Below are 122,241 nucleotides of genomic sequence, written 5' to 3' on the forward strand. Positions count from 1 at the left end.
GTGATATGAATTTTATTGTGTTATTTATGAATTTTATGATATTTTGTTTTTAATTTTTTATGTTGTACTTCAACTTAGAATAATTAAACTTAAATCTTGTGATATTATTTTGTTTTTGTTATTCAAAAGAACTATTATTGATAATATTTTAGGAGTAAATAGGTTTAAACAGATAAAAAATGAATTTTTTGGATTTTTTTTGTAAAAATAGTCAAATAGAATCTTAAAATAGTTTATTTTTTAATTATGCGGATATACCCGATATCCGATCCGATCGGATCTGGCCTAAAAAAATGCGGATATCGTATCCGATCCGATCCGATGAGTGCAGTGCGGATCGGATAGAATTTTAGGCTATATCCAATCCGATCCGATCCGTGTGCAGCCCTAAGTCTACTCTTTTTGAAGGCCTCTGTCCTCCTTGCACTCTCTATTATAATCGAAATGCATCCATCATTTGTAGGTCTCCTGAAAGTAGGTTCATGTATTTCTTTGTTTCTCCATTTTCAAAGTCACCAGCAAGTTGTCATGAAAATATCAGTCCAAGCAGTCGAACTACCGCGACCTATGTCATTTGTGAGATTCAAATTTAGCCAGCTCTTACAATCGACCGGAAAAAAAGTAGCAAGAGTACTCGGTTGTAATAACTTATTCCAAACAAGCGCTGCCCACGGGCAGTCCCTCAGCACATGTAAGGTGAATTCTTCTTGATTGGAACATTTGTGACAGTATGGAGTAGTTTCCATCAGCCTAACTCTTCTTTTGGCCGTGAATATTCTGTCATGAACAACCTGTCAGACTTTAGTTCTTTTTGGACCCCTTCAGTTCCATATTTCATTCCAATTCTGGGTGATTTTCCTACTTTTTCGAGTTAGGTACTTGTAAGCTTAGACAACTATAAATATACCATCGCAGAGTGATTCCAACTAAACGCATCATCTTCACTATTTGGTTGGGGGGAGGGATATTCTTTCAGAAAAATAATTAAAGAATGATATTGATAGCAATCAAGTGAACTGAGCCCAAAGAGCAATACCATTTCAATATTTTTGCACAAATTAGATGCATTTAAACTTAAATAATTAAAATTTAATGCATTTTTTCATTAAAATACTTGATTCATCCAAACAAATACATGCTTAGTCGTAGAAGTTGTCATTTTAGAATTTTTTCTTTAGACCAAAAGATATTCTTTTTCATTAATTGATGAATTCTAGTTCGAACCATAGATACACAAAAATTGACTTTTAAAAAGAATAATTTTATTTATAAAATTTTAATAATTATGTTAAATATACATAAAAAATTAAAAACTGTATATAGAAATACATATTAACAAATCATATATAAATCTTTTTATCAAATTATTATAAACAAATTTGATTATTGGTCTATTATTGTAAGTTTGATTATTTTAGTGGTTAATTATTTAGTTAAAAAAATATATAAATTAATATGTATAAATATATAATAATTGATTTTTAGTGCATGTATAATATTTTTAAATATTTTAATAGAATTATTTCTAAAATAAATAACATACTTATAGTTCCAACAAAAACAAAAAATAACGTGGGGAACAATTAGAAGTGCATGCAAATGGAAATGGAAATAATAATTAGGGTTGATGCATCATGCATGTGATGTGCGCTTGCTAGCATGGAAAAGTGGCATCATCATCTCACGCGATTCACAACCACACATTGGAGTCTAATTAAATTATTCAATTGTTTCCTTTTATTCAAAAATTTATGACCAAAATTAGCTACTGTCAGCTGTCAATATAAAATACATATTGAAATATAAATATTTATTAAAAATAAATTAAATTACATATATATTTATATATAAATATATTAGTAATTAGTTTTAGTGGTTGATTTTAATATACAAAGAATATTTTTGTTATTGAAATTATTCATTAAATTTGGTTCAATGAAAATTTAACTTCTAAAATAAAATGTCTATATGTGAATGCAACAGCAAAGTGACACGATGTATGTGCAATGTTACCTTTCCTTCTTTTATCTTCTCTATTTTATTTATTTATTTTTTTTCATTTCATAATTTTCCTACATTCATAACTTAATTTATAAATAAATATATCAAATTTATAAACAAAGTAATTTGAGATTGTTTATTAAATATGAAATTTTTTTGTTATTTATAAAAAATATAATATTTATTATTTTTTTATCGTATTTTCAAATCATTTAAAAACTGTTTTGTTAATAACATCTTTTAGAAATTTTTTGTCTAACGACCGAATCTTTTGGATATTAAATTTGTGCTTAACCTCTTAAAATATGTTCGATATAGTTTTAAGATAAATTATTTAGCAAAACTATATACAGTTATACAAGAATTCAGTTGCTTTTACCTATTTTCATTGGTTCAACCAAATGGCAATACTTAATGTATTGCAACACTTTTTGTTTGAAGCAATTAAAAAATGTTGCCTAAACCTGTCCAAACTGTTGCCTTTGATCAAAGGCAAACATTCCCAACCTAAGGCAATATGAGTTTGACTAGATCTATCAAACCACAAGTGAAAAAACAAACACTTTTGACCTCCTCTTATGATATCTTCATTAAGTTCATATTGTATTCTCAATTCTTTGGGCAAACCCTCAACTTTGTCAACATTTGAATTCTTTTGAATGGAGACAATATCTTAATGCTATTATTCCATTTATAGACAAGAATATACAAATATATAATTTTCACCTCTTTTATATTTAGGAAGTTATTTTTGCAATGTTTTTATTTTAGCATGTAAACATGATTTCACTTATGTAATCATCCATAATGAAACTTCTTATATTTCTCATAGAAAATATAAAAAATTCATTAGAGTGCATAAAAACTTACAATCTTAAAAAGAAAAATATCCAATTTAGCCAGCCGCCTAAGATTGCCCCCCAAAAAAAATTTGTAAAGACAACCCTTAAAAGACCATTTTGGCCTTTGACTTTAGGACCATAGCTGTCTTAAAATTTAGTAGTAATAAAAATATAAAAAATCTTCTTACTTTTTCAAAAGGGTTCTCTCTCTCTCTCATGCAATGCTTCAATGGAAACCACTTGGCACCCAAAAAGAAATTGAGACTCTCAAATCTCAATCCTAAAATACACTGACACACACATAAAGCTTTCTCCTCTTCCTTCTTCATTTCTCTGAATTCTAAGTTTCTAACTTCAAACACTTCCCTATTTAACTTCCCAACGCCATTTCCATTTTTTCCCCAATGATCTATTAAATTAAAAATAAAAAGAATGATTTTTTAAGAAAAAAATAAAGAAAAAACAAAGAAAAAGAGAGACCCAATATAGGTTTTTGATTGGGTCCGGAGCTGGTCCGGGCCCCCTCCGTAATCGGCGGCGCCACCGTGTTTGCCACCGTCAATGCCCAATTAGGGTTTTTGTTCTTCATTTCTTTGTTGTAAATCGGAGGATTTTCGTTCAAAATTGTTTGGAATTGTGATGGGTTCGAAACCGTGGCTCTACCCTGCTCCTACGTATCGGCCATTAGAGACGTTTTGGGACACTGATGAAGACGCGCCGGGGCCACGATGCGGCCACACACTCACCGCCGTCGCCGCCACCAAATCTCACGGACCAAGGCTTATCCTTTTCGGCGGCGCCACCGCCATCGAGGGAGGATCTTCCTCAGCTCCCGGAATCAGTAACAAGCTTCCTCATTTGAGTTTATTCGTTGAGCAAGGAGGTGCTCAATTTGGTTAATTTTGGCTGTTTTTGAATTTCATTTTTGCAGGGTTAGCTGGAGTTACCAATTCGGTTCATTCGTATGATGTTCTAACGAGAAAATGGAGTAGGTGAGTTGAATGAATTGAATACCCTATTTTCTGAATTATTGAAAAGTTTAAAGTTTTGGATAATTTGGGGGCTTTTTGTTTTGGGTGTACGAGTAATTGAGTATATTGGGTAGTTGAATTGAAGCTCAAGTTATGATCTTTTGCCGCTTTTGTTGTTGTTTTGAGTGTTTCAGTCTTAAACCTGCCGGAGAGCCTCCATCCCCTCGGGCAGCTCATGCTGCTGCCGCCGTTGGTACTATGGTTGTTTTTCAGGTAATTGTGCGAATGATGTTGCTTCTGTGGTTACTGGTTTTGGTTCTGATGGAGTTTTAGTGTTGAAATGATCTGTTTGATTATTTATTTATTATTTGTTTTGTATAGGGTGGCATAGGTCCTGCTGGGCATTCTACTGATGATCTCTATGTGCTTGACATGACCAATGATAAATTCAAATGGCACAGGTGAGCTTTGTTGATATCAAACAAGCTTTTTTCCTTTTTGCTGTTGCTCTAGGGATCTTGGCAAAATTATGATATTCTTGAATGCAGAGTTGTTGTACAAGGGCAAGGACCTGGACCTCGCTATGGCCATGTAATGGATTTGGTTGCTCAGAGATATCTTGTTACTGTCAGCGGAAATGATGGTGAGGGAAGCTTGGCACCATTTTGTAGCTAAACTTTTTTGTCTGCATTTTCTTTTTATAATTGAGGTTTAAACTTTCAATAAGATAGGCATTAATAGTTTTCTACTTGAAACCATTGAGTAGGCAAACTGATGAAGTGAAACATGAATAGTAATATCAACTTAGAATGCCATGCATACGGGGAGTACATGGTGGTTCCGGGTTTATCAAAATTTGGGAGATACTGAAGCATTGTTTTGATTTTGGTTTACATTCCATTCTTAATAATTATTATGTTGGCAGATATTGTCATGTAAGATATAATAAATAGTTTCTCTGTTTTTTTAACCATGCGATAGGGAAAAGAGTTGTTTCTGATGCTTGGGCTTTGGATACGGCACAAAAACCTTACATGTGGCAGAAGCTGAACCCAGAAGGTGATAGACCTTCTGCTAGAATGTAAGCATGTCTAATACTTTTCACTTGAGGTTTTGACTCTTTGTTTCTCAATGTACATTAAGGCATGTCAGTTTTAAACTTGTCTACCTCAATCTATAGGTATGCTACTGCTAGTGCTCGTTCAGATGGAATGTTTTTGCTTTGTGGTGGAAGAGACTCTTCTGGAGCGGTATGATCTGTCATGCCATTTTCATCTTGTTATTGTTTCTTGCGCTTTTAGGAAGCTGTGTGTGCTAATCTGTGCTCAAGTAGGTTATAAGTGATTCTATGGGAGCAAAATGATACGCTTCTTTGTAAAATTGTTATCTTCATGAATCTCTTACTTGAGTATTATTCGGTGAAATATGAATACATTTATTGTATTTATGTGGAGCAGCCACTAGCAGATGCATATGGACTGCTCATGCATAGGAACGGCCAGTGGGAATGGACACTCGCACCTGGAGTTTCCCCTTCACCAAGGTATCAACATGCTGCGGTAAGTGAGATATGGGGAAAAATGATTTTTGTCATCATGGGGATGCCTTTAACATTGTTATTTTTAAATACTGAAGTTATTTGACACATTAATTATTACCATATATGTTCTTATTTATGCACGTGCGAGCAGTCAGTAATGCATTGACCTGACTAAAATCTTGATCTAATGGCTAAAAGGAACTTCGGTAGATTGTGGGTCTCACTTTCATCGAGGAAGAGATTTCCTTCTTAAATGCAATCAAGCTTTATCTTCATCTAATAGCTAACATTAATGCGCATGAAATATTTATGATCCCGATAATGTTTTAATTAGTTTAATGTTTTTATCTTGAAGTAATCCACACTCTCATAATTAATGAAGAGGGACTGTTGCGAAGTTCTAGAAATATTTTAAGTGGATTTCTCTCATAGTTAATGCCAGATTCCCTGCTATTTTTATATGTCTTTTAGTTGTTTTATGAAAATATGGTCAATGGCTTAGAACTGGTATGACGATTTTATTTTATAATCGTGTCAAATGTCGATTATGTTAACCAATTTATTCATTCCATTTGAAGCATTTTGTTAATGGGTTGTGGCATTGCATTCTAGGTTTTTGTTGGTGCACGATTGCACGTTACAGGAGGTGTTCTCAAAGGTGGACGGGCTGTAGAAGGTGAAGCAGCCATTGCAGGTAATCTGTATTTCTATGTTATTATCAATTTTTTCATTTCATTTTTTTTTCTTCAAATGCTTTTTTAGCCAATTCATATTAATATTTAATCTTCCTTTACTTGTTTTGACAGTACTCGACACAGCGGCTGGGGTTTGGTTGGATAGAAATGGCATTGTGGCCTCGTCACGCCCAAACAAAGGTCATGATTATGACCCTCCTTTGGATCTTTTGCGTCGTTGTCGGCATGCAGCAGCGGCCGTTGGTGTTCGTATATACATCTATGGTGGTCTTAGAGGAGGTGAGTACTCATGTTACACAATTCAAAGTTGAAAAATAAACGTGGCATATTCACTTGGGTTATTAGAAAAACAGTCAGGATCACATGAATTGATTTCCACCTTTTTCACAATAAAGAAAATCTACCCTCTTAATATGCTGTTTTGTTCTTCCGGTCTAAATTTAAATGACTTAAATAAACAATGATCATTTGATAGAAGTCGATATACTTAATTAATGGAAGAAGGGGAAAAAAACAAAGAGTGGTGTCCAGATTCGAGAAGGGAGGCCCCGATATATGTTGACTGCCCGTCCCTCAGGGTCATAACGTTGCAGCTCATCTCCTCCTTGCTTCTATTCTGTAATCTAGTATATGTATGGGATAAAGGTGAATCATTGTCCCTTTAAGGATAGTTGGCAGTTGTGTAGAGCTCTAGTCTTGAATACCCTCTTGGCAAAAAAGATCAAAAGTCCTACTCGGAACTAGTTAAGATCTTACAGTGATTCATTGAGAAACGGTCATTGTCGTTGGCCCTAAGTAATCTTATGATTTTCCCCGCAATAAGTTGATTGTCTTAGAAATTAAAAAATTTGTTATATTGGTTATGATGTTCTAATATAACCACGTTATTTTCTGCAGATTCACTGCTAGATGATTTATTAGTGGCAGAAAATTCACCCTTTCAATCTGACAGTAATTCTCCTGTGTTAACATCTGAGAGAACTTCACCTATTTCAAGCCCCAAATTTGGCCAGTCTAATGTAAATTATAACGTAACAACACCAAGTTCAGATTCTGGGCCAGATGTTCCCTCATCTGGTGGCTTAGGGTATATAACTTTTCCTGTTATTCCAAGCTTAACATGTCTACCTCATGCTTATGATATTTCAATTTTATAACTGATGTATTTAATTATTACCAGAATGGACAGAAACTCCATGGAGAAACTTAGGGAAGCATCAGCTGCAGAAGCTGAGGTAGCGAATGCAGTCTGGCAAGCTGTGCAGGCATCAAATAGTCCTGCTGAAGAAACATCGCTATCAGATGACAACTCACAAGCCGCAGAAACAGTTTCAGATGGCAGTGACACAGAAGGCGATGTTCGCCTTCATCCCAGAGCTGTATGTGCTTTGGATCTTTGTTTATAACTCAATTATTCCTCTCGACTGCGCAATCATATATATTTCATTACAGGTTGTAGTTGCTAAAGAGGCTGTAGGTAACCTAGGTGGAATGGTGAGACAGCTATCGCTGGATCAATTTGAAAATGAAAGCAGACGCATGGTTCCTGTAAATAATGATACACCATATCCTACCAAAAAATTCACTAGGCAGAAATCCCCTCAGGGATTACATAAAAAGGCAAGTGTTATTTGATGCATCTTTTTGTTTCCTTTTTGTTACTGGCTTTGCAATATTTATATCTACCTTTTTAATTATCATGTCACTGCACTAAACGTTTAAATCAATAACTTATTATCATTTCTTTCCTGCCAGATAATTTCGAATTTGCTTAGGCCACGCAACTGGAAAGCACCTGCAAACAGACGATTCTTCTTGGATTCTTATGAAGTCGGTGAATTATGCTATGCTGCCGAGCAAATATTTATGCAAGAACCAACTGTTCTTCAGTTAAAAGCTCCTATCAAAGTATTTGGTGATCTTCATGGTCAGTTTGGTGATTTGATGCGACTATTTGATGAATATGGATTTCCTTCAACTGCGGGAGACATCACGTATGTATGCTATTTATCCATTGGTAGATTAGCGGTGTTTTTGTGTCAAAACTACTTATGTATAGATTGGTTATCAATCAGATCATGTCTCGTCTGGTGATTTTCCAATGGTTTTTGTGATCCCCTCGTGCATTAATTGGAAAAACACTGTTTCTAGGTATTCAAGAGCATAATGTAGTGATGTGAACCTGATAATATTTTTAAAAAATGAAACTGAAACTGATATATATTAATGTGGCCATATATAATACAAGTATGGATATTGAAAATAAAGGAACTGGCCTGGACATAAAGGGGACCTTTACCCTCCCAATTCCTTTCGAAATTGTGTGTACCCCATTCCTCATGGTTCCCTCATATAGCAGTAATTTACTTCCAAAAATACCCACAATTTCCTATGCATGATCTCTAGTGTATACCTACAACATACCCCTTTGTAATACAGGGTTCTATTATGTAATATGCAAAATTGTCCGAGCTGTATAATAAGCATTAACATTCAGTTTTTGGAGGCATATACTATGAATTTGATTTATCAGGATTTACTTGAAATATGTCCATTAGCTATAATCTGAGGTGACCTGTTATGTGGAGAATTACAATATTGAATTGACGATTTGGGGTAAATAAATTAAGGTGGCTATCTTCATGGGAAGATTTTTTAGCTAAGAGATTGACATGTGTTAAGCAGTTTAGTCTAACATATGAAAATATCTAATAATTTTTAGCTATCATCATCTTCACATGAAGATATCTTTGTATAAGTAGTCACCTTAAGTTAATTATGTGACATTTCCTTTAATAGCAAAGTTCATCTGTTCTCTCTGGTGCTATAAGTAAATAACACATTCACTCTTGGTAATGGTTCAATTAGAACTTATTGGCGACATTGATCTCTTGCTATGGCCTTCATATGATTCATTTATTTATTATTTACTTTAGTACTCATAATGTTTCAGGTATATTGACTATCTGTTTTTGGGAGATTATGTTGATAGAGGACAGCACAGCTTGGAAACCATTACCTTGCTGCTTGCACTTAAGGTAAGCTACTTCAATTATATTAATGTGTATATGTAGTTGTATTTTAATTATTATTTTTGTTTTTATCTTTATAACCGATCACGTACTGCCCTTGTGATTCTGCAGATTGAGTATCCTGAGAATGTTCACCTGATACGTGGTAACCATGAAGCTGCTGACATAAATGCACTATTTGGTTTTCGTATTGAGTGCATTGAAAGGATGGTACGGATGGAATGTGCATGTAGTCGTTAATTGGATTTAACTCTAAATTCTATTATTCTACAACTAACTAGTGTTCCTATAGGGGGAAAATGATGGAATCTGGGCATGGACGAGGTTCAATCAACTTTTCAACTATCTTCCACTTGCAGCTCTTATTGAAAAGAAAATTATCTGTATGCATGGTGGCATTGGAAGGTCTATCAATTCTGTAGAACAGATAGAGAAGCTTGAAAGGCCCATAACAATGGATGCAGGATCTATTATTTTGATGGACCTTCTGTGGTATGCTTTCCTTCTCTCTCGGTTTGCTGGGTTGAACCTGCGGTTTTTACAGTTTTTAAGTTTTTTCATTCTTTTCTTATAACATTTACATGTTTGTAGGTCCGATCCTACAGAAAATGACAGTGTAGAGGGTTTGAGACCAAATGCCAGAGGACCAGGCCTTGTCACTTTTGGGGTACGTAGCCGTTCATCATGCATTGCAAACATAGACCTTTCGTACTATATGTGCAGTTGGTTATTGAATATTAGTTAATTAACCACAGACAAGTCTCCATGTTTGATCAACAAGGCACAACTGACCCGTTGAATATTTATTTTGTGCAGCCTGACCGTGTAACCGAGTTCTGCAAGAAAAATAAACTACAGCTAATTATAAGGGCCCATGAATGCGTCATGGATGGCTTTGAACGATTCGCACAGGGACAATTGATTACGCTTTTTTCTGCAACTAACTATTGTGGTAAGTGTAAATCCCCACCAGTTCTCTCGTTTGTCCGTATTTGCATGAGTCTCACACAGCGCGTGTTGTTTAGGAACGGCAAACAATGCTGGTGCCATACTGGTCGTTGGCCGGGGCTTGGTAGTGGTTCCAAAATTGATCCACCCCTTACCGCCACCCCTTCAGTCTCCAGAGACATCTCCTGAGCGCGTCATGGATGAAACATGGATGCAGGTGAGGACCTTAATGCAGTTTCGTGCTTTTGTGTACTGTGTTTGTTTAAGGTTAAATTACTTTGGAGATTTTTTAGATTCACTCAATTTTCAATTAGGTTTCTACATTTTGTATCAAAGTCTTTATATTATATATTGTATGAAAGTTTGAAAACAAAATCCATATGATATTTAAACGTTTCAAATCAAGTCTCTAAATGTTTATCTTCTTTTTGTTCTTGTTACAATAGGAACTTAATATTCAGAGGCCACCAACTCCGACACGAGGTCGACCACAGCCAGACCTTGACCGCGGCTCGCTAGCATACATATGATGTATAGTTCATGACATGGAGTTCAGCAGAATTTGAGGCTGGCCACCCCCTAATGTTGTGTTCTTTGTATCCGCCAATGTTGAAAGAACAAAGACATATTTTGTACTGTTTCTGAAATAGTTGCAGCAAGTAAGGAAGTTCTTGTTTTCAGTGTACAAATAGCTTTGAGAGAGGTTGGAAAGTTTTCTGATAGCAAATTAGTGAAATGGGTGATTTAATTTATCTTTTTATGGAGGTGTTGAATTTGTAAGGAATGTGACATGTATAAAGTGGAAGAGATGTTAGTAACTAATCTTCTACCACCCTCAACTTAGGATGTGACTTAGGGAGGGAATATAGTTGCTCAGCGTGTATATTGTATCATAAAAAATGTCAAGGAATATATAATTCTTCTTTTATATAAAATGTTTATAACATTTTGATTTTGTTCAAGGTTCTCCTAAGTTTTGCATTTCTTGATTTATTTCCCTATGGTGTCATCACAACTTCCATGTTTCTTTCCTTATAATTTGATTATTATGTCAGATGAAAGAGTTGATGTACATCTCTCTTTTAAACTTAATGAATTTAGAAACGAGACATTGGTCAATAAATTATCGTGATTTGAGAAATACAATAATTATTAGAAAATAGTCGAGAGAGTTATAACTATGATCACTACGGATGGTCAATAAATTAGTCTTTAGCTTATACACTTGATATTTGGAAATTCTTTTCCTCTAAAATTTAGTGTAATATTAGTGTTTATTATATTTATAGTATTCTCGATTAATCACGTTATCAAAGTTTTGGGTTTCAGGGATTATAATTTATAGTTTAGGGTGTAGATTTGTTTTTTAAAATTTTTTATTGCTAAAGTTCAAGACATTAATAGTAATATATTATATTATAATGTTCTCGATTACTTTGCTAATCAAAATTCATAGTTTACGATTCAATTGTGACGATTCATAATTTAATATCTGCAATATAGATTTGGGGCTTAACAAATTTGAGTAAATAGACAAAATTATAAATGGATAAAAATACAGATGAAATATTTTTAGGATCACACAAGTACGACAAAATCGAAATTTTAGTGTATATACCAAAAATACTTATTATAGACAAAATTAACCTGCTGTTAGAAAAGTTTCGTTTCCGTTAAATTTAGTGCATGCATGACAAATAAAAGTAACTAACTAAAGCCCTTCTTACAACACCACCACTACTATTTGTTATAAAATAACTAAATAAATAAGGAAGAGATAATAAGAATAAAAATATAAAGAAAGAGAAAGAAGTATTGCAACATAAAAGAGAGAGAGAGAGAGTTATTTATTGTTTGTCTATATGGCTTTAGATCATGTCCTATTTATACATGTATGAAGGGTTTATTTTTCAACCTTCATTTAATGAGATTCTCTTGGTAACATAATCATTTTATCATGGAAAATGTTGAACCGTTCAATGGACATCCACATTTGTTCTTATCATAACACTCCTCCTTGGATCTCCATTTAGGATTATTGCCTCATTAAAACCCCACTAAAGAAAAATCCAGTGAAAAAAAAAACCTTAGTGAAGGAAAAAGAGTACAATATCCTTTGGTGATGGGGACTGCCTCATTCAAAACCTTGTCAAGAAAAACCCAATGGAAAAAAATCTGATCAAGGAAAAAAAAGTACAGTCTCCCCCTATTGTCGATATCAGTTAATGTCTCGAAATCGGTGCATCCCAATCTCATGTACCAATCTTTCAAATGAGGATTTTGGAAGTGACTTTGTAAACAAATCTGCCAGATTGTCACTTGAGCGGATCTGTTGGACATCAATTGTCCCTTGATTTTGAAGATCATGAGTGAAGAAGAATTTGGGAGAAATATGCTTTGTTCTATCACCTTTGATATATCCGCCTTTAAGTTGAGCAATACATGCTGTATTATCTTCAAACAGGACAGTTGGAGCTATGTTATGGTCAATCAATCCACATGATGACAGAATATATTGAACCAGGCTCCTCAGCCAAAAACACTTGCGACTAGCTTCATGAATCGCTAGTATTTCAGCATGATTAGAGGAGGTTGCTGCTATCGTCTGTTTCGTGGACCTCCATGATATAGTTGTACCACCATATGTGAACAGGTATCCTGTTTGAGATCGCCCTTTATATGGATCAGACAAGTATCAAGCATCTGCATAGCCAACTAGTTGTGACTTGGATCCATAAGGATAAAACAATCCCATATCAATCGTTCCATGAAGATATCGAAAGATTTGTTTGACTCCACTCCAATGTCTTCTGGTTGGAGAGGAACTATATCTTGCTAGTAAATTCACTGCGAATGATATGTCAGGTTGCGTATTATTAGCAAGATACATTAGCGCTCCAATGGCACTAATATGTGGTACTTCAGGACCAAGGATATCTTCATTCTCTTCTTTAGGACGGAATTGATCCTTTTCCACATCTAAAGATCTTACAATCATTGAAGTACTTAATAGATGCGACTTATCCATATAAAATCTCTTCAAGATCTTTTCTGTGTATGTTGTTTGATGAACAAAGATCCCATTTTTTGTATGCTCGATCTGCAGGTCGAGACAAAATTTAGTCTTTCCAAGATCTTTCATCTCAAACTCTTCTTTTAGAGTTTTTATAATTGTTGGAATCTCTTCAGGAGTTCCAATGATATTTAAATCATCAACGTACACAGCAATTATAATGAATCCAGATGCAGTTTTCTTTATGAAAACACACGGACATATATCATCATTCTTGAATCCGTTTTTGGCCAAATACTCAGTAAGACAATTATACCACATTCGTCCAGATTGTTTTAGACCGTATAAAGATCTTTGCAATTTAACTGAGTATAACCCCTGCGAATATTCATTGGAAGGTTTAGATATCTTTAGTCCTTCAGGAACTTTCATATAGATATCACGATCTAATGATCCGTATAAATAGGTTGTTACCACATCTATTAAATGCATATGCAGTTTATGATATGCAGATAAACTGACCAAATAACGTAATGTTATCGCATCCACTACAGGGGAATACGTTTCTTCATAATTTATACCGGGCCTTTATGAAAAATCTTGTGCTACAAGTCGGGCTTTGTAGCGTACAACTTCGTTTTTTTCATTTTGTTTTTTCACAAATACCCATCGGTATCCAACATGTTTTACATCTTCTGGTGTACGGACTATAGGTTCAAAGACTTCACGTTTTGCAAGTGAGTCTAATTCAGCCTTCATGGCTTCTTTCCATTTTGGCCAATCATTTCTTTGTCGACATTCTTCGACTGATCTTGTCTCAAGATCCTTATTTTCATGCATGATATTTAATGCCACATTATATGCAAATATTTCATTGATAATTGTCTTATTTCGGTCCCATTTCTCTCCTGTAAAGACATAATTTATTGAGATCTCGTCATTTTCACAATTTTCAGGTACCTGAACGTCTTCTGACGTTAAAACTATATCAGAATTTTGGTCAACTGCAGGTGTCTTTACTATGTCTTTTTCAACAGGAATAGTATTTACCTCTTTTTTTCTTTCGAGAATTTTTGTCTTTGGAACCGACAGGCCTGCCACGCTTCTAGCGTGTATTTGCTTCGGTGGCAATTTGTCCAACTGGGACATTAATTCGAATTGGGGTATTTTTCACTGGTATATAAGATTTGGTTATCCTCTTTGTATCAGAAAATGCATCAAGCAATTCATTTGCTATTCTTTGCAAATGTATAATCTTTTAAACTTCTAGTTCACATTGCCTTGATCGAGGATCTAAATGCATCAAGGATGATGCATTCCAATTAAGTTCCTTTTCAGGAAGCTTATTCTCTCCTCCTAATGTTGGAAATTTTGATTCATCAAAATGACAATCCGCAAATCGGGCTTTAAATACATCTCCCGTTTGTATCTCAAGATACCTCAGTATAGAGGAAGAATCATATCCAAAATATATCCCCAATTTTCTTTGGGTCCCATTTTGGTGTGATTAGGTGGTGCAATGGGAACATATATCACACATTCGAATATTCTTAAATGGGAAACATTTGGCTGCTGGCCAAAAGCTAATTGCATAGGAGAGAACTGATGGTAACTCGTTGGCCTCAAACGAATAAGTGCTGCGGCATGTAAAATAGCATGCCCCAAACCGAGGTTGGGAGATTTGTTCTCATAAGTAAGAGTCTAGCAATTAATTAGAGGCATTTAATAAGTGATTCTGCTAACCCATTTTGTGTGTGAACATAAGCTACTGGATGTTCAACACTTATTCCATTAGCCATACAATAAGCATCAAAAGCTTGGGAAGTAAATTCACCAGCATTGTCAAGATGAATGGCTTTGATTGGATTTTCTGAAAATTGTGCTTTTAATCGAATAATTTGAGCCAGTAATCTCACAAACGCCAGGTTGCGAGAAGACAATAAGCACACATGTGACCATCTCGAAGATGCGTCTATTAGGACCATAAAATATCTAAAAGATCCACATGGTGGATGAATAGGTCTACATATATCACCTTGAATCCTCTCTAGGAATTCAGGGGACTCAAATCCAATCTTTACTGGTGATGACCTTAAAATTAACTTCCCTTGAGAACATGCAGCACAACAAAATTCACTAGTTTTAAGAATCTTCTGGTTCTTTAGTGGATGTCCATAGGAGTTTTCAATAATTCTCCTCATCATAGTTGTTCCCGGATGACCCAATCTATCATGCCAAGTTATGAATTCATTTGGGCTAATAAACTTCTGGTTTACAATGGCATGTGATTCAATTGCACTAATTTTGGTATAATGCAACCCAGACGAAAGTGAGGGTAATTTTTCTAATATAACTTTATTATTTGAATCATGAGTTGTGATACATAAATACTCATGATTTTCCTCATTCATTGTCTCAACATGATATCCATTTCGGCGAATATCTTTGAAACTCAACAAGTTCCTCAGGAACTTGGTAGATAATAGTGCATTATTTATTATAAATTTTGTTCCTCCAGGAAACAAAATTATAGCTCTTCCGGAGCCTTCTATCACATTGTCCGAGCCAATAATAGTATTAACATATTCATCTTTTTGCACAAGATGGGTAAAATATATATTACTTTTAAGAATAGTGTGTGAACTTGCACTATCCGCAAGGCATGTCTTTGCCATTTTTTGAAGTCTTCCTAAAATTTCGTTAGAGCTTCGTGCTGATAACGTGTTATAAAATAACTAAATAAATAAGGAAGAGATAACAAGAATAAAAATATAAAGAGAGAGAAAGAAGTATTGCAACATAAAAGAGAGAGAGTTGTTTATTGCTTGTCTATATGGCTTCAGATCATGTCCTATTTATACATGTATGAAGGGTTTATTTTTCAACCTTCATTTAATGAGATTCTCTTCGTAACATGATCATTTTATCATGAAAAATGTTGAACCGTTCAATGGGCATCCACATTTGTTCTCTTGGTAACATGATCATTTGTTCTCTTGGTATTATTATTATTATTATTACTACTACTATCATCATCATCAACGGTAATAATAATATAATAATTTACTTACGGGATGTGTTTGTTTCTTTCCATAATAATAATAAGGAGTGATGCTAGGTAACCAAAGAATAATTATAATATAGAAATGTCACGTAAAAATTCCTATTCTCTTGATAAACAAGTGACATACACCTCCTTATTACTTATCCTCCTTATCACCTACTGACGTGTACCCTATAAACTCGGTAACAAGATCAAAATCAAAACCGACCAAATAATCCGGAGATAATAACGCGGGAGAACTCAACCACAACTTGATTACAATTTCAAACAAATCAAACATCATCTTTAGTCCGTTATCAACAACAACGACACTTACCATCCAACCAAAAATATCGGAACAAATAAAGAGAAGCTAACACTTCACTCGTCTATATAAACAAACCAGATAGCCCAGGAGAAGACAGGTCACAAAAACACATTTCATTTCTCATTCATATTGCTTTCTTAATATCTTGTTCTGACTTGAGTGTTGGAGTGCTTTTTGCAGGTGCTCCCGCCGCTGTGTTTCGCATTGCCGAGGTGTTCCATCATTCTCCTTGGATGATGAATAGCTCTCCTCAAAGCTGAGCAGTCGCAGAAGGAGTTCTTATACCTCAGTTGAGCTCGAACAAAATATTTAGCGCCCACCGTGGGCCCAAAAAATTTATCTGACCCCACTATTTTTTGCCAAACTTTTGTATTCTTCTTTTTGCAGGATTCCCAGCATGGCCGATAATGGGGTCCAACAACCCATGCAAGCAAAACTCCTAGCTCAGATTGCTGAGCTTCAGGCATAAGTTCGAAAAATAGCCGAGTTGTCCTTCGCCAATAACGTGAGAAAACAGGAGGAAGGAAATTCTAAAGGCTCGGCTCAGGGTAACACAGACCCACTGAGCATCAGTCCGCCAAAAGGAAAAGCTGACTTTAGACAATCCTTTCTCCGAGGAAATCACCAAGTTTTAGATGCCGAAAAATTTCATGCTACCTACTACTCTTGAGCCATATAAGGGGATTGATGACCCCCGCGCTCATGTTAAGAAATTTCAATCTATGATATTTTTTAACGGCACTAACAATGAACCTGTACTTTGCCGAGCTTTTCCTACTTATCTTGATGGTGCTGCATTACTTTGGTTTTCTAAGTTGTCTGCAGGTTCGATCTCCTCATTTGAGGAGCTGGCGAGATCTTTCATCGACTACTTTGCATCATCAAGAATATACGTACACGGATCAGATTATCTAGGTACTATCAGACAAGGACAACACGAAAGTTTAAAGGACTACATGACCCGGTTTGCTGAAGTAACAATGGAAATTCCAGACTTAGACTACATGACCAAAATTTGATACTTAAACCAGATTCAACACAAAGAGAGAAAAAATGATCAAAGAGATTCTCAATGCCAAAATAATAAAACCCCTTGCCCGAGGAGGAAGTTACCAGGATCAACGATTTGTCGACAAAAACAAACACTGTGCTTTCCATCAGAAGTATGGACACACAACGGACGAATGCGTAATCGCCAAGGACTTATTAGAAAGAGAAGAACTCCATGAGGCTCAGAGAACGGACAGACAACCACACTCAAGAGAGAAAAAGATAAGACTGTAAGATCACCAAACAATAAGGAACCAAGGAAGCCATTGAAGCTCACCCCAAAATTTGATACTTATACCAGATTCAACACAAAGAGAGAAAAAATGATTAAAGAGATTCTCAATGCCAAAATAATAAAACGCCCTGCCCAAGCAGGAAGTTACCAGAATCAACGATTTATCGACAAAAACAAACAATGTGCTTTTCATCAGAAGTATGGACACACAACGGACGAATGCATAATCGCCAAGGACTTATTAGAAAGATTAGCCCGACAAGGCCTCCTTGACAAATATGTCGAAGGAAGAAAAAGCAAGGAAAATGCTCGAGATCAAGAAGAGCGTCAACGAACCTCAGAAGAAAAGGATGACAGTAGGTGGCCCAACCCTAACCCACCAAAGGGGGTCATAAACTGCATATCCGGAGGATTTGCAGGGGGAGGCGAGACAAATATGGCATGCAAACGAAGCTACCGAGCAATGCTGGCAATCAAAGGAACAATACCCCAAAGAAACAAGGATACAACAGATCTCAAAATTACCTTCAGCCAGGCCGACCTATCTTTGCCTGGCCCAAACTTGGACGACCCAGTGGTGATTTCCATCCAAACAGGTGAATTATTGGTAAGAAAGGTCTTCCTAGACCCAGTAGTAGCGCATACGTCCTTTTTTATTCTACTTTTCAAAAAATGAAATTATCTGAAAAAGCCATGCAACCTTCATTCGGAGAACTGGTAGGGTTCTCGGGAGAAAGGGTCCCAATAAAAGGCTACATGTGGTTAAAAACGACAATGGAAAACACCCCATTATCACGGACCATTGATCTCCAGTACCTTATAGTCGACTGCCCCAGTCCTTACAATATTATTCTCGGAAGACCCGCTCTGAACATATTCAGAGCAGTGGTATCTACCTTACATTTATGTGTTAAGTTTCAGGCACAGGATGGCAAGATAGCAACAGTCCACTCAGACCGCCAACAAGCTCGGCAATGTTATAATGCAAGCCTAAAAGGGGCCAACACCAGGGGAAAACTTCAACAAGAGGTCAAGGCTATCCTAGGGGGGATTCCCAGGAAAGACCTCAGCCAGTAGACAAACTCCAAAAAATCTCCCTGACCTCAAAACCAGAACAATTTACTTACATCGGCCGAGCTCTTGAAGGACAGGAGAAACTAAAACTCATAAAGGTACTACAAGACAATTCCGACTTGTTCGCCTGGACCCCGGCAGACATGCCAGGAATAGACCCGAACATCATTTGCCGCAAGCTCGCCATTGACAGAACAATCCGACCTGTTGCTCAAAAGAAAAGGAACCTCGGGGCAGAGAAAGCAAAGGCGGCCCTGAAAGAGACTAAAAAGCTCCTCAGTGCCGACTTCATCAAAGAAATCCGCTTCACCACATGGCTCTCGAATGTGGTCATGACAAGAAAAAACTCAGGTAAATGGCGCATGTGCGTCGACTTTACAAACCTTAACAAGGCATGTCCAAAAGATGCCTACCCATTGCCCTGTATTGACAAACTGGTAGATAATGCATCAGGATTCAAAAGCTTAAGCTTCATGGACGCATACTCTGGTTACAACTAGATCCTTATGCATCCAAAAGACCAAAGCAAAACAACTTTCATAACTAAACATGGGAATTTTTGTTATAAAGTAATGCCATTCGGCCTAAAGAATGCAGGTGCAACGTATCAGCGACTAATGGACAAGATATTCCATCAACAAATAGGTCAGAATATGGAGATCTACGTGGATGACATGGTGGCCAAAACTTCATCATAAAGATCGCACTGCGACGACCTCGAAGAAATATTTAAACAGATCCGAGCATATAATATGAGACTCAATCCAGAGAAATGTGCTTTTGGGGTACAAGGAGGAAAGTTCCTCGGCTTCATGCTGACTTCACAAGGAATCGAAGCGAACAGCAAAAATTGTGAAGAAATACTCAACATGGCAAGCCCAAAAATAATAAAAGAAGTACAACAGCTAGCAGGGAGAGTGGCCGCTCTGTCAAGATTTTTGCCCGCAGTATCAAACCAATCATACCACTTTTTCCAGACGATTTCCAAAACAAAAAAGTTTGACTGGACAGAAGAATGTGAGACAGCATTTGCCAAACTTAAAGCCATCCTATCCTCATCACCAGTACTGCAAAGTCCAAAGATCGGTAAACCTTTGTATTTGTACTTATCTGTTTCCAATTACTCTATGAGTTCGGCCCTTGTTACTGAGGCAGGAAAAGCACAAAAACCAGTATACTTCATGAGTAGAGTCATGCAGCCAACAAAAAGGAGATATCCCAAAATAGAACAATTGGCCTTGGCACTGGTAATAACAGCAATGAGGCTAAGGTACTATTTCCAGAGCCACACAATAGTCGTGAGGACGAACCAACCACTAAGGCAAATACTAACAAAACCAGAATTGGCAGGACGGCTGACCAAGTGGTCCATCGAGCTTTCTGAGTTTGATATTCAGTTTCAATCAAGACCGGCTCTGAAATCACAGATCCTGGCAGACTTCGTTTCCAAACTTACATCTAGCGAGCACCATCACGAACAGGCTTGGGAGTTGCATGTAGATGGAGCGTCAAACCGAGAAGGAAGTGGGGCTGGGATAGTACTAAAGGAAGGAGGAACAGTAATGGCCGAACAATCTCTTCGATTCCACTTCTCGGCAAGCAATAACCAAGCCAAATATGAGGCACTCATAGCAAGTCTCAAGCTCGCCCTCAGCTTTCAAGTACAATGCTTGATAGTACACTGTGACTCCCTCTTAGTGGTCCAACAAATCAAAGGAGATTTCTAGGTAAAGGATCCTCTGTTAGAGCAGTATTGGCTCATAGCAAAGGATCTTATTTCAAAGTTTGATAAATTTATCATATCACATGTGCATAGAGAGAAGAACACTAGAGCGGATGTATTATCTAAACTCGCTGCTACTAGAGCAAATACACACACGTCGGCACTATCACAAATTACATTAGGAAAACCTAGCATCGAATCATTGTGCATAATGAACATCACTCATACAAATGACTGGAGAATACCTTTTCTTGAGTATATTAATACAGGGACCATCCCCAGAAATGAGACTAATCCTCAAAGCTTTAGGCGAAAAGCAATTTTTTTTACAACTGTGGCAGGAGAACTATACAGACGTGGTTTCTCACACCCACTACTAAAATGTCTCGGCAAAAATGAAGCCAATGAAGTCATGAACAAGGTCCACGAGGGCGTATGTGGCAACCACATAGGAGGACGAGCTCTGGCGGCCAAGATTATCTGAATAGGATATTACTGGCCAACAATGCAAAGGGACTGCATAGCAAAGGTCAAAACATGCGATAACTGTCAAAAGCATGCCGCTATCTCAATGAAGCCCACCGAGGTATTGCACAGCATGGAGGTAAGCTGGCCTTTCTATAGATGAGGGCTCGATATCCTCGACCCATTCTCAATAGCGTCATGACAGGTAAAATTTCTCTTAGTCTCAATCGATTATTTCTCAAAATGGATAGAGGCACAACCACTAGCAAGAATAACAGCCGAAAAGGTACGATCTTTCATATGGAAAAATATCATATGTAGGTTTGGAATACCTAAGGAGATAATATCGGATAATGGTAGGCAATTTACAGATAACAAACTTGTATCATTCTTGAAAAACTTTAACATACAATATCATTTTAGCTCGGTCGAGCACCCACAGACAAATGGACAGTCCGAAGCTGCTAACAAAATAATCTTGCAAGCGATGAGAAAAACGCTCACTGATGCAAAAGGTGAATGGGCGGACTTGATCCCAGAAATACTATGGAGCTATAACACAACAATACAAACCACTACAGGCGAGACCCCCATTCAAATTAGTCTACGGAACAGAGCGCTGATACCGATTGAGGTCGGCATCCCCACCTTAAGGGCCGAGCTATACAATCAAAACCACAATATCGATACAAGGAAGGCCGAGCTAGATCTCATGGAGTAAGATAGAGATGTCACCGCTATCAAACAAAGAGCAATGAAGCAACTTATAGAAAGAAGACACAATAAGAAAGTAGTACCCAGAACATTCAACAAAGGGGATCTAGTCCTCACAAGAACAGAGGAAGCAAGATGACCTCCATCACACGGCAAACTCGCCGCGAATTGGGAAGGACCATTTCGGATCGCAAAAGTACTCGGAATGGGAGCTTACCAATTACAAACACTAAAAGGCGACTCACTATCAGGAATTTGGAATATCTCTTCACTAAAGTTGTATAGATCATAACTTGTACAAATTCGCAGATGAATGTACTCTTTTTCCCCTTAGAGGTTTTTTCCCAAATAAGGGTTTTACCTAAGGAGGGTTTTAATGAGGCCGGACGCCCAATATGTCAAATTATCAAAGTTAGACAATGTACTGACATATGAATAACCGATCTATTCCTTACTTTTTCTTTTTTCCTATTCTACTTTCAAATGCAAAAACATTAACCAAACATGCATATCTATATATTATCAAAATACCAAATTGTCAAACTGACCTAACCTTGGTCAGAACAAACAGAAAAAAAAAACAGGAGTTACTCCAATCCAAACTAAAAAGGATAGCAAACATCAAAACATAACAAACAAACTACACAAATATACATAAATCAAGAAGGGAGAACGTTCTCATCATGGTCCTCCACGGTTCCATCCACAACCAGCCTCTCGCCGATAACAATCTTGGTCACATCAAGCTGACCACAATCAAAGTCGGGGGCCAACACAGCAATTTGAATGACAGCTCGGTCAAATTCAGAGGAGAACATCTCCATTCCCTCCTCTTCCAACTCATGAACCCTGGAGGTCAGCTGCCCCTTAGTCTTATCATTCTCTTTCACCTCTGCCTGCAGAAGCCGGACTTGATCCCGAAGGCGAACAACCTCCTCTTCAAACTCTTTCATTTTTGCCGTAACATCTAAAATGATGTCGTCCTTCTCCTTCGACGACTTCTCTAATTCGAAAACCCTCTCCACAGCCACCTGTTGTTTGGCCCCGAGCAGTTCAGTAGTGCGACCCACGCACATCAAACGCGAAGCGACAATCTGCATCAGAAGACAAACACAAATCAACGAACATAAAAAAAATAACGACAAAGACACAAAAAATTCACAAATATATATAGCAGACCTGAATAAACTTTCCCATCCCCTCCATGCCAATCCGAGGAGTCATAAGCATATCTCCAGGGTACTGAGAAACCTTGTCAGAAAGATCGGCAAAGGAAAATTAGTCACTCCACAACGAATGCAAACTCGTGGCAGGAATGAAGCCATAAAGCCTCTTCTGCCTCTCAAAAGCAGACCTATTGCCACCAACAACTTCCTTATCACCCTCCGAAATAACCTCAAGAGACTTCTCGGTGTCATCCCTCTTCCTCTTAAAAGATGACGCTGGCTGGGCAGCAGACTGAACAGCATCCACCCCCCACCCTCCTTCACGGTCCCACAGCCACCCGCACCTTTCTCCTTTTTCTTTTTGAGAAATGACTGAAATCGAGAAGGATCAAGAAGAGGAACTCGCCCACCTATAGACAGAAAGCAAAAAATCAAGAAAATGAAAACATGACAACAAAAACAGTAGCCAGCATTACTTATGTAAGCTTTCAAACCCTCACTGTCACCAGAATCATGAAAACGAAGAACTTCAAGAATAGATAAACATTCCCCATCAGCAAAATTCTCTATCAAAAAGTCTAAGAAACAATCTTCTTCCTCGCTCTGCTCAGTAGCCTCGAGAATTTGGATCGGCTCCGAGCACCAATAAAGGGGAAATCTTTCTATAAGCTCATCGTCCAGATAAAAGGGATACTCGGTCTCTACCGACCGCACTTTAACAAACATAGATTTAAAGTTTTTGAAAGAAGATTTATATAGCAGGAAAAGGGAACGCCCGGGAAAGCTACTCAAACATACCCACAACCCTTTCCGAACCCCTTTTGATTGAAACAATGAGAAAAATACAGACAGAGAGCATGGAAAAGAAATAAAGTCCATGAGACATTGAAAAGCACGAAGAAACGCCCAAGAGTTAGGATGCAACTACGAAGGCGTGCAGTTGAGTTGAGTCAGAACATCACACTCAAAATTAGTAAAAGAAAATTTTGCACGAAGTTCAGTAAGGCAAGGGGTGTACATGTAGAAATATTGCCAATCCCCTCTCCTCTCATAAACCCTATCCTCACCAGAACAGTGGAGAAGCTCAACAACCACACTCGAACCTTCTTTGACAATTTTCAAACCCTTAAACTCACACATTGACTCAATGTCCACATACGACAAAGAACGAGTCCTAACATCATCATATACCCAATGATACGGGTTGTCTTTTTTCACTTCAACTACCTTCTGCTTTTCTTTCTCTTTCTCTTTCGCCATTGCAAAAACAGAAGCAAGAAAAAAACTTTAGGAAAAGAAACTAACCTTTAAAAGTCATGACTGGGGTCAACTGGTCGGAGGAATTTGAAAGAGTAGAATGTCAATTTCAAAACATCAAACAAATATTATTACAAGCCCACTAACTTAGTGGGTAACACAAGTGATAACCGCTCAAAAGTATCGAAAACCCAAATGGCGAGGAAGTGCATTAATCACAACACATTTCACAAGGTAAAAAGTCTATTGACTTTCTTTCGGTCTCTCCCACATTTCTTTTTATTTTTTTCTTTTTCAAACACTTAAACGCAACTCATGGAAGGCTCAAGATTGCAAAGAGACTCCATACATCACGAAACTAATCAAACCCGTATGCGCGGAAAAAACACACACAAAGGCCGAGCTTATTAAAAGCTTGCCTGTTGCTTTTGTACAAAGCCAGACAAGCTTGGGGGCTATGACGTGTACCCTATAAACTCGATAACAAGATCAAAATCAAAACCGACCAAATAATCCAGAGATAATAACGCGGGAGAACTCAACCACAACTTGATTACAATTTCAAACAAGTCAAACATCATCTCTAGTCCGTTATCAACAACAACGGCATTCACCATCCAACCAAAAAGATCGGAACAAATAAAGAGAAGCTAACACTTCACTCGTCTATATAAACAAACTAGATAGCCCAAGAGAAGACAGGTGACAAAAACACATTTCATTTCTCATTCATATTGCTTTCTTAATATCTTGTTCTGACTTGAGTATTGAAGTGCTTTTTGCAAATGCTCCCGCTGCTGTGTTTCGTATTGCCGAGGTGTTCCATCATTCTCCTTGGACGACGAATAGCTCTCCTCAAAGCCGAGAAGTCGCAGAAGGAGTCCTTATACCTCGGTTGAGCTCGAACGGAACACCTACTATTTTGCTGCATGTTTGGAGTCATTAATATTCTTTCCAAAGTCAATTTCAGTTTCTCCCAAATCAAATCCCTAACATCTCTCAATCATATTATTATCCATTAAAATGTAATAATTCTTTGCAAAAATTATGAAAATTAAGTTAAAAATTTTTAACAACATCTACTATACAACTTATATTTTACATATAAACTATTAAAAAATAAAAAATAAAATATAAAATATAAAATATAAACAAAAATTAAATAAAAATTTTAAAATAATTATTAATTCGTCATATTAAAATCAATAAATAAGCATACATATGAATATTAAATAAAAATATTAAAATAATTAAAATCATGACCTATTAGTGCACATATGAGATAATTTGAAAAATACAATAAGACGTATAGTTTAAAATTTGATAATATTGATTATAAAAATTTATTAATTATAGACATCATAGGTATGAAATTATGAATATTATGAGTACAAATTATGGATGTTATTAACATGAAATAATGGATGTTATGTGTATGAATCTATGGATGTTATGAGTAAATTTATCAATTAAATAAATTAATTTAAGAATTTGATATTTTTTTAAATTCAATTATGATAAAATTTAAAAACATATGTGTTAACTTTATAGTTACTTATGCAATAACTAAAAAATGAGATGTGTATGGATGTAATATCTAATAAATATGAATTTAATTTTGAATGTTAGTTGTATGTAATTATCGATGTTATGTATATGAACGTATGAATGTTATGTATATGAACTTAGTTAGTACAATATAATTATAAATTCACATAAAAGCACACAAAAAAAATTAAATCAGTTTATTACCATACCTCATCAAAGCTAGTGTGGTTTTTCAAAAATTGGTTGACTGACAACAACCTCGTCGGGTGTGTCCGTCTGTTGCTCAAACTCTTCATCAGCACCTTCTACCATATGTACCGTATTAAGGTCCAATTCAAATGCTATACTATTTGCAATGATAAAGGCGACTTCTTGTAAAATTTCTTGGCTTATACACTATTGTGCTTGCAATGGTATTAGAGTCATATTTGTTAATGATCATAATTGAATTAATGGAAGGTATATATTACAAGAATTAATCTTTACATACAAGTTTTTTTACTATACAAGTCCTGGAAATCCCTAATTTCTAAGACGCGCCTCTTATGGTACGTATGTTTCACGCACCTCCTTAACTGATTTTCCAATCAATCAACGCGCGAATATATAACTTCCTTTTTCGAAAGGATTTTGTTTTCTTTTTTTAATTTCTTCTGTGTTTTCTTGCCTTCTCTCTTCGATCTCTTTTGTACGTTTCTCTCTCTCTTCTCCTTGGCCGTTTACGTAAGTTTTTCTCTCTGTTCTCTTTTTTCGTTTTTCTTGTTTTCCATTGTTTCTAAAATTAAGCTCTAAAATTGTTTTGAAGATAATGGATGATTCAACTTCAGATTATCAGCTAAACTAGAGCGAAGTGGATTTTGAATTTGAATCCAATGAAGTTCCTGAGGTGTGGTTTAATTCCAGTTAATAATTGAATCTAAATTTAAATCCGGTAAGTAGTTTATGATTGTGTAGCTAAATAATGCGAGAACCTTGTCTATGAAATTTGCTGTTCATTGTTCCTTGTTTGAATTGAATCTAATGTACTAGCTCTGATGAATTTTTTGTATTTTATATCAGGGGTGTAAATCAATAATATTTGGGTGTATTTTAGGAAAGTTTGGGTGTATTTACAGTTTATGACTTTTGATCTCACTGAGGGTGAATTGTCTTATTGTTTTAGTTGAATTGTTTTAGTTTCTGTTTATTGATGATTCATGAATCTGATTTTTGTTATTTTTTATGATGGTTTTATAGTTGTATTTGCATTCTATAGTTTATATATGCTTGTTTTAATATGGTGTATTTTGGGTGTATTTTGCAGCAAATCTGTGGTGTTGATGAGCAGTTTGTATCCAAGGTTGGGATGACTTTTAACACCCTTGAAGATGCTGCAAAATTCTACAAGGATTATGCGAAGGCTGCAAGTTTTTCTACAAGAGTTCGGAGCACAAATAAAAAGGAAAATGAAATTAAGAATCAATTGATTACATGTAGCAGAAAGGAAAAATAGAAATTGAAAATGTCTCCGACTGAGAAGACAAATCCCTCAGCTGGATTTGAAGTAGGGAAATCAAAAATTTTTTTATTGTTTTGAATCCAATCAAGTGATTGAGGTGTGGTTCAATTCAGATGAAAAAATGTAGCATTAGAGGAAATATTTTTCTGTATTTGCAGCAAATTTGGGTGTAACATAAAGATATTTGGGTGTAAGATGAAGATATTTGGGTATATTTGTAAGAATTTTTGGTGTATTTTTATTCTGATAAGTTCTGTATAATTTAAAACTCTTCCTCTTCCTCCTCTTCATCTCCTGCTTCTTTTTTATCATCATCATCATCACTATCTTCTTCTTCTTTTTTCTTTTATTCATCTTTTCTATTTTGTTTTACCTTCTCAAATTTCTTCTTGTTTTACTCTCTTAACAAGAATAAAAATAAAAAAATCAAATAAAGAAGAAGAAGAAACACATAATGCTGTAAAATTACTTGAAAGAGGATGAACTTACATTCATTTAACTAAAAGAAAGAAAGAAATAAGAAAAAGAAGAAGAAAACAAATGCAACATTAGAGGAAATATTTTCTGTACAAAAATATTATTTGTACACTAAAATCAGCTACTAAAATCAACCACCAATGTATTTGTGAATAAATACATGTGTGCTTTGATTTATTTTCAATGTATATTTATATTCCAGTATGTATTTTATACTAGTAGCTGACTTTGGTGGCTGATTTTAGTGTACACGTAGCATAACTTATTTCTGTATTTGCAGAAAATTTAGGTGTAAAATGAAGATATTTGGGTGTAACACGAAGATATTTGGGTGTAAAATGAAGATATTTGGGTGTATTTTTATTCTGATAATTTCTGCATAACTAAGAACTCTTCATCTTCCTCCTCCTCATCTTCTGCTTCTTCTTTTTTTTTTTTCATCATCATCACCATCTTCTTCTTCTTTTTTTCTTTTTCATATTTTTCTTTTTGTTTTACCTTCTCAAATTTTTTCTTGTTTTACTCTCTTAATAAGAATAAAAATAAAAGAATCAAAAAAAGAAGAAGAAATACATAATGCTGTAAAATTACTTAGAAGAAGATGAACTTACATTCATTTAACTAAAAGAAAGAAATAAATAAAAAAAATGCAGTATTAGAGAAAATATTTTTCTATACAAAAATGCTATTTGTACACTAAAATCAGCCACCAATGTATTTGTGTATAAATACATGTGTGCTTTAATTTATTTTCATCAATGGATTATTTGTATTTCAGTATATATTTTATACTGGTGGCTGACTTTAGTGGTTGATTTTAGTGTACACGTAGCATAACTCATTTCTGTATTTGCAGTAAATTTGAGTGTAAAACGAAGATATTTGGGTGTAAAACGAGAATATTTGGGTGTATTTTTATTCTGATAAGTTCTGCATAATTCAGAACTCTTCATCTTCCTCCTCCTCATCTTCTGTTGTTTCTTCTTCTTCTTCATTTTCTTATTTCATATTCTCATAATTCTTTTTTGGAGGAAAAAATCAAACAAAGAAGAAAAAAATGTATAATGTTGCAAAATCAAAAGAAGAAGGAGGAGAAACACGACGATGAAGATGAAACACGCGAAGAAAAAGGAGGAGAAACATAAAGAAAAAGAGAAGAAGAAGGAAGAATAGGAGGAGGAGGAGAAACGCGAAGAAAAAATGACAGTTATGATTTTCATCTGAAAAAAAAAAAAGAAGAGTCGTTCATAATAGTGAGGGAGCGCTTTGGAAACGTGATGTGCGTGTTAACACGATTTTCTGGGTGATGAGCATAACTTCTGTTAGGTTTGGCCTAACTTGTAAGACTTGTAAACTAAAAAGACTTATATGTGTAGCATAACTGATATTACAAAAAATTAAGTGCAATTAAATGCCTTGACGAAAACAAAGAATTAATGATTTTTTTTGTATCTCTATTGATTGATATTAAATGTTTTAAGAGAAACAAAGAATCACGTGCAACTAACTCAATTAATATATTATTATTATTATTATTATTATTATTATTATTATTATTATTATTATTATTATTTAATGTATACTTAAATATAAAAATTAAATTATAAAAAAAAATATTAAGTATTGATTACAAGAATGCCTAATAGTAAGGGATATGATATTAATTTAAGGGAAATGCTACCGTGCTTACAAACGTTTTCAGCATAGTATGCTGACTTTGCGTGGCAATATAAAAGATCAACACGTGGGGGTGGGAATGGTTGTGGGACGGAACAGGAGAAGCATCCTGTTCTACAAGAGTAATTATGCATGGTAATTAGTTTTATAATTAGTTGATAAGATAATTTAAAAAATAAGAATAAAAAATATTTAAAAATAAATATAAAAATTTTATAAGTTATTTAAATTTTAGAATGTATAAAATTTATAAATTTAAATTAAATAAAATATTAAAAAATTATTTAATTATTTTATTGGTTTCTATAGTTTTACGAAATTTTTAATTAGGTCTCTATACTTTTTTTTTTCATTAGGTCTCTGCACCAAATTTTCTTTTTCAATTAGGTCCCTCTTAGCAGTAATTAGCTTAATTTTATAGGGACCCAACTAACAAAAAAAAATTGGTATAGGAACCTAAATAAAAGAAAAAAAAAGTGTAGAGACCTAATTAAAAAAAATTAGTACAAGGACTCGATTAAAAGAAAAAAAGTACAGGACCTAATTAAATATCGATAAAACATTAATAATATAATAAAACAAGAATTAGATATCAAACCCAGACCATTAAATATTGAACCACCTTCGATTTGCTAAAAATCGCTAAAACATGAACATAATAAAAGTATAAATTAATAATTTTGAAAAAGTAATAAAATTAAAGATAATTTAATAAATTGAATATAAAATTTAAAATTATGCATGAAGATAAAAAATACTTTGAATATAATGTTTAATTTTTGTTTCAAATTAAATACTGTTAAAAAAATAAATGAATAAACTTATATAATATTTATAAATAATTACTTTATAAATGTTTATCTTAATTTTGTTACACATAATAATAATATAATAAATTTTTTTAGGTTTAATTACTTTGTTGGTCCCTATAGTTACGCAAAATTTTTAATTAGGTCCCTGTACTTTTTTTCCTTTAATCGAGTCCTTGCACCATTTTTTTTAATTGGGTTCCTACACTTTTTTTCTTTTATTTGGGTCCTTGTATCAATTATTTTTTTAGTTGGGTCCCTATAAAATTAAACTAATTACTGCTAAAAGAGACCTAATCAAGAAAAAATTTGGTGCAAAAATCTAATTAAAAGAAAAAAAAGTATTAGAACCTAATTGAAAATTTTACAAAACTATAAAAATTAATAAAATAATTAAACTTTTTTTTAATATTTTATTTAATTTAAATTTATAAATTTTATACATTCTAACATTTAAATAACTTATAAAATTTTTATATTTATTTTTAAATATTTTTTATTCTTAATTTTTAAATTATTTTATCAACTAATTATTAAACTAACTACTACGCATAATTATTCTTGCAAAACGGGCTACTTCTCCTGTTCCGTCTCACAACCATTCCCACCCCACGTGTCGATCTTTCATATTGCCACACAAAATCAGCATACTATGCTAAAATCGTTCATAAGCACGGTAGAATTTTCCTTAATTTAATATTATTAATAAGTGGAGTTGATAAGAATATGATAAGTAGAATGATAAGAGAGTGGGATAAAAAATAAAATTGTTATTAAATAATATAAATGAAATAAATTATAAAAAATTTTGGCTAATTATAACTGAAAATGTTTTTGTTAACAAACTTTTTTTAATAAGACTGTTAGTAAATGATATAAATGATGTAAATTATGAAAAATTTTGGCTAACTATGACTGAAAATTTTTTGTTATCAAATTTTTTTCTAATAATAATAACAATTGTTACCTAAATTATTTTGTATTGCTTTAATATTAATGATAATTAATTATAGTAAGAATATATAAGGAATAGTTAATCACGTAACATTTTCTTTAGCTTTTGTCATTAGTAAAAATAGGTAAAATTTCACATATGATCAACTACTTAATATTTTTATTCTTGCGAGGGGTTACATGATGACATGACGGTAATTGTTGCTCCAAATCATATTTCTTGTTAAATTTGGAGCCTGGATAATGTGCACAGACATATTTCTTTGCAGGTTCAAGAGGACATTGCATTTGCATTTAAAATTTGACATGACAGTAATTGTTGCTTTCACAGATTTTGAAAGGTTCGGCTAGCCGATAGAGGTAGATGATCTTCCATCAAATGTTCAATTCGAATTTTTGAACATCTTTCTTTGTTGGGTTTTTTTGGTTAATCTTCTAGTTTCTTTGATTTTTCATGCTGAGCTTTTGGTGCTATATGGATTTATTGTTTAGGAATTAGGAATTACAATCGGATTTGATGGTCTATAGACACATTTGCATGTTATAAACCTTGTTTATTTGATTGAATAATAGTTACTGCTATAAGCCTATAACTCGTGATCTATTTTAAACTCAGGGAATTGCATAGATAATCATTAAGAAAGCTGTGTAGCAGTGGCAGCCTAAAGTGCGGCAAATCCCATCAGTAATAAGGATTTTATTAGTTGCAGAGAAACCAGGCGGCCCATGCACGATGACATGACGGTGGTTGTAGTTTTTTCTCGATAAATATCAGGGGGCAGAGGGAGAGGCATGGCGGGAACGGGTTTGTTATAAACTCTATCAAGATGCTCAACTGCTCAAGTGTCCACCTTTAATACTCTCGATACTCTCATGTGATAGCACCATCATCCAACCTTTATATATTGTTTGATTCTACAGAATTTGTTTTAAGACACATTTGTTTGGGGATATATGCCTTTGATGGTTTGGGAACAACCATTTTATACCTTTGATTGATAAATAATAATAATGTTGACTGGAGGCTATTTTTGCTTCTGCAGGGAGAATATATTATTTATGAAGGATAAAAAAATGGTATAATGTATGAAGGAGTAGGTTAAATAAATACATAAAAAAGTCATGTTATATTTTTTTTATATATTTTCTCTCCAAATATAAAAAAGAAAATATGCCTTTGATCATGTATAATTAGTTAAAACGATTAATATTTACTCATTTTTTAAAAATATATTTATTGTGTGTATTATTTTTAGAAGAATATCAAAATAATAAAAATAGATATAATATACATGTTACATATATTATGTGTATTTTTTAAAAATAGATATATGGTAACTAATTATGCAGTTTTTTCATATTAAACATACTTTCAAAAGATGAGTAAATAATTTTTTATCGTTTTAACTAATTATATTTATATATGGTCAAAGTATAAACCGTAATAGTCTATAAAAGTTTATAAACACCGAGGAATGTTAGGGGGCCAGCAACTTTTGTGATTTATAACCATTAAATAGCTATCAATGATGGTTTTAATGGTGTAAAATTTGTGTAAAATTTCATCCAATGACTTACTTTTTTTGCTAGTTATATACTGGCTAAAATTTAACAAAGTTGCTGGTCCCTAGACTTTTCCATAAACACCATCAACAAAGTATAAACTGTGTAACCTACCGGTTTATATTCAATTTTTTTTTATTCATAAAACGTGAGACTCTACTATGGTTTATGATTAGAGGAATGCTAGGGAGACAATGACTTTGTTGAAAAATATGAACAACGACATATTTTTTTCTCATGGTATGTAAATCGATCACCATTTATTGCAAACTAATGTTAAATTACAGGTTTCATTTTCCAAAAAAAGACACACACACAAAAAAAAAAGTGCTGTTGACACTCTTTTTAAGTATGTCATCATGGCTCATGGCTATTAATTCTGATGTGCAGTTCCAAAATTTCCTGGTGGTTAGGGTCCATAAAGAGTGTGGCATGACAATCTCTTAGTACACCCAACACATCTCCTTTGTGTTCATGGAATGCTGTCCTTAGATGCAAGAGGTGCAAATCAGTTTTGAATGTAATGACTCTTAAAAAGTTCAGCGATCATCTTGTCTTTCTTGCAATTGTCCATTAATACTAAACACTATATCACTTCACATGAGTAAATAAAACAAAGTGAATAACACACACCCTTTTATTTTCATAGCACACAAGTAATTAAAGCTAATAGCTTAGTAACTCACACTAATTTGACAGATATCATTAAACAAATTTTAATTTATCATAGCACATAAATTTACATATATAGCACAAAAATAAGAATCATAAAATAACATTAGTTTTTCAAACAACTCAATTAAAGAAAACTAAGATCATCATAAATAACCATAATCAAGTAAAAACACAAAAATATATACATTAGCACACAAATATCAAATATAGAAAAACAACACAAGTAATCAAAGTTAATAGCCTGATAACTCACTAATTTGTCATATATAGCATAAATTCTGGTTGAGTAAAGTATTTTTTTGTGCCCAATGTTTGGGGTAAGTCCTAAAGTAGTCCCTAACATTTAAATCATCTTATTTAAGTCCATAACATTTCAAAATTGACTCGATATTGTCCTACGTGATCTGTTAACAAAATTGACGACGAGACAAAATTGAGACAATTTTAAAAACGTTGGGGACCAAAATGATACATAGAATTAAATTTTAATTTTATCCTTCAATAATATCAATTTTTTACTATACATAGTTATTCGATTATTTTTTAATCACATCTAAGTAAATTACACTTAATTACGTTACTTTCGTTCTAAATAAATTTATTTTTTTATAATTTTACTCTTAAAGATTTTTACTCATCATGAAATGTTTTACTTTATTGTATATGTATAATTTTTTTCGCAAGTTTATGTACTAGTCATTCTACAAATATTTCATGATGAGTAAATATCTTTAAAAGTAAAATTATAAAAAAATAAATTTATTTAGAATAAAAGTAATGTAATTAAGTGCAATTTACTTAGATGTGATTAAAAAATAATTGAATAACTATGTACCGTAAAAAATTGATATTATTGAAGAATAAAATTAAATTTTATTTCATTGTATCATTTTTGTCCCCAATATTTTCGTCTCCCTAACATTTTAAAATCGTCTTAATTTTGTCTCCCGTCAATTCTGTTGATAGATCCCTAACGGCAGGACAACATTGAGTCAATTTTGAAACATTAGGGACTTAAATAAAATGATTTAAATGTTAGAGACAACTTTAGAACTTACCCCAAACGTTGGAGACAAAAACAAAGCTCTACTCATTCTTGTTTATTATCGCATACAAATATTGAGTATAAAAAAACAATATAAAAGACATTTGTATCTTTAATAAAAAAGATATATCCAATTTACAAAGAAAAAAAATAAACAATAAAAAAAAGAAAAAGAAGATAACAGTAACAATGACAATAACAAAGACAATAGTGGCAACGATAACAATAATAACAACAGTAGTAGTGTAGTGACGATAGTGATGATAATGACATTAACGATAATATAATGACGAAAAGGAGAACAAGCGTGACTAAAATTTAAATTTTAATAACTTAATTAATGAAAATAATTTGACGCCTAGTATTTTTGTTTATTTTAATAGAATAAATTATCCTATAATTTGATTATGCTAGATAAATGAGTTGATGTGTACCTCCTTTTTTTTTTCAAGTTAAATGAACAAAGGATAGAATCTAGGATTTAGAGTCGAAAAATTGTTGAATAATAAATTATCGTAATTTGTAAACTACAAACAATGATTAGGAAATAATTAAATTAGAGTTTATGATCATTATGGATGGTCTAAAGAGAGAAATCGAAGTGATTGATATATATTAAAATTATTAAGGATTTTGTTAAGGAGATAATGGACTATTGAGTTACAAAATGAACATTTTTTATATTATTTAGAATAACTATTCAAGTACTAGCAATAATAAACATCTTTTCAAAAATTTAAATTAATTTTGGGATTCACCAAGGATCAAACTCTTGACCTTTCGGATCTAGCGTTTTAATACTATGTCATGATACCATTCATCCCAAAAATTTCAACTAATAAAAAAAGATAACACTAATAATTATATCTCTAATACTCACTAAACCTCCATTGTACACATTGTATAAATATTTCATTGGCTCCTCATACTTTCTCAATTATTAATTTAGTTTTTTTTACAATAAATATGTAAAATTTTTAATAAATTTTATATTATTTATTATATATTTATTAAAATAAAATATAAAGCTCTTTTGTTAATAATAACTTTAAGTAACATGTATTTGTTAGCTAGATTTTAATTTTGGTATGTTCTTTTTTTCTTTATTTTAGTTATTTTCGGAAAAACGACGCCGTAACACCCGAACCCTAATATACCCAAAAACCACAAGACGCAGCATAGATAATTGTTGGTTCCCAACCTCCCTTAAACCCTAAACCTGTTTCACTTTCATTTTCTCTCTGCCTCGAAGCTCCATCGTCAATGGCGGAACCACTACATTCTTCCCAACCGAAAACCTTCCCCGTCAAGCCTAAACTAAAACCCAAACCCAGAACCCAAAATCAAACCCCAGAATCAAAGTACTGGTCCTCCTTCAAGAACACTCAGATTCAAAACCTCATCTCAGTTCCTTCCCTCACATTCTCCCCTTCCTCTCCTCACCCCTTCGCCGCCGCACACTCCGCCACCGTCTCAATCTACAAACCCCAAAACGACCCCCTCGATTCGCCAACCACTACCATCACCTCCTTCAAGGACGTCGTCAGCTCCCTTTCGTTTCGATCCGACGGCCGCCTCCTAGCCGCCGGCGACCTCTCCGGCCTCGTCCAGGTCTTTGACGTCGGCGGGGGATCTGCCGCCGCACGCTCCGCCCTCCGCCGCCTCAGGTCGCACGTACGCCCGGTCAGGTTTGTTCACTACCCGAAACTCCAACGTCTCCGAGTTATCTCCGCCGGCGATGATGCACTTGTGAAGGTGTGGGACGTCGCCGCTGGTGATTCTCCGGTGATGGAGCTACGCGGCCACCGGGATTACGTCCGGTGCGGAGATTCCTCTCCGGTGAACGCCGATACTTTTATCACCGGTTCCTATGATCACACGGTGAAGCTTTGGGATGTTAGGGTTGGGGATTCGAAACCGGCGATTGAGGTGAATCATGGAAATCCGGTGGAGGATGTTGTGTTCTTGCCGGCGGGAGGGATGGTTGCCACCGCAGGTGGGAATTCGGTGAAATTTTGGGACTTGATCTCCGGTGGGAAGCTCGTGTGTTCCATGGAAGGACACAACAAAACGGTTACTTCGTTATGTGTTGGAAGAATTGGAAGTGGTTCTGATGAGGAATTGAATCAATTTAGGGTTTTGAGTGTTGGGTTAGATGGGTACATGAAAGTGTTTGATTATTCATCAATGAAGGTTACACATTCAATGAGGTTCCCTGCGCCACTTTTATCTGTTGCTTATTCACCAGATTGTAAAACTAGGGTTATTGGAACCTCTAATGGGATCATATATGTTGGGAAGAGGAAGATTAAGGAAGAGGAAATCGAAGGCAGGGTTAGTGAAAAGAGCTTGTTTTGGAGGATTAGGCCTTTGGAGCACACTGAGAAGAAGGTTTTCCGGCCCTCGCATTTTAGGTACTTTCAGAGGGGGCAAGGTGAGAAACCCTCCGAAGGCGATTACTTGATTATGAGGCCGAAGAAGGAGAAGCTTCGCGAGCACGATAAACTTTTGAAGAACTTTAGGCATGGGGAAGCTCTGGTTTCAGTATTGGAGGGGAAAAATCCCGGGAATGTTTTGGCTGTGATGGAGGAACTAGTTTCAAGGAAGAAGCTAATGGTGTGCGTTTCGAATTTGGATGCAGAGAAGCTGAAGTTGTTGCTGGTGTTCTTGAGGAAGTATTGCACTGTGCCTAGATATTCCGGCTTGTTGATGGGGTTGGCAAGGAAGGTTCTCGAAATGAGAGTCGATGAAATTAGAGGCTCTGAAGCTCTCAGGGCTCATATCCGAAATCTCAAACGGTCTATAGAGGAGGAGATAAAGATTCAGCAGTCATTGCAAGAGATTCAGGGTATAATATCTCCTTTGTTGAAGATTGCAGGAAGGAGATAATTTTGGCCTTCTTTCATTTATGTATGAGGTGGTTTTTCTCACTTGTTTTGTGTCATTTTTTTCTCACTATAGAATGTATTCGCTTTAGTTTGATGAGAAATTTTGTTGGCAATGATATGCTGTTAAAGCCCCCAGGAAATTTTTACAGTATCCCTTGTTATATTTATTTCATTTAGAAACTATGGGAATTTTGGAAGAAATCATGTGGTTAGTAACATAATACACTGCATAGCTGAATCATTAGCTTCATCATATTCATGTTTGTGCTTGCAGAAGCTAGCTATCTGGTAGCTTATACAAACATGACATCCTAATTTTGTATAACCTAGAGCCTTGTCATATACACTAAAGTAGTGAATATTGGATTGCTGGTTGTGCAATTTTCTGTCTTGAGATGTGTAGTAGTGCAGCATACCATTCTGTCTAGAAATATGTAATACTCTGAAATTTTGTATTCTTTGGCATTATATTTCAACTTTATGCTTCATTGATATTAAATAGTATCAAGTTAACTTACAGTGCGCCTGAGTCTGAAACCATAGTGATGCTGGATTCAATTTAGTTTAAGATATTACCTTTATAATCTGCCCTATTACAATAATTTGATAAAGTTTCAAGAATTGCCTGATTTACTTTATGTTATATTTGATACAGCTTTGCTTCAAAAGAGTGGTTTCTCTTGAAAGAATTTTAATAGAGGATAGACAGTTTTATTTCAGTTTTATACAGAGTTTGATATTATCAAATGTAAGCTGCAATAATTGGTATCAACAGAGCAAATAAACAAATGAAAATAAGACACAAATAGAGTGAATATCTAATTAATTTGAGTTGACCATTGAGCACTTGACCCTAATCTCCCCAGAGTTTCCTGTGAGGACCTGAATGCCTCCTAAATTCTTCATTGGTTTTGCAAACTTTCTGAAGAACCTTTTTTGATTAACCATTTCTTTAGCAATATTTACTGCATCCTTATTTGTTAAAAGTGTAGCATCTGATATGAAGACCCTTGTTCTGAAGAAGAATAGGATAATAGTGACTACCAAATTTGGTAGAGCTATTAGGATCCATCTCCACATTTGTGTCTCTGTTACCGAGAAACTTGCATTTTGTCTTCAAGAATTCAGCATAAGTAGGGTTCAAATAAGGGTCTTGATCACCTCTTCCGGTGGAGTTATAAAGCCTCCTACAAGTAAATATTCGATTTGGCCACTGAAATTTAAGTTCAGAATGTCATATTCAATTTAACCTTTAAAATTTCAGTGAATTCAAATTGGATTCCAAAATTTACTATCATAACTCGCATTAATCCTTGATCTGATTTTTATTAACGATATGTTATGTTGATTTGATACGTTAACTTGTGATTTGAATTTTTCTCCCAAGTTTCATGTTATCGAGACTTATTAGAGTTTCCAGAAGCGTGATTGCTGCTTCTTAAACTTTTAAGAGATCTAGTAGTTCTCAGTCACATAGAACTTAAATGAGGAGTCTAAATCTTAGCAAGTTAACATGTAAAATCAACACATTGTCCACTGAAGTCAGGAATTAACAATTTTAGAGTCTGAATTGAGTCAATTATAATTTTAGGGATCAATTTAAATTCGACTTCAAAATTCAAAGGCCAAATTGAGGATTACTCGGCCTCCTAGTAACCAAGTTGCAATGGGCTATTCCAATTGTGTGCGCCCCTACACACATGTGCTTATCCAATATTAATTCACATGGTGATGAATATTAATCTGCATAGTAAACACAATTTTACTGTAGACAATATGATAGTATTTAATAATGGCGTTAGATTTTTTTTCTATGTCGTGATTTATGGTAAATCGCCTTTAAAATGAACCTCGTTCAATATCTTTAAATTGTCTATTCTGAATTGACTTTCATTACTAATATGGCGTATATAAATTGTTCCAAACTAGAACGATTTAGTAATAACTACTAGTTAGTCATTTTAACCGAAAATGATTTACTAGGAGAGAAGAATAGAAACATCAACAATAAATTGTTCCAAGTTAAAATGATTTAGTAAAAATGTAAAATTGAAACATAATTGTAAATCATTCTTAGATAGAACGATTTTCTAGTCCCGCCATAGTAAAGTTTGACATTCCTCTAAGGCTCAAATATATCTCTTAAACGCTATTTGTGGGGGTGAGAATGCAAATCAGGAACCAATTATTCATTTTTCCTAATATATTTATCTTGACCACAAATTCTAACATATTCATTAATTTTCTCATTTGTTAGACACTTAATTTAATATTGAGTTACTGACATATATATATTTTATAATTTATTTATATTTTAAAAGAAGACATCATTTATCCTTTAATCTATTACTGCGGTATTTAACGTATTGGTTTAATTTTCACATGAACGTTGCAAAACTATTGGTAGTCTTTAAACTTTAAAAGTAATAAGGAGCACATAATGTAGAGAACATTTATGTTTTATTAGAATTCAATGTAATTTTAATTCATTAGACTTCGCGTATTATTCGTAAAATATCTATTATTCATTTAAAAAAAACTATATATATATATATATCAACCAAAACTTTTCCAAGACATGAAGCTGTTTATTTGAAATTTTGAATAGCCTTTGAGGAATATATTGGAATGTCAAACTTTACTATAGCGGGCCTAGTAAATCGTTTTATATAGGAATAATTTATAGTTATGTTTTATTTTTACTAAATTATTTTAATTTGGAACGACTTACTATTGGTGTTTTTACTCTCTTCTTCTAGTAAATCAGTATAACTTGGACTGAATTATATACAATCATGCTATTTCTTAAATCTTTTACTTTTGTTTTTGTCTCCTACATATAACATATATTATTATGGTTTAAGATGATTTACTAGGAACTACTATTAAATCGTTCTAGTTTGAAATAATTTGCATAACACATATTAATAACGAAAGTCAATTCAGGACAAAAAAGTTCATAGGGCCACGTCTGGCCTTAAACTACGACATATTATGTAAGGACAAAAAGGGAAAAAAATGAAGATGTTTGGTGTAACCATATGTTTAACTTGTAATTTTTAAACACGTTCATAGAAAACTTAGTAAAATCTATAAATAATAAATGTAGCCTGAACAAAATTGATAAGATCTATTTTTATCGTAAATAAACTTGAGAATAATTAATTACATTCGTGCATATGCAATAACATCTCAAAATGTACAAAAAATCTCACATTCAATTCCTTTAATCACGCGAATGGCATAAAAAGGACCATAGTTGTTGGGAAATAGGAAAGTTGTCTCTAATGATATAATATAAGAAAGACGAATAATAATGCAAAGGAAGAAAGGAATATTGATGAGTGTGGTGACTTGAGCCAATAACAATAATTTCATCACCTACTAATAGTTAACAAGAATTGAAGAACCCTCTCTTATGGCCCCAGAAACAAAATCAACTTTTCAGCAATGGTCTCTTCCATTGTACAAGTGACCCCAACAAGCATGTCCTTTTATTGAAAAATCCATGGAAATTGGTAGTAATTTGTCATTGTGAAAAATTAGTACCCTTTCACTTGCATCAAATAAGGCACGCAATCCTTTACATCCGAAGAAAGTTGTCATAACATATGTATAGTAATATCTTTTTGTGGTTTTCATAACTAAATCAAAAATACTATTTATATATTAAAATTAGTTATTAAAATTAATTATTATATATTTATGTATAATTATATATTATATTTAATTTATTTTTAATGTATATTTTATATTTTTTTAGCTAATTTTAATATATACCTAACATAAGTAATAATAAATATATCAATTAATTTTTACATCCAAGTCATTTAACCAACTAAATTTAATTAAGTAGTTTTAACCTAATATTCTTCCATGCAACGAGCCAAATTTATAACTGTATTTTTTGAATCATTATACTTTATATACTATGTACTCTTTATGTATTCCTATTATAAAAAATTTACAATAAATAAATTTATATTTACTATTAATAAAAAAATATTTTAAATAACACTCTCTCACAAGTGAGAATGGTATAAATCTGCTTTGTCCAAAAAAATACAATGCAAATCACTGAAATCAGAGAACAATAAATGACTTACGAACGTGTCAAACCCGACACACAACAACACACACTTCACCGAAATTCATCTCTCCATTATTTTCTCTCCTTCCAATTTTTCTGCTTTTCTAGGTAGTCAGACACGCTTCTTCCCAAAGATTTGTCCTTCCCAAGATGACGAAAAAATGCAGTCTCTTTCCAATTTCCGTTGTGGCATCGCCCACCACCGCGTTTTCTATTTCATCTTCTACGCACGTCACCATTCAGGATGGTGGGTCTCCGAGGGGCCATGGAGGCTCTTCTTCTCCGAGGGTTCGGCTTTGACGGAAAAATTCGCTCCAAGATTCGACCCGCTGCGATTTATTGAGATCTTAGTCACTGTTCACAGATAAAATTTTTGTTTTCTAGGGAATAAGAATTTTAAAACTTCTTACTTAATTATCCGTAGTACTATTTTTATTTGTTTGTTTACGCCTTTTTGGTCCCGTTAATCTCTTTTATTTTTAATTTTAAATTTTTTTTAATTTGTTTGTTTTATAGGAAATAAGTATTTAATCATAGAAAATTTTTAATTTTCTTTTTTGCAGGGTTTATTATAATTAGAAAGGGAAATTGAGAGAAATTATAATGTTGCCGGATTGTTTTGTTTTCATGTTCTTGTTATTTGTACTCTTTTTTACCTGAACTTATGATGTGTTTTCCGTGATTTTTCTACATGAATTATTCCTCAGTAAATAATAAAAAAAATCTACCAAAAAAGTTTGTTAAATTATTATATTTTATATATTATATATTTCTTATATATTTTATTATAAAAAAATTACAATAAATAAGCTTACATTTATTATTAATAAAAATACAATTTAAATAACATTGTTAAAAATTTTATTTATAGCTCAATTTAAATAAATAGAAATATGACTGTCTAATGTTTTGCGATCGAAATGAGAAAGAAAAAAATAAAAAAAATATTTTTTGGTGGAGATTTTGAACTTGACTTGTAGATTTTCTTGAATTTTCAAGACCGTTTTGACAATTTTTTTAGAAATTTCGAAAGTGGTTTGAATTTTCACGGGTTTCAAACCCTTGTCTTTCATGAAGAAAATGTCCTTTATAGCCATTGAACTATCATACTTCTTACCAATATATATGTAAATTATAATACATATAGACACATCTTTCATCAAATAGTTTATTTTTATTTAATTTATTTTAATTTTAGTTATAAACTTATTCATTCTTAAATTAATTATATTTTTATTTATTAATAATTATAAATTTACTTATTTTTTTATAATTATATAATATCTATTATTATTATTTTTTAATAAATACTTGTAGTATATAATAGTATAATAAATATAAACTAATTAATAAATTATTAAAATTTAAAAAATAATAGTTATTTTAATATAAAATATTTATGATAGAGTAAAATTAACAAAATATTTTTTGTTCCTATTTTATATTATTTTAAAATAGTTAGATATTCTTAAAATATTAGTAAAAATATATATTTTAAATTTTTTATTATTTATTATTTTTTATTTATATAAGATCGAATTAATCGGTTCAACTAGTAATCCACCAATTGAACTAATAATGCAGTGACCTAATAGTATGATCGATTTAATTATTGGTTCGGTTCTAAAAACTATGAACAACTGCTTACACAGTTACACATACCTTAATGTGAGATTGATTTTTGTTGAATTTAAACTAATTTAATTAGAGTTGGTTGCCCAAAAATATGTTACTAAGCCTCTAAATATATATGATATTATCTTATACTTATATTCAAAGTATCTCTAATAAATCAACTTTAATTTCTCTTTTAACCCCAAATTTATCATTTATGAATGAACTAATAGTAAATTTGATATTTTTGTTTACCTTTAAAGAACGATCTGAGTTCTCATTTCTTCTTATGAAGAGTTTGTGTGAGGAACTATTGCTGGAGCTTTTGCGAAAGGAATGATGCATCCAGATGATACCATTAAAATCCGAATACAAAATCAAACTATTCTCCCTAGAGTTTAGAATCAGAAGAACACATTGCAGATAGTGCGACTTATCTGGCATGATGATGGAATAAGAGGCGTTTACAGGAGTGTAGCACTTGTCGTTATGGAGTCCACTTGTGATTGGAACCACATTTACTTCCCATCAAAATTTTTATATCTGAATTCTTATACATTTTCATATCTTAGACCCCCAATTATTTAAAAGTTAATATTTTCATGATGACATCTTCACATAAAAATAATATTGTAAATTATTAGATGAGTTGATGTATTTAATTAAATATATTTGATTAATTATTTAAGGGTTTAGAATGTTATCTTCATATAAAAATATTATCATGTGAGTATTTTTTTTATTTGGAACATGCAAAATTTAGCTTCTACATCAAAATTTTGGTTGTTGGTGGTTTGGCTTATATTCAAGAGTGAATTACTAACCCAATCCTTATTTATTTTTCAGAATGATAACGCGACTCCTCAAGATAAAATGATCTACTTTGGCTTCTGTCCTTATTCAATTCTGAACCAAAAACGCTGTATCAGTTTCAAAAATGCATAAGGGCTTAATTATCTCTAAATTTAAATTGGCTAGGATTTTATTACTTTATTTATCTTTATTCTTTAAACAATATTTTTTTGAAATTATTTTTATTCATTATATTAATATTTTTTTAATAAATTATTGAATATATAGTATAATAAGTACACACTAATTAAAAATTTCGAATTTAAAGATATCATTTATTATGAAACTGAATAAATAATTCTCAAATATAATTTTTAAATATATAAATAATAAACATTAAAATACGATTAATACATTAATAATAATAAGCCTATGATATACTATTAGTATTATGATCTAGATAATTTTCTCAATAAAGTAAAAATTAATGAATACATTATTTGATATATAATAAAAAAATTTTGAATGATAATATAAATTTAGTTTTTTATCTCTTTAAACTAAATTAATAATTCTATTTGATGTCTTTACACTAAAACATATATATATATAATGTTTTATTTCATTTAGTATTAGTAACCTACTCATTGTGTATTTTAGTGTAAAAATATCAAATAGAATTATTAATTTAGTTTAAAGAGATAAAAAATTAAATGTTATTACTCGAAATTTTTTTACTATATATCAAATAATGTGTTCATTAATTTTCACTTTATTGTAAAAATTATCTAGATCATAATACTAATAGCATATCCTATGGTTATTATTATTCATGTACTAATCATATTTTAATGTTTATTATTTATATATTTAAAAATTATTTATTTAGTTTCATAATAAATAATATTTTTAAATTTAAAAAATTTATTAATTAGTTGTACTTATTATACCATATATTCAATAATTTATTAAAAAAATATTAATATAATAAATAAAAATAATTTGAAAAAAATAATATTTAAAAAATAAAAACAAATAAATTTTTAATTAATTTAAATTTTAGAGATAATTTAGAGTTCACGGATAAATACCTACAAAAACAACATTGTTCATAAAAATAAAAGACAAAAATCGAAATAAATCATTTTTATCTTAAAAATCGTATTATCATTCTAAAAAAGGACCGAAATTAAGTTAATAATTCACTATATATTCAATAAAAATAAGGCGGGCTGAGAGACTCGCATCTTCTTAAGTTTCTCTTAAAAATGCATGAACCTAATTAAAAGAGAAAATTGACTAAAAAATAGAAAGATATTTTTTAAATTATTTTTTAGCAATAATATATTAATGAGAGTACATAAAAAATATATAATATATTAATAAAAAAATGATTTAAATAACACCCTCTCACAAACAAAATTTATATAAATATAACAATCCTAATTCCTAACTTAAAAATTTGTCCAAAAATGCACAATGCAAATCACTGAAATCAAAGATCAATGAATGACTTGCGACGTGTCCGTTGCCTCGTTCTCGTTCTCTTTCTTCCCTCACCATGTATAAGCTGTCAAACCCTACTCGCAACAACACACACTTCACCAAAATTCATCTCTCTCTTTCCCCTTTTTTTTTTCTCCTTTCAGTTTTCATGCGAAAATCTATCTTAATTTCCTAGACAGCCAAACCGCTTCTTTCCGAAGAACTCGTCCTTTCCAAGATGATGAAGAAATTCAGTCTCTTCGTAGCTTCTGTCGTGGCCGCGTTGGCCACCACAGTTTCTGTTTCGTCTTCTACGCATGTCTCTATTCAGGCTTGTGGGTTTCAGAGTGACCATGGAGGCTCTTCTTCTTCTCCGAAGAATTCAGCTTCGACAGAAAAATTCGCTCCAAGATTCGACGGGTTGAAGTTCATTGAGACCCTTGTCACTGCTCACAGATGAAACCTTTGTTTTCTAGGAAATAAGGATTTTAAAGCTTCTTGCTCAATTATCTGTAGTACTGTTTTTTCTTTTTGTTTACACCTTTTTAGTACCGTTAATATCTTTTTTTATCTTGCGCTATCTGAAAAAATTTAGAGAGAGAAATTGTAATGTTGTGGAATTATTTTGTTTTATGTTCTTGTTATTTGTACTCTTCTTTTTTTTTACCTGAACTTGTGATGTGCTTCTTGTGATTCTTCTGCATAAATTTCTCAAAAAATAATAAAAAAAAAGTTTCTACTAAAAAAATTTATTAAATTATTATATTTTATATATTACGTACTCTTTATGTACTCTTATTATAAAAAAAATTATAACAAATAAATTTATATCTACTGTTGATTAAAAAAAATAATTTGAGTAATATTATTAAAAATTTTATTTATAGTTCAATCTACAAAATAAAAAAATTCCTATAATTTCATAATTTGATTACTTAATATCATATATTGAAAAATTCTATGATTCTGAAGATGAAAAATTTCAGCACTTAAAAGAAGCTAACGTAGTTATAGTGCTAGATAAATACGTGTTTTTTCATAGAACACAGACTTTTGAAAGTAAAGCCTGCAATTCTGTTCATTTGTGTTTTTTTATATTACACGAGTAATGATAAACTTAATAATAGTGATTTTTTTTATTAGAAATAATTAAATTATTATATTAAATTAATTTCATAATCTAATAAACACAATAAATATCTTAATTTAAAATATCAATTATGAAACAGAACTTATAATGACTTAAGTAAATTGTTATATATTTTTTTATTGATTATTATGCACTTTAAATTACATATTTTTAAATTTTTAACGGACATTTTTTGTAAAAAATATTTGATTTTAAATTAAAATGTTAATTATTTTTTCAACCACCTAAAATTTTTAAAATAGAAAAAATAAAATAAATAATCAACAATTATATTGTACAATAAATTTGTTTGTGAATTTTTGCATTACCATTTATTATACTTCCTTAAAACGTAAAAATAATTTAATTAAAGTTAACTCATTTTTACAATTATAAACAAAAAAACGCAAACATAAAAGAGACCATGTTAACGTGTTATTCAACTTAAGCAACAAATAATAAAAAAAAGAGTTTAGTAATTTGACTACTATTATTATTATTATTATTATTATTATTATTATTATTATTATTAGGCCGTATTTTTCGATAAAAAATATCAATTTTTATTTTATTATTTATTTTTTTATTTTATAAATTTTATTTTATTTTTTGAATATTCTTAAAAAATATTCACCTTTTAACCATTTTTTCAAATTAATTATAGTTTATAAATTCTTAAGACCATGTTAACGTGTTATTCAACTTAAGCAACAAATAATAAAAAAAAGAGTTTAGTAATTTGACTATTACTACTATTATTATTATTATTATTATTATTATTATTATTATTATTATTATTATTATTATTAGGCCGTATTTTTCGATAAAAAATATCAATTTTTATTTTACTATTTATTTTTTTATTTTATAAATTTTATTTTATTTTTTGAATATTCTTAAAAAATATTCACCTTTTAACCATTTTTTCAAATTAATTATAGTTTATAAATTCTTAATTTTAACGAGGAGATAAATTAGGTCATAAATGACATATATAATCCATAGTATTCGCTGTAAAAGTAAAATGAACACACACTACTTTTAATTATTTGGTACATAATTTTTATAAGTATTGAAAATTTTTTCCATCGACATCATAGAATTTTAAAAAAATATCAGTCAAAAGTTTAAAATATATAATCTAAAATGCATAACAATCAATAAAAAAAATACATAACAATTTACTAAGTCATTATAAGACATGTTTCATGATTAGTATTTTAAAATTAAGGTATTTATTTTGTTTATTATATTATGAAAATAATTTAATATAATAATTTAATTATTTCTAATAAAAGAAAAAAAAATCACGTTATTAAGTTTATCATTATTAGTCATATGATATAAAAAAACACAAACCGACACCAATACAGATTTTATTGTCAAAGTCTGTATTTATCTAACACTATAATCACGTTAGCTTTTTTAAGTGCTGAAAATTTTTATGTTCAGTGTCATAAAATTTTTATCTTCTCGAGAGGGGTTAGGAAAGCCATCCAAGGTCTCTTTTAGAGATAAAGTTATTGGTGCAGAAAAGTCTAAGGCCTTTGCATTAGTAGGGTCTTTATCTGGGGATGGTATCGCGACGGTGACAGGTAAGCAAGGTGATTCTCGTCCACCAAGTGTCAGTTTTACCAAGGAGGCAAAGAGCTGTCTAGCTGAACCTTATAAGGAAGCCATCGTGATCAAGGTGCTGGATAAGTATTATGGCTACACGGCTCTCATGCATAAGCTCCGGATAGTATGGCGCATCAAAGGAGGGTTTGATTTGTTGGATGTGGGATTTGGATATTTTTTGGTTAAATTTGATATTGCTGGGGATCGTGAGAAAGTCATTCTTGGTGGCCCGTGGTTGATAGACGGTCACTATGTTGCAGTAAAGCCATGGGATGTGGATTTTAGGCCATGCGAAAAATCCTTTGGATCAACGCTGGTATGGATTCGAGTCTCGGGACTTCCAATTTGGTGCTACCAGGAACAAGCAATGCTGCGAATTGCTTCTGCAATTGGGATTCCGGTGAAAGTAGATTTGGCTACTAAGCTCGCAGAAAGAGGAAAATATGCCCGAGCTTGTGTTCAAATTAATCTTGAGTTGCCTGTAATCAAACATATTATAGTGGAGGGTGTGACTTATGAAGTGGAGTACGAGAGTTTACAGTTGATTTGTGCTACTTGTGCACGGTATGGGCATGATAAATCGTTGTGCATGGAGAAGGAGTCCTTGGAAGGAAACATAAATTCCTTTGGTGATGGAAAAAATAATGAAGCCCCAACACTAGTGCCACACAACAATCACGAGATTCAAAAAGAGGCTGAATCAGAAACTCGTGATTTGGGTGAGAAATTAGGAGTTGTTAAAGGGAAGGATGTGGTTACGGAATCATTGGCTCCTCACGTGCCTGATGGTCTTGTTAATGAGGCATGCATGGATGATGGAGAAGGCTGGCAACAAGTGCTGCGTAAGAAAAAATTTACAATGGGCCAGTCATCAAGTTTGAAGGACCAAGATGGAAAGCAGCACAAGTTTGGTTCGAGAAGGGTTCCAAGGCCCAATTTGCATGGTGATGGAGGCAAATCAACTGGCATTAGGATGGGGAAGCAAGAAAAACATGAAATTGCGCCATCTCCATCGCGCAGAACTCCTGCACGTCGTGGAATTTCTCTACGGAAGCGTCCTCGGCCTTCCTCCTTGCAGAACTCGCCAGTTGATAAAAATGGTGGCACAACGGAGGAAACCTTAGTAGATGGAAGCATGGCAAGTGCAGTGTCAGGGGGTCCAAAGGTGGCAATTATTGAGGATCAGAGTGTGCCAGTACCGCAGGACAAACCACCTATTGAGGTTGGTGATTCTGTTTAGAGTTTATGTTCTTATTTATTCTGTCCCTATTATTTATGGATAGTTTAAATATGATTGTTTGGAATATTAGGGGTGCTTCTAATAAGTTAGCCCGGGTGCATTGTAAGGAACTTGTTAGGAAATTTAGACCTGTTTTCTTTATTGTGGTTGAAACTCACTCCCCTTTTCAGCATTTAAAATTATTTTGGGAAAGGTTGGGGTATCACTCTGTTGGTATAGTAGAGGCACAGGGGCATAAGGGAGGTATTTGGTTTCTATCCTCTATGAAGGGTGTTTGTTGTAAGTTCATTGATGCTTTTGATCAGGGTGTTACTGTTGAGGTTCACTTTGATAATTTAATTTGGAGGTGTAGTGGTATTTATGGCAGTCCTCAATTTAATAAAAGGGTTCTCCTTTGGGATTATCTTGTTGCACAATCCATGGTTTTTCAAGGACCTTGGATTGTTCTTGGTGATTTTAATGAAGTCAAATTTTCTCATGAATCTAAGGGCTGTCAATTTTCTCATCAAAGAGCAGACATGTTTGCTACTTCATTAGGGGATAGTGGTTTGTTTGATCTGAAGACTATCGGGAGGCAGTTTTCTTGGTACAGGAGGGTGAAAAATTATGTTGATGTGGCAAAAAAGCTTGATCGAGTCTGTATAAATAGTAGTTGGTTATCTATCTTTCCAGAGGCTTATGCAGAAGTTTTAAATAGGCTTCAGTCTGATCATTGCCCTATTCTGGTGCGTTGTAAAGGTCGTCCTCAGCCTAAAGGGAATCGACCTTTCCGATTTGTTGCTGCTTGGGCTACTCATCCTGGGTATAAAGATATTGTGAACCAGTCATGGTGGTCTGGTAATAGAGGAATTCATGGCAAGCTTTCAGAAGTACAGAAGAATTCACTAGAGTTTAACTCGAAGGTATTTGGTAACATTTTTGTTAAGAAATGTGAATTAGAGCAGCAGATTAATTATTTACAAAAGCGCTTGGAAGTGGTGGATAGTATTTATTTGCGTCAGAAAGAGCAACAGTTGCTTGATGATTATAATAATACTCTAGTGCAAGAAGAGCTCCTATGGTTCCAAAAGTCCAGAGAGCAGTGGGTAAGGTTCGGGGATAGGAATACAAGATTCTTTCATATTCAAACTCTTGCGCGAAGGAAGCATAATAAGATTCATGGCCTTTTTCTCAAGGATGGAGTGTGGGAAACTGATCCAGAGGTTCTGAGTCAAGAAGCAGAGTCTTTCTATAAAAGCTTATTCTGTCATTTAGATGATGTTGATTTGGGTTGCCTTGGTGATGTGCCTCTTCCTTCTCTGAATGAGGAAGCTTGCAATAATCTTACGGCACCAGTTACTATGGAGGAAGTCAAAACAGCTGTTTTTCACATGAACTCTTTTAAAGCTCCAGGTCCGGATGGGTTTCAAGCTTTCTTCTTCAAAGAATATTGGGAGATCATTGGTCTTGATGTTTGGAAGATGGTTAAGCAGGCATTCTCCGGTGTTACTCTTGATCCGAGAATGTTGGAGACTTTACTGGTTCTCATTCCAAAGGTTGAATCACCGGTATCTATGAAAGATTTCAGGCCGATTAGTCTCTGCAATGTAGTTTACAAGATCATCACGAAGGTCCTTGTTAATAGGCTTCGTCCTCATCTTGCGGAGATTGTTGGCCCGCTTCAAGGAGGATTTATTCCGGGACGAGGAACTCCTGACAACATCATTATTGCTCAAGAAGTCCTCCACTTTATGAAGAAGACTAAATCAAAGAAAGGCACACTGGCCTTTAAGATTGATCTGGAGAAAGCTTATGACAGAGTTGACTGGAGGTTTTTAGCTCATACCCTTAAGAGCTTTGGTTTTCCTATTCCTACACTTAATTTGATTATGAATTGTGTCACTGCTTCTTCCTTATCTATTCTTTGGAATGGGAGTCGTCTAAATGGCTTTACTCCTAGCCGAGGTCTTAGACAAGGAGACCCTATGTCACCCTATCTTTTTGTGTTGTGTATGGAGCGACTGGCATGCTTTATTAGTCATCAGGTTGATTTGGGCTTGTGGGAGCCGGTTGCTATTTCTAGAGGGGGACCAAGAATATCCCATTTAATGTTTGCGGATGACTTGCTTCTATTCTGTAAAGCTACAAAAAGACAAGTGCAAAATGTGATGTTGGTTTTAGAGACTTTTTGCAAAGCATCTGGGATGAAGATTAATGTGGAGAAGTCTAAAGCGCTTTGCTCCAAGAATGTCTCTGCAACAAGGAAAGAGGTTTTCACTGGGGTATCCTCTATCAGATTTGTCCAGGATTTGGGCAAGTATCTTGGAGTTACCCTTAGCCATTCTAGAGTGACTCGTTCAGCTTTCAATGGTGTCCTGGATAAGATTCGGAGTAGGCTAGCAAGCTGGAAAGGGAGTTTACTCAATCGGGCTGGTAGACTCTGCTTGGTTAATTCTGTTGCCGCTGCTATTCCCACGTACCAGATGCAGGTCTCTATTTTTCCCAAAGGAATCATTAGTAAATTGGAGTCTATGATGAGGAATTTTCTTTGGAAAGGACAAGTTGATGGAAGAGGATTGAATCTTGTTAGTTGGAAGGTACTGGTTACTCCAAAAAAATATGGAGGTTTGGGGATTAGAGATCCTTATTGTGTAAATATTGCTCTTCTTGGGAAGCTAGTTTGGACTTTTTTCCAGCAGCCAAACAAGCTATGGGTCCAATTATTGGATGCCAAATACCGATCATCTCTATATGACTGTTTTAGTTATCCTAAGAACAAGGACTCTCCCATTTGGAGGTGTCTTTGCAAGGCTTGGAAAGTGTTGAAGGATGGGTTTGCTTGGTGTATTGGAGATTTGAACCAGAATTTTTGGTTTTCTAGCTGGAGGAGAGAAGGACGGTTATCTAATGAGATGGATTATGTCCACATTTCTGATTCGAATCTCCGGATACAGGATATTTGGTCGGTTGGTAGGTGGCATTTGGATACTCTTTATTCTCCTTTATCTCAAAATCTGAAAGATAATATTCTCTCTTACAATCCAGATGAACAAGCAGGTCCGGAAGTGGGTTGGTATTGGAGTGGGTCTGCTGCCAAAGTCTATGACTCACGCAATGGTTACTTGTGGTTGTGTAAGCAGCTGTTTGGTTGGGAGGAGAGGGAGAATTGGCTTTGGCTTTGGCGTCAGCTTGTTCCGGAAAAGCATAAGTTTTTGGCTTGGTTGTGTCTTAAGGAGGCTCTTCCTACTGCAAGTTTTCGCTTTAGAAGAGGGATGTCGTCATCGGATAGGTGTCCAAGATGTCTTTCTAGCCAGGAATCGGTTATACATTGTATTCGGGATTGTCCAAAAGCTCAGCTTGTCTGGCAAAGGTTGGATATTCCTTGTCATCCTTTGGATTTAAAGAACTGGTTCTTGTATCATAGCAGAGAGCACCCGTTCAAGTTCTTTTCGGGACTTTGGTGGATATGGCGAGCAAGGAATAACGACATCTTTAATCCCCATGAAACTTGGCCTCCGGAAAAAGTCATTTGTCTGGCATTAACTTCAGAAAAGGAGCTTAGAAATATTTTTGAATTACAACGTATGTCCCTTCCCTCTACTCTAAATGGTTTTTGGAATCCCCCATCCATTGGTACTTTTAAGATTAATTGTGATGCTAGTTATTTTGGTTCGGGTGATAGTGTTGGTTTTGCTTGTGTTATTAGAGATTGTAATGGGAGCTGGCAAAGGGGGTGTTTGGGAATGATTGAGAGTAATAGTATTCTTCAAGGAGAATTGTTTGCTATTTGGAGAGGATATCTCTTAGCTTGGGATGTGGGTCAACGAGATGTTATTTGTGAGACGGATTGTGTGGCAGCATTTAATCTTGTTACTCAAGATGGTTCTGGGTTTATTGATCCACTGGTGCTCAAAATAAGAGATATCATGCATTGGAATTGGCGTGTTGACTTTCGTTTGATTATGAGAGATGCAAACACGGTGGCAGATACTATGGCAAAGATGGCGATGAAGTTACAACTTTCGCATGTGGAGCTTCTTTCACCTTGGGAGGAGTTTAAGAGTAGTCTTAAACGGGACTGTCCCTCTATTTAAGCAGTTCCTTGTTTTGTTTCCTTTGTTTTTCTTTGTTTAATTTATTTCAGTCACCAAAAAAAAAAAATCAGGAATGATAAGTAGACTAATATTTTATTCTTTTTTACTTAAAAAATTTGTAGAAAATAAGTTGGAGACATAAAATTATCAAGATCTTTTTATTTTAAATTTACTTTAACAAATCTTAATGTCATTGACGATGAAAATAACAAAAAAAATTAATGTGACCAACCTAAATTTTTTAAGAACGAATTTAATTTAAAAAAATATTTAAATGATCAATTTAAAAAATAATTTATTTATGTAAATACAAAATGAAAAATACCTCTAATGTAAGTACTAGAGTACAAGTAGTAAGCCTGATGGAAGGGGTTAAGGGAGTGGCAAATGTGGTAATTAAGCTCAACATCGGAGACCGAAAATGGAAAGCTCGGCATCAAGATAAAGTGACATTTCATGAGAGAGAGAGAGAGAAGAAATTTGAAAATGGGAGTGGCCGTTTGAATTGAATTGAAAGCCTTCAAAACAAAAAAACAAAAGCTTCATTCATTACTATCAACAAATAAGAAATCAATGCAACCCAACAAATCCACATTCATTAACTAACCACTACTCACAACTCAGAAGAGAGAGAGAGAGAGAGAGAGAAATGCCGGGGTTAGTGATGGTAACGAGAGGCGGCGGATGCGGTGGAGGAGGGAAGAGAGCGAGACCTGATGCTACGGCGGCGGAAGAAGAAGAGCAGAGACAGCTGTCACTAGTGGCGTTATTGATAGCGGCGCTGAGAAAATCTATGGTGGCTTGCAGAGTAGACAGACCATCAGAAGAAGTGATCTCCACTGTCCATCATAATCACCAGATGGAGATCGGATGGCCGACAGACGTCCAGCACATCACACATGTAACGTTTGATCGATTCAATGGCTTCCTCGGTCTCCCTCTTGAGTTCCAAGTTGAGATCCCCGGTCGCGTTCCCAGTGCTAGGTAAACATTTTATTTTACTTTTTTTTTTAAATAATTAACAGTTCTTCTGATTTTTACTTTATTTAATTTTAAGGGCTTTGCTTTGTTTGATTGAAATTTCAAATGCTAGGTACTTCAATTTCTTTTGTTTGAAACAAAACTGGAAACTTTGTGTGTATTTATTATAGCTTAAAATTTTTATAAAATTAGAAAAAGGAAAATTAGTCATTGTTTTGTTGTATCTCTAGATGAATTTTATGTTTCAAATGTACCTTTGTTATTTTTGTTGCACCTCAACTTGGGGTTTAAGGTTTTATGCTAAAGGAAAATTGTGCTTTTTGCTTTTGAATATTGATGGGTATGTCGTTTGGAAGAGAAAGAATTTAAAGGATAAGGCTCTTTTGAAAGCCATGGTTCTAGCTGAATTTGAAAAAAGCATTGGAGCTGCTCATTTTAATTTCAAGGTTCTTCTAGTGGCTGGAAGAAAATTATTTTTCTTTATTTTATATAAAAATAGAGGATGCAGAATTAAGTTATATACAGGTGATGAAGCCTAATTACCATTTATTAATAAAAAAATTATATATTTTCTTAGTGTAAAGTAAAAAGTAAGCTAGAAAAAAAAATCCGAATGTCGATTGCATGGTTTTCCTAGGGTTATGTATAAATTCAGAAAATGAAAACACCATTGTTCATTTGAAATGAGGTCCTCCTGAGACTGGAAAGTATAATGCATTCTACAAATTCATTGAATTATGTAATATACTGTTCAATCTTATTTATAGTTTCTTGAATTTGCCATTACTTTTTCAAAATTCATTAATTCAATCCTATTTTGAAAGTAAAAAAATAAATAAAGAGGTGTTTTTCTCTAGACATTGTCTATTGTGTTTTCGTGTTTACCAATGTTCACTGCAACATTCTAAGCTGTGATTTGCTGCAACCTATGCTTGCAGTGTGAGTGTGTTTGGGGTCTCAGCAGAATCTATGCAGTGTTCTTATGATTCCAAAGGAAACAGTGTCCCCACTATTCTATTGCTAATGCAGGACCGTTTATACTCACAAGGAGGCTTAAAGGTATTGAAATTTGAAATCAATGCAATATATTTTGCAATTTGGACCAGATTTTTTAAAACATTCAGTTTAAGGTTAACTTTTTTTACTTGTATTCTCAATGAATTTTCAGGCTGAAGGTATATTTCGGATAAATCCGGAAAATAGTCAAGAGGAGCATGTGAGGGATCAGTTAAACAGAGGCATTGTGCCGGACAACATCGATGTCCATTGCTTGGCCGGGCTAATTAAAGCCTGGTTCCGGGAGCTTCCTTCGGGGATACTAGATGGACTCTCACCAGAGCAAGTTCTTCAGTGCAACACGGAAGAAGAGTCCGTTGAGCTCGTGAAGCAGCTAAAGCCAACGGAGTCTGCATTGCTCAGCTGGGCTATTGATCTCATGGCTGATGTTGTGGAAGAGGAGGAGTGTAACAAAATGAATGCTAGAAATATTGCAATGGTTTTTGCCCCAAACATGACTCAGGTATGCTACTTCATGTTTTGGATGATGATAATATATTAACATGCTATGTAGTTTTGTTGAATTAGAAGCAAAATAATCTGCCGTCATTACGTAGTTTTCAATATCAAACAATTTGCATACTAGTGAGGTTACACAAGTTCTTTGATGTTGTTAACATTGCTCAAATCTTTACAAGTTTGATTATCTTACAAGGTGTTGAATATCATTATTGAATAACTTTGGACAGCATTAGTCTAATTGTGTTCATATTTTATATTTTGTTTCTTGGAACAGATGTCTGATCCTCTAACTGCCCTGATGCATGCGGTTCAAGTGATGAACTTGCTCAAGACACTGATAATGAAGAATCTAAGAGAACGTGAAGAAACCACAACCGGATATTCTCCCATGTCATTTCGCTCATCGAATCACCAGTCCGAGGAAGAATATGACAGTCAGCGAGAAACAGACACCAGTGGTGAATTGAGAGGGACTAAGTCGGATTATAACGATCATCACCCTCACTATAGCCATAGCAGTGAAGGGGAGGAAGAAAGGGAGGCTGAATCTTTAAGCGAGATTGAAGAATGCTTCTTGAAGCAGTTGGATGATGATAACACAAAAGGGTTCTCACAACAAGAACCTTCAGGCTATTTGCAAGAGTACATTAACCCTATAAGTTGTTGCTCAGGTTTTAGCATCAAATCCATTGCATCAATTGCCGACGGAACCATAAATTCCAGCTTGAGTTCCATTGATGGAGAAAGGTTGAGGACAAGGGTGGCTGCCGTGAGCTCAAACATTGAAAAAAGCAGCCCGTCAATAGAATGTACAGGAACCAATGACGTGAAGATGATTGATAAGTTTTCCGATTCTGCTCCGCCGCTGCTTGCATCTAGTTGAAAAACTGGATTTCATTTCAGTAGGTTTTTTCAAGAGACATGTCATGTATATTCACATTTGCCTCCCACATTCAATGGCCACACACCTTCCTCCCATGTAATAGAAAAGAGAGGTGTGTTAGCTTAGTGTATGAGACAGAATGAGTATACGAAACATTCTCTTTTCTAAGTTCCTTGTTTCATATTTTGTCTCAACAAGCAGGTTTTGTTTGTGTAAATTTTAATACATGAAGTAGGAACTGTATGGCTTGTTGTGGATTGTTGGAAGGTTACTGTGTTCAGCTTAGGCTGAATTTGACCTTGTTCTGTATGTTCAAAAAGTACTAGACAACTCTAACCATGACAAATTTCACTTCTGTGAAAAGTTGTAAGATTGATGAATTCCATGGAAATAGGCATAATGATGTAGGTCTAAGATGATGCTTGCTAATTTCTATGTTTCCTGTGTATGATCAATATTTGATGGATTTCATATTTCATTCACAATGGGAATATGGTAAATCTTCGACGGGATATAAGAGGAATTTGCACCAGATTTTTTTCGAATTTGGTGGAATATGATCTTGGTTGAATATCCCGTGACACAATTATACCCCCAAGTCCCAAGAGGTGTATTGGATCTAGTTGAGAGTGCTAAACGCCTAAACCAAAAACATAACCAAAATAATTCTTATAACCAGGTTAGATTTATGGTTAGAGATGGTTTAGTTGTGATGGGTTAGGTTTTCAAGTTAAAATTATTTATGTTTAAAAATACTATTGGTACACTAAAATTAGCTTTTAATGTATTTGTGTAATATGTGGTTTAATTTATTTTCAATGTGTATTTGTATTTCAACATGTATATTGGTCGCTGATTTTGGTAGCATATTTTATTGTACACGTAGAAATTCATATGTGGTTTAATTTATTTTCAACGTGTATTTATATTTTAACATGTATTTTATATTAGTAACTGATTTTGATGTACATGTAATATAGTTCATTTTTAGACGTAGTTTGATTTTGAAAAAATAATATGTTTTTTTAAATAATCTTTTTATCGTAATCTTTTATGATTAATAGATAAAGAAATTAAAAATTAAATGGACGAGCTCAGCTAATATTCTGAGATTATAAACTTTAGTTTACACTTTTTGGGAAAAGTAAGTTGGAACTTGACCAACTTTAATTAATGTTCTTAAGTCTTAACATTATACTCTTTCCGTTGTTTTTAAATGAGTATTCATTTTTAACATTTTTCCTTTATAAATAAATGCTTTCAAAGAATTCATCAAATTCATACTTGTAAGCTCAAGAAATTCATCAAAAATTAGAATTTAGAATATTACAAGTGAGAATAGTTTCCAGCTTCAACCTGCTGTCTCCATCCCTATAATTAAATAAAATCATATAAAAATTAAAATGAAACAAATAGTAATTGTGAACAAACATTCATTGTAATAAATAATAATAGCATTCATGTAACCATTTGCAGAGAAATTACATATTTACATTTAAATTCATTAATTAGCTGCCTAAGTTTCTAAAATTTACATTGAGTTCTTTCTTTTTTCTTTTTCTTTTTTTTTTTCTCTTCTAAGCTATTTGATTCATTTTCTTTTATCTGTGTCAGCCAAAAGAAAAATATAAGAAATTTTCATAATGAGAAATAAAAGAGGAAAAAAAAAAAGGAACAAAAAAAAAGGAACCCAGAATAGATAAGAAAACTTGAAACCAAAAATAGATCTGAAGAAAAGAAATCAAGATGCCAAGCATGCTTCCCAGAACAACCTATTCTTTTCCATTTCATCCAAAGATTCTTGATTTGAAGCAAATGACACAAATGACCTTGTTGGATGCTGTTCTTGCAAAACCTCATCTTCTTCATCACAATATGATGTTCCAAAAACAACATCTTCTTCTTTCTTCTTCCCATCATCATCATCATCATCATCCCAATTGACCTCAGCAACATTACATGTATCATCATCATAATCAGATCTATCATAGCTGCAAGATAGAGCATCATCATCATCATCATAATCTTCATGACCATGATGAACATAACTACCTACCCTTGAAATCTCACAAACCATTTTGTTGTGATCAAAATCAGCTTCTTCAGAATCACCACTGGCCTCAAAGAGAATGTAAGAAGAAAAATCTGGAGTGACATTATTACCCTTCACATCCATAATAAGAGAATGAATGATATGATATGAACAACTTTCAATATGAACAATGAAAATGAACACCGCAACAACGTTGGCATAAACATATAACTAATAAAGAAAATAAAAGGTTTCGAAAACCATAATAATATATTATTAGAATTAGAAAACGTGGGACCACACTTGTTAGACACTTTTGGTGACAAAGACTATGATGAAATCTTTTCAAAACTTGTATAATGTGACTCTGCCTTCTCTCTCTCATTATTGTTACTGATGAACGAAGTTGAGAAAAGCTTCTAGAAGGGTGGTGGCAATTAGTGCATGCCCAATTGCAAATATAGTAGTAGCCAATAGGAATTTGAATTTTGCATACACGCGCTCTTCTAGAACATTTTCTATTTCATTCACCCTTATCTCATTATCTTGCTAATCCCTTTATGTATTATTCATCATCTGTTTTAGATTTTTTTTTTTTTTTAGAAAAAATATATTTTTAAATATTATTGATTATCTACTGATTAAAAATTTGAAATTTGTTTTTTGTTGGGTCTTGGAAAAGAAGAGGGGAATATTATATTATATATGTGATATAATCATGATCCTAATATTTCTAGAAGCCTTAATTTATTTACTAAATCAAGTTCATTTTCTATCAGGTGACAACGTGACAAAGTTCCCCATGCTTCAAATAAGAAAGAAGAAAAAAAAATTGATGGCAAAAAAGGTTACTTTTTATTAAAAATATTATTTATACATTAAAATTAATTATTAAAATTAATTATTAATATATTTATATATAAATATATATATGATATAATTTATTTTTAATGTGTATTTATATTTTAATATATATTTTATATTAATAATAAATTTTAGTAGCTAATTTTAATATATAGGTAATTTAGTTTTATTTCTATTATTAGTTTTTCAATTTAGTTGGGTGTGCTACTATGGTTATCCCTTAAGTTTTTTTTTTTTTTTAAATGAATTCACCGGTTTCTTATGTAATATTAGACATAATTTTTTATTTAAAAAAAATTAATTGTAATATGTTGTTGCTAGAAAATGTATGCAAATATAAAATAATGTATTATCACCTTAGTATTTATTATTTAAATAATTATCTAAAATTTAATCTTGCTTTTATTGAATGGTAGTTGAGCACAATCGTTTATATGTCCATGCCTTAGGTAGCAAATTATTCCTATAATCAAGGTTTTCGTTTGAAATGGGATTTAGTTAATTTACTGTTCTTTAATCTAGTTAAACACTTAAACGCATCCAACTAACACTTGGAGGAGTTGAGCTTTTAATAATTATAAAACTGAAAAAAAAAAAGAAACTAACATATGGAGATTCAATAAATAAACAAGTTAAATAACAAAATTAATTAAGCATTTTAAGTTTTTAACAAGCAAAAAAAAATAAAAAATAAAAAAGTCCCCTTCAACTTAATGTTAGTACATTTAATATAAGATTTTAACCTAAAAAGTGAGCAAAACAAATCCTTGAAGTTTAGTTATTTTAGCCGCTTCACCTTATTTAATTTCTGTTAGAATCTTTTGGTCTTCAAACAAAATTACTTAAAAATTAAATTACGGATTTTTTTTTTTAGCACATTAAACTTATGGAGAAAAGTGCACATGGTTTTGCTTTCTGAAAATTGTAAGATAAACATTGAAGTTTTTCCTACGCATTATTTTCTAAAACAATATGCTTAGTCCCTAGTATATAAATTAAACATGTTGATTTACCATTAATTCCGTGTTTGACAAAATAAATTTGGATAAACAAAGTTAATTACGTGTTACACAAAACTAGTGTAGCCGGCATATAGAAAAAATGAAAAATACTTTGGACTCTCTTGTGAGTTGAGTCTTTTGACCTATTTTCATTTATTTCAAATCATCATTGGAGCCTACAATAATAGAATATTATATTATATTATAATTAATTAATATTTATTAAAATTATTTAACATATCAAAATATTTATTATAAAATATTATATTTTTATTATTTTAATTTTTTTAATATTTATAAATATATTTTTATATTATATTATTTTATATAATTTAAATACACACAAATTTTTTTTTTTATTGTTCTCCCTTATCCTTTTTAATGTAGAACATCACTAAGCAAAGGAAAGAAGAAATTGAAGAACAATGAAGGGGGAAGAAAGGTACATCTACAACTACAAGTAATGAACTACCTCATGCATGTCAAGTAGCTAGCTCTAGGATTATATATATATCAATGTTAAAATGAATTTAATTTTAATATATTATATTGTAGTGGTTGAAAACTTTAATTTCTTTATGTAATATTTGCTAAGTCTTGTGTTTATTGTCGTATAGATAAAAATTTTGCTTAAAAGTTATTAATAATAATTATCATTTTGATTTTTTTATAAGCATAAATTAAATCAAAGAATATATGTTATAACGTATTCTAAAAATAAATGTTATATATATATATATATATATATATATTATTTTTTAGATATATTTTTTGAGAACTTTTATTTTGAATATTAAAAATAATTAATAATGTATAAAAGAGACAACAAAAAATATTTTATATCATAAAAATAAGATATAAAAAAAATCAAGAAAATTATGTAAATAAATTTTTATTAAAAAATATTTAGTGAATAACATTTGAAAATTAAATTATCTTCTGGAAGTATGGTATTGTCTAGTCTTATTAGGTATGCTGAAATTAGAAAAGTCAAATTATGTGCGTTTTACACGTGGGCAATTGGGTCCATTTCCATTCATTCAGCACATGCCAAGAATAAGATGCTTCCGTAGGGTTAATACCGTAAATATATACCCCTAAAATTATACACACACCACACTTCACACATGACATGACACACACCTCTATTATTATTTGAGTAAATAGTTAAATTAGTATCCGAAAGATTATTCAATCTCCAAATTGGTTTTCAAAAAAATAAATTAATAAAAAATATCCCTCAAAAATTTAAAAATGGTAACGTTAGTTCTTCCGTCTATTATTTGACTAACGACGTGAACATCTGTTTAGCTGGCCGTTAATGTGACACGTCAGCCAAAGTTTAAATGACGTCGTTTTATGTGCTCATCCCTTACAACGCTTCATTTTCTATCCCTATTTCGTTACATGTCTCTAATTACATCTTTCTTCTGAAAACAAAACATCTCTGTAATTCCCTCATCTTAGGTTCTCACCTCCACAAAGACGAAGCATTGAACGGTGACTATCAGCCTAGACCGACGACGACATTGTGTTGGAGTTGAAGGTGATCGGTTTGCGACAACCTTGGTCAACTGAAAATGGCACACCATCGCCTTGCGTGAGAGGCATGTTACCTTTTTTTTGTTATTTTCTGAGATTGAGTGTGGTTTTATCTCCTGATGAATGTGCTTCTATGATTGTTAGAAATTCATTATTACTGTTTGCAATGTTAGGGTTTGAAAAAATATGTTCAGGCTTAGGGCTTTCGTGGTGATCCATGAATGACTTTGTTTTTCGAGAGTTAAGAACAATGTTTGCGCTCTGTATAGCTGCATGTGTGTGTTTTATTTTCATTTTGGTAGTTGATGTTGAATCTGCTTTGCTTGTTTATGAAAAAAATTTCCAATAGTTGAGTGTGTTGCTGTTTTGGTTACAGATGGAAGGTCCCTCTATGACCTTTGTATTTCACCATGGTGGGAAGTTTAAAACAGATGAATCAGGATATTTATTTTATGAATCAGATAATACTGAAGTATTAATGGGTGTAGAAGCAGACACTCTAGACGTGTTTTTTGTGAAGGGATACTATAAAGAATTGGGATATGCTGAGATAAACAATTGCTTGTGGAAAGTTCCTGGAAGACTTCTGGATAATGGCTTGAGGAGGCTAGAAAATGATGCTGATTTGTTGGCATTGGTTAATTAAGGACTGCAGGAGAAATCATCATCTCATATACATCTATTTTGAGCATGTAGTGTTTAAGCCACACGTGGTTGACTGCATGAACGAGGATGGTGATGATGTACTGCAGTTGTCAACCATCTCTGAACCCCCAGAGAAACTGAATAAGGACCACAATGAAGCAATGTCTCAACCTTATTGTAAGACCACAAAAAAATTACCTCAGCCAAAAAGGAACAAATCTCAGCACACCAAGTTATCCTCTCCTCAACCTATACCTAAGCCCACACTTGAGCCAACTTTTCAGCCCACACCTAAGCCAACACAGCAGCCCACACCTCAGCCCACACAGAAGCTCACTCCTCAACCCACATCTAAGTCCATAAAAAAATCCATCCATCAGCCCAAGTCTTGGACTAAATCCCAGGCTGCTAAAGTTTCTGCCAAGCCTACATCAACCGATAAGATCAATAAGAAGGTAAAAGATACAACCAAAACAAGATCTGGAAGGTAAGTTAAGGCAACTCCAGTTAATAATGATAATGACTCTCATGATTCATATGAGAGTGCTGAAGACAGTTTGTACAAGCCTCCAAAAGTTGTAAGAGATTCTATATACAGTAGTGACAGTGACAATGGAGTTGATGGAGGACAGTCTTCTAAGGCCAAGAAAGTAGATCATAGAGAGAAACATAGGCCTGCTGCTGACAGAGTAAGAGACAAAGCTATTGACACTGATGACTCCAGCTACAAGAATATCGAATCTGATGAATACTCTGATGCAGGTATTGTTTATTTAATTGTTTATGAGTTATTCAAATTGCTTGTTTTATAGATCTATGTGAATTATTTGCTTGTATTACAATTTTGTGGTGAGTTGATGTAATTTCAGATTCAGATGATGATTTATTGTATGAAGAATCATCAGATGGAGATGAATGAAAGTCAGAATATTCTGATCAAGAGTTAGACTCTGATGACGAAGGTCTAGCTGTGCATCCACAGTAATGACAAGGCCAAATTTGGTGATCTAAAATTTGAGGTAAGCATGGTTTTTAAGTCCAAGAAACATTTTATGGCTGCCACTAGAGATTATACTATTTAATGGGGTAGGAATATAAGGTTCTTTAAGAATGACAAAGTTAGAGTGAGGACTGTTTGTAAGAGTGAAGACTATCCTTGGGTAGTATACTGTGCACACAACCCAAGTGATGGTTCATGGCAGATAAAAACACTAGTTGACAATCACATTTGCGCAAGAAAGCAAAAAAATAGAGCTGTAACTCAGGAATGGACTGTGAATAAGTTACATCCAAAACGTAGGAAGCACCCTAAAATGAAGCATAGGGAGGTGTATGAGTGGTTTGTTAGGAAGTGCAATGTGAAGCTGAATAGTTTATGCATTACCAGAGCTTTTAAGAAAGCTAGGAAGATAGTTGAAGGGGATGAGATTGCACAGTATGGGTTGATATGGGATTATGCACATGAATTACTTACTGCCAATCCAGGTTCCACTGTTCAGGTGGGTGTCATTCCCATTACTGATAATTCACCTCAATTCAAGAGATTTTATGTCTGTCTTGATGCTTGTAAGAAGGGTTTCAAGGCAGGGTGTAGGCCATTAATAGGATTAGATGGAGCATTTCTGAAAACCTTACATGGAGGACAACTTCTCACTGCATGTAGACAAGATGCAAATAATCACATTTTTGTGATTGCATATGCTATTGTGGATGTGGAGAATAAAGACAACTGAAAATGGTTTCTGGAGCTGCTCCTCTCAGACCTGGGAGACTACGAAGCAAAGAACTTTGTGTTTCATCTCAGACATGCAAAAGGTGAGAACTAATTTGACTCGCGATTTAATTTTTAAGGACCATTTTGATTTAATGATGATTCTTTTAAGGACTTAACTGACTAAATATCTTTTCAGGATTCATTGTTGGTGCAAGGGTTAATACCTGCTATGAAAGAACTCCTTCCATCAGTTCCACACAGATTTTGTGTTTGGCATTTGTGGCGGAACTTCTCTAAACAGTGGGGCAGCATCGAGCTTAAAGACTTGGTATGGGAGTGTGCAAGATCAAGGACTCTAGTTGAGTTTGAAAGGAATATGACTAGAATCAAGAGGATTAATCAACAAGCTTGGGACTATTTAGCCAAGTGGCCGAAGGAAGCCTGGACAAAAGTCCATTTCAGTGAAGAGCCAAAGGTAGACAACATATGTAACAACGCTTGTGAATCCTTCAATGCAAAGACCAAGCATGAAAGAGGAAAGCCTATTCTGAGCCTGGCAGAGGAGGTGCAAAGAATAGTTATGAAAAGCATGACTGTTAACAGACTGAAGCTAATGAATTATCAAGGAATCCTTACTCCAGTTCAACAAAGTAGGCTTGAATCTCTGATTAAGTTATCCAGAAATTGGGCTCCCCGCTGGTACGGTGATGCCAAAGAGGTCTTGTACGAAGTTCAAGGATGGCCAACTAATATGGTGGTAGACTTGGGTAACCATACTTGCTCCTGTAGATTTTGGCAATTGACAGGTTCAACTCCTAACTCATTTCAAGTTGTATATAGATACCATATTTCATACTTCACTGAATGAAATTTGTTTTCGTGAAATTTATAGGAATGTCTTGTATGCACGCAATATCGGCCATTCAAGAAAAAAATGATAAGAGGCATGAGGAGTATTGCCATGAATGGTTGACAATAGAGGCGTACAGAAGAACGTACCAATACAATGTGAATCCCGTTAAGGGACAAGAACTATGGGAGAAAACTGGTTCTCCTGCACCTGTTCCACCACCAATAAAACCTAAACCAGGGAGACCAACAACAAAGAGAATGAAGGACAAGGCTGAAAGACCCACTGGTACAAAGACAAAGATGAAAAGGAAGTATAATCCAATTTGGTGCATGTACTGTGGAGAGTTGGGCTACAACAAGAGAACTTGCAGCAAGAAAAAGCAAGACGATGCTCAAGAGAAGGCAAGACTAATGCAATTGCAGCTTGCAGTTGTGCCACCACCACAAGGTGCTCCTGGTCCGAAAGCAGACGGCGTAGCTGACACTCAGTCCATTCAAACACTCCCTGCAGTACCGTCAGCTGCTCCAGATGAACAGACTGAAATTCCTGTTAGTCAGGATGCTCAGCTTCTACTGACACAACAATCACATACCTCAACCATTGCTACTTAGGTTATCTTGTATTCAGTTTGAAATTGAACATTAGTAACTTGTATCTGCTGAATATCACCCTTTGTAATTGATTAAGAATCTGTTTTGTTTGAGAGAATGATGAAAAGTGTTTGCTGCAGACTAGAGTTAGATGAAGGCCTCCAAGACTCCATGTCACCAAGGTCAGGGCAAAGGAAAATGCCTCTCCAAAGCCTGTTGCTCCAGGACCAGTTGCTGTATCTGCTGAAACCATCAAGGGTAGTAGTTCCGCAATAGCCAAAAAACTTGCTAGCTTCATGACATTTGTTCAAACTCCGGATATCAAAACTCCCAGAAAAAAAGATATGGAATGACTTGAAGAAAGGACGACATGAAATATAGGGCAGTTAGTATTTGTTATTTTGTCAGGGCCAAAATTTGCTATTTGTAGACAATGTGGTAGTTGTGGTATATTGGATAGTCCTATTTTTTGTATAGCCCTTTAGGTAAGAATATCCTTAGTACAAACTGATGTTAGGCTTTTTGAGCTTACCTTTTTTACTATCAGCTTCTACTTTTGTGTTATTATCATCTTAAAACAATGTTGTTATTTTAATTTGAGACAATGAAAACTGGTAGACCATTGGTTATGTTATGCTAATCCTAGTTCACTTCATTTTAATTCTGTTTCTTCTGATTTGCTAAAATTATGTTATGATCAAGAAAAATAGTGCATGTAGAAATTTTGTAATAGTAACAAAACATGAACATGGCATATCAACAAGTTTACTCAGAAGTTTGTTCATATACAATAACAGTAAACTAAGAAGGTTCACAACATCCACAATTTCACAATAACTGCTTCACTTGGCACTAAAGTACATACATATAATCATAAAAACCACAATCACAATTATTAATCCAAAATACAGTTGCATCCTAAGTGCTCTAACTTCAGCTTCTAAACTCATCATTCTCCATGATAGGTTATGGTTCAAGACAACAACATCACTCTCCATTTCTGCATCAGTTTTAACATTTCCCTTTGGACCATCTAATCCTTCATACTTATCATCCTCAGCCCACCTAAAGTAATTGCAGTGGCTGCCCTTCTGCAAAACATTAAGTTACAAAAATCTCAAAATCCCACACAAATAATTAAGAGCTTGAAGAAGACTATATTCATAACTCACCCGGTATCTTGGACAAGCATGGAACAATCTATTTGGATTCTTTATTGTCCCAGACTTCTTGATCACTATCTTCAACCCACAAAAGCACACTTGGTCCGTGTTCTTCCTCCGCCAGCGCAGCGACGAGCTCGAAGCATTGCTTCCTTGTGATTGCGATAGTTGTCGACTACGACCCCCACTTACACTACCCATAATGTAGTTCCACAACAATTTCGGCCTAGGCAGAATCAATTTGATGCTGCAGCAACAATGGCATTTCACAGGAAGAAGGAATTAGGGTTTACATATCTAGGATTAATTTGATATAAATAGCGAAACATATCTTGTCATCAGTCATTCTGCACCAACCTGGCATGCTGAGATGACACACTGATGGCCACATAAGCAACATTTAACGGCGTTACTGACGAAATTAACAGAAGGAAGACGGAAGGAATAACGTTACCATTTTTAAATTTTTGGAAAATATTTTTTATTAATTTATTCTTTCGAGGACCAATTTGAGGATCGGGTAATGTTTCGAGGACCAATTTAACTATTTACTCATTATTATTTAATCGTTTTCTTTAAAAAAATTTATTAGGTATTTTTATTTTTTAAAAATTTTTATTATATTAACGTCTATAAATTTTATAAAAATAAAATATATAAATTTTTATTTTAACCAAATTTATTATTTTTATTTGAATAAATAAATTCTCAAAAATATGAGATAAAAATTTATATATCAATTTACAAATTTTAACATAATAAAATTTTTATAAAAACAAAAAACTTTCCACACAAAATTTCTTAAAAACGTAGTCGAAGATATACTCTTACTTGTTTATTAAGAAATGTATATATATATTATATATAATTCCACAAAAAGACATTAGACATGTTTATAACATTGCTTATGCTCGTTGAAGTGAATTGAGCATGGTAAAAAGGTACATCATAAGAAAACAAAGTAACCTAAGAAGATGAAGGCACCATTATTAGTGGGTGACAAGTACTGCTCTTAAAAAAGTTGAAATGGATTATTAGTTCTTATTATTAATATAAAATTATAAATGGTAGATAATTGGAGCATTGGATCTTTCCTCCTCTTTAATCAATGACTTGAGTTTCGGTTTTGCAAAGAAATAAAAGAAAAAGAAAAAGAAAAATAATATGAAAAGACTATTATTAATTATTTTTTTATTAAATTTCCAAAAAAAGATACAAAATATATGAATTTTGTGTTTTGAAACATAGCTTTTTGTTTCCTTTTTTATCTCTAAATAAAAGACCTAAAATTCACTTTAAATCGTTTATTTATTGATAAAGTTAAATTAATCAAATTTCTAGTAACAAGATTCGCAAATAATAACTAGTGACTTAGCTTTAAAGAAATGGATTAGTTCTGGTTATAGGCAAGCTTTAGTGTCCCACTTAGGCAAAACGTATCTTGTTTAACTAAAACTAATTGCAACCACACAAATCAAAATTATTTAATTAATAAAAGTGCTACACATATAAGTTATTTTGATTTATAAGTCATATAAATTAGGCTAAACCCAATAAAATAGACGCTCATCCATATAAGCGTGTTAACACGTGCGTTACTCAATAGTTTTTATAGCACACTTTGCGTTTCTCCTCCTCCTCCTCTTTTTTTGCGTTTCTCTCTTTTTTCTTTGCGTATTTCATCTTCATTGTCGTTTTTTTATTACTGTTGTTGTTGCTGTATTTTTTCTTCATTCTCTTTCTATTGATTTTGCAACATTATGTATTTTTTTTTTCTTCTTTGTTTAATTTTTTTCCAATAAGAATTATGAGAATATGAAATAAGAAGATGAAGAAGAAGAAGCAGCAGAAGATGAAGAGGAAGAGGAAGACTTTTGAATTATGCAGAAATTATCAACACATACACCAAAAATTTTTAAACATGATACACCCAAATATCTTCGTGTTACACCCAAATATTTTTGTGTTACACCCAAATTTGCTGCAAATACAGAAAAATATTTTCTCTAATGCTACTTTTTTTCTTCTTTTTTTCTTATTTCTTTCTTTCTTTTAGTTGAATGAATGTAAGTTTATCATCTTTCAAGTAATTTTGTACCATTATGTATTTTTTTTCTTTCTTTGTTTGATTTTTTTTTTGTTTTTATTTCTGTTAAAAGAGTAAAATAAGAAGAAACTTGAGAAGATAAAACAAGAAAAAAAGATAAATAAAAAGAAGAAGAAGATGATGATGATGGTGATCAGTGGCGGAACTTGAAACAAAATTTTGGGGGGCCAAATAAAAAATAATTGTCAAAATATTTTTTTATATGGACCTCACTTAAGATAAACTCGTCTAACCTCATCTCTCTGGTTTGGGTGATACTGCAAAATTTAAAGCCCTTTTTCAAGATCTCGTTCCAAAAAGTTAAAGTTAAAGTCATCAGATATAACTTTTTGAACTTTTGAAGGTTATATCTCACTTTCTTCGTGATTCATTAAAGTAGAAGAACTATCTACATGTGTTGATATTGTAAAAGTTATATGTTCTCCTTCTTAAATATTAGCCTTCCTCTTAAAAAATGTATCAATTCTTTGATTTTTCATTATTATTTTATATAAAAATTTGAATATATATCCTGTAAAATATATAAAGAAGAAGTTAAAAGAACAAATATTAAAATTTATAATATTTATTGAATTTTTTTATCAATTTATACAAATACAATAATATTAATACTTATTGAATATTCTATTATTTTTTATCATATAAAAAATTAAATTAAATAAATAATAAAATATAAAATAATATTAAATTAAATAAATAAAAGATATCTAATTTTTTATATTTGAACCTAAAGATAGAGAGAGTGTTGTTTATTGAACTTATTAGATACTTTAAGTCATAGTAAAGTATTTAAGTCAATTAAACTATTTTTTATCTTTTGAAAAAGTACTACTAAGTTTTTTATAAAAAGTTTGGGGGGGTCATGGCTAAGCTCCACCACTGATGGTGATGATGATGATGAAAAAGAAGAAGAAGAAGCAACAGAAGATGAGGAGAAGGGAGAAGAAAAGTTTTGAATTATGCAGAATTTATCAGCACACATACTCTAAAAATTCTTAAAAAAATACACCCAAATGTCTTCGTGTTATACCCAAATTTGTTGTAAATACAGAAAAATATTTTCTTTAATGCAGAATTTTTACATTACATTCAATTCAAACCATCAACGATGAAACATTATTCACTTATAAAATCATAAACTACTAACAAAAAAATTAACTTGAATCGAACCACAAGTTAGCTATTTGATTGGATTCAAAACAGTAATCAATTTCGTTTTGATTCAATTGATAATCTAAACTTGAATTATTCGTTATCTTCAAGAACGAGATAAGGAGGAGAAGGAGGAAAAGAAATTCCAATGAAAAAAGAAGGAGGAAGTGATGGTGTTGGTGACGATGATAACGAAAGAAGCAGAAAAAGAGCATGTGCACATTGATTGAAATATGTTAAATTAAGAGGCGTGTAAAATGTGCGAACATAAGACACGCACGTAAGAATGATTTAGAGAAAAATAACTTGTATGGTAAAATAACTTGTACGTGGAGAATCATTACTTCATTAAAGAAAGTTACCAATAATTTATGATTACTACTAATTAAAAGCAGGGAAAAAATAAGAAATTATTTTTTAACTAATAATTAGCTCACAAATAATTGAAAGGAGAAGTGAATATGGTTTGGATTATTACTGTAATGAAGATAAAATAAAATATTGACTAATTATTTATAGAAAAGAAAAATAGTGTTAAAAAAATATTTGATTGCTCACACATAATCATGAAAAATCTTTTGTAAGTTATAAGTATGTATCTATCTAATTGTAAATGGATTCATTTCATAACATAAGAAGCTGCTCTTTAAATTTTGAATATTTATTTGAAAAAAAAAAACTGAAAATTAAGAAGATAAGAACAAAATATAACATAATAAACAAAATATTTACCATTTATTTTATCTTACTTTAAAATAATATAATTTTTTTTTCTGCTCTCCCATTTCTTACCATTGAAGAACATAATTTTTTTTTCTTTCCTCCGAATCATGTAAAGGTTTTCTTATCAGCCGTACATTTTGAGCAATATATTCACTTGGTCTAATTGAAATAAGCATTTTTTTTTCTCTTTTTAATATATGCTTGGTACCTTTATTGTTTTCTTCCAAATTCTTAGACCCTAGATTACACGGGCAAACATGATTAACTTTCACTTATACATTACTTCAAAATTATATATTAATTCATTGGATAATTATTTGGACGGATTGTATTATCAAATGATTATATATATATATAACTTCTTTCTTTTTAAAACAAGTATTTTTTTATTTTTTAAGTTTATTAAAAAACAATATATTTAGACAAAAAATAAAAACGTAAAATAATATATTTTTAAAAAGTGAGAGTTGTTCATACCCTGGCCCAATAAATAGGGCCCAAGATCTAAGCAAAGAAGCCCAACCCAAAGGGTTGGCCCTCCTCCAGTACCAGCCTTCGTCCCAGAAGTCGGTACTAAACACGACCTGCTCCAAAGAAGTCGGATACGAGGGTTAGCTGGCAGATAACACTCATTCGAATGAGTAACTGCCCCTAGAAACTCTCTAACCACTTCATAGAGCCATATCTTAACCTCCCTAAGATATGGGAACGGTTATCCGCCTAAAAAGGTGGCACTACTTCAGCGGTGGTTATTGGTTCACCACTATAAATACCCTGACTTCCCTCAGGTATCACTAAGTCCAATACATTCTAAACTTGCTTATACCCTTGCTAACTTAGGCATCGGAGTGTCTTTGCAGGTACCACCCCCCATTCTTTCACACGTGCAAGTCGGACGGAGGAATACCGAGTTTCGGGCAAACGCGATAGTCTCCTCCCTCACACGTTTGGGCCTACCAACGTCATCCGGCCCACCAATCTCTGGTTACCCACCGTAACATTGGCGCCGTTGCCGGGGACCCGAGAGATCAACCAGTGATGGCGGAAAGATCCCCTGAAGAAGGTCATGTGGAGACAGATTCTGATCAAGAGAATTTGAACACCGGAAACAATGAAGCAGATCAGAACCTCCACCAGGAAGCTAATGATCAACATAGGGAAGGCACCTCCGGAATCAAAAATCCGAAGGTGAACTCCTCGGAGGGGCGCGAATCAGAAAAAGAAGGACCCTCCCACACTAGTGAGCTTATGGGATTAATCCATAGCCGCCTCGAGCAGCTAGAACAGGAGCGGGAACGACAAAAGGAAGCTGAAAAGAACCTAAAAGAGGAGATGGAGCGACGAAAAGAGTTAGAAAGAAAACTCTTAAAATTAGAATCCTCCCTCAAAAGTCGGAATTCCCACGGCGATAGAGAAGATTCTCCCTTAGGAGAGAAAGATCCGTTTAGCGAGGACATAATGAGGGCAAAAGTTCCGAGAAACTTTAGAAGCCCCGATATGGACCTCTACGATGGAACCACCGATCCAAAGCATCATCTGAGCAACTTTAAAAGTCGGATGTATCTGACCGACGCTTCTGACGCTACGCGATGCAAAGCTTTTCCGACAACCTTGTCAAAAGCAGCGATGAAGTGGTTCGACAGCCTCCCTCCGAGGTCAATTACCAGTTTTGAAGACCTCTCAAGAAAGTTCTTGATGAGGTTCTCCATCCAGAAGGATAAAGTAAAGCATGCACCAAGTCTCCTGGGAATAAAACAGGAGGTCGGAGAGTCCTTACGGGCCTATATGGAAAGGTTCAACAAAGCATGTTTGGAGATTCAAGACCTGCCCACCGAAGCAGTCATCATGGGGCTAGTCAATGGTCTTAGAGAAGGTCCCTTCTCACAGTCCATATCAAAAAGACACCCCGCCTCTTTAAATGATGTACAGGAAAGAGCCGAAAAATACATCAATATGGAAGAAAACGCTAGGCTAAGAGACCCAAGTTTGCGACTCGGGCACCCTCCCTCAACGAAAGAGAGGGAGAGGGAAGCGAAGAAGAAGGAAGAGCTCGGCCTTGATAGGCCAAGAAAATATCACTCTTATACTCCATTGAAAGTCCCTGTAGTGGATGTATACAGAGAAATTTGTAATACCGAAAGGCTGCCTCCCCCCAGACCTATTAAGAATAAAAAAGGGGGAAGTCGCGGGGATTACTGTGAGTACCATAAGATATATGGGCACTCTACAAACGACTGTTACGACCTTAAAAATGTGATAGAAAAGCTGGCCAGAGAAGGTCGGCTTGACAGATATCTCATAGAAAGGTCGGACAGTCATGGAAAAAGAAAGCGAGATGATATGGACAAAAGAGACCCACCACCGCAAACTCCGGAAAGACATATCCATATGATCTCAGGAGGGTTTGCAGGAGGGGGACTCACGAAATCCTCTCGTAAGAGACACCTCAAGAGAGTGTACCAGGTTGAAGAGGGGTCCTCCGACCTCCCAACCATTTCATTCACAAAGGAAGATGGGCGAGGAATAATCCCTGGGCACGACGACCCAGTGGTAATCACCATGATCCTGGCAAATGCCCATCTACACAGAACACTAGTAGACCAAGGAAGCTCGGCGGACATCCTATTCAAGCCCGCCTTCGACAAGTTAGGTTTAGATGAGAAAGAGTTGAGAGCCTACCCCGACACCTTGTACGGACTAGGTGACACGCCAATAAAGCCACTAGGATTTTTGCCCCTCCACACCACCTTTGGAAAGGGGGAGAAATCAAAGACTCTGAGTATAGACTTCATAGTCATCGACGTGGGGTCGGCCTATAATGCTCTAATCGGCAGAGCTACCCTTAATCGACTCGGAGCGGTGGTATCGACACCCCACCTTTGCATGAAATTCCCAACCCCAGCAGGGATAGCAACGGTGAAGGGAGATCAGAAGCTAGCAAGAAAATGCTACAACGAAAGCCTAAACCTGAGAGGAAAAGGCAAAGAGGTTCACACAATAGAGCTCGGTGGAGCAAGGATTAAAGAAGAGCTGCGACCCCAGCCCGGGGGAAAAACCGAGGAGATTCAGGTCGGCGAAGAGGAAGGAAAAAATACTCACATAGGAGCCAACCTAAGGGAAACCTTAAGACAAGGGTTGACTAAGCTCCTAAAAGATAACTCCGATCTCTTCGCCTGGAAGGCCTCCGACATGCCTGGGATAGACCCCAAGCTCATGTCTCACAAGCTCTCGGTCTACTCAGGGTCCCGACCTGTGCAACAGAGAAGACGCAAGCTCGGCCCAGAACGAGCCCTAGTAGTAGAAGAACAAGTGCAGGCGCTCCTAGAAGCCGGCTTCATCAAAGAAGTCAAATACCCAACATGGCTAGCCAATGTAGTGCTAGTCAAAAAACAAAATGGCAAATGGAGAATGTGCGTCGACTACACCGACTTAAATAAGGCATGTCCCAAGGACCCTTATCCACTACCAAGCATTGATGCCCTAGTAGACTCTAGCTCGGGTTATCAATACTTGTCGTTTATGGACGCCTACTCGGGATATAACCAAATCCCGATGTATGAACCAGACCAGAAAAAAACATCATTCATCACGCCCAGAGCTAACTTTTGCTACGTGGTCATGCCATTTGGATTGAAAAATGCAGGGGCCACATACCAGAGGCTGATGAACAAGGTGTTTTCCCCTCACTTAGGAAACTTAATGGAAGTATACGTCGACGATATGTTGGTAAAGACCAAGAAGGAAGTCAACCTCTTGTCTGACCTCTCACAAGTCTTCGACACCATAAGGTTGCACGAGATGAGACTAAATCCTGCAAAGTGCGCCTTCGCAGTGGAGGCAGGAAAATTTCTAGGATTCATGCTAACACAAAGAGGGATTGAAGCCAATCCCGACAAGTGTAGAGCTATCCTAGAGATGAAAAGCCCAACTTGTTTGAGAGAGGTCCAACAGCTGAATGGCCGACTAGCAACTCTCTCCAGATTTTTGGCAGGATCAGCACTAAGATCCCTTCCGCTGTTCTCCCTACTGAGAAAGGGGCATCAGTTTGAGTGGACTCCCGAATGCGAGGAGGCGTTCCAGGAGTTCAAAAAGTTTTTGAGCCAGCCTCCTATCTTGACCCGACCTATAGCCGGAAAAGACCTCATCCTATACCTCTCCGTGGCAGACAGGGCTGTCTCAGCAGCCTTGATAAGAGAAGAGGAGGTCAGGCAACACCCAATCTACTTCATCAGTAAAGTTCTACAGGGCCCTGAGCTAAGGTACCACAAATTAGAAAAGTTCGCTTACTCCTTAGTAATAGCCTCTCGAAGGCTACGGCCTTACTTTCAGGCTCACACAATAAGAGTCCGCACGAATCAACCCATGAAGCAAATCCTCCAAAAAACGGATATTGCAGGAAGAATGGTACAATGGGCAATAGAGCTCTCCGAGTTCGACTTAAAGTATGAAACTCGGACGGCGATTAAAGCCCAGTGCCTCGCCGACTTCGTTGCCGAATATGCAGGGGATCAAGAGGACAAACCGACTACTTGGGAACTCTATGTGGATGGATCCTCCAATAAAACAGGAAGCGGCGCAGGCATAATATTGGTAGATGAAAGGGGAACCCAGATAGAAGTTTCCCTCAAGTTCGAATTCCCAGCTTCAAATAATCAGGCAGAATACGAAGCCTTGATCGCAGGATTGAAGCTGGCTGAAGAAGTCGGTGCTACGAAAGTGATGGTATACAGCGACTCCCAAGTGGTGACCTCTCAAATAAGTGGGGAGTACCAGGCAAAAGACCCAACTATGAAAAGGTACTTGGAGAAAGCCTCGGAACTCTTGGGGCGCTTTGCAGAAACCGAGGTGAAGCACATAACTCGGGATCTAAACAGCAGAGCAGACGCCCTATCCAAGCTAGCAAGCACCAAGCCAGGAGGAAATAACAAAAGCCTGATTCAAGAGACTCTCCAGGAACCTTCAGTGGTAAAAATGGAAGACACACTAGAAGTCCTTGAAGTGGTCGGATTGAACCTCGGATGGATGAACCCCTTAGTCGAATACCTAAAATTCGACATCCTCCCTAAGGAGGAAAAAGAAGCCCGAAAAATCCGAAGGGAAGCACAACACTATACCTTGGTGAAAAATGTTCTCTATAGAAGGGGGATATCAACACCATTGCTAAAGTGTGTGCCGACCTCAAAAACCACCGAGGTGTTGGAGGAGGTACACAGTGGAATCTGCGGGAATCATCTCGGAGCCAGGTCATTGGCCAGGAAAGTGATCCGAGCAGGATTCTACTGGTCAACCTTGCAGAAAGATGCCACAGAATTTGTGAAAAAGTGCCAACCATGTCAAATGCATGCAAATTTCCACGTGGCTCCCCCAGAAGAGCTCATTAGTATCACTTCTCCATGGCCCTTTGCAAAATGGGGAATGGATCTGTTAGGTCCTTTTCCCCAGGCGCCAGGACAAGTTAAATACCTAATAGTGGGAATAGATTACTTCACAAAGTGGATAGAAGCAGAACCACTGGCCACCATCACTGCACAAAGAAGTCGAAGGTTCCTCTACAAAAATATCATCACAAGGTATGGGATACCTTACTCCATCACTACAGATAATGGGACCCAGTTCACTGACTCCACCTTTAGAAGCCTGGTAGCCAGTATGAAAATAAAACACCAGTTCACCTCGGTGGAACACCCACAAGCCAACGGGCAAGCCGAAGCAGCCAACAAAGTCATACTGGCAGGACTGAAGAAAAGATTACAAGATGCGAAAGGAGCTTGGGCTGAAGAGCTCCAACAAGTACTATGGGCTTACAGAACAACACCCCAATCCGCCACTGGAGAAACGCCCTTCCGACTAGTCTATGGCGTAGAAGCAATGATCCCAATAGAGATCAATGAGCGAAGCCCAAGAGTGATTTTCCACGACGAGATCAGGAATATACAGGGGCACAAAGAAGAGCTCGACCTGCTCCCTGAAGTCCGAGAAGAAGCTCAAATAAGAGAAGCAGCGCTAAAACAAAGGATGACTACAAGATACAACAAAAAAGTCATTCGAAGGAATTTCACCCCTGACGACTTAGTCTTAATCAGAAACGACATTGGAGTCAACAAATCTGGGGAGGGAAAGCTCGCTGCTAATTGGAAAGGACCATACAAGATCGAGGAGGTCTTAGGAAAGGGCTATTATAAGGTGACCGACTTAGGCGGCACCGAGTTACCAAGGTCATGGCATGCTTGTAATATGAAAAGGTACTACAGCTAAGAAGCGAACTCTACTCCCTGATGTACTCTTTTCCCAGCCTCATGATTTTTTCCCAGAATCAAAAGGGTTTTTTCTGGAGAAGGGTTTTTAACGAGGCATCATAGTAGGGGCTAAGGGAAATAAATTATCAAAAGCCCTTAGTAGCAATAAGGTACCTCCTCAATTAATAAAGATCTTTTTCATTTTAAATATCTCTTTTAAATTCCCTTTTTATTTTTCCTTCTACGAAACGCGCCGATTTAAGCTCGACAAAACGTGAAAATCCCATGAACCGACCTAGATGGTCGTCAGGATAAAACGACGAGGTACAAGTCGGCGTAAAGAGGCTATAGAAGTCGATCATGATAAACTCGGAAGCAATCCGACTCATAGGTCGGAAAACGAAGCCGAGTAAAGCTAAAATGAATCGCAAAAGTAGCCTAAGTCACGAAAAACTCAATAAAACAAAATTGAGTACTAGGAATAACAAAAAGAGATAAGGAAAAACTACGAAAGAATAGCAAGGCTGCCTTAAGGAAATTCAGAAAAGCAGGCAAGCCCCAAAGAAAAGTTTTTTTTTTTTTCCTAGAAAAGATCAAGGAGTCAAAAGAACCACGAACAGAAAAAGCATGCGCACATAAGGTAACTCAAAACCCTTATCCAAAAAAGGGTACTTATTTTTTAACTTACAATAACCCTTATAAAAAGGGTATCATAAAGTGTTTTGTTTACGGCCCTAAAAGGCCAAAAAATTGTTCAAACACTACCAAAATAAATAAAGAGTTTAAAAAAGAGGGGCCCACAGGCCGGGCCCCAATAGCCAAAATCACTTCTCAAGAGGATCACCACCAGCAGAGTCAGGGGGAACACCAGAAGCAGGAGTCGAAGAGGAAGTCGGAGGAGCGGTAGAGGAACTCGGAGCATCCTTGGAACGAGGAGGGGACTCTATGATCCTCTGACCCTGAGTCTTTAAATCAGACTCAGACTCCACCACGGGGACAGGAGGATCCACGATGGCACCATCAACTACAATCTTATCAGGGTCCAAAGGAGAAAGGTCCAAGTCAGGAGCAATAACTCCGACCTGTTCCTTGAAAATCCTCCAAGCCTCGTCAGCACCATCCGCAATAGAGTCCTCCAACTCGGTATAGGCCTTCCGAGCGTTCAGCAAGTCATTCTTTACAGACACAAGATCAGCAAACAAACTGTTGTAGCTGGCTTGCGCTGCTTTCCTCAAATCCATCTCCATGTTGCACTGGGCTTGCAACTTCTTCCCCTTCTCTCTGAGGCTGTCCCTCTCCTCCGTCAGTTTGGCGACTTTCCCCTCCAACTCCTTCTCATGCTCCTGATATATACGAAGCCTACCCTCCAACTCCTCGACCCTCGAGGTCGTCCCTAAAGAGCTGATGGGAGTCTTCTCAAATATATCCAAGAGTTTGCCACAAACCCCCGCCGTCTTGAGACTCTCCTCAACCACAGTAGTGAGGTAGTGCCGAACAGAGACATCATCCATACTCATACGAGCATGAGGATAGATGTTCTTTCGGACGAACGCAAGAGCGTCCGCCTCACCAGTAGCGCCAGACTCTAAGGTCTTGCGCTTCTTTGGCTCTGGTTCAGGAGTAGGTCGGACGGGAGGGGGCGGCAGAGAAGAAGCAGAGGAAGAAATTACAATAGGTTGAGAGGAAGTCCCGACGTTCCGAGGAGGAGGAGGGGGAGAGACAACCATTCTAACACCTCCAGACCTGGCTCGAGACTTTGCCTTGGCTTCCTGAACCCTCTGGTAAGACTCTTGAGCATTTTTCTTTGCCATCTCTGCAAAAACAAAATGATAGCTAAAATCAGACAGAGTCGGTAAAAGAAATCGCAAGTCGGAAATAAGCAAGAAGTGCAAAAAGCTACCTAATTGTGGCTGGACAAAGGCCGGCGACCCCTGGAGAAATTTTTTAGTATCCAAGTATGGGGCCCTCCCCCACACTTCTCGGAGGAACCCCACAATGGCTACCTCGACCTCATTTAGGTCATCTAGACCATATTTCTCGCAGGGGGAGGCCTCCAGCCAATATAAAGGAAATCGGGGAGAGGAATGCTCATCCAGGAAAAAGGGGTGGTGACCCTCTACAGCTTGCACTTTGAAAAAGTAGTTCTTGAAGTCGTGAAAGGACTCGTCAAAAAGGGTAAAAAGCCTCCGACCTTGAATGGCTCGAAAGGACACCCACTGTTGCTTATTATTTAGCCCACTGAAGGGTTTGGTCATATGGAAAAAGTAAAAGAAAATCCTTAGAGAAGTCAGAAACTCTAGAGCCTGGCTGATAAATTGATAAATTTTTAGAAAACCCCAAGAGTTGGGGTGAAGCTGGGTGGGAGCCACTCGGCAATGACGCAATACAGACATTTCAAACTCTGAAAAAGGGAGGAAAACGCCCAAACGAGTGACCATACTCTCATACATAAAAAAGAAATGAGGGGCCGTCTCGTCAGCCCTCCCGAAACAAACCCGGTCTTCTGGACCCGGGACTACCAACTCGTACTTGGGCTCATCTTCTTCAGAAGTACAAATTCTATAGTGAGTACGAAGGTGGGTGATAAATTCAGTGTCAACGGAGGGCTCCTCCCCTAGAACCGTAACGTCTACCCACTGGGAGAGAGCATCTACGGAAGCCATTTTCTTTTCTTAAAAAAGGGGGGGTGACAAGAAACCTACAAAAGAAAAGAAAAATCAACACACGGTCTCTAAGGGAAGGGGCACGGAACTAAAGCCTACAAACCAAATCTACCTACAAGATAAAGGCACGCAAATAGAAAACATGTCACAGAAGGGAAAAAACTAACCTTTGAGTGTGAAATCAAGACAGGAGGAAGTAAGAACCTTCGAAACGCAACAATACAGCACGAACAAATGCAAGGGAAATTTGAAAGATTGCAGAAACGAAACAACGAAAGAGAGGGAAAGTATTTATAAAGACGTTAGGGGCATAATGGTAAAATGGGGGCAGTCATTAATGAAGATGCACCGTTACCAAGGCCATTAAATCTCTACGCACACCCCTAACGGACACGACGCTTGATTAGACGTAACTGTCAAAACCGAAAGGTCAAGAAAGATCACGTCGGTTCCTAAACCATCACGTCGGTCCTCCTGCAAATCGGCCAAAACCCCGAGTTGAATACTCGAACCCAACTCTTAAAAAGAAATTAGGCTCGAGTAGGGGCACTGTTCATACCCTGGCCCAATAAATAGGGCCCAAGATCTAAGCAAAGAAGCCCAACCCAAAGGGTTGGCCCTCCTCCAGTACCAGCCTTCGTCCCAGAAGTCGGTACTAAACACGACCTGCTCCAAAGAAGTCGGATACGAGGGTTAGCTGGCAGATAACACTCATTCGAATGAGTAACTGCCCCTAGAAACTCTCTAACCACTTCATAGAGCCATATCTTAACCTCCCTAAGATATGGGAACGGTTATCCGCCTAAAAAGGTGGCACTACTTCAGCGGTGGTTATTGGTTCACCACTATAAATACCCTGACTTCCCTCAGGTATCACTAAGTCCAATACATTCTAAACTTGCTTATACCCTTGCTAACTTAGGCATCGGAGTGTCTTTGCAGGTACCACCCCCCATTCTTTCACACGTGCAAGTCGGACGGAGGAATACCGAGTTTCGGGCAAACGCGATAGTCTCCTCCCTCACACGTTTGGGCCTACCAACGTCATCCAGCCCACCAATCTCTGGTTACCCACCGTAACAAGAGTATTACATTGATAAAAAAAACTCAAATATGGTAACCACTTAACAATTAAAGCTTCTAAACAAATGAAAGAATGCTTTCAATGATATGACAAAAGAATGAAAAAATAGATCATGATGATGATGTAAAATGGTTTAAAAATAAGGAAAAATTTTAAGTGTATCGGGACACCGATGTTCTAATTATTTTAACTATTGATTTTAATTAATATATATTATATATATTTTTTATAATTCAGATCAACAGTTAAAACAATTAAAATACTGATATTCCTGGTACACTTAAAACTCTTCCTAAAAGTAATGCTATAAGAGGTCTTCTTTAAAATAAAATAAAAATATCAAATATTAGTTCAAAATAAATGTGTCCTACACTATTAGGACCACAAGAGGTCCATCAAACAAATTATGATTTGCAAAAAGACAAAAACCTAATGCTATCTTAGCTTGAACAGAATATTTGCAAATTGCAATCCAACCTACTAATTTAGTGGAAAAGTTATTAGTATGTTTTATTTTATAATAATATTATTTATCAAATTAATTATTATATATTTATGTATAAATATATTATTTAATTTATTTTTAATATATATTTCATATTTTAATATATATTTCATATCAATAATTAATTTTAAAATATAAGTAATATAAATTTTTATTTTATTTTATTTTGTGGTCATTATTAGGAAGGCAGTGGTACCTTGAAATTGGAAAACATGAATGAATACAAGTTGACATAATAATGGACCATGGAAACCCATGACACACTCGTCACTGTCATTGATGTTCTACAGTGCAGTAGTAACTTTCTCTGACTCTCAGGAAATCATTAATTGTAACAAGCATTCCTTCATAAATATGTTGCTGTGATTTGGAATATCATGGTCTACTCTAAAATATATGTATTTATTTACACACTTAACAAAGACCCTCAAATCGAAAGTTTAAGTACAATTATGTTTATCAAATCTTTTTTTTTTAAACTACTACTTTATTTTAACTTTAATCTACATATCATTGTTAAGAGTGTTTAAATTTGTGCAGAGGATATTACAGAAAATGAATAAATGTGAATATAATAGATAGGGGTGTTCGGCGGTGTGGTTTGGTTCGGCTTTAAGGGAAAAAGTCATCTGATCCGAACGCTTAATTTATATGCGATGCGGTTTGGATTGGATGAAATTTTATTGGAAATCCGATCCGATTACAAGCGGTTTGGATCGGTTTGGATTTGTGGTTTTTTAAATAAAAAAAATTAAATACATATAACAAGTCTTAACATCAAATTTTAAATAATCAGCAATGACATAACAAGTCTTAACAATATCTTAAAAAGCCAACAATAACATAATAATAGAAATAAAATTATAAGTTAGTTAAAATAAATAAATAAATAACATTTTGAACATAAAATATTTATTTAATAATAATAATACATGAATAATAGAAAAATGTATAACAAATTGAACATGTTATAAGTATAATTGTAAATATAATAATAAAATAATAATATTATAGCACATTGTGCGATTTGGATTGAATTGGATCGATTATGAAAAGTAGATCCGAAATCCGATCCAATCCAACGGTTTGCAAAAAATAGAATCAAATCAAATCCGAATTAGTACGGTTTTAATCGGTTTTTGATTTAGATCGAATTAAATGAACGGTTTAATTTGAATCGATTTGGATTTAAACACCCCTAATAATAGACATGTTAAACTCAGCCTAAACAACCATACTATATAAAACACACAAACACTAATCATCAATCAGCTATGTTATACAAGCATATTTGGTATTTGTGAAAAAAAATTATATGCTACTATAAGGAAAAAAAAATTGATTATTCTGTGATGACAGATTTTGATTATTATACTTTGAAACGTTTAATTAATCTGGTAGCTGATTGCGTTATTTAGAAAATATATAAAATAATAAGTACAAATATAGATAAAAATAGTACATAATAACTAATTGGATAACTAATTTTGAGTATTCATCAAATATCTTAAGCCAAAGGCACTATATTACTATTTGAGAGTCATAACAAGGAAACTATTAATATGCAAAAAAATAATATTGAATCTCACTCAACCCTTCTTTTTTGAGGGCAGGTGACTAATGTAATTTCTATATTACAGTGATGTTATTACAGTAATAATGACAATAATAATACAAAAACAAGAGTACCCTCTTGTAATACAATGATCATAGTAATAGAAGGGTTGGAACTTGGAACCAAAACAACCCCAGACTCCTTTACTAGTAACTACCCTGGAACTTATTCCAGCAAAACAATGGAGATGACGACAACGACGACGATAACAATAACAACAACATACTAAGATTAGAATGGATCCCTTAAAAGAATTTACCTGATTGCCAGTCAAAAAAATGTGATCTTGTTCTCTGGGGTATGTACCTCAAATCACCAATCAAAACTATAAGAATAAAAATCTATCTAAAAGAATGGACTTGTTTGCAAGAACTAAGAAGAGTAGCTTGCTTCTTCAGCACTTATCAAGAATAATTCTAATCAAAGTTGGTTTATGGTACTAGATTGCCTTCAATCCAGCAAGTTTTCTTAGCTCTTCACATAATATAAATGTAATTGTTGTTTGTGGCCCGATTCTTGCGAATATCGCAAAGCCCCTGACAGAACGGTATGGTATAGATTAAAACTATGTGAACAAAATATGCATGCTCTGAACCCCAAAGAAAAACATGAGGAATTTGAATTTCGGGGAAATGAAAATTAACTTGAACTTTGTGAATCATGTTATTTTACACCCTAAACTTTCAAAATTTGCAATTCGACACCCTAAAGTTGTTAGAGTAAAAAAAAAGTCTTTTGAAACTTCATTTTAAGGGGTAACTTGTCAATAAAATGCATCACATCGCATGACACGGTAATTCTGGTAGAAATATCAACATAAGGCCCTTTTCTTTTTGCAATTTTAGGATGTGGAGTTGCACATTTTAATCATTTGCGGCTTAAAATGTTGATGAGCTAAAGTTTAACAGCAGGAACTCAGGATTTACTGTATGTTTTTAATGGTATCTCTTCTCCGAGTAGTGACTTCAAAAGTAAATTCAGCTAATCAAAAGAACATAGCTGCAATTTTCAATAACTTTCAAGAAGTATTTTGAAAACCAGAGTGATTAATTATGAAAATTTTAGAGCTAAGCAAACAAGTCCTACACAAGAATGCTAGTAGTGAACATAAACTCACCCTTTGTAAAGTGCCATTGGACCCTCTGTAAGTAGGACCTGAACCACAAATGAAAAGTAGCATTAAAACACAAATGCAATTCATGGCAGGCTTGGGCGATTCGAGCGAAAACAACATGAATACCTGGTATGCACAATGAAATCCACTTTTATAGAGCCTAGAACCTTTCGATGCACGTTGCAACATGAGACGAGTTTTTACCATATCTATGGGAGCAGTTACGATGGTGCTCAAAATGCCGGCAACTGTGCTTGAGCTATATAAGGTAGAATTACAGTTAGATCAGAATTGAATCTTGTGCCAGTCTAAAGACAAATAATATTGATCTAAGTTAATCATATGAATAAAATTAGTTAGGCACCTTTTTACAAGATATTAGTTTTCAATATGTTGTACTCAATATCATCAGTTCCGGAACATATTTAATTTATCCTAATTTTATAATTTAAATTTCTTTTCCAAGCTTCTTCAGTCGGTGTTAATCTAAAGTTGTTGCCCATAAATTGGGGATTCTTAACCATATTCGGTTTACTATGATTCAGTTTACACCAAGAATCCGAAGAAGGAAAAGAGTTGGAAGGAGAGCCATACATCAGATGTAGATGGAATCCTTCTTCAAGAGATGCAAACCTGACTAAAAGCTGCATACAAAAAATGCAAAATAAATTATGAAAGCAGAGAGACAATAGTATCGACAACGAGGACAGAACCAAATTAGCATGAGGATTAAGAATAACAGAGCAGAAGTTTTCTCTATGATCACCAAATATAGATTTACTTTTCAATTATGTGGATAACAATCATTATCAACAATATGAATTGCTTAAGATATAAGTAAAAAGAATTATACAGTTCGAAGCTGACCTGCTTGGTTTCATCGTATGTAGCAAGCTGCGATGCAGTCAAGGCAGCTGCTCGGGTCATAGCAGGGCCTACACCCTTCCAAAGCGCTTTGATTCCCTCTTCCGATACAGTTCTCTGAAGCTCTACTATCGGTCCACTCTTGTTCATCTCTGGATTCATTTGCAAACGCACCTGATTGTGTGGAATATGATTTCAAAGGGAAAAAAAGGTAAAAAAGAATTAAACTAAATTAGAAGAAAACAAGAAAGTAACACACCTTAAGAACTTCAATTGGATTGGTGAGTGCAGTCGAAATAGCACCAGCAAACATGCCAGAAGCGATTTTAACTAAAACATTGGAGGAGCCAAAAGTAACATCACAAGCATGCTTAGAGGGTTCATACAAGCCCAAGCGTAGTCCTCCATAAAGAACTGACCTTGTTAGTGCAGGTGTCAAGCCCGAATACAAAGACTTTGGTCCTTCGTTTTTCACCACACTTAAAAACAATTGTCCCTGAACAAATGCTTAAATGATAAAAGTTCTGTAACTATAATGTGATAACGGAGGTCATTCATAGGTAAGGTCGAACTCGGCACACTACCATTCCAGTCAAAGGACCTTTCTGGCCAACGAGTTGCATCTGCAGCCTTACTTTCAATACATCTGCACAGAAAGTAAAAACAAGATATTTAGCTGTTCTTACCGGTTTTGTTTTCAGTTTTTCCGGATCCCAAATACACTAGTATCTTCTAAACACGTTCAAGGTCTCAATCTCATTTAGCCTTCACCAATTTTTACATAACATATATTTTTCTTTTTGACAGCATCTTCATCGAAACCATTGACTTCGTTAGTACCTAAAACATTTTCCTAAATGCAGCTTCGACTTATGAAGCATGCTTATCCACAAGAAATACAAACATAGACTGAGTTCTACATTGTTATAAACTACATTTTCTGTTTTTGAACTTGACTATGCGAAAAATAGGTTGCATTATGGTTAAATTTCAGAAAATATCGTTCATTTGAACTATCCCCTTCGCCTTTCATTCATATGCCTTGAGTTATCCTCAATTGAATCCACTAACACAACAATCATTTTCTTGCAATGCAAACAACAAGGGATATAATATAAATTGCAAAACAACCAAGAGGGACAAATATACAAGACATATTAGATCTTCAACCAGTTTATATATGCATTTAGACTAACTTTATGTTGGATTCAAAGCTGCTTATAATCAAATCAAAACAAGCTACAAACTACCAATGACACCCAACCAAACAGCCAATCAATACCAAACATAAATAAAAAATAAAAAAATAAAAAATTGAATTTTGGGAATAAAAAATCCAAATATTTGGGAAGGTAAGAGATAGAGAGAAGAACCTAAAGGGTGAGTGATTGCAGTTGCAACTGCCACAGAAAGTCCACTTGTACCAAAATGATTGAAGACAGTGGAAGGTGATGTAGCCCAACTTTGCCTCTCACCATTCCCATTAATATTACTAGTTCCTGAACACACACGCGCACATTTTTATTTATTTATTATTGGTTACCTTCTTCTCAGAATTTCAACAAATTCAAAAATCACAACTTTACAGCTGAGAAAATTCGAAAAAAAAAATGATGGACACAACATGCAGAGATCATGAAGATGAAAACTTTATTGAATTGCAAGCAAAAGGGTCTCAGAAACTGAAGCTCAAGTTACCTGAAGCTGCCGAATTATTAGAAGTTGAATTTCCAGCCATTTGTTTTTTCCTGTTAAGAAGAAAAAGAAAAGAAAAAAACAAAAAAAAAGGGTATGTAGATCTGTGTTCTCTGAAGGGAAAATGAAGAGAAAGGTTAAGAAAGAGAGCACCAATTTTATCGGGTGTCCCCGTAGGGACTTCAGAAAAACAACCGCACCTTCTGATTCGGGGAAGACAACATTAACAAGAATATTAAAAAAAAGGATAAAAAAAGAGAGAGAATAAATAAATATATATAAAAAACTAAAAAGGAGTGTTTTATTTTTTTTTAATGCAACAGAAACACATGCATTAATCTATATATAAAAGCTTGATCCCTATTGATAATTGGTGTTAAATTTGCACACAAACTTTAATTTAATCTTTAAATTTTTAATTATTTTTTTAAATTTGTAAATATGACTGATATTAATATTTTAAAAAAATAGATCCTTTTAATTGTTAAAAAAAATTGAAAGAATAAAATATAATTTCTAACTTTTAATATTTTTTTCATGTTTTTTTTGTCACATTTATAAAATTAATGGTAAGAGATCACATTTGACTTCTTCAATTATTAAAAAAAAATTGAAAAGATTCATTTTCAATATTTTTGGATAATTTTCACCACACAAATATTAATAGAAGAGAAATGCTAGCGCCAGCAGATTTTGTGAGTTGTAGCCATCAATTAGCCATCAATAGTGTATTTAATGGTGTGAGATTTCATCTAATGGTAGAGAATCACTCATTTTTCTTTTGCTGACTAAGTGCTAGCTAAATTTTAATAAATCTGTTGGCCCATAGACTTTCTCTTAATAGAATGTTAATATAGACCGTACAAATATCATGTTCAAATCTTATAAAATGATGACGTTTTGGTTTTGGCGCTCAAGTAACTCAAAATCGATGTTATATCATTTGTTTTGGGTGAAAAAGTTTCAATAAATATCACTTTTAACGTATATTCAGTTGTCCACGTCAAGTGTGCATCAAAAATTATTTTAAGAACTAATATAAATTACATTCACAAAATTTAGAGATTAAATAAAAACAATTAAAAATTTAAAAGTTAAACTAAAATTTGTGTATAAATTTAAGGATCAAATTAAGTATTATTTTCTATTTAGTGGCTTATATGTCTTTTGAGAAAATAAAATGATTTGCGTATATTTTTTCAATAACTGAATTGTTGTAAAAAAATATTTAAGGAATTAAAATGATGTAATAATATGTATTTTATGACTAAGGACAAAATTTAAGAATTTGAATTACCACTTAAGTGACGAGCGAGAAAAATGTTTACCGCAACTAATTAATGTTACATTTAAAAGTACAATTGAAGGATTAGAATGAACAAAATTGTTATCAGAAAGATGAATGATGAAATTGATCATAAAAACTATATATTAATAATTGTTATTTATATTGTATACAATAATTCTTTAACTTCTTTGAAAAAATGAGAGCAAAGGATCCATAAAATAATGACTTTCGTTATTCATTCAACATCAAACATTATTATTAATTAATAATACATATCACTCTGCATTTTTTTTTTTTTTTGTGTCAAAGGATAAGAAAACACATTAAACACTAGAGATGTAGTTCCTTACAACTTACAACAATATTGTTAAATCTTTTTAAGGCTCATTCTATTCTAATTGCTGCATGCAATTATATGCTGCATATTTAATCAAAGCATCAGCAATTTGGTTGGCATCTCTTTGAATTAGATTGACTTCTGTTCTCCAATTTCAGTTTAAGATCTCTTTTTTATTTTAGTCACCAAATCATTATTAGAATTTTGCACTTGGTTGTTTCTGTCATTAACAAGGATAAAAATATCCAAACAATCTGTCTCGCAAGTGACTTCTCTAAACCCAACTTCCCATGCTAGAATTAACCTTCTCCAAATTGCAAAAAGCTCGCTTCGAAGAATAGTAGCAGATGGTAAAGAACCAGCACAACCACGCAACCAAGAGCCATTATAATCACCAATACACACACAAAACCAACAAATTCACCAAATTTACTAGCATCAGAGTTTACTTTAACCGAAAATTGGGTAGGAGGAGACCAAGAAAGCAGCAAATAAGAAGGAGTAGACACATAATGCATAGATAAGAACTTATGAAGTTCAAATTGAGAAGCATGAATAAGAGCTATAACCTTACTCATTTTTCATGGATTAGCCAGATTAAAAACATCATTGTTACGATCCTTCCAAATCCACCAAATAATCGCCGAGAAGAGGAAGGCATTAGAATTCATGCCCCTGCACAACCAGCAATCTAACTGTTGACCGTGAACTTTCAAATTCAAACTATGCCAGAAGCTTTGGCCTTAGGGCACTCACAAAGACACTGAGAAATCGTTTCAGGTTTAGTATTACACCGAGGGCACAAATCAGAGCTGCCCAAACCTCTATGAAATCGAAAAGCAGTTGTGAAAATTGCATTATGAATACATAGCCAAATAAAAAATTTGTACTTTTCGGGAACACGGGTCCGCCATAATCAAAGCCAATTGGTCTGCTCCTCCCAACCGAAAACACGCTTACAAAGCCACAAGTAGCCATTTCTAAAAGAATAAATATTGGAAGGAGTTGCTGACCACCTCCAACCAGCCCCCTCACCCATTTGATAATCTGGATTATACGAAAGAATACTCTGTTTAACAAGGTCAGGTAAGGGAGTGTGGTACCTCTCAAGCTTCCACTGTCCATCCTCCTAAAAATCACTGATATTACTCTCAAAATCAGAAATATGAATATACGGCACTTCCTTGGCCAAGGGACCTTCCATCCTCCATTTTTCAAACCAAAAAGATTAGTTAAGAGGACCAATATTTCATGTGAAACCATCTCTTAAAAGATTAAAGACCTTGTAAATACTCCTCTATACATGAGATGCATTCCTGGGAGGTATGAATAGACTAGTATCAAACTTTTTGAGGTATTTATGAAAAATCAGTTGGACCCAAAGCTTTTCCGAACACTTAAAGAGCTGCCAAATTAGCTTCCCTATCAGAGCAACATTAGCGCAAGCCGGATCTTTGATGCTAAGCCCACCAAATTTCTTTAGGGTGATAACTGTATTCTAATTAGTCAGACTTAAACCTCTTCCATCAACCTTTCCTTTCCACAGAAAAAGACGCATCATAGAAGTAATCTTATCAGATATAGAAAAATGGAACAAAGATACCTGCATTCGATAAGTCAGAATGGAAGCCGCTACTGAATTAATGAGACAAAGCCTGCCGGCTCTATTGAGAAGTCTGCCCTTCCAATTAGCAAGCCTACCTTTGATCTTATCCACAATACCGTTAAAATAGGCTCTAGTAACTCTAGCATGGTGAAGATTAACTCCAAGATATTTACCCAAGTCTTGGGTAAAGCAGATAGAAGAGACACCAGTGAAAGGCTCCTTCCTCCTATTATTGACATTCTTAGAGCAGAGGGCCTTTGATTTGTCCAAATTGAGATTCATCCCCAAGACTCTACAAAAGCTTTGGAGGGCATGCATAACACATTCTACCTGAGATTTCGTGCTTTACAAAAAGGAAGAAGATCGTCTGCAAACATGAGATGAGAAATTCTAGGACCACCCCTAGTCACTGTCACTGGATCCCAAAGGCCCGAATCAATTTGATTAGCAATGTACCCAGCTAGGCGCTCCATACATAAAACAAAAAGGTAGGAAGATATGGGGTCTCCCTGCCGAAGGCCTCTTCTAGGAGCAAAACTATTTAATCTATTTCCATTCCATAATAAAGTCAACGAAGAAGCTCAAACACAAGTCATAATTAATCTGATAGAAGCTAAAGGGAAACCAAACTTGCCCAAAGTATGCTCTAGGAACTGCCAATCAATCCTGTCATAAGCTTTTTTCAAGTCTATTTTGAAAGCAAGAGTTCCTTTATGGGATTTGGTCTGTTTCATGAAGTGTATAATCTCTTAAGAAATGATTATATTGTCGGGGGCGCCCCTCCCTGGGATAAACCCACCTTGAAAAGGACCGATAATCTCTGTCAAAAAAGGTCAAAGGTGATTAACAAGATCCTTCATGATGACTTTATAGACCACATTACACAGACTAATAAGGCAAAAATCCTTGAAATAAGAAGGAACATCTACCTTCGGGATAAGCACAATAAAAGTCTCCATGATTCTTGTATCAATAAGATTACCCCTAAAAGCACTCTTCACAAGCTGCCAAGTATCCACTCCTATAATTTTCCAATACTCTTTAAAGAAATAAGTCTGAAAGCCATTTGGACCCGGAGCCTTAAAGGAGTTCATGATAAACACTGCTGCTTTAACCTCAGCAAGAGTCACTGGAGCAGTGAGTGTCCCACAAGCTTCAACACTAAGGCAAGGCAAAGTACCGTCTCCCAGGCAATCCACTTCTGCCTCCTCCATAGAACAAAAGAGATTCTTAAAGAAAGAGGTGGCCTCTTGTTGAAGAATTTTTGGATCTGTAGACCAGAAACCATCAGAAATAAATAACCCGTTAATCTTATTAAATCTCCTGCGAACCAACGTTTGAAGGTAGAAGAACTTGGTATTTCTATCACCAAACCGCACCCATTGTTCCCTTGACTTTTGAAATCAAAACAACTCCTCCTGAAGTAAGATGCGATTATAATCTTCATTAAGTTCCTTTTCCTTAATCCTTAATGAAAGAACATCAGTCACCTCCAACCTCTTTTGAATAGCGTTGATCTACTTCTCTAAATTCCTCTTCTTAGTAAAAATATTACCAAAAACCTTAACATTAAAATCCAAGGACCCTTGCTTAACAGCATTTAAATTTGTAGGGATACTATGATTATTACCACTCCATGCATTTTGTACAACTTGCTTGAAAGAAGGGTGAGTACTCCAGGTAGCTTGGAAACGGAATGGCCTATCTCCCTTTGGCTGAGAAATACCATGGCACTTTAATAAAATAGGACAATGATCAGAGTGAAGACGACATAAGATTTCAGCATAAGCCTCAGGAAATAAAGAAAGCCAAGAACTATTGATAAGCACTCTATCCAACTTCTTTGCGATATTTATATTATTTTGAACTCTTCTATACTATGTAAAATTCCTGCCTATCATTCGGAGATCAAGCAACCCACAATCATCCAGAGTTGAAGAGAATAAAACAGCTCTGTGATTGGAGAAATGATCCCCATTAACTTCATCCTCTTTGAGAATTTCATTAAAATCTCCCAATGCTAAGGGTCTTCAAAAGAAGTTGCCAAACTAAAAAGATACTCCCAAAGAAAAATTCTATGCTTAAATCGAGAGCTAGCATAAACTGCACTACACCTCTAATTATAAGAACCCAAATAAAAATCAAAGGTAATGCATTGATCAAAGCTATCGACTAGCTGGCAAGTTAAATTGGGAATTGAAGAGAGGAACCAAATTCCTCCTTTATGCCCAGCAGCTTCAACAATTCCTACAGCATTATAACTAAGACCCTCCCAAAAGGATTTCAAATTATTGAAAGAAGAGCGAGTTTCAACAATAATAAAAAAAGATTGATGAAATTTATTAACTAATTCCTTGCAGTGAACCCGAGCCAATTTGTTTGAGGCACCCCTAATATTCTGCATCAAAATATTCAGTCTATCCATAATCAACAAAAAGAAAAATTGTACCCAAACTCGCGACTTCATACTGGGGCTTCTGCCATTGTCGTAGGTCTGCCTTCCACACTAACTCCTTCTTCACACGCCGTTGCATCTGTTTCATTCTTATTCATTGGGAAAGATTGTAAAGATGCTGGTCTGTGTCTCTTTCTTGCCGTTCCAATAAGAGAAGAATGAGAAGCAATGCTCTGTTTAGCTTTTTCTGATAACGCTCCAGAGATGCCAAATACCTCAGCTTTATTGGCCTTGACCCCTTTCCTCACCTAATAATATCACTCTGCATTGATATTATTATATTTCTTCTTAATATGTTTCTTGTTTTGTTATTAACAAGAGAACAAGTTACAAATTCATCTTCTTATGGACGAAATATGATGTTAATAAGAAATCAAAATTGTTCCAGAATAAGCTTGCGCATGAATGCCTCTAAAGCTGTTAATAATTATCTTCTCTTAAAATTGTTGGTATCTCTTCTAGATATGCTAATCTATTACTCTAAGTCATGTTGGTTAGTATTTCTTTTTTAATCACTTTTGCTACTAGTTTGTATGATTTCTAGCTTTTAATTGGTACGTTGAGGAAAATCATGACTATATGGCAATTTGTGTCTTTGTCGGATGATGATCTTTATTGATAACCAAACGTTTAGTCTGGAAACGCACTATCTTACAATGTTTGAATACTAATTTTAATTTTGGAATAAAGACTTGTAATTAAATAATGCAAAGAAAACAGTAATAACAAAATATCACATTCAAACTTAGAGAAGAGAGCTATCACATAAAGTGGTCTTCATTCTTCAATACTTTTAAAGAAATACTGGAGCTTGATAGTTTTGTTACAATCAGTTGGTCACTCGGGATGCCTTCCCAACTCAACTCAAATACTAAAGGAAATCAAAATCAAAATCAAAGACTCTCTCTTTTTATATAGTCAGCCAAAACATAGATATTACAGACTGTGAACAAATGTTACAAATTTGGCAATCTCTGCTTAAGGTCCAATCACAAATGGTGGAGGATCACAATCACATGAACGACAATCGTTACCAAATAAAATACTCAATCCAAAACAATAGAAACCAATAATATTAGTAAGAGATCAAAGAAAAAAAAATACAAAGTTTCAGGCTCCGGCGTCAATGACAATATCTACTACACGATCTTCATCTAATAATTCCCACAGCCCATGAGACCCGAAAATTACAAACTTATGCTTCAGTTCGAGCAGTAGAGTACCTATATCTAGCTGATTAATTATATATAGAAATCCGGGGGGAAATACAGGGCCATATTCTCCAATTTGGAACCGGAAGGTTCTCGAACACAGCACAATCGATGGATTTCAGAAATGCGTCTCTTATACTGTGGGTTACCTTTTATGATATATGAACACCATAAATTTGTTAAGAGAAAAAGAAAATAATTAATATAAATTGAGAAGTATATAAGATTAAGAAAGTTACCTTGCTGATTCCTTTAACCCGCATTGCACCACCTCTTTTAAAAAAAACAATTTTGATATAAGTTACTTGCGTCTACTACTGTTCATGTAGGCGATATTTGTTTTTGATATACATGTCCATTAAAATACAGATACAGAGTACATGGGAGTACATGTATGATGTTTGTGTATTCTATAGTGTTTAACTTACTAAATACAATATAAAATTAGTGTCTTCTTATATCTATGTACTCTTGTGTATCTATATCTATGTTTTATTTTTGTTGAGACAACAACCAAGCACAGCAGTAAGCATCTCTAAATCCGAGTTGGTAGCAATATTATGTTTAGTGAGACAATCATGAGCGAATCCTCCATTTACAAGTGCAGAAACCACAATCATTGCACTATCCCTAAGATTTGCAAAGAGGAGTCCACCATCATAGAACAAACAGGCTAAGCAGCGATCACAAGTGATGGTTCAATCTCTCTTTGACACTATGTTTTACATTGTCTAAATTCAGAATATTAAGACAATAGGCCTGGTCTATAATACAATAACACAAAAATAACTCCGTCCATACATGCATACATCTTATATATGTTCTTGAAATGAATTTGTCATTACTTGCTAGTGTTAAAATACCTCAATCCTTTTGAAAAGATGCATTCCTCACCCTCATTTTTCTTATAAACAGGTTACCAACTCCTACTTTGCATATGAACTTATCTTATAAGATTCTCTTCAAACATAAACCCGATTATTCTATGTTAAAAATTTTTGGTTGTGCATACTTTTTTCATACAAGGCATCTTGATAATTGTTACTTAGATTATTTTTTTTATTAATTTAATGTTGATGATAAATAATTATAATAGGAGTACATAAGGAGTACGTTAATCAAAATAAAAAAAATTAACTTTCATTTTTCCTCTCTCTTCTAGTATACTTAACTATTAATTAACATCATAGTTTGAATAACTTAGGACATAAAATTTTTTTAAAAATAAATTCATTTACAATTACATACATAAAAGATTCTTCATGATTCTATGTGAGCAATTAAATAATTAACACCATGTTTTCTATAAATAATTAGTCAATATTTTATTTTATCTTCATAACATTAATAATCCAAATCATATTTACTTCTCCTTTCAATTATGTGTGAGCTAATTATTAGTTAACAAAATTAATTTCTTATTTTTTTTCTCCTATTAGTAGTAGACTAGTAGTCAGTCACCAAAAAAAAAAAAAGACTAGTAGTCATAAATTATTGGTAACTTGCTTTAATTAAATAATTTTGATTTGTGTGGTTGTAATTAGTTTTAGTTACACAAGATACGTTTTTTTCTAAAAAAATTAAATGATTTTTTATTTTTATTAAATGTGTTTGAATAAAAAATATTATAAAAAAATAATTTTATCTTTGTATTATAAAATATATTTAAAAAAAAGAGAATAATATTAAAATAAAATAACAGTACAAGTTTTCTATTACTTTTTGATCTATTTTGGAGGAAAAAAATTTTGATAAATTTCACTAATATTTTATATTATTTAACTTTTCTTTTCTAATTTTTTTTCTAACCAAACAATAGAAAATAATTATTTTTTTAAATTTCTTTCCCAACTTTTTTTTTCTTTTTATTTTTCGCTCAAACAAACATTACCTAAAGCTAAGTCACTTATTTGCAAATCTCATTACCAAAAAAAGTGATTAATTTAACTTGATCAATAAATAACAAATTTAGTATTTATTTAGGTGTTATTAAATTCTTAAAAAAAAGATTTTTTTTTTATAAAAAATAATCTATTTTTATTTTTCAGGTAACAATTTCATAACATGAAAAGCTACTCTTTAAATTTCGAATATTTATTTAAAAATGAAAAAAAGTGAACATTAAGAAGATAAGAAAAAGAATATAATAGTGAACTAAATTTTGCCATTTCTATCTTACTTTAAAATAATATAATTTTTTTTTCTTTCCTCTCATTTTTTACCATTGAAGAACATACATTTTTTCAATCTTGTTAAATAATCAACAAAGTGTTCGGCTAACTTAGCCAGCTAGCACTTTTTATTTTTTGAATTTTTAAATTATCAAAAGAAACATCCAAATCTTAATAAAAAAAAAACACATCTAAAATCAAATAATAACAATATCCAAATCTTAATAAAAAATTTAAAATTAAAAAAAAAACACATCTATAATTAAATCATAACAAATATCTAAAATCATTTAAAAAAAATTTCAAAATTCAAATTATCATTTTAAGAAAAACAACATCGGAAAACTAAGCAAAAAAACATTTAAAACAGGGATAAAGTACTGTTTTAGTCTCCAACATTTGAGATGAATCCTATTTTGGTCTCTGAAGTTTTAATCATTCTATTTTTATCCCAAAATATTTAAAATGACATCAATATTATTCCACTGTCAAATCTCTCACTAACAATTAGCAGAATTGAGGTACATTTAATAATACTTTTGTTAAAATTATGTTTGCTCAACCCCCTTCTCCTACCTTTACCCTCTCAACAAGCCCAAATCTCATTCTCTTACTTCCTTCTTCTACTCCCTTTTACAATTTTTCAAGAAGGGTTTGAGGAGGAAGAAGAAGGGAACAGGAGAATGAGATTTAGGCTTGTTGAGAGGTTAAAGGTAAGAAAGGAGGGTTGAACAAAAATAGCTTTAACAAAAACATTATTAATAATACATCAATTTTGTTAAGTGTTAGTAAATGATTTGACGGTGGGATAACATTGATGTTATCTTAAACGTTTTCGGATAAAAATATGGTGATTGAAATGTTAGGGACTAAAATAGAATTCACCCCAAAAGTTGAGACGAAAATAGTACTTTATCCTTAAAATTATTAACAAAATCATCCAAAACTAAAAAAAACATCAAAACATAAAAAAAAAATCCAAAATTTAGCAGAAAAATATCCAAAATTAGTAAAAAAAAAACATCCAAAACCAAGAAAAGGAAGAAGAAGCGACGCGACCTCCTTCTTCCTCACTAGCAGTTCTGTCGCGACCCTCAACACGGAAATAGCAGCAAACGTGTGGCAGTCTCCTCAGTAGCGCGATGCGTTTGCGTGGCAGTGGTTCGCAGCGCTGTTTTCGCGAATAGAGGGACTGTGTCCCTGGAGGGGTGCCGCTGCGTGCGGTCGACGAAGCGCTCGGGAGGGGAGGGCGCAACGGTAGTCTGCAGCGTTGCAATTGCAAAGGGGGCTGCATTCCTGCAGCGGTTGCAAAGAGAGGGGGTGGCGTGAACACAACTGCGAATATGAGGGATTCTGTAGCGATGCTGCGTTGGCTAATGGAGGGGACGCTTGTTTGAGGCAGTGGTTGGCGGCGCTGCATTCACAAAGGGAAGGTGCTGCATGAACACATTTTAAATTATCAAAAGAAACATCCAAATCTTAATAAAAAAAACACATCTAAAATCAAATAATAACAATATCCAAATCTTAATAAAAAATTTAAAATAAAAAAAAACACATCTAAAATTAAATCATAACAAATATCTAAAATTATTTAAAAAAAATTTTCAAAATTCAAATTATCATTTTAAAAAAAACAACATCGGAAAACTAAGCAAAAAAACATTTAAAACAGGGATAAAGTACTGTTTTAGTCTCCAACATTTGAGATGAATCCTATTTTGGTCTCTGAAATTTTAATCATTCTATTTTTATCCCAAAATATTTAAAATGACATAAATATTATTCCACTGTCAAATCTCTCACTAACAATTAGCATAATTGAGGTACATTTAATAATGCTTTTGTTAAAATTACGTTTTCTCAACCCCCTTCTCCTACCTTTACCCTCTCAACAAGCCCAAATCTCATTCTCTTACTTCCTTCTTCTACTCCCTTTTACAATTTTTCAAGAAGGGTTTGAGGAGGAAGAAGAAGGGAACAGGAGAATGAGATTTAGGCTTGTTGAGAGGTTAAAGGTAAGAAAGGAGGGTTGAACAAAAATAGCTTTAACAAAAACATTATTAATAATACATCAATTTTGTTAAGTGTTAGTAAATGATTTGACGGTGGGATAACATTGATGTTATCTTAAACGTTTTCGGATAAAAATATGGTGATTAAAATGTTAGGGACTAAAATAGAATTCACCCCAAAAGTTGGGACGAAAATAGTACTTTATCCTTAAAATTATTAACAAAATCATCCAAAACTAAAAAAAACATCAAAACATAAAAAAAACATCCAAAATTTAGCAGAAAAATATCCAAAATTAGTAAAAAAAAACATCCAAAACCAAGAAAAGGAAGAAGAAGCGACGCGACCTCCTTCTTCCTCACTAGCAGTTCTGTCGCGACCCTCAACACGGAAATAGCAGCAAACGTGTGGTAGTCTCCTCAGTAGCGCGATGCGTTTGCGTGGCAGTGGTTCGCAGCGCTGTTTTCGCGAATAGAGGGACTGTGTCCCTGGAGGGATGCCGCTGCGTGCGGTCAACGAAGCGCTCGGGAGGGGAGGGCGCAGCGGTAGTCTGCAGCGTTGCAATTGCAAAGGGGGCTGCATTCCTGCAGCGGTTGCAAAGAGAGGGGGTGGCGTGAACACAACTGCGAATATGAGGGATTCTGTAGCGATGCTGCGTTGGCTAATGGAGGGGACGCTTGTTTGAGGCAGTGGTTGGCGGCGCTGCATTCACAAAGGGAAGGTGCTGCATGAACACAGCGGTGGTCGGCGGCTGGTTTCAGAAATAGATGGCCTTGCGGCGGCACACAACGGTGCTGGGTGAGACGCGGATGTAGCTAAAAGGAGAGGAATAAGGATTTGTGAGGCTTTTTTTTTTTTTTGAAAAAGTATAGGAAGACAATGATATTAGTGTACAATGTGTATAATAAATTTAAAAGGAAGAAAATTTAAAATTAAATATCAGAGTCCTAATTAATTATTAATTTCAAAATTTAAAATTTCAAAATTTAAAATTTGAAAATTTAGGATTAGCATTTAAATACACTGTTACTTCCAATTTCACCATAATCTTTCAACCTCTTTTCCATCCCCAAAACTCGCCGTTGTCCCCCGGGTCCTAGAGACCGTGCCGACGTGCTCATGACCATCAATAACAATGATGATCTCAAGAAAGCTTTTGAGATGTTCGTGTGACAGAAGGAGAACCCGGAGGCTTCATCGTCATCGTCAGGTATCACCCCGAAGGGTTTGCAACGGATGCTACAGCAACTTGGTCTTGAAAGCTCATATGATGACTGCATCGCCATGATTGCTGCCTTCAACATTGATCCTAATTAATTATTTTTTCGTCTTACATCAGTGGGATGTTCAATTTACTAGGTATATAGATGGTTATTTTAATTCTTAATTGGATGCTTTTTTGTTTGATTCGGTTTAAGTATATACAATTAACAAATGCTAGATGGTCATTTCACTAAGTAGTTGGATGATTGCTTTAATAACTACGTGGATGGTTGTTTGATGGCCGGTGAGGGAGCTTCTAATGTCGGAGAGGTGGGATGATTGATGAGGATGGGGTAGCAGATGGTTGGGGAGAAGAAGGTGTTTGGGTAAATTTCATTGGTAAATTAGGATTGGGATGGTTACTTTTTTAAAATAACTGTTTGGATTTTTTTCGTGTATTTAGTTAAATTCAAAACTCATTGTACGCATTGTCAAGATTTCTCATTGTCTCCCTAGCGAAATTCTTTTTTTATTGTATGATGTGTGAGCATTAATTTAAATTGGCTCTTTGAATGTTTTTTTATTTTTATTGGATATTTTAAAAATTTAAAAGGTTATTCAAGTTGGTTGAACATGAAGATTTTCAAGTGAATTGAGAAATGGAGTTGAATCAATTGAACCATTTTTAGGCTATTTAAACAACTTGTGCAGAATCTCAAAATTTAGGAGATTATTCACAGTTTTGTCTTCTAATTCTACAGAACAGCAAATGCAGAAAATAAAAGAGTAACGTCTCGATATATCCTAGTTCAGTCATGTAAACTCCGTGAAATTAATAAATAATTAGTCAATAAATTAATTATTATTCAAAGAAATAGAAAAAATAATTTTTATAATTTATAAGAGTAGAAATATTAAAAATACGAATTTTGACATTAATTTTAAAAATTTTGGTCTAAAATTAGACTAACAGACCGAACTGATCGAACCGAACCCAAGACCCACTTATATAAACCGCTCCAAACCCTTTTCTTCCCCATTGCCTCGTGAAAGCACGCAGAGGGAGGGATTCAACGCCAAAAAGAAAAACTAAACCCTCCTTAAAAACATTAATTCTACGTAACTTTTAATCAGGAGTTCTAATTGACGAGTCGTCAGCGGCCACGTGTTCGTCTCGGAATTCTCTTCAATTCTATTCGAACAAAGTGATAAGAAATTAGCATTTCTCTCCCCTAAATTTTGTGATTTTAGGGTTTGGATATTGAAAAATTGAATGATTTTGATAGTTTAGGTGAACTCTAGCAGCGGATAATGACTGGGTTTTGTGCAATTGATTCGTGGGTAAGGTAAGGAACTTTTGAACCCTTGTGAAATATTGAATTAGTGAACTCTATGATAATTAAAGTGATATTGTGTGAAATAGATTGTGTTCTGGTTGATTTGGAGTTCAATTGGGCGATTTGGAACGAAATCCGAGTAATTAGGTTTGAGGAATTGACGTTTAGAGGCTTGGAGCTTGTGAAAGGAGAGGTTTTTGAGGTGTTCCGAGTTTAGAGAGGAATCGGCAAAGGTATAATTTTGGTTTATCGTAGTTAATGTTTAATGTCACGTGAAAACCGAGGCTAGAAGACCTTAAGATAGGAATAAACTGAATGAATTATTGATAGATTATGTATATGATATAAGATGTGTGGTTCAGTTGTTGTTAATGATTTGCTGTTGGAATTGGTTGGTTTTGAGAAAAGATTTAATATTGGTATTTGTTTGATTTTAAAATAATTTGTTACTGAAAATGATTTGAATGACTGAGAGGTGTTTAGTTTGGTAGTTGGAACCCTTGAAGGGTGGCAGAAATTCGAGTTTTAGAGGAGATACTGCCCAAATTTCTATAAGAATTCGAGTTTTAATTTGAAGTGCTACTTTAAAAAGAAAGAAATTTTTATGTGGCTTGTGTATTTGAGACTATTTGTTGACCCTCTATCGCAATATGTGACCGGGCACTTTAACTCTTCGGGTTCCCTCATGGGCATGCATATATATATGGATATTGAATATTATATAATTGAGCTTGGAGTTTGACTCCATGAAATATTATATTTGAGCTTGGGGATGCGCGCACAGAGAGACTGTCAAATGGTTAACTACCAGGACATGTCGGGTTGGCTGTATAATTGACAGATGAGACTCATCAACCATAGGACAGGCATACATCATGTGCATTTGTATATTTTGCTTGGGTGTGCATTGTTTTAGTTTGCTTAATTGCTTAACTCTGCTTATCTGCTACTTGTTCTATTTGCTGTAATTGAATCTCTATCTGTGTTTTCTTTGCTTGAATTGTATGTGTATGTTTGCTAAGAAACTTCTCTTAGTGGAGGTGTCAAGGGGTTGTTCCACCGGTGATTCGGAGGATTGAAAGAGACAGGAAGTGAAGTGTTAAGTTATAAGTTGGATTTAGAACTTGAATTCCTTAGATAACTTACCTAACATCTGGTTTAGTTGGGTCTTTAAGCTGAAATCTGAGTGTCGGAGTTCTAGGAATGCCTCTGGCTTTCCCAAGACCTTTTATATTAACTATGTGGGCACCTTTACCATACTGAGAAACCCCGATTCTCATTCCATATATATTCTGTTGTTTTTCAGATGCAGGTCGAGAGGCACCTCGCTGAGCGTCTGGAGCTTTATGTGCAAGAGAAGTTTGGTTATTTTGGGATGCTGTATTTTGTATTTATGCTATGTATATGTATATATATATATAGACTCTCCTCTGTATATATTTTATGTTTGTCCCTCCTAGAGGTTGTCTTGGAAAAACAGGTGTTTATTTTGTAGTTTGAGTTTTATTTTGAGATATATATATATATATATCTACACACTCTGACTCGACCTTTCTGGAGCTTGATATTTGTGTTTTGGAACTCTGATCTATATATTATTTTTTTTTAGCCTTCTTTTGACTAACCTTATCTATCTATTTTATGATTAATCTTGCGAGTGTGGCACGATTTTCTATTTTTACTTTTGTTTAGCTTATTCTTCAAGACTCCTAAATATGAATTCTTTCTACTATATTTATGTACGTATTTTACCTTTAGAGGTCGTAATACCTCGCCACCTCTGCTTTACGACTTAAGCGTAAGGCTCTGGTAGGGTGTTATAAGTCACGCAACACAATGTGACATTGGTTCAGTCTCCACCACAATAATGATAGAATTTTCACTATAATCAAAACGTATTACAATCACCTATTCCAAGAAATTCACACTCTTGTAATAACCTAAGTTAATTCAAACTTAATTCAACACCTAAGTATTAACCCAACTTAATTAAGAGAAACCAAATATATTCAACTAAACACACTTTTGAATACAATTCTCAAACAAAATAGATTATATGATTTTTGTGTGAACATTGTCTTTATTTTTGTTTCTCTCTAAAAACTCTACTCAATTCTAGATTAAAAAGATGAAGAACACACTCAGAGCACAAAGACTAAAATCGGCTTTTTTATTGAAATAAATAAACAAAAAATATTATTTCTCTAAATACGCACCTCTGAAAATTATTACTTAAATACGTACCACCATTTCTTAGTCACCACCCACGAAATGAATTTAGCCTCTATTTCATATATGCCACCCACAAAATGGAGCCAAAACTGATATAAGAAGTGTTGACCACCATCTCAATCCTGCAACCCGCGAAATGGAGCCAAAGCTGACATGAGCCAAGTATCCTTTTTCTCCCACCACGCAATTATTTTTTCACCCCATTCCATTTAGTTTCACCATTTTACCCCTTGCACATAAATATTTTTATCACCAGACTTCATAATAAAATATTTTAAAAAAATTAATAATTAAATTATTTTTTTCTAAAATACCTACTTTTTAATAATTTTTTAATTATTAAATTATGATTTTACTAAAATTTTTGTTAATAATTATTTTTATATTTTACTATTAATTTTTGATATCAATATATATTATTTTAATATTAAATAAAAGTTTTTTTATCATTATTAATATGTATAATAATTAATATATATTGATATTAAAAAATAATCTTATTAAAATTTTTTATTTAATGTTAAAATAATATATATAGATATCGAAAAGTTAATAGTAAAATATAAAAAAATTTTAAAGGGTATTTTAATAAAATTATAATTTAATAATTAAAACATTATAGAAGGGTATTTTAGAAAAAAATAATATAATTATTAAATTTTTTAAAAATATAATTTAATCAATAAAAGGATAATTTATTAAGAAGTATTTTAGTAAGCAAAATTTAATGAAGAAAAATAAAACTTTTGTTAATGGATATTTTTTTTAAAAATAATATGTTTTTTCAACTAGGTATCCTTTAAAAATGATACAATATTCAGCCTTTTATTACAATAATTAAAAAAAATTAAAATAAACACATCTAAAAATTATGAATAGATTTACTATCTTTTTAAAATTAATACACATTCAAAATACAAACTAAATAAAACAGAAATTTAAAATTTAAATTTTAAATTTCTATTTCAGATTTAAAACTGAAATTTTAAATTTACTGTGTAATTTCTATATTTTGGAAGTGTTTCAAAAATATTTTTTGTATAACTTTATAATTTTAGATGTGTTACAATTATTTTTTAATGTTTAAGTTTAAATTTTAGATTTATGATTTTGGATGTGTTTCAAAAATAATTTCTATATAACTTCATAATTTTAGATGTTTTACAATTATTTTTTAATATTTAAATTTAAATTTTAGATTTATGATTTTGGATATGTTTTAAAAATATTTTTTGTATAATTTAATAATTTTAGATGTGTTACAATTAAAAAAAATTACAATTGAAAATATTTTAGTTTGTATAAATAATTGTATTTGATCATTCATCACTACAAAGTCGTAAAACAGATCCTGCATTTTATCAAAGGTACAATAAGTAAGAGATTAATTTTTTTCTAAATGCACTGACTTTGAATTCTTTTTTTCTGCAGATACAAATTGGAATATTGTAGCAGAACAGACGAAAGAAGAAACGTAAAAAAAGAAAATAATAACTAACTATGAAATGGGTAGGAAGTTAGAGAAATTTTAGGTTTTAAAATTTAAATTAATTTTAATTATAAATATGTATCCTAAAAAATAGGAATATGTTTTAATTAAATAATATTAAAGGCTGACCAAAGACTAAATTTTGTTTTACAAGTAACATTTTCTTAAAATGATATAATATGCTAGGTAATGGTAGAACTACACCAACTCGTATATGTCAGGAGCGGGATGCTCCATTTCGCATGCGCCGCCCTTGATGTCGCCATTTCGCTGCTGCCTCCAATGATGTGCAGTTCTCTATTTCGCGGGTGACAGAATTGAGATGGTGATCAATGCTTCTCATGTGAGTCTTGGTTTCATTTCGTGGATGGCATTTATGAAATGGAGGCTAAACCCATTTTGTGGGTGATGATCAAGAGATGGTGCTGCGTATTTAGATAATAATTTTCAGGGGTAAAAAACCCAAATAAACCAAGCTGAAAAGTTTATTACCTAAATCAGCCAAAACAAAAATTATTTCAGTAATCTACCAATGGCCATTTATATATAATTCGAATCAATATGATTCGAACTACAAATACATGTAATTCGAAACAACTTGCTTCGAATTACGTTTGAATGAATATGCATGTAATTCGAATCAAGTAGATTCGAATTAGAGAAGGGTAAATCGAATTGACTCGATTCGAATTAGTAGGCTCATGTGACTCTATGGAGTTCGAATCATATTGATTCGAATTATTCAATGTTGGTGACACTAGGTAGTTCGAATTAAGTTGATTCGAATTACTAGTGAGTTGCCTATATAATGCTACGTTAGTTGGATATATATATAAAAAAAAATTTTCACATTTTTACTTGGATAGTTGGATATATATCTTATAGTTGATACAAAAGATATTTATTGTATAATTTTATTTTTTTAAAAATATTATATATATATATATATATATATATATATATTTTGATGATTACACAATTTTAGAAATATTTAAAAAGTATTATTAAAATTAAAATTATATTTTTTATTATTTGACAATAAAATAAAAAATTAAGAATTAGGGATTAAAATTAAAAATTAAAATATTTATGAACTATCAATTCGAATTCCATACAATACACTTTTGTCCATTTTTAATAGCTCATAAATATTTTTTAATAAATTTAGAAAATAAAAAAATATTTTATTCCATACAAAACAATTAAAAATATATTTTATTTATTTTTCCACACATATTTTCTAGTCATTATATTGTCATTGGAATCCTCGTATATTTCTAATTTCTCAACCTAACATTCACAAATTCTAACACAATCTTCATATAATTTTACTTGAGATATGTGTCTCATTTTACATAGTCCCATATATATATATTGACTCACTTATACAAATCACAAAAAATGAGACACATATCTCAAGTAAAATTATATGAAGATTGTGTTAGAATTTGTGAAGGTTAGGTTGAGAAATTAGAAATATATGAGGATTTCAATGGCAATATAATGACTAGGAAATATGTGTGAAAAAATAAATAAAATATATTTTTAATTATTTTGTATGGAATAAAATATTTTTTTAATTTCTAAATTATTATTGACTATGTAGAGTACTTTATTTAAAATTTGAGTACCTAAGTCATTAGAACATTACAAATTTTTATAGTACTCCTAACATTTTTTAAGCCATTTTTTTAAATTGTTTTGCATAGAATAAAATATTTTTTGTAGTATAATTTAAATAAATGTATTAAAAAATATTTATGAGCTATTAAAAATGGACAAAAGTGTATTGTATGGAATTCGAATTGATAGCTCATAAATATTTTAATTTTTAATTTTAATCCCTAATTTTTAATTTTTAATTTTATTGTCAAATAATAAAAAATATAATTTTAATTTTAATAATACTTTTTAAATATTTCTAAAATTGTGTAATCATCAATATATATATATATATATATATATATATATATATATATATAATATTTTTAGAAAAATAAAATTATACAATAAATATCTTTTGTATCAACTATAAGATATATATCCAACTATCCAAGTAAGAATGTGAAAAAAAAATTGATATATATCCAACTAACGTAGCATTATATAGGCAACTCACTAGTAATTCGAATCAACTTAATTCAAACTACCTAGTGTCACCAACATTGAATAATTCGAATCAATATGATTCGAACTCCATAGAGTCACATGAGCCTACTAATTCGAATCGAGTCAATTCGATTTATCCTTCTCTAATTCGAATCTACTTTATTCGAATTACATGCATATTCATTCAAACGTAATTCGAAGCAAGTTGTTTCGAATTACATGTATTTGTAGTTCGAATCATATTGATTCGAATTATATATAAATGACCATTGGTGGATTGCTGAAATAATTTTTGTTTTGGCTGATTTGGGTAATAAACTTTTCGGCTTGGTTTATTTGGGTTTTTTACCCAATTTTCAGGGATGCGTATTTAGGGAAATAATGTTTTTTGATTATTTATTTTAATAAAAAAGCCGACTAAAATCTGTTTTTCTTAATATGATATACACAAAAAAATTGCCCTTTTTCTTGATGATTCATCAATATATAAAGTTTCATATCTCTTTTTTAATAGAATAATTTCCATGTTTATCACATAGCCGTTGGAGCAAATGATGGATGTAGTCGTTGATTATAGACGGTGAAGGCTTTCCAAATTTGTTCTTCTAAAATAGGCGCAGCAGCTGTTTAATTGATGAGGAAATCTTTCCTTCAGCCAGGTTGAACAAAGGTACTCAATTGATCCCTATATTTCTCTATCATAAAGATTATAATAGAAAATAATTAATTATATTTATCATAATAAGGTTTTAAAATAAAACTGAACTCAACAGTCAACAATCTCTTTTTTATGATAAACATGATTAAATTATAAAAAGAAGAGAAGAAAAAGATGACTTCTCTGAATTTTAAGAATCTTTCTCTGTTTTTGAACATTCATTAATCAAGCTTAATAGTTTAAAAATGTATGAACCTAATCATATTCAAAAGCAGCACACATATGCCAGGAAAATACAAGACATAGCTTGATGTGTATGACCATTAGGTATCAAAGTAAAGCAATATGATAAAATAAATCAGAGCAACAAACAAACATATATATAAAAAATATATCAGATCATAATCAAGACATTTTAAATAAGAGAAATATCAAAAACTAGCAAAATAAACTGACAAGTTCATAAGATCATAAAAAGCATCAACTAAATAATGGCTTAGTTTAATCTTTATTTTCTCTCTCTTTTATCATCAAAGAGGGAAATAAATAAAGATTTTAAAATTGATTTGAAAAAAAATTTTAGAAAAGATTTTTAGAATTAAAAACATAATTAATGCAAAAAATAATTTGAATAAATCATTTTTAATGTAGAAGGAAATAAATTCAAATTAAATGCAGATATCACATCATTATACAAAAAAGATATGATGGCAGCAGTTTTGATGGTTCTGTATTTTCTGTAGCAGTATTGTCTCTTACAAAATCAGGAGATAATTCTATTTTGTCTTCGAAATATTTAGTGTAGCAGCATCTGCAGAATCTAATTGCATTTCAGTTACTGCACCTCGTCCAAGGCTGTTTGTAACTTCTGTATCATCTGTAATATTATCAATTTTTTTTATGTCTATGATTTTTTCTTTATCCTCATCTTCAAATGTCACAAATCCACCATGAAATGCACTTAACTTGATGAAGAATGTAAATTTTTTTTAAGTGCCTTGAATATCCACTATCAAGATACTATATGTCCTTATTCCTTTTTGAATATAAGGCAAACCTATAACATAAGTTATCAAGAATGAACAAAATTGTTATCAAGAAGATGAATGGTGATCATAAAAATTATATATTAAAATTATTATTTATACTCTATACAATAATTCTTTAACTTCTTTGAAAAAATGAGAGCAAAGGATCCATAAATAATGACTTTCATTATTCATTCAACATCAAACATTATTATACATGAATAATACATATCACTCTGCATTGATATTATTACATTTCTTCTTAATATGTTTCTTGTTTTGTTATTAACAAGAGAACAAGTTACAAATTCATCTTCTTATGGACGAAATATGATGTTAATAAGAAATCAAAATTGTTCCAGAATAAGCTTCCGCATGAATGCCTCTGGAGCTGCAATGCACAAGAGAAAAGAAAAGCAAATACATATTAAAATTGAATGTTATAAATTCAATTTGTCTAGTAACAATCTCAACATAAAGATGTAACACATACAAATATAACTATATCTAATTAAAAAGGATATAAACATTGAAATAGACAAAAATAAACTGTTTTCATTAATTAAAACACTTTAATGACTCAACAACAAAGATATTAAGATCTTAAAAGATTATAAATCATAATAAAAAAACGTTCGAGGGCTATCAGAATTTATTTTTCTTGACCAACAGTTTAGCTAGGGCCGTTAAAATGAGTTAAACCCATCGAGCCAGCCCGTTTACCTATTTAAATGGACGGACTTTATTTCTAAAATTAAGCCCGTTTAAATTTCGGGATAAATGGGCTGAGCCCAATTAACCTAAAAAAAATGACGGGTTAAACGAGCTAGTTTGCGGGGTAAATGGGTGGCCCGTTTATTTTTTTTGTTTGCATTCTTTTCAAAAAAAAGTAGCACTTTTAGCCGAATTTTCTCCCGATTCGACCCGAAAATTCGACCAATCAACTAAAAAAATATTTTTTTTAAAATATTTTTGATCTAAAAGTGATATTTTTTGTCAAAATATTTTTCAAAAAATAAAATAAAAGAATAAACGGACTGACCATAAATGGTCTGGGCTAAAAAATTAAGGCCGCGAATAAAACGGGTTTAAACGGGCTAGCCCATTTAATCTGGAATTAACAGGCCAGACCTAAATGGGTCGGATTAGCCCGTTTGACAGTCTATCAATATTTAAAAGTGTAGATTAAAAGTATATTATTAAATTACTAGACTAAAGCAATTCGATTGATAGCGGCCAAAAACAATAAATTTTGATGATCTTCTAATATTTCTCACTCATAATTAGTACCTAATCCATCGGTAAAAAGTCGGAATTGGCCAAGAGCCTGTCTTATGAACATTTCAACACCACTGACCACAATGGCTCCAGACTCAGCAGCCTCTTGCAAGAGCCTTGTATTTCTTGGAGTGTAAACAGCATCAAACACAACCTCATATGCTTTCAATGCATCCTATATATAAAAGATGATGTGAATTATGCATATTGAATGATTTTAAGTTGTAGCTAGTTAGGTAGGAGTAAAAGTAATAAATAAGAGGAAGAACCTTGGATATAGGAGTTTCATTGGACTTAGGTTCCATTCCGACAGAAGATGCATTTGCAAGGATCATATTATTTTGTGGGGAGAATCTATCTAAGTCTTCATATGGTAGAGCTTCTCCTGAGACTGCATGTGCAAGTGCTTTTGCTCTCTCTATCAAACAATAACCGTATATATTCTTGTAATTTCTATGTACCATATATATAAGGACAAATTTTAGATGCTATGTATGTAAGGGAAAAAAATGGTATAATTTCATAACCACATCTTCACGTGAAGATAGTATTGTGAACTATTAGATGTTTAATATATTTGACCATAATTATCTAAAAATTCATAATGTCATCTTTATATAAAGATCTCATCGTCTGAGTATATTTTAATAAAAAATAATATTCTTTAATTTGATTCATATTAATTTTTTAAAATGGTTTTAGAAGTATTTAAGAATTTGATTATGTTAAGTATATACTAAAATCAGCTACCAAAATTAATTACAAGTATCAAATATATATTAGAATATAAATACACATTGAAAATAAATTAAATCACATATGTATTTATATACATAAATACATTAGTAGCTGATTTTAGTGACTAATTATCGTGTATAAATAATATTTTTATTAAAAAATTTTCATTAGATGGTAATTTCTTTTACTTATAAAAGTTAAATTTAAGGTATTTACCAAAATTACGATTGAAAATAACGACTCGTGCTCCTCTACTTTTTGCACCATAAGCAAGTGCCCTTCCTGCACCTCCTGCTCCGACCAGCACAAATATTTTTTCTGCAAGTGGAGAGGATTCTGGGTCTTTGCCATTCACATATTTTCTACCTGTTCATTCAAATAAATATATTTTTTTAACATAATATGTGTTTTGTTAAACGGTTAGATAAGTTTACATATTTTAGTAAACTATTTAATTGAATACGTATCAACATCTTAACTATCAATTTTACGTGAACACATTTTTATGTAAGTAATTATCTAAAAAATTTTTTCGAATATTAACAGATAAAACTAAATCAAATTAAACATTAAAAATATTTTAAGATTTTTTCAAAAAATTTAAAATAAAAAAGAAAATACACTTTACCCTAATTTTTACTATGGAAAGATATGGTTAAAGTAACTTAGAAATTATGGTTTGATTGTGAAGGTACCTCTCATTGCATCCTCTATTGCTGTGATACAAGCCTCACAATCTGTATTGTAACCAATTAGCTTTCCATCAATAGGCCTTCTTATTATAGTATTTACAGCTCCAATGGACTATATAATGCAAATGGAAGACCATAATTTAGAACATACTTTAGCACACTTAATTAGATCAACATGAAATTTATCTTAATTAAATTTGAATAAATTAATAATGCTCATATGAAGAATAATATTGTGCAGCTAAATAATGATTTAGTTTCTATAGGTCATTTAGGTAAATTGACACATCTTCAATGACTATTGTTTATTACAAACCTTAGCAAGTGGATGAACTTCATCACAACAATTGATTGCTGCCTCTTTATGAGGGATTCCAACACTGCATAAATTTCACTTAGAAGAATCACTCCTTTTTTCTGTGCATGTATATAATAATTGCACTTATTATAGTAATCAACATTTAGGGGAAAAAATTATATATGGGAAAATTTTGAGTGATATCCTCAAAATGTTTTTTTTTTATATAGAAAAAGAGAAATAGCTTCTTCACTTTTTGATTCGCAGACACTTAAGTCTTTTAGGATTTGAAAATATATTTAAGTTTTTAATCTTTTTAAAACTTAGACATATCGATCCTCTATGTTTACTTACCGATAAATCATACGTGACTCCTATTGTACTGACGTGGTCATTACGGATGCATACGTGGAAGAGTTTTTAAAATGAGACAAGTTAAACTCAAGGATCGATGTGTCTAGATTTTGAAAAAGTCAGGGACTTAAATGTATTTTTAAATACTTAGGGACTTAAATGTCTGGGAACTAAAAAGTTAGGGATTGATTTGTTATTTTCTCTTTTTTTTTTCTCCTTATTCCAAGATATGAGGAATTAAGAAAACGTTAGAGCAAATTATAAATTTTTTTAATTTCTAAAAAGTAAATTTGTTTGGATGAATTTTATTTTTTATTTTAAATATTTTAAAAAAGCAATTCATTTGAAGCTAATTGTAAATTTTTATTTTTATTTTTGAAAAATAATTTTACTAGAGTAAATTGTGAAAAAGTAAATACATTAGAGTATCACTTTATCTGCGTAATACACATATTTGTACTATTTTTTAGCAAAATACATAATCCAGAATCATATCAAAATTAAAAAATGCAATATTCAAGCATACTTATTAAGAAAATGTATACCTGAAACCTGCAAAGTCAGTGCTTGTATAAGTCTTGAAGAACTCTTTAACATCATCAACCAACATTGGCACATAAATTCCATTGTAACCTGCATGTCTAAAAGTAGGGTTGTGCAAAATGGGCCCTTTGCTATGGCCCACTGGGTTTGATACAAGCCCAAAAACTTTGGTATCGGCATTCAGATGCTCCAATTTATACACATTTTTAAGGCTAACAAGAGTTGGTAAGCCTGCTATTGGTTTTCCCTCCAAAGAACCATATACCAAAAATCCTCCAAATTTTGGTCCCAATAATTGGCATATAAGGCCTCTACTTCCCACTGCAATGGCAATTAGGGGAACCTGCATGTAAAGTGTAAGCACAATCATGAAATACATTAGGCTGCGTTTGTTTAGGTATGAAATATTGAGGCATGAATATAGAGTAGGCAGTTAAAATGGGCTAAATCCATCGGGTCAGTCTATTTACCTGTTTAAATGGGCAGACTTTGCCTCTAAAATTAAACCCGTTTAAATTTCGGGCTAAACGAGCTGAGTCCGATTAACCCGAAAAAAAAAATGACGGGTTAAACGGGCTAGCCCACGGGCTAAACGGGTGGCCCGTTTAAATTTTTTTTTAAAAAAGTAGCACTTTTAGCTAATAATTCTCCGATTCGACCCTTTAATCCGACCCATCAACTAAAAAAAAATATTTTTTAATGATTTTTGACTTAAAAGTAGTATTTTTTGTCAAAATATTTTTCAAAAAATAAAATAAAATGATAAACGGGCTGGCCCGTTTAACCCATCGGGCTGACCATAAACGGTCCGGGTTAGAAAATTTTGACCCGCAATTAAAGCGGGCTTAAACGGGCAAACCCGTTTAACCCGCGAACTTAACGGGCCGGGCCTAAATGGGCTGAGCTAACCCGTTTGACAGCCCTAATATAGAGATATAAAATCGTATTTAGCAGATAAAATGTGGTTAGAGATAATATGTTTACAGGTATTATATTAGTGTATTTTATATCTATCTTGATAAAAAGAACACAGAGACACAATTTATTTTTTATTTTTTTATTATTTTTGTTATTTTTTTATACTTATATTTTTTATTATTATATTTTTTTCTCAAATTTTTTTAACGAAAAAATAAGAATAAATTAAATTTTTATAATTTATTCTACTTCATCACTAAACAAAATACAATAATACTAATTTTTATATTTTTTTATATTTTATTTTTAATATTTTGTCTTATCCTACTTTTAAAACCAAATACAGCCTTAATAATTTCAAGATACAAAATTATATATATGAATAAAAATTCTCAAATTTTTTGTTTACAATATTTATTTATCGCCTTTTAGGTAAATTAATTTGGTTTGACTTATCTATTGCTCCCATATTGAATATAAAGAACTTATTGCAAAATTGGCAATTATACCCGGTACATAATAAACAATAACATATTTATACAATCAATTAATTATTCAATAATGATATTTTGGTAAATATTTTCTTTTATAATCCATAATTGATTTATGTCTACATTTAAAAAAAAAAAATTATTGCAAATAGTTTAACGATAGTTATATCAATGGTTGTCCAAAATCATCACTAAATATTTTGACAATTGACAACGCTTTATTTAGTGGTAAATTTATAATTTTCGCCAAATAATTTTGGCATCTGTTAATACCACTGGTAAAAATTAAATATAACTCTTGCTGCCACGTGAGAATAAGTTGTATAAAAATATTTTAGAAAAATAAATGTTGATATTGGCATATTTTTAGAGAATCAGGTTATATACACACAAGTTAAAAATATAGATAGAGTATGCATTTAATTTTAGTTATTGAAGACTTTTAAAGTACGAATATTTTGCTGAATTGTCATGTTTACGTGTTGAATATATTTTGAATACGACACTCATTGATATTTGTTTGACACATATATTTTTTATGTTTAATTACGTCTTAATAAAAAATGAAAAATTCTTCTTCAGATACGCTTAGATACTGTCAGTGTGTCCAACCTTATTCTTAATATGTAATCTTTAAAAATAAAATATATTATTATTTATTTAAACAAAAAATATGTTAAATACTTTAATATCAATAAAATATCAAAATATTATTATAATTTATCTAAAAAATAATTTATTATATATATATGTCGTATCTTCAGGTTTTATAAAAATTCAAAATTTATATATCCGTCTCTTATTCTGTGTTTGTGTGTCCATGCATAATAGTCAAAGATAAAATATACACATAAAATGTGCATTTAAATTTTAGTGTTTGTAAATAAAAATACGTGGTCAATGACAAGTTTATGATACTTCATTTACATACAAACTAGTCATTTAATTAGAAATTGTTTGATACCTGGCAATGTGTGAGCATCCGAAAAATTGGCACTAAATCAGTGATGTAATTAACATCAATTTTGAGTTTGATAACATCAGCTCCTGTAAATTGCATATCTGCAATTAGATCTCCTAATGCCTCAGCTGATGGAGCTTTCCCTCCATTGATATACCTTGATACAATAAATTTACTCTTGGGGTTCTGAATTTTGTATTGGAATATGCATATATCAGAAGCCAACTGAAAATAAAAAGGTTAGTATAAAATAAAAAATAGGTTTTTTAAATCTTTCTTAAATAAAAAAAAAAAACACAATAATAATGTTACCGAAAACTTAATTAATAAATGCTGGATTAGATGCATAGAAAAACATAATGAATGGTCCATTATATTGTGTCGATATCTATATCTATATATTGTCTTTAAAATTTGTTACAAACTTAAAAAATATACTTAAATTTTATTTTATTTAATTTTGATTTGCATCAAATATATTCTTGATGGTTAATTTTTAAAAAAATTTAGTATTAATTCAGTAACAATTTTACAAAAAAAATCTTAAGCACAAATAAATCAAACATAGTTGTCATGTATTATTCTTTAGTTCGTTCTAAATTTTCTGAAAATTTATTTGTCAGTGGTATATATATTTAACGCAAATTAAAAATTTTAGAGACAAAATTAAAGTAAAATAAAATTTAAGAATATTTTTAAAATATTTAACAAATTTCAGAAACAAAAAATATATTTTATCCTATTTTCTATAATAAAGTCTTAAATCATTATTAAGTTCTTCATAAAATAGAACAAAAAACTGAGATCTTGCAATTATTTTAATTAACCTTGAAATTACATATACCCGCACTTTAGAAGTGAGAAGAAGCCAAATCCTTGAAATGTATGATGACTACCTCATAATCCAGTTCAATAAACTCCACCTCCAATTCCATTGCCACTCTTAGTACTTCCAACAATGTAGCTTTGCTTTTAGTTTTGTTTATCATACTTGATGGTGATTGGTCTCTGTTAATTAATCACAATTAATGAAATAAACATCAGCTCAAATTAGCAATATAATCATATGCTATACACCACTTATAAAATGTCACTCCTTAGTTCTAAGGTATTTATTACTTAACATTTTAGTGCATTTAAAATTTGAGTAATGCTACCAACACAATAATCAAAAGTTATTTTATTTAATTTAATATTTATTTTTATATATAATATTTATAATTATATATTTATTGTGTCTAATATTATATATTTATTATAACAGTAATTAATAAATACAAATAAAAATAAAATAAAAAACAATAAATTATGACCACTTTTGATCTCCAAATTTTAGTCCCAAAAATAACAAAAATACTTTTTTTTTTTGAGGTTTTTTTTGATATTTTGATCAATAGTGACAAAACTAATCAAGAGTAACTTTTGTACATAAATCAAAACTGTACCAAAATGTGGTCCATCTGCATGTGACCCAAAACTAGTGGCTTTGACATAATAATAACAATAATGGAAAAAAAGACATTTTAATACCAAGAAAAACTGGACCAATAAAATATATATATATATATATATATATATATATTATGAGAATAGAATTTTTATTTAAGAATGAGAGAATGCATTTATAATTATTGGATAACTTTAAATGATTAGAATTATATTATGTTTTAAATTTAAATTATGTAACCAACATTTAAGTAATTTGTTGTGCTAATCACCCGTAATTTCTAGATAATCTAGAATCTACTACCAATTGATAAATATTTTTATTTTTTTAATAAAATTTGCATTGTTTGTCAAATTGTTCTTATTATTTTCGTCACTATTTCCAAGTGAACCCCACTTGATACAACCGAATGACCGATCAAATTCATTGATAGTATTTAGTACTGATGGAAACAATAAAAAGGGCCCCAATAAAAAGTGTAAAAACTAGTAAAGTAACTTAAAAATGAGATTAAAAAACATAACAAGCTAAAATATGAAAATAATATATACACACACTATCATAATGACTCAGTTTAATTATTCATAATAAATTTTAAAAAAGTAATGAAGCTAAGATATATAAAATGCTACTTTCTATTCTCAAATTATTTATTTATGAAGTATTTTTTTTTATAAAAAATATTATTTGTATACTAAAATTAGTCACTACGTGTTTGTGTATAAATAAACAATCATGTTAGGAAGATAAAAAAAATCAAAATTTATCTTATTTAGCGATCATTAATTGTCGCAGCAATTAATAAATGCTAAAAATAAGATAAATTTTGGCTGATTTTAGCTAAATTTTGTTTGTTACCAAATATTTATAAATATATATATTGTTAACTCATTTTTAATGTGTATTTTATAGTAGTAGCTGATTTTAGTGTATACGTAATATAAATAATTATTTTTTATATATGATAAATGTTAGAAGAAAAAAAAAATCTAACTCGTTAAGATCTGAAAAAGTAAAGGATATGGTATCCTTTCCAAATTTTGAAAGAACTTTTAACAATTTAATAAGAGTTTGGCCTGAAAAATAATGAAACACATGCATAAATAAATTAATAAGCATAATTATATTATTATTTAAAAATTATAAAAGAAGAAAAGTAAAACCTGAGAGACACAATTGCAGGGAGTGTTCTAAAGTTGATGAGGCTGTGAAGTTGAGAAATGTGAATGAAAGACAAAGCATGAATGCATAGCTCAACAATGTTGGCACCTTCTGCTTTGGCCTTAACCATGGAAGATGCCATTTCTTCCATAGTTTCACATTCAAGTGCTGCACAAACCAGAGGGTAATTGTTCATGGATCCCATGAATTATTAATTAATAAGTGATGATGATGATATGAAGAATAGTCTTATGCTATGCTATCACTTTGCAACTGATTTGCCACAGCTTTATAGGCAAAGGAACAAGGTGTGACTATTTATATATATAGCTTCATGGGACTTTATATGTTTATAAAATATTATTATTGTTCCGAAAATTAGTTTAAACGGATGGATTTGGGCCTGAACATGAGGTTTATACTCTTTTTAGGGTAGCGTTCGACTTGTGTTGGAGTCGAGGTACTGCCGTCTGAATTTTTTGTGAAGAGGTGAAAGATGGTACCTGTAAAAGACTCTAATGTTTAAGTTAGTAAGGGTTTAAGTAAGTTTTCAATAGATTGGATTTTGAATAAGTGAATATACTTGAGGCTTTGTTAGTATATTTATAGTAAAAAAATAACCATTTTTAGAATAGTTTTGCCTTTGATGGTAGATGACCGTTCTTGTTATCTTAAAAATTTGTTGAGATCTCTCTTCTAGATAAAATAGAGAGATAGTAAAAGATATTTCAGGAGATAATCACTTATTCAGATAAATAAAATTGAACCACCCTTGTCATGTCCAACCTCTATATGAAGTCGGATAAGTAAATAAGGCTAATTTTTTTTAGGTGAATTTTTATTCTTATTAGGCTTGACTTTATATTTTTGGATAATGCATAGACAATTATTATTATTATTATTATTATTATTATTATTATTATTATTATTATTATTATTATTATTAAACACTTGAATAATGAGCTATAATATCTCAATTTAACATATAACTCGGTACAAATATTATTTTATTATTATCTTATTGATTTCAAATTATAGTTAAATATTTCGTATTTGTAACGAATTATATTTTGGATGGGAATATATAGGATTTTTTATTGTAAACAAAAATAAAAAAAATTATTCTTTTATTACCACTGAAAAATTCATTTTAGAAAAATATTTATTTAAGCAACGGAATATTTTTGGTAAGTACCGACACTGTCTGAAAAATTTTGACAGAAGTAATACCGGCGATAAGTTGCAAGAAACAGTTATTATTATTATTATTGTTGTTGTTGGTGTAGAAATAGTTAATTAGCATGTGGAATCTATTCCAATTGTTAATTTTGTTCAAGCCAAATTGAACCATTATAGATATAGTTAGACAATTTTATCTCATGTTATAACCATGTTCAATCATTGAAAAGTTTTAATAGAAATATGACTCTTTAATATCGATTTTCTAGTAAAATTTTTGAGCAAAAATGTTTTTTTCTTTCATATATAAAATAGTATGATAGATTGAGCAATGAGAATGTGACATGAAGAAGTTTAAAAAATGAGTAAACCAAGTTTGAACAAACAATTAAACCACTCAATGTGTCACATTCTCATTGTTCGGCCATACTACTACTTCGTTTAAAAACTTTTTTTTTTTTTTTACTTCGGTTCTTTACTATGTATATCCATTTCATACGCCGAATTTGAATTCAAGGTTTTTAATAAAAATAATTAAATAATAACACTTTTCTTTTCTTTATCTTTCTTTTTTTTTTAATCCCCTTTAACATGCCATGTGCAAATCATGAGCAATGAAGGACACACATTATTATAAGTGCAGTGGTGGAACTGGTTTTATATCATATCATATCATATGGGCACGCATATCAAAATAATATACTTAGGTTATGATAATGACATTGACTACCATAACATTTGGTTATATTATTATAGCTCAATTATTCACCATGCAAACACAATATATAAGGGATGTGATGTTTAGTTTGTATTTATAATTTTTGTTTTTATTTTTAATAATTTTTTGTTTTTTAAATTTTGTAAAAAAAAAGAAAATAAAAATAAAAAATAAAATTTTATTTTTTTTTATTTTTTTTCATAAAATTTAAAAAATAAAAAATATTAAAAATAAAAACAAAAACACAAATTTTAATGGTTTATATGTTGATATTAGGTTAATCACTAACTGCCACGCGTCCAAATGAGGGTCCTATTCTTTCACGTGATGCATGTGGTACTAATTTGGATCTCTTCCATAATTGAAAAACAATAATAACAGTTACAGTATTTTTTTTAATCATAAGAAAGTAATATCCATTTTGATATTTTTTAAAATGACAAATTGAGTTTCATACTTTAAAAAAATATAGTTTCTCTTGGTTTTTAACTAAATTTTTATGATCATATATCTGTTAATTAGTACAATATTGTCATTTAAACACTGCCTTAATGGATACTTGATGCAAATTACCTTTGAATTGTTATTAAAAGGTGGAAACTCATGTGTAGTCAACTTCACGTGAAGTTGATAGTTAAGAGTCGTTAGATAGTTTGACTGATTTGATTAAATTTTCATCTAACGACTCTCAGCTATCAATTTTACGTGAAGTCGACTACACCTGAGTTTCCACCTATTAAAATAATATTCAAAAAATAAAATAGGAGACTTAGTTAGTCATTTAAAAATAAATAAATAAAAACTATTAACTCATCAAACAAGTTTAAAAAACCAAAATGAATATTACTTCAATTGTTTTGTCTAAATATAATCAATTTATCTGTCATCATTATCCATCAATTATTCCAAAGTAAAATCAAACATTGTGATATTTTTGCTAATTATTCTTTATATATATAATGAAAGGAGTTGTATAATACATTAATATGAGTTGAAATATATATATATTTTACAAATGTAATGTATAATACAAATTGGTACTCACAATTTACATAAAAAAGAAAATCGTTATTCATGATTTTATAAGTTATAATTTTTTTAAATTAAAAAATTAAAATTATGACTCATAATTTCTTATTTCTTTTTGTTATATCTGAATTCGTAATTACAATTTTTGTTTATTTTTTTTATTTTTTGGTCATTTTTTAAATTGTTACTTATAATTTTTTTATTCCATATCACTGTATCATAATATATATTAACAAAAAACATCAATAACAACCCAATACAAAAAAAAAAAAAGCCTCATATTTCTTACTGAAAAAGAGTTAAATACAGTGATTTGATGACTACATTATTGATCCAATGTTGTTGGAAAAGGTATTTCTCATAGGGCCCATTGTGTACTGATTGATGAGGGAGACTTTTAAGTTTTACATGTCCAAAAAAAGACCTCTTTTATGTGAATTTATGAATTTTGTCCAAAATAATACACACATCAAACTTTACTACTTTAGTATTAGGGAAAAAAAGTTCAACCAACTTCATAATAAACATGTAAAGCTGACACACTTGACGGTTGAACTTGACTGGTATATTTCCGTTACTAGCTAGAGAGAAGTTAATTAAATTTATTAAATATTTTTAAATAAAAATATAATATTAATTAATTTGAGTTTGAGGGAAAGAAATCAAAGAAAATATTTATAAAAATTATGATGACATGGAAAAAGCAATCTGGAAAGATAGTTTTGTATGCTCCATGCCAACAATTACTATAATGTGATTTTTTATAATGATAGGTGAATTAATTAATTATACAACCAAGGCTTTGGGCTTAATGGTTAGGTCCCTAATAAAAGTATAAAACATAATATTAGAAGAATGGTAAAATTTAAAATAAAAGAATTTGACTACTAATTATTGACGAACTAAAATTCAAACAAAGAGGCGTAAAATTGAAATGTTACAAAATATCTAGTGTAAAAACTGGAATTAAATAAAAGTTAAAGATAAAATTGAAATTAAATACAAATGTTAAGAGTATAAAATACACTTTCGTCTTGTATATAATTTTAATTCAAAATATTACATGTATAGATCTTTTAAATACAAATAATTTCTTATGTGTCTTATTAACAATTGATTAAAATACCTTAAAAACATTACTTTTTAAGGTGATTAATGAAAAGAGATTTCATGAAAAAAATAAAATAATTGAAGTTTTCAAATTTATTTGATGCAAGATTTATATTATAACTTGCACTAAAAGCTTTAAAATAGTCTATATTATTTACCAAAAACTCTACTTTGTAAGAGATAAATGTGTAGGAAATTTTTTTATATAAATAAATTAAATATTTTATTATCAATATATATAATTTATGAAGTATTTACCAATTTACGTAACGAGATAAATAATGCAACCGATTTAACCACTAACATACCCTAAAAGCTTGTTTTTTGTTTTGGTTGCTAATTCGGTCGCTAAGTTAAAAAAATAGCGACCGATTTTAACAACCGACTAGATTGACTTTGTTATTGGTAGCTAAATCGGTCACTAATTTTTATTTTAGCGACCAACCGTGGGTGGTTACTAAATCAGTCGCTAATTAAAATTTAGCAATCGATTTTTTTTAAATCCTAAAAAAGTTTGATTGGTCGCAAAATCGTCGCTAATAACGACCGATTTCATTTACATAAATTGATAAATATCTTCTAAATTACATATATTAATAAATAAAATATTTAATTTATTTATTTAAAAGAATTTCCTAAATGTGTAACCAAAAGCTTTATATATTTATTTAGAAAATATATTAATAATTAAAATGAAAAACATGGAAGACATGACCAATGGCTCAATGACAAGCTACTTTTGTCTCTAGCAATCAATCACGAGGTCCAAGCAAGCACTTGGTTTTCATTTTTCATTTTATTTAAGTGGCTTTGTTGGTCCACATAGATTTCGATTAAGATTTCACAAGCATTATTATTATTATTATTATTATTATTATTAATGTTTTACACATAAAAATGTCTAGTAAATTTGTTAGAGATCATGATTTTTATGTGATATAAAATTTGTAATACTGCATAAAGAAAAAAAAAATCCTTTAAGTGAAAATCTGAGATGTGAAAATTATGCAAGAAGTTTATACAAATATTCTTAGATCTTACTAGCTAGATAGAATCACTGTTATAACTAGACTAATTCAGAAGAATGTAGAAACCTTTTTTTAATTTCCTTTCACGAATAAGTCGGAGAGACAATAATGGGGGCCTTTAATCAATTAGTTTGTGACTTTAATTTTTCACTGTTTCAGCAGAAATTAAATAGGAAAAAAAATCCATGTGGAGTATAGTGATGATTTTTGTCACCATCGGTTCATGTGTGACAATAGAGTGAAGAGAGAAAAGTTGCATACATTTTAACATGTTTCATTATTGGTGATCTAGAACTTCCAATATTACAGGTTAACTCAATTTATATATAATTTAATAAATA

At 32.8% G+C, this 122,241-nt stretch overlaps 7 protein-coding genes across 10 annotated transcripts; 4 read left to right on the plus strand and 3 right to left on the minus strand.

The window, feature by feature from the left end:
- Window positions 1–2,981: 2,981 nt before the first annotated feature.
- LOC112728476 (serine/threonine-protein phosphatase BSL1) lies at window positions 2,982–10,991 on the plus strand. The gene is made up of 21 exons (XM_025778614.3): window positions 2,982–3,684; window positions 3,775–3,835; window positions 4,009–4,087; window positions 4,196–4,275; window positions 4,363–4,457; window positions 4,796–4,895; window positions 4,995–5,064; window positions 5,272–5,373; window positions 5,967–6,048; window positions 6,161–6,328; window positions 6,947–7,136; window positions 7,230–7,428; window positions 7,502–7,669; window positions 7,805–8,043; window positions 9,003–9,087; window positions 9,193–9,291; window positions 9,374–9,573; window positions 9,673–9,748; window positions 9,898–10,033; window positions 10,107–10,246; window positions 10,476–10,991. The coding sequence occupies exons 1-21, from the start codon at window positions 3,483–3,485 to the stop codon at window positions 10,557–10,559; spliced, it is 2,655 nt and encodes an 884-aa protein (XP_025634399.1). The 5' UTR covers window positions 2,982–3,482; the 3' UTR covers window positions 10,560–10,991.
- Window positions 10,992–35,495: 24,504 nt separating this feature from the next.
- LOC112728477 (protein SLOW WALKER 1) lies at window positions 35,496–37,750 on the plus strand. Its single transcript, XM_025778615.3, has one exon. It carries the CDS (start codon window positions 35,607–35,609, stop codon window positions 37,230–37,232), a length of 1,626 nt encoding a protein of 541 aa, XP_025634400.1. The 5' UTR covers window positions 35,496–35,606; the 3' UTR covers window positions 37,233–37,750.
- A 15,989-nt stretch (window positions 37,751–53,739) lies between these two features.
- LOC112728478 (rho GTPase-activating protein 2) lies at window positions 53,740–57,067 on the plus strand. The gene is made up of 4 exons (XM_025778616.3): window positions 53,740–54,255; window positions 55,191–55,311; window positions 55,421–55,771; window positions 56,045–57,067. Exons 1-4 carry the CDS (start codon window positions 53,921–53,923, stop codon window positions 56,651–56,653), a joined length of 1,416 nt encoding a protein of 471 aa, XP_025634401.1. The 5' UTR covers window positions 53,740–53,920; the 3' UTR covers window positions 56,654–57,067.
- Window positions 57,068–58,089: 1,022 nt separating this feature from the next.
- LOC112728479 (uncharacterized) lies at window positions 58,090–59,009 on the minus strand. Of its 2 annotated transcripts, XM_072209851.1 has the most exons (2): window positions 58,728–59,009; window positions 58,090–58,644 (listed from the first exon to the last, which is right to left on the minus strand). In XM_072209851.1, the coding sequence occupies exons 1-2, from the start codon at window positions 58,808–58,810 to the stop codon at window positions 58,395–58,397; spliced, it is 333 nt and encodes a 110-aa protein (XP_072065952.1). In that variant the 5' UTR covers window positions 58,811–59,009; the 3' UTR covers window positions 58,090–58,394. The 2 variants fall into 2 exon arrangements, with proteins under 2 accessions (XP_072065952.1, XP_025634402.1); XM_025778617.3 differs by having other exon boundaries at window positions 58,090–59,003.
- A 5,534-nt stretch (window positions 59,010–64,543) lies between these two features.
- LOC140176887 (uncharacterized) lies at window positions 64,544–65,915 on the plus strand. The gene is made up of 3 exons (XM_072208447.1): window positions 64,544–64,552; window positions 64,648–65,218; window positions 65,344–65,915. Exons 1-3 carry the CDS (start codon window positions 64,544–64,546, stop codon window positions 65,913–65,915), a joined length of 1,152 nt encoding a protein of 383 aa, XP_072064548.1.
- Window positions 65,916–83,084: 17,169 nt separating this feature from the next.
- LOC112728480 (uncharacterized) lies at window positions 83,085–87,096 on the minus strand. Of its 2 annotated transcripts, XM_025778619.3 has the most exons (10): window positions 87,016–87,096; window positions 86,819–86,868; window positions 86,494–86,619; window positions 85,705–85,766; window positions 85,380–85,616; window positions 85,124–85,294; window positions 84,851–84,900; window positions 84,383–84,515; window positions 84,260–84,297; window positions 83,085–83,678 (listed from the first exon to the last, which is right to left on the minus strand). In XM_025778619.3, exons 2-10 carry the CDS (start codon window positions 86,856–86,858, stop codon window positions 83,582–83,584), a joined length of 954 nt encoding a protein of 317 aa, XP_025634404.1. In that variant the 5' UTR covers window positions 86,859–86,868; window positions 87,016–87,096; the 3' UTR covers window positions 83,085–83,581. The 2 variants fall into 2 exon arrangements, with proteins under 2 accessions (XP_025634404.1, XP_072065953.1); XM_072209852.1 differs by having other exon boundaries at window positions 86,819–87,084.
- Window positions 87,097–106,638: 19,542 nt separating this feature from the next.
- On the minus strand, window positions 106,639–117,133 carry LOC112728482 (bifunctional 3-dehydroquinate dehydratase/shikimate dehydrogenase, chloroplastic). Of its 2 annotated transcripts, none has more exons than XM_072209850.1 (10): window positions 116,839–117,133; window positions 115,125–115,236; window positions 114,232–114,453; window positions 111,861–112,201; window positions 110,980–111,043; window positions 110,667–110,775; window positions 110,188–110,337; window positions 109,503–109,651; window positions 109,246–109,408; window positions 106,639–106,964 (listed from the first exon to the last, which is right to left on the minus strand). In XM_072209850.1, exons 1-10 carry the CDS (start codon window positions 117,039–117,041, stop codon window positions 106,921–106,923), a joined length of 1,557 nt encoding a protein of 518 aa, XP_072065951.1. In that variant the 5' UTR covers window positions 117,042–117,133; the 3' UTR covers window positions 106,639–106,920. The 2 variants fall into 2 exon arrangements, with proteins under 2 accessions (XP_072065951.1, XP_025634406.1); XM_025778621.2 differs by lacking the exon at window positions 106,639–106,964 and adding an exon at window positions 108,121–108,346.
- Window positions 117,134–122,241: the final 5,108 nt, after the last annotated feature.

The sequence above is a fragment of the Arachis hypogaea genome, chromosome 12 (assembly GCF_003086295.3).
Source record: "Arachis hypogaea cultivar Tifrunner chromosome 12, arahy.Tifrunner.gnm2.J5K5, whole genome shotgun sequence".
NCBI classification, from domain to species: domain Eukaryota; kingdom Viridiplantae; phylum Streptophyta; class Magnoliopsida; order Fabales; family Fabaceae; genus Arachis; species Arachis hypogaea.

What these genes read in the sequence shown, in the direction of transcription:
- LOC112728477 (XM_025778615.3), top strand. Translation starts at nt 35,607, where the DNA reads ATGGCGGAACCACTACATTCTTCCCAACCGAAAACCTTCCCCGTCAAG.
- LOC112728478 (XM_025778616.3), top strand. Translation starts at nt 53,921, where the DNA reads ATGCCGGGGTTAGTGATGGTAACGAGAGGCGGCGGATGCGGTGGAGGA. An exon ending in GGTCGCGTTCCCAGTGCTAG is followed by an intron (nt 54,256 to 55,190) that starts GTAAACATTTTA and finishes CTATGCTTGCAG; the next exon opens with TGTGAGTGTGTTTGGGGTCT. An exon ending in TTGCCCCAAACATGACTCAG is followed by an intron (nt 55,772 to 56,044) that starts GTATGCTACTTC and finishes TTCTTGGAACAG; the next exon opens with ATGTCTGATCCTCTAACTGC.
- LOC112728476 (XM_025778614.3), top strand. Translation starts at nt 3,483, where the DNA reads ATGGGTTCGAAACCGTGGCTCTACCCTGCTCCTACGTATCGGCCATTA. An exon ending in CTATGGTGGTCTTAGAGGAG is followed by an intron (nt 6,329 to 6,946) that starts GTGAGTACTCAT and finishes TATTTTCTGCAG; the next exon opens with ATTCACTGCTAGATGATTTA. An exon ending in CCCTCATCTGGTGGCTTAGG is followed by an intron (nt 7,137 to 7,229) that starts GTATATAACTTT and finishes AATTATTACCAG; the next exon opens with AATGGACAGAAACTCCATGG.
- LOC112728480 (XM_025778619.3), bottom strand. Translation starts at nt 86,858, where the DNA reads ATGGCTGGAAATTCAACTTCTAATAATTCGGCAGCTTCAG. An exon ending in AAGGTCCTTTGACTGGAATG is followed by an intron (nt 85,617 to 85,704) that starts GTAGTGTGCCGA and finishes GCATTTGTTCAG; the next exon opens with GGACAATTGTTTTTAAGTGT. An exon ending in CATACGATGAAACCAAGCAG is followed by an intron (nt 84,901 to 85,123) that starts GTCAGCTTCGAA and finishes TTTTGTATGCAG; the next exon opens with CTTTTAGTCAGGTTTGCATC.
- LOC140176887 (XM_072208447.1), top strand. An exon ending in TAATATGGTGGTAGACTTGG is followed by an intron (nt 65,219 to 65,343) that starts GTAACCATACTT and finishes TGAAATTTATAG; the next exon opens with GAATGTCTTGTATGCACGCA.
- LOC112728482 (XM_072209850.1), bottom strand. Translation starts at nt 117,041, where the DNA reads ATGGGATCCATGAACAATTACCCTCTGGTTTGTGCAGCACTTGAATGT. An exon ending in AATAGAGGATGCAATGAGAG is followed by an intron (nt 110,338 to 110,666) that starts GTACCTTCACAA and finishes TTGAATGAACAG; the next exon opens with GTAGAAAATATGTGAATGGC. An exon ending in ACTTTTTACCGATGGATTAG is followed by an intron (nt 106,965 to 109,245) that starts GTACTAATTATG and finishes TCTTTATGATAG; the next exon opens with AGAAATATAGGGATCAATTG.
- LOC112728479 (XM_025778617.3), bottom strand. Translation starts at nt 58,829, where the DNA reads ATGGATGTGAAGGGTAATAATGTCACTCCAGATTTTTCTTCTTACATT.